This window comes from Gambusia affinis, linkage group LG05, assembly GCF_019740435.1.
Source record: "Gambusia affinis linkage group LG05, SWU_Gaff_1.0, whole genome shotgun sequence".
NCBI lineage: Eukaryota > Metazoa > Chordata > Actinopteri > Cyprinodontiformes > Poeciliidae > Gambusia > Gambusia affinis.
The window spans coordinates 17501577-17617506 of NC_057872.1; the positions used below are offsets into that span (position 1 = coordinate 17501577).

Sequence of the window (115930 nt, forward strand, 5' to 3'; positions counted from 1 at the left end):
CGTGGATCACTTACAAAAGAAGTACATTTGGTTCAGTTTTGTGGTGAGTCACATTTTCCCAGAGGGATTCCCCCCTTTATGAGGAGGACTGAAGATGAATAAAACTAACCTACTGTGTTTGGAGGGGAATCGGGATTTTTTATTTATTTTTTTTCACCCCCGTCTTTGCATTAATAAGACAACTGTGCGTGCAGGTGTGCTTCACTGTGGCGAAAAGGCTGAACGTTGATGGAATACACTGGTTGCAGATGATCGCTGGGTCGCATCAAGAGCGGGATGTACTTTTGCAGCATCACTGTGAAGCGCAGGTACTGAAGGAAAAACCTTGAAGTCGCTCCGATGTCCGGTGATGTGCTGCACCTCGGCCACAAATCTTGGAGGAATGCGCCTTTTTTTTCTGTCTGTCGCTCGCAAGGGGGGTGGAGTTAGGAAGTGAACGAGTGCTGCCTACCAAACAGAGAGGAGGAGGAGAAAGCTGGAGGAGAGCGACGTGCGGGCAGCCTGCTCACCGTGCACGATGGTTGTAGAAGGGAAGAAAGCTTGATTTTGTTTTTTGTTGCTTTGCTGCAGCTTTGAGTTCGTCTGCGCATTTATTGGGAAATAAGCTGCAACAGTTAAAAAACCCCAAAAAACTTAAAAAGAGGAGGACTTTTTCTTTTCTTCTTCTTCTTATTATTTTTTACTGTTGATCCTTTATTTTTATTTTATTTTATTTAAAACAACCTGCACCCAACTCCTTCTCGGACTGCTTTAAGGACCCGGAGGAACACCGACCTCCCGCTTGGACCCAACGCCGACCTGCGACACTTCTCTGGCGGCCTCAGCAGCAGCAGTTCCCCGGTGAGAGGAGGAGAGGGGGGCGCCTCGGTTATAAACACGGACCATAAACCCCGTTCTTCGAAGCTCTGGGATCCGCTGGTGGAAGAAGAGGAGGAGGTTCGCACAGTCTGGTGTTACAACAGACTTTTACAACACTTCTTACCCAAACAGCATCTCTGAAAGTAGCCCGTTTGTGTGCATGCATGCGTGAAGCTTTTTAAAATGTTTTTCATTGTTTTTATTGCCTCCTTCTCGCTTGCTAGGCATTGCTGGGATGTTTGAGCCGCGCTGTTTGGTGGGGTGACCGAGAGAGAGAGGGAGAGAGAGAAAGAGAGAGAGAGAGAGTGGCCGCAGAGACCGAGAGAGGAGCCGGGAGCATGGCTCTGGCAGCGCTGTCTCTTTGGGTGCTTACGAGTCTCACCTGGGGCAGCGTGCTCCAGGTGCCAGCCAACAGGCACTCCGTTTACTGGAACAGCTCCAACATACAGTAAGACCCACGTCTTTATCCCTCTTTATCTTCGTTATTAATACTGGACAGCTCGTTTTACACTTTTAATGCATTCCCTGCTCTCTTTGTATGTGTTCTTTCTTTCTTTCTATTTTTTTATTTTTTTATTTTTTGCATGCCCGTCTATTTTTTCCTCTTGATGGAAAAGGTTGCACAAGCCTGAGAAAGAAATTCAGTGGAGCTATTTTTGAATCCTGCTCTGCCAGACCCCCGCTGTGTGGTCAAGGTGGCTCCAAAACATCTTTTCAACACCCTCTGCTCCACAGCTGCTCAGACATATTTATATTCCCGCTCCTTGTAGTCTGCTTGTTACAGTTTATTCCCTCTACGTTCATGCATAGAGAGAGGGAGAGAATGTGACTCCTCCATCTCTCATCTCCGCTGTCTTACTGTCTTCTCTTCTGTGTGATTCAATTAGGAGCACTTCTTCATGCTGACCCCATTGTGTTGCAGCAGTGTCACCGTTCAATCTCTCACTCTCCAAGTTGCCATCTCTTTCTGTTCCTCCCTAACTCCCCTTTTTCTGGTTTACACGCAGAGCCTGAGTCATTATTTTTATCCTCCTAATCCTTTGCTTCTCTGATCTGTCTTTTTTTTATTCCTCCTCTGTTTTTTATTTAAACATTCTCCTCATGAGTTCATGTATGGCTCTGTGCCACCGGATTTATAAGGAATGCAGCACCAGTCTGCAGCAGGATAGTAAAAATCGTTCATGCAAATGTACATTTATATGAAAACGAGCCCATTTGGATGCAGCTTGTCTCGGAACCATTGAAATATTTTCTCTGAATCTTGTTTGCAGATTGATTTATTGAGTTCACAAAACAATTCAATTACAAAAATGGTCTTATTTTCTCTTACTGCACTCTTTTTCTTTTTCTCACCATGGAGTGAGTCCTGTCTTTGTGAATGGTTTCTGGTACTAGACATCACTCATAATATCTGGTGTTTTGTTCTGCAGCATCTGCTATTTCCAAGGCTGAACATTGAGAAAAAAACAATAATTCCGTACTATTAAGGGTACAAACATCATGTAAGGCTTGAGGAAATATGCTGTTGTTTTCGAGCAGGGGGTGGGGGTGACATAAATGATTTTAACCGCTGGCGCCAACTCCAATTGTAGGCCAGCAGTTTCTAGCTTACGGCGTGAAATAAAACTATTAGAGGCGAGGGAGATTATTTTATAGCTCATAACTGGAGAGCTGTAAGTAGTGGATAAAGTAACAGAAGCGGAAACCACTAAGGTCTTAGTTTGTGACGTGTTACTGGAAGCATAATGGCAGGAAAATGCTGCACACTTAAAGCTCAAGTGCTTTAGCTTAAATTTTCTTGCTTTTCTCCTCATAATTTAAAATCTCCCCCAACTCCCTTACTTTGAACTATAATTTAGGTAATAAATGCAAATGAAATTCCACCTTCAGTTTTTACATCTGAGACAGAAGTTGGTTTTTGCAAGGGATGCTTAAAGGCATAAAGAAAAGCAAAGGAGTGGACGATCACACTATCAGCAAGGCGTAACTCGAGCAGCGTTAACCTTGTCGAAGCTTTTAGTTCTGTCGTTCGTCCGTTGATCTCTGCTGCACATCCGCAGCCAGAAGAGGTATTTTCTTTCCAAGAAAACGAAATATAAATAATATGGAATAAATAAATAAATAATATGCCTAACCTTTAACCTAGCACTCTTGGACCCGAGTTCTGCAAAGCCCAGCATTTTCTCCCCCCTCCCTTCCTACTGCTACTGTTTTCATCCCAGAGGCAGAATATTCTTAGCTGGTGCAGTGTGAGTGTCTTTTACAAAGAAAAAAAGAAAAGAAGAGGTGGTTAATTAAAGAACATTCTGATCTCTGTGGACCTGTCTCATCCCTGATCCTCACATCGCAGCCTTTTTTCTGTTCTCTCTGTGCTCAGACACCATGACAGCGGCCTGATCAGTAAGGAGCAATAACCTTTTTTTTTTTCCAGAGATGCAACCATCAGTCGGTTGGAGATTGAAGCCTGCCAATTTATTCCTGATCAGCTCTGATTAGTGATTGGCAAATCGAATGCTGAGAATTTTTTTTTTCTTTTTCAAATAATGCACTTATGCTAAGAATTAACATCATTTTTGGTTTTAGAATGATTCAACAAATAATATGGATTTTATTACACATTTTAGGCTGTAATGAAGTGCAGGTTAGGAAGGTGTGCTTTGATGCATAAATTGAGATAATATGTAAATCCTTCATTCAAAATTTCATGTCTGAAAAGCACAAAGCAAAATTGTCCTTCGTGTGTCGTTCGAGAGAAAAAAAAATTGAATCAACCTATTTGCCCTTGATTGACTGTGATTGGTGATCATCAGGACAAAACATTTTTTCTGATTGGTTAAATGCAATAAAAATGAAAACTTCCACTATAGATTTATCAATAAGATTGTTTTTTAGTTTAATATAAAAAAAAAATCAAAGGCTTGTATATATCAGGAAACCTACAGCACACTATTCTCTCCTCTATGAGTTAAGTGGTTTAGTCATGGACACTCAAAACCAAGGTTGATTGTAAACTTCCTGCTATTATTTGCGCTATAATTTATTTATTTTTTCTATTTTATTACTTTAAAATGTTCTATCTATCTATCTATCTATCTATCTATCTATCTATCTATCTATCTATCTATCTATCTATCTATCTATCTATCTATCTATCTATCTATCTATCTATCTATCTATCTATCTATCTATCTATCTATCTATCTATCTATCTATCTATCTATCTATCTATCTATCTATCTATCTATCTATCTATCTATCTATCTATCTATCTTGAAATTCCTTCATTTTCTGTTGAACTTAAACAGCAATAAGAAAGAAAACAGACTTAAGAAGGGCAGAAATATTCAGTTCTCTTTATTCAGACCACAACATGCGTTAGTTTCTTTTGGGTAAAAGTAAAACAGTATCAGTAGGGACTCTCGTCCTTCTCATCAACCACCAGTACAATTGCTTCCCTCAAGGGGACGCACCACACTTTGGGAATCTTTGCTTGACAAAAAAATAAAAATAAAAATAAAAATTTGAATCAGAAGGTCAGAGCCAAAGAAAACCAATCGTATTGGCCTGATGAATGCATCTCTAACACCCAAGCATACCATTCTCAGTTAATTTGCAGGCAGAGAGCCATTGATGCCTGCATACCAAGGCTAAAGAAAAAAACTGTCCAATTGCCTCTTGTGTACACCAGAAATATGTATTTTTTTTCTGTTTCTCGGGTTCAGTTTCCACCATTTATTTTAATCTCTGCCAATAGTTACAAGCTTGGCTGGCATGCCTTCTAGCCACTGGCGGTCAGCCTCCCTGGAGTTCCTCTAACTCGCAGCGTAGTGCGGAGGCTTGCAAGGCCAATAATAAGCTGTACTATTGCTGTCAGTTTGAGTGGTAAACACATTGTAAAGCCTCGGGATGCTGCAGCTTCCCGAGCAGCTCCTAACCCCGGGCCACTCATCAACCACAAGAAACGGGCTAGCAAGGATTAACAGCCTCATGCACTGTAACGCATGCAAACAGATGCACGAAGCTTGGGAAATTCCAAAAAGTTTGCACACACACTTCTGGAGGTTTCTCCCTTATTAGGGCATAGAAGTGTCTTTAGATGTGTGTTTTTATGTGTGGGAGTAAGTGTTTGCTACAGATGTCTCTGTTCACCGATGGGTGACGGAAACAGAGACAAATCCATCAGTCCGTTAAATCACACATTATCTTCCACCACCTGGCAATTAACCACCGCTGTGAGCAACCGTATACATGTGTACGAGTGTAATTCAATAACACGGCCGTTAACTTGATTAGCGATATCTCTCAATTTATCAGTTGCATATTTTGCAAGCGATTACGTCCCGTGTTTTTTTGTTGTTTCTGCTCATATTGCGTTCAGGCGTTTGTGCATGACGGTGTCACCTCCAAGGCAGGTCATTGAAACGTGGCCAGCTGTTGCTCGTGGCGTTTTCTCGTCACAATGTTGAGCTTCCATATGTTTAGTAATTGATATTGAGCTGAAAACTGTTTTCTATTCATGCCACTCATTGAAGAAAGCAAGGAGAGTCACATCGGCTGCGAGAGAAACAATACAAGAGTGAGTGATGCTGCGAGAAGACAGAGGACGAAAGTCCGGAAGGGTGAATTTTGAGCTGAATTACAAAAGAAAAAGGGGGGAAAGGGTCAACACAATAATAGCAATAATGCTCAGCTCTGGTCCGATGGATTTTTTTTCTGTGTGTGTTTTGCAAGACAAAGAGGCCTGGCATTCTGCCCCTAGCATATCATCAAACCCAGTTGTATCCCAGATCCACTTAAGACCAAAGTATGTCTGCTCAAAGAAAGTTTTAATCCTAGAGCTCCACCTGTGTGTGAGCCTGACACCTGCATGCCTCGCGCAAGGAAGCCGCACCATTCGTCCTAATCACATGACATAAGGATCAGATAATTCATTAGTGAAGAATAATAAGGCCGTGCCGCGTACATGGGTGAACGGATCCGGGTTGCCGGGTGTGAAGATGTGTGTGCAGATGCTCTGCACTGAGGCCTCATTAATTAAAAGCAATAGGGAACTCCTGCGTGATGGATCACTGGTGTTTGCATAATATGATTCAATGTTGTTGGCTCTCCCATGCTGCTGCAGGTCTCTTTGTGGAAGTAAATAATCATTTTTTTCTGATTGGGAAGGTTTTTTTTGTCTTGTAAATGAGCGAAGGAATACGGGGACATGCATGCAAAAAGGGAGCAGGAGGGAAATTTCTGTCGTGCCTCATTAATAAGTTGGACTTTTTAGGACTGTGCTCAGTTCCTCACATGAAGCCCTCCATGGGAGGTGTTGCTTTGTGGGGTACCTTAATGGGAAACTGTCAAATTAGGTTGGTCTGACTTTTCCCACTACTTTAAGGTGTGTTTCCTTGCTTTGAAATCTTATTTTTCTTTTCTACGGCTACGCTTTATGAATGCTCACATTCTCTCAGGTATTGACCAAATCTCTGTTATGCATGGACCTCACAAACATGCCTTTTTGCTGAATTGAAAAAATGCATTGACCTTGATTTGTTTTAGGAAAACAAACCCAGAAATATTCAGGTGATAAATCTGACTTGAATGCTTTATTTTTTTCAATAGATTTTACTGTAGTGACTGGCTAGTCAGATGCATTGCTGTGAAAGTGGAAGAGAGATTGAAGCGCTGGCACTGATCTAATTTTGAGACAGGATAGTGCCATGGTTTAGATTCCAACTAAAGCAGTAAAGATGCACGTATCGAACGGTCAAAGAGCCACATGGATCAATATTTCTCAATCGGCTCTAATCTGACATTGACAATTAAGTTTAATTTATTTATTCCTTTCCTGTAAATGGAGCAAAAATAATATAAAAAAAAAATGCATAAATTTCAGTCCACAAATGCATGATCAGACAGTGTGTTCCCTGTGAGACTTTGTTTCTTGAAAATTAGATAAAGGTTAGAGACAAAGGTTTATTTATTTATTTAATTTTTTTTTTAATAATGTATTTTCTTTTTGATGGATTTAATGTTACAATCTCTGTCAAGAAAATTGCTTTGGAGTCTTTAGACAATCAGTTTGGGTCAAAATTAGAATGAGCAATGAAACTGGCCAAGAAAAACCTGATTTGTGTTAAAGACGGGGAGGCTGTCAAATTTAGCAGAAATGTTATCGATCAGGATGAATGTAGATTTTAACAAAACAAAACAAAACAACAACCTGAAAAAATAGGCTTGAACCAAAATTTGTTATTATTTCAAATTTAGGCAGTTTAATGTGGAGCCAGTTTGACTAAAGCTGTGGATGGATGATAGTATCTTAGGAACAAAGCTGATGCTGCCAATGAACTTATTTTTAGTTTTCAATATTTCTAAAGAGCTCACCGTGTAGCGTGGTGAATTTGAAAATTAAGAACTGCACAAAAGCAGGGGATTTATGCAGGCTTCATTTATTTTCAGTGGACTGTTGAGTGATCTGCTGAACTAAAAGTAGTGCATGAGGCCTCCTCTCAGCTGTAGCCCTGAACATTATTAATGGGCCTTGAGTTGCAATACGGGAAATTAGCTCAAAACAGGAGGAATTGTTATTTGTTATTATAAGTTGAATAATTAGTTATTGTGATTTTTTATTTTTTATTTTTTGGGATATCTCTGATCTGGTTTCCATTTAGCATTCTAAACATGTGCTTCTAATCTAGAATCTCATCAAGCCACGTGAATGATTTTACAGGACGTGTAAATTACTTAAAGATGTCACTGTGAGGATGAGTTATTGCTTCGCACACTGTGGTGCTTTCTGAACAGTGGGAGGATGATTAAAAGCTTCTCTCTGCTGCTGTCCATGACGCCCAATTACAGTAACGTTCCAAAACCAACAGTCTGACCGATGCACCTGGGGTCTGGCCAGGTGTGCACAGATGCGAAAACGCAGGGAGTTCAAAATGTGGAGTCTTTCCTTCTGTGTTGCTGGTTCAATTGCTGACCACAATCTGCTGCTCTACTGCACTGATAGCCCTTAATCTGATCGCCAGGGAAATATAGTTGTAAAAAACACAGAAGGCTAGAGCCAAAGCTGGCATCTAAACTCACCAAGGGACTTCTGTGTTAATCTACTGTCATGTGTTATATGATGGGAGGTTTAGAATGGAGGTAATTAGGGAAGGCAGCAATTTTACTTGATTAGAGATATACTTTAAAAAAAGTTTCTTAGGAAACTCTTGAATTAAAACAAGCAAAACTGGACAAGAATCAGAATGAGACTTTTTCAATAAATGCTGCATGCTTTTAATATTTAGGAATATATGGAGGCAAAGAAAGTCCAATTAGATACAATACAACCTGGAGAAGCAAAGAAAATGTACTCAGATATAAAAAACAAGAACCTAAAGAAGCAAAATCTATTTGCTTCTTCACAGATTTCCTCTGTTATTTCTTTGTTTGCACTCATCATCAAACAACTTTTAATACCAGGCATGGATAACGTGGGTAAATACAAAATACTGTTTTGAAATAATGGTTTTTATTACAAAGGGAAGAAATGTATCTAAACCTGTTAAAATATGAATTATCTGTGATTATTCACATTTTCTTGGTCCAATTCTTTTAGGCTAGGCCTTAGTACTGGCTAACCAGTGCAATCAAGAACCTGCTTATTGGGAACCCGTCTGACAACCTGACGTGGGCTAAAATATATAAAAAATAAGCAACATCACACCTCGATCTGAGACATTTTAAGAACAGGTGACAAATTGGTCAGTTGGGAAAAGGGCTATCCTCTAATGCAGAGAATGTTGAAATAGCAGTGTACTCGTCTTGGAGGTACGTAAAGAACCAAGAACATAATTCAAAGCACTGCAGCCCCCACTTACCTAAATGAAGATCAGACAAAATGGCATCCAGAGGAGAGCTAAACAATGAAAACCACTGGTGACCAAAAAAAAAAAAAAACATTTAACAAAAACATCTTGTGGATCCTCAAAGATCTTGCAAAAATATCCATTGGACTCAAGAGACAAAAGTGGAACATTTTGAAAGTTTTGCCTGCTGTTACACGTGGCATAAAACTAACATTGAAATTTCAGAAAAAGCACATCATACTGACATTTAAAGTAAAAAGGTAGGTAAAGGTAAAGGTAATTTTATTTATATAGCATGTTTTCATCAACAAAGCAACACAAAGTGCTTCACAGGAATTAAAAGGAAATACAAACAAAATTAAAGCTGTGAAACATTCAACGTTTGGCTGTTGTGGAGAATGTTGGGTAAGAATATGTTGGGCATATTTTCAGTAGTTAAGCAAATAATCCGAACTGTCTAAGGAATACACAAAGGCTACTGCTCAATTAGTGATGTTGGCTGTAATAAGAGATGATGGAGCTAGCTGAACATATCAACTCTGTAGCCACTGTTTTAAAAAAGTTAAATCCTGTTTTGCAGTTATTGTTCTATCACACACAGTGTATCGCCACCTCTGCTACTAATATAAAGAATCATTGATGGTTCACGGCAGTGCATGTTGAATAAAAATGATTATGGGATATTTCCTAAAGAGAGATTGAATTGGCCATGTGTTTTCATCAGTGCCTCTGCTTCAATGCTTTTTGTACTCTAGAATTTGCAGGTTCTATGAGCATCATCCATTTTTTATAACTTTAAATTTCGTCTCATGAACTGTAAGTGTCCATTTTTTACAGAGTGAAATGACTGTGTCAAAATTGTTCTCTATTTTCCCCCACTTTTAGTAACATTTAGTAACAATATGGAAGTTTTCAAAAAGCAACGTCTCCCACAGCGACCGTGTTCTTAGCAGTGCGTAAAAACACGTGTACCGTTTCACACATGAGATGTTGTTGATCTTAGTGTTGCCCTGTAAGCCGATGCCTAAGCTCCAGGAGCGTAATCAGGTGCTAATAACAAGGCTGTGATGTTTACAAGCTGTTTCAAAGTGGGTTAGGCATTAGCGTGCATGAAGTGTGTGAGCGTTTTCATTGATACCTACTCTATTTCCCACAGGCACTGGGGATTTTGAGGAGGAGGAGGGCGTAACTAATATAGGCTCGCACACACACACATGCAGATAACAGATGCTCATATGGTGTGTTGATATCATGGCTAATGATAGCAGCGAAACAGCAGTTACGAGGCCATATGCTGAACCCGATCAGAGCAGAGCAGAGCGGCCTAACACTTATAAACTCTACAGATGAGACAATTAGTGCTCTGCTACATAAAGGCTGAGCAGTTTCATGTTAGATGGCTGCTGTTTTCATCAATAGCACATGTTGAAATTGACTGCAGGCAGACAGAGGACCTACACAGCGTTGCTGTAGTCTTGACAAAAATGAGAAGTCTAGAATGTAACGGAGTAATGATTGTTTTCCTTTGCTGGAAGTGTACAAAAACGAAAGTAGTTTGGAAAACTGTTTCCATCCATCCGTTTGTCCATCCGTCCGTCCATCCATCCATCCATCCATTGTAGTAATGTAACTCCTCAGTGAGCAGAAATTATTGTTAGTTGTTCAGCCTTGATTATGAATAATGTCCACGGTTTCTCTCAAACAGGTTTCGTAAAAATTAATTATGCACGGAGATGAGAAAGTCTCTTGGAGTTTGAAGGTTCGATTTAGCAGCTTCAAAAAAAAAAAAAAAAAGACAAGCCAAAGAAGATTCCTCGCTTCACCAAACTGCACAGAATTATGCTTCTTCCATCCACTGAGAGAGCGTGGTAGAGAGCGAGCGAGTCTTTAATTGAGGTTTTATCCATTTAAGCTGTCACTAAGAGGCCAACTCTGAAACCTTTTAACCACTCTCCGCTCAGTAATGACACGAATCAGAGAGGAGATGTGTTTGTGTCGGCGATGTGGCGCGAGCGGGTGCGCGCGCGTGTGTGTGTGTTAGCGTTTGCAAAGCGGGAGGGTAATTATGCGGAAATTGGGAAATGGCTAAGTGAATTATGACCTTGTTTCAGCAGAAGGTTTTAATCAGGCCCAGCCAGGCCAGAGAGGGAGGCGGAAGATGTTTGGCGCAGAGAGCACTCTGCCGCTGATGGCAACAGCGAGCAGCCGGTGAGGCTGACACTCAGCCTGCCTGATGTGTCAGAGGGAAACTAGTCAATCACCTCACCACTCACAGAGATACTGTCAAATCGGAAATCCGTTGGAGGAAAGTTTATCCTTGGTGAAGAGGCTGAGTGTATTTTTTAGTGTATTGGTTGTTGTATCATTTTTCAGTTACTTTGTAAATCTGCTCAATATTTGGAGTGGGGACAGATTACTTCAGTGCTTTCCATATTTTATTTTGGCATCCCTGGTGAGTATGTGTGTGAAAGCCTCTAAATAAGTAGATGTTATGGAGACTTGGAGAACCCAAGATGCCACTCTTGCTGCATTTCTCTTTTGAGATTTTTTCTGCCTCCTTTACATTCCTCCTTATTGTGGGTGGCAGTAAGATTAACTTGTCTATCACATGTCCAGTACTTTTAACGTTTTAGTGGTGGCTCCGACTGTAGACATGGCCAAGTTTAAGTCAGTAGTTATTTTTCTTTTAACCTGACCTAACTTTTCCACAGTTTATTATGAGATTGGCCTCTGGTTACATCATATGTTTATTGCTGGTAAAGAGGACATTAAGTTTTCTGATTAAGACAAAAGATTAAACAAACATTTGGTTGTTCTTCTCCGCCACATCGATGGACATAAATTATTGACTGGATCGTTTAACAAAATTCAGTTTGAGATTATGCTGCTGTAATTAAAGACATTGGTTGAAGAGTTCTTAAATCTTTACATGGGGTGTAATCCTGAAGGATGTAGTTTTTATTTGTTTAATTTCTGTATCAAGCTCATTGAAAAATATATTGCTGAGCAATGATTTATCAATCATTGCTCAGCAATATATTTTTTTTCAAACTGGGCAAAAGATTTAATTTTAGCCCTGATTTTGCCCTGAAAATACCTACCTAAATTTATGCTGCTCAGTTTATACTGTATCTCAGTCTGTTTAGTCTTTGTAAGTTCATTTTTACATTCCAGTAATGAATGAAAAAAAAACAAAAAAACAAGTTAGACACACTATCCATATTGTTATACTAAACTTTAACTTTTAGACCAAGTTCATCCTATATTCTGCTGTCAGGATATCTGATTTACAAAATTAAACATATTTTCAATCACAAACTGACCTTTGTTGTGGTGATTTTGGCTTCACCAAATATTTTCATTGTGTGTTTCAGCTTCGGTGGAAATCAGAAGTGCCAGATTTGATTTGTCAGCATTTTAAGAGTACCACAACAGAGTGACCGCCAAAGTTAGCATGTGGTTCCCAGCTCACTGTTGATGCTAAACCAAAGTATTGCTTCAGTTCAGACTACATTTGATCATCTTTTATCTGAAACACTTGAACTAATTAAACCTGAGTTCGGAAAGTTGCAAAAATGACTCAGATCTTTAAATCAGTTTTTGGACTTAAGAAGCCTGTATTCTGTGAAAGCATTAAAAGGGAGAAATAATTGGAGCACCACCTTACAATCTGACAAACAATAACACAACAATAAGTGGACTGGTCAAACCTGTACTTAATAAATAAAGTGGAGTATGCACATTTCAGCTGAATGCAACTGATTCACATACAATTATATTCAGGTTGAAATATTTTGACATGCAGTCTCATTCCATCAAGTTACAATAGAGCAGAGTCAGACTCAGCACGTCATAAAAGGCCAGTTGTTTTGATGTTTGTGTCTGAGTAGACAAATTGCTTCACTACTTTAAGTTCAGACTAATTGATTAATCCTGCTCTTCAGATGTGTGTGGGGTCAGCAGCTCTGCTGGGTCTCAGCCTGCGATGCGTCTGGTCTGGCTGTCTGTTTCTGCTGGCGTTCGATCGATGGCGTCCTGCAGACAATCCACTCTTCTCCTGAATGTTTCAGCCTGTTTTCTCTCTCCCTCATCCAGCCCTCCCGTCCTTCTCTCTGCCTCTCAGTCTTTGCTGTCGGCTCGGCCTCGAGGCATCATTTCCTCTCCTCATCTGCATCAGTGTAAACTCTCCAGGCGCTCTTCCCTTCAGACAATGAGCTCTCACCATGCGTGCATATGTTTGGATATTTTCTGGACAGATTGCTTTATTACAATGAATTCCATCTGTCTTCCCATCTTGGACAGAATGTGGTCAAATGCTAAATCTCATCAGAAAGAGAAGCCCTTCGCTCGTTTTTAAAGGGTTTTTGTGTGTGTTTCTGAATATATTTGTATCAATGATTATTTTCTAATGTGGAAAAAAATAAGTTCAAAAATATTTCACGGTTTTTTAAAATATTTTTTAAATCTGGATCTACTAGAAACTAAATGAAGAATTTTATTTAGTTGATAAGACAGACGTATTTGAGGCCGGATTTTGTCTTAATGATCAATCTTAATGATCATCGGCACAATATCACAGAATTTATAATATGTGTCATTAATTTAAAGCAGGGGTCCCCAATCTCGGTCCTCGAGGGCCGGCCTCCTGCATGTTTTAGTTCTCTCCTTGGTTTAACGCACCTGAATCAGATGATGGCTCGTTAGAAGGCCTAAGAATAACATTGACATGCTGAAAAGGTTGTTGGTGCCACCAGGGAGAGAACTAAAATGTGCTGGATGCCGGCCCTCGAGGACCGAGATTGGTGACCCCTGATTTAAAGTGCACAGTAGCTACACATTTCCACAGTTTGTAGTGACAGTACTTGGCTATTAACCTTCAGCTACAATGAAACATTATAGTATGAATGTTGTTTTGGTCTGATTGTACTTCACAAGAATGCTTTTGATGGCATTCTGGACTTTTCCTTTGTGGGGGTCAGAAATTTTTGTTCCCAGATTTCTGCATAAATTCATCCATGAGGAGGAACCTTCTTTAGCGGCTTTATGTTAAGGCTGTTAATAATGTACAAAACCTAGACTCAGAGAACTACACAAATTATGAAACAATTGAGCACAATCTCAATGGCAGGGAAAGGTTTTCTGTCAAAGCATTATAAAATATGCCTATGGAGACGTGGAAGTAATATTCATAAATAGCTTGGTTTTAGAGTTTAGAACAGTTGATATTTTTTGATGTTTTACACAACTTTTACATGCTCAATATACATATTTTTTTTTTTATTGGACCAACCCTTACTTCCTTTTTATTCTGATTTTATATTTTCATAATGTTTTTCTACCTATATTGGTAAAGAGAAATCATGATGTCTTATAATAAATGAGATATTTTTAAATACACTCAAGCTGTACGAAATGTAGTTCTTTCAGTGCTACTTTGTAACTAAAGACAGAAATTGCCCCAAAAAATAAAATGACATTGAAATATTTTCAAGAAAAAATGAAACCATTGTTACACAATTAGTCATAATAGCTAATAACAAGCACATGAAACCGTTTTCATTCAATTCAGAAGAAACCAGCCTAATTATTCAGATTACATATAACTGTCTCAATGAACAGTGTTTAAAACTTATATTATATTGCTGTCATTACTGTCTTTTGAGGACTGTTCATTAATCAGAAGCACCTCCAAAATAAACAAATTAGTTAGGGGCCCTCACCCTTTCTCAGATCCATGCAGGATGAAACTATGAAGTGTGGTTGCTAAAATTCACTGGGGAACCTACAAGAGTAACAGACTAATGTGGAAAAGCTTTTAGAATAAGTCAGCAGGCAGAAGCTTCCATTTTCCTTTGAATTCACAAAATAAATGAAAAACCTATATTTTCTGAAAGCATCCTTTAATGAGTCCCAGTGGAAACATGCAGCATCAGTTGCCCAATCTTTCAATGCTTTATCTATTTTATGTTAAGGGTGTTTAAAATGTAAAATACCTAGTCTCAGGGAACAGCACAGACTGTGAAACAATTGGGCTTTATCTAAATGCCAGGAAAAACTATTTTCTGACAAAGCATCATTTATGCTTGTGGAAATCGCTGAACATCTCAGGAATCTGAATTAAATCAGGAAAATACTTCTCCCAATCTCAAACTTTATGTGGAACTTCCCTATGGACCTTTTCCATAGTCAGTCAGACAATGGTAAACCTTTCAGCAACAAACACTCTAGGTGAGTTTGGCCATAAAACAAAGGATGAGTGGAAAAACACTCCATGCCCACTATTGGGTACAGTGGAGGAAATCTTATTGAGAGCATGGTTTCAATGAGACCTTGAAATAGCGGTCTTTTTACAGTAAAAAGTTTTCTCACAACTGAAAATATTTGGCAGACATGTTGCCAAATCAACTATTCTTCCATAACTATCTCAGCCTGTAGATGTAAATCTTATATAGAACATGTGGAGTGAGCTGAAAAGAGAAAAAAAAAGTCTATAAAACTGCTGTTCTTACCTTGTTATGTATGTTGGAACTTTGTGTGTTACACTGGTCCAAGCATGAGAATGTAAAGGAGATTTTTATGAAGTATCAAGTTCTATCAGGTAACGAAAGCCTGCATGACACCTTTTCACCTGGATTGAGATCAATGGTGTCTAGTTAGAGTTCAACTGAATCCAACAAGAGTTTGATGCTTTTTTTCTTGATGACAGTCATCTTTTATGGCTTTCCCATATTTAAGGGTCAATTGACCATATATCGGAATCAAAATTCCACCCTCTGAGTGATCAGATTGTTATGAAAACTGACTTCACGACCTACTTTCTGAATAAGAAAGTAGTGTCAGTCAGTGCAAATGACTGACAATCAGTTTCATCGGCAGTTTTAAGAATCCATCATGCACAGGTTGGCATTGCTGCATCATCTGCATTGTGGTTGTGTAAATGGTGTGGCGGTGACACACATGGTTAGCATAACGAGTGTGTGAGAACTATGGCGTCCACGCCCTTATGTTTTTCAACATTTTCAAAAAATGTCTTGCACCCTGGCTTAGCTGATGATTAAATAATGTAAGATATAAATCAAATACTGAAGTTTGTAAAAGAGGCACAATTACCTAAGGCAGTTATTGAAAGGAAAGATGTATATGCAGTAGTATGAATAGGATACAGAAGAAGTGGAATAGTCAAAAATTCAAGTAGAGAGATTTTGTAAAATGGACTCAACTTAAATGTTGAATTTTTCAAAAAAAAATTCTACAGTAGAAGTTTATTTTAGGGCTTTTTAATCATTTTTGTCTGGGTTTTATGAGTAACATCCTCATGTTTCCAACCTTTCACAACATGACTATTTTTATTTTCACGTGTGTTTGTGGGAAATGCAGATTCATTGCTCGCTCGAAGTAGGAACGTTCATTAAGGGAAGACTGAGAGCTAGCAGTTCTGGCTGGCCCCGCTTCCAACACCCACGCTGTCTGCAGGCTCTGCTCTGTGCTCCTACGCTTTGAGGTGCAGAAATATGCTAGTGCTGCACATGAATGAGCGCGTACGATCTTTTGCAGCCCAATCGTCTCTCCTGTTCAACTAGCTTGCTGTTAATTAGAGTGTAAAGTCCAAGACAGCTGCTTGAGGTGGATAGGTACGCTGTCTTATTCTGCTGATGGGATAGAAGGGGAGGGAACTGGAGGAGTGGGGGTGTCCGTGGAGAATGTGGGGGTAGAAGGGTTCTTGTAATGAATGTACTGCAGTTAAAAAGGATTCTGTGTCACTTCCCGGGAGAGTGGGAAATAAAGGTGGTGGAGGAGGGAGAGAGGGAAATGTGGGAGGAGATGTAGTAGAACAGGATGCGTTGATAGAGTAGAGTTCTTCACAACCAGGAAAACACTCCTCCCATTCTACTATGTGCAGATACCAGTGTGTTTGAGTATGAGAACTGGTGCCCACAGCCCACGAGTGTCCCACCCATCCCCATTTATCCACCCATACATATGCATATTTCTTTTTTCTCCACCTTTACATCTGTTTTTATTTCTCCGTCTGTATTTTTCACTTTCATAAACACACACACACACGCAACCTTTTCACTAACATTCTGGCACATACATATATGTAGGGAAAACTCATTTCACAGGGACAATCTCTGTCATTACCTCCCACAGATTCCTCAAGGGAGTTCATTGTTATTTTCTGCTAGCCGCAATCAAATGAAATGGAGCCAAGAGAGAGAACACACTCCTCCGCACATAAACAGATAGAAAAACTCACTCTATCCAGTGCTGTTTGCTAAAGTGTGATTGAATAAAGCATTGGGATGCCAACTGTACACCCACTTCCTCTCTGGGTTATGAATAGCTGCTCATATTACTACTACAATTCCTTTATAAAGTATTCATTAAATTTTTAGACATTTTGTCATGTTACAACAATGCACATCATTTTAATTTAATAGAATTTTATTCATTAAAGTTGTGCATAGTTGTCAAGTGGAAGAAAATAGACATGATTTTCTATAGATATTTTATTTATTTATTTTATTTTACAACAAAACATCTAGAAAGCGTGGCTTGCATTTGTATGTAACCCACACCTCTTCCTCCTGACTAATACCGTCTTGTCAGTTCAGCTGGAAGGTCTGGATAGGTTTTAGCTGCACCACACTAAGAGTAAAGAATATTGTTTCATAACCTTACTCTCTTTTAAACACCTCCATGCCTTGATCCTTGGCATGTCTGCTGCTCCTTGGACTTCATGATGTTGTTTGTTCAGCAATGTTCTCCAACAAACCTCAGAGGCCTTCACAGAACAGCTGGATTTATACTATGATTAAATTATACACAGGTGAGCTTTATTTACAGATTGGGTGACTTCTGAAGGCAGGTGTTTGGTCCATATTTTATTTTAGGGGATTAGAAAGCAAATGAACACTAAAGGTTTTATATTTTTATTTGAATATATATATATACCACCTATATGTTACTTTACAGCATAAAATCCCAATAAAATACTTGAAGTTTTTCGCTGTAAAATGACAAAATGTGGAAAGTTTTATGGTATAATAATTCCCTAAACTTGTTTAAAGTAAACACTGCAACATCTGTGATGCACCAGGTGTTGCTGTTTTCTGTAAAATCCTTTGACACAATCACAAAGCATTGCCACCATCGTCCTAGACCAGTTTTGCTCAGCGGTGTCTGTTGGTCTTTTTTAAAATAGGACAGAATAAGACCTGGCAGAGAAAAGAAACCTAATGGAGGGTGAAGGGGAAGGACTGAGGGCACCAAAGAATAGAAAAAGAGAGGGCATTGCAGAACAGCGGTGCCAAAACCAGGGACAATTGTAATGAAAATGGCTGTTCACATGACCACAATAGCGCCTGACTGACAGCACTAAAGCAGCGCGGATGAGCTTATCCCGATCACTCAGGGCCTTGACTGGGGAAATCACAATGCCCTGGAGATCTGTCCTTTTTGGGCTCCAAGGATCACAGAGCGTCCACGGTCCCCCAGTCTTGGCCCTGAAACGTCCCCAACATTACCATATCAATGGCGTACAGGCTGTTCCGCCAAGGAGCAGTGCGGCTAGCGATAGTGCTCCTGGTTAGCATCAGGAGCTATTCACTGGGATGTCAATGCTAACTCAATACTCTGTGTGTGAATGGAAAGACATGTAAGCTCACTCCTGTAGCGTGAACCTGTGTCTGCAGAGCATTCAGGCCTCTGTCTGTGCCTGTATACGAGTCTGTGGGTGTCTCGCTTTCTTGCTTTATCTCTCTGGCTCACTCTGTTCTCACCTTCTTACAAATACTTTCAAGGCTTGTATATTTTTTCAATAGTTTTGTTATGCCAACTGAAATGAGTCCAAAGCCTAACAATTTATAATTCTCCAAAGCTGACAGCCAATAATTTGTTCAGTTTATTTTAAAACAGATTTTTTCTCATGCAAGTTCTGATCAGACACTTAAACTGTTCATTGCTGAAAGTGGTTCAAGGTCCCACTTACATCGTTCTCACAAGTACTGCTGTTCAATAATAATAATAAAAAAAAGCAAAATACAAAACCTTTTCTACCATGAAGTTAGGACAATTATTCTGCTGAGAAAAATATAATTAACCACCTCAGATTAGGTCACACCACTAATCCCATCTGTTGAAAAAGGCTCTGTCGATAATACTTTCAAACGCTTCAGTTAGTCAGAATTATTTATGTTGTGAGTCACTCACTTTTATAAAGTTTAAACAGCCCTTTCTATTTTGATGACGCCTAAAGATCATCACTGATGGAGTCCTCTTTAAAAACTTTCTGGGTACAGCCCTGCTCAGCAGTCTTAAGGAGACACTCAATATGTGCAATAATATTAATGCATTGGTACGTTTGAAATACTTTGAGTACAACGTAGTAAATTAAAACTCACTTAAGCGTTGTACACAGTGGATTTGACGTATGTCAATAGCAATCATTATTAATTGAAACTCCACCTCTGTGGCAGAGTCCACTCAGATGGGATGTCACACTCAAAGTCTGGCTTGATATGAAGTCATGAACCCAGTAGAAATACAGAAATCTGTTGAGGAAAGTTCTGCCATGAAAACAGATTTAAATCCTAAATGTTTCAGCTCTCACCTCTAACTTAAAGTCTGAAGACCAACTCAGCCACTGCACACCTTAGTCACGTTATCAGACATGTGCAACATCTGCACAATACGCCACAAGTGCACTCACAAGTTTTAAGTTTTTCGTTGAACAATATTTACTAATGTTGGTAATGTCTGGCAGTCTGACTTCCTTATGCAAACACTGCTGCTCTTTTCTAAGGCAGCAGATACCAGAGGGATGGGAAACATTAAATTTCACTTCATGGCATTATCTCTTTAAACCCTTTTCCAGTATCATAAAAGGTCATTCTTTCAGCATTATCAGTTGGTTCAGTCACTACAAGTTTGAACTCTTTCTTGTCCTTACAAGGACGCGGACTCTGCCTTAATCTTTTAAATATATTGTTGGTCTGTACTTCGGACTCTTTGCAGTAACTTTAAAGATTTTCCTTGGACTTTATTGGGTTCCCTCATTGTTATTTCTGGCCACTCATTCTGCTTCACAATGAGAACATTCTGAGTTGTGTGTGCTTAAAAGAGAAAGGAGATGTTATATATTTTTTGTGTGTGTGTTCAGCTAATAGTGCTTTATTTATCACCATTTGTGGTAACTTACTGTTTCCTGTCAGTTAAATTGGATTACCTTTGGTATTTTTAATAGACTCAACAAATTACATCCAAGGACCAAAAGTTGATCTTTTGACACAAAGAGTTACATTTTCTTTGTTGGATTGAGAGTACACCAGATACCTTAAGTAGTGTAGTTTTAATAAGTATTACATCTTTATTACTAGACAGCACACATTAGGCAGCATTTAATTACATTCCTAAAGATATTGATATTTATTGCTGCTTTAATGTTGCTGTCTGGTCATAAAATCGTTAAAGCAAAAATGCCAACAATATTTTCAGTTTTTACGATAACGATGATATGATAAATGCCCATTCCTTCTGGCATCTTGCCAATGCTGTTCCCCACCTCTCACCAAATGACCACTGGAGGTAGTAAAAGACAGCAGGAGTTTGTGTAAATATAATATATAGCATAAGGCTATATTGCTTGTTGTATAAAAGGACAAGATTTTATAGGAATCTTAACTTTCCAAATGTCTTCTGCTGTTTTCTGGTAGTATAATAACACTAACTAAGCAAAGTGTTTATATTAGAACCACAATCATTGCATTGTTAAATGCTGTAACTTACTTTGCTTACTCCTAAGGTCTTTGGAAATGGGTATCTTGTCACTTTATACGACGAAAGCAACTTAAAGCATAACTTAACTTAAGATTCTTAAGAAACTCTGCATTGTTTAAAAGTCAGCATTCAGGTATAAAATCTGCTCATTCCTCCTCAGTGAGGGTTTGCTTCCAGCAAAATGACTGAAAAGGAGCAGTTAAACTGGGTGGGAGATTATGTTGTGAGAGCAGGTTATTCCCTCCTTGTGCTGGGAGGATATTGTATCACGGGACTCCAGCAGTATATGGCCTTTTATGTTGTTAAAATGGCATTAGAGATAATAGTCAGTAAGGGTACAAGCCACAAAGTAGTCTTAACCTGATTATTACGCAACAGGGAGGAAATGGATGAGCTGAAGAAGATGGGCTGCTTTTTAAATGTTGCAGAAGGGATGGAAAATGAGAGTCGAGAGAGAGAAAGATTTGAAGATGGTCTATTGGGAAGAAAATCAATTCAAGTAAAAGAGGATAAACTAAATGAGTGAGGAAGACAGGTAAGATATTGGCAGTATAGATGTCCTGTTTTGTCATTGGAACTTAGAGCCACAGGGCAGGACGTTGATTTCCAACTCCCGTTTTAATCTGTCTGTTTCCACTTGAGATCTGTCACTGAGTATCGGCAGAGAGCTGAAAGGTTATCATGTGGCGTCAGGTAGCAGGCCGACTCTTGGTAGCGGGTTTGTCATTTGTAATTAGAGAGAAAGGTAGAGCGGCTTGTTTTTTTCCGCCCTCAGCTCTCCTCTGTTCTCCTGCTGAGGGCTGTCTCTGAGTATCGACAGACAAGCGATGAGGCGGACACTCTCGCACAAATACATGCACTGACACACAGTTGATGGGCCAAGTTTGATTCCATTAAGTGGAGTTTGTCAGTTAGTCGGTGCATCGCCAGACTGAATGCTGATGGCCGTGGTGCAGAGTCCCTCAGAGCTGAACAGGATCTGAAGCATCTTGTTCCAGACACTTGCAACATTGAGGGTGATTGAGGATTAAGTAGGCATTAAGGATACAGCTACAGCACACACTGGAAAAGCATTTAAGAGAAGGAAGTATGGAAATGAGCATGGAAAACTTCCATCCATGCTCCATTGATTGTCTGTGTATCCATCAATTTCCTCAGCCATGAATTTGTCGACCCGTCTCTCCATCCCCTGATGGTTCTGCAGGTGCCAATCTTAGAGTGTGACCTCCATAGAAATATTTCTTTTTTGGTGTTTGTATTAGCTAATTTGGGAACAAAAACAACCTGAGTATAGTAAACCCACAGTATTTGCAGGGATTGGGGACCTGTGAATAGCCAAAATCTGTGAATACCTGAGAGCCCCTCTAAATACACTTATAATTGCTTATTTCAATAGTTCAAATACAAAATATACCCTGATATGCATTATTACAAACAGTGGAAGCCACCTTGATGGACTTTCGTTTCTCTTCTCTTTGGAGTTGTCATGAAGTGGGGTGGTGGTGGTGGTGAGGCAGACGCAGCAGACCCAGATGAGGTGAGATGAGGAGTTTAATTATGAATAATAAACAGAAACAGTCCACAAAAACTCTGGCAGCACGGCTGAGCGGAAGCCAGGGCTCACACCGGTAGCAACAGGCAATACGAGGACTCGACGTACATAGACGTAGCAAGACGTACACAGACTGACACTGACGTTACAAGACGTAGGACCCGACGACGACAGACACACACAGGTGACACTAAATACACAAGAGGGTAATCAGGGAACGAGACACACCTGGGAACTAATCAAGGGAAGACAGGACAACACGGAGACTCAGACACACAGGAAACTTCAAAATAAACACAGGAAAACACAGAACACGACAGTACCCCCCCTTAACGGGCGGCTCCCAGACGCCCAAAAACGGGAAACCCAAAGAGGGTGGGCGGAGGGGAGCTGGATGGGGGGTCCAGAGTCCATAAACAACGAAAAACAAACCCAACCGGGTGGGCGGAGGCACAGGAAGGCCAAGAGTCCAAAACAAAACCAACCAAACCCAACTGGGTGGGCGGAAACACGGGAAGGCGGGAACCACGGAGGAGGTCAGGGGGCCGACCTCGGCGCAGGAGGCGGGAACCACGGAGGCTGTCCGGCGGCCGTCCGCGGCGCAGGAGGCGGGAACCACGGAGGCTGTCCGGCGGCCGTCCGCGGCGCAGGAGGCGGGAACCACGGAGGCTGTCCGGCGGCCGTCCGCGGCGCAGGAGGCGGGAACCACGGAGGCTGTCCGGCGGCCGTCCGCGGCGCAGGAGGCGGGAACCACGGAGGCTGTCCGGCGGCCGTCCGCGGCGCAGGAGGCGGGAACCACGGAGGCGGTCCGGCGGCCGTCCGCGGCGCAGGAGGCGGGAACCACGGAGGCGGTCCGGCGGCCGTCCGCGGCGCAGGAGGCGGGAACCACGGAGGCGGTCCGGCGGCGCAGGAGGCGGGAACCACCGAGGCTGTCGGCGGCCGTCGCGGCGGCAAAGGAGCACAAAAAGTCTCTAGGGCCGCAGGCGGCGGCGAGCACAAAAAGTCTCTAGGGCCGCACGGCGGCGGCGAGGGCAAAAGTCTCTAGGGCCGCCTGCAGGCGGCGACGAGAGCACAAGGAGTCTCTAGGGCCGCAGGCGGCGACGAGAGCACAAGGAGTCTCTAGGGCCGCACGGGGCGCGTGAGGAGCACAAGGAGTCTCTAGGGCCGCACGGGGGCAGCGACGAGGAGCACAAGGAGTCTCGGGGGAAGCACTAGGAGTCTCGGGGGAAGCACTAGGAGTCTCGGGGGAAGCACTAGGAGTCTCGGGGGAAGCACTAGGAGTCTCTGGAGCGGCGGCAGGAACGGGCTCGGGTGCGCCGGCTGGAGCGGCGGCAGGAACGGGTCGGCCCGCTGCTGGAGCGGCGGCAGGAGCGGAGCTCAGGTCGCCCGGCTGGAGCGGCGGCAGGAACGGGCAGGCTGGGTCGCCCGGCTGGGGCGGCAGCAAGGAGCAGGCTCGGTGCGCCCGGCTGGGCGGCCAGGAGCGCAGGCTCGGGTGGCGGAAGTGTTGCTGGCGGCTCCGGCTGCGGAGGGTCTGCTGCTGGCTCTTCAGACGACGGAACGGGGGTGGTGGATCGGGAGGACAGAGTCTTGGGTCTGGGAGGCAGCGGTTCTCCAGCCATGACAGCTAGCGCTGCCTCACGCTCCCACTCTGCCTCCCTCTGTAATGCCACCAGCCCAGGATGTGGAAAACGGGGAACCCAGAAGTCCAGCAACAGACCCAAACGGATGGCGAATCCAAGCCGTCTTGTTGCCGCGTACGGCTTGGCCATGGCAGCCTCATACTCCCGTATGGTCTCTAATAACTCCTGCCACTCCTCTGGGTCCATGATAGATTCTGCTGCTCACCTTTCAGCTTGGTCGGGTCCTTCTGTCATGAAGTGGGGTGGTGGTGGTGGTGAGGCAGACGCAGCAGACCCAGATGAGGTGAGATGAGGAGTTTAATTATGAATAATAAACAGAAACAGTCCACAAAAACTCTGGCAGCACTGGAAGCCAGGGCTCACACCGGTAGCAACAGGCAATACGGGACTCGCATAGGCGTAGCAAAGGCGTACACAGACTGACACTGACGTTACAAGGCGTAGGACCCGACGACGACAGACACACACAGGTGACACTAAATACACAAGAGGGTAATCAGGGAACGAGACACACCTGGGAACTAATCAAGGGAAGACAGGACAACACGGAGACTCAGACACACAGGAAACTTCAAAATAAACACAGGAAAACACAGAACACGACAGGAGTACAGCCGGTCAGTACCAAAGAAAATAAATGGTGCTTCCAGATTGGTTGCTTTGCAAAAGGCAGCCAATAACATGTCAAGTAGCATTGCACCTAAACATTCCTGCTTCCTAAAATGCATTTTAATTTAAATATTTTAGATTACCTCTAAATATTTTATTTGTTGACAAACTCTCTGCAAATAATTTGCGGTTATGTTCCACAGAAAAATCAGACAAATGGTAAATCTGTCAATACTAAACCACAAATATGCAGGGGGTCCACAATATTCTAAAATAAATTGGTCTCAAAATGTTTGGAATTTTAACATAAAAAGCCTTAAGGAACACTGCAACACATGTGTCACACATATACAAATTGCTTATCTTGAGTTGTATGCCCATGTATTCAAGGTAAATGCACTTCTGAGTTGTGGTCATGGTTAATAAAGATTCCTTCTTGAGAGAAGGGTGAAGGGGTGGGGGTGACTTTGGAAGTGTAGGAGAGAGATAATCGGAACAGGCAAAGAGTAAGGTTGGAGGGCTGGACTGACCAAAAAGAGGAAGATAAATGCTGAAGGTGGGTTCTCTGAGTATGAAAGCCTACGTGCCTCTTTCCCTGTGCCATTGATGTATTCTAATGCTAAGTGTGTAATGCTGGGCCTCGACTGGTCTCCGGGAGAGACGAGGCTTTGATAGACACAGGCGAGCCCTGGGACAGATCCCTTTTGCATGCTATTCATATGCATATCTGTGTTTGGGTGTATGTGCGTGTACAAACTGTTATTTAAGCAACTGTTTTTAGTTGTTTGTGCCAGTGGTAAATTGCTCTCATTTCCATATCAATGTAAGCATGTTTTAGGCTGTTTTCAGCATCACACACACCCTAATCCCATATTAGCCCCGAGAAGCATGGTGGATTTCTGGTGTATGTTTTTAAGGTTTAGTAGCCGACAACTCTGTTTGTGTGCATGGGTGTGTGTGTGTGTGTGTTTGAATTTTCCATGGAGGAAACATTAAAAATATAGCTAGGTTCATGTGTGTCCACGCTGTAATAGGACAAACCTGTTGGAGTAATTTAACATCTGCAAAAGAGGGCAAAACATCTCACCAGCATGTCCAGGACCACCTCTTCAGTGATTCTCAATTACAATCTAATTGGCAGCTCTCCATGACATTTGAATGTCAATTTTGGATGGGAAAGTTGCATCAACTCGCACTACAAATGAGGTTTACTGGCAAAATGTACAAACTGTCAACTGTTTGCAATAAACAAATAAAACAAGGCCAATTTAAATAGCTCATGTCTAATATTACGAGGTTACTTGAAAGTGTACCCATAAGGACTCCTTTGTAGTCTTTAAATTATTTAAAGACCACAGTAGTCTCATGACAAGTATCTTTTGCTGTACAACCTGCTGCAAACATAATGTATCATCATATATCCTCTTCTGGTAGCGTTCATGAGGTATCTGAGCCCACACCTAATGGGCAAAATTCATCCAGTTTATTTATATTCCTGGCTTGTGTACTATAACTTCTTTTTTTGAATGTTTGAAATATACCCCAACTTTTAAATTGACTTAATAGAATTTGATAATAGATTTAACAGACTGTTAATAATGCAGTTCGTATTAGCCTACTTTTTTTTTTCCTAGAGCAAATTTTGCTAAGTTCAGACTACTGTTGACCACAAATGGTGGACAATTGTGAGGTTGCAGAGAAATGGCTACAACATCCAGCGAAGCCAGAGAGCTTTGTTGGTGAGTTCATGACAAAAATAACAAATAATTCAAGGACTCGTAATTGGTATGAACTCAGTGTAAATGTACTTGTACATTGAGAATTATTGTTGTGATGGCCCGTCAAATGTAAAAGTGTCTGCTCCAACATAACTTGTTGGTCCATCTTAAGTTTCAAGTGGTTGGTAAAACTAGATGATCCCCAGAAGTGCCATCTATTTCCATTTACAAAGTCAAACCATTTGAACAAGAGGTCAGGTATGAACGGAGTGACTATTATTTATCAATTCATGGAGATGAATTATGGTACACTGGTGTTGAAGTTAATAACTGTATCAGCTGCTGTAGGTGTTTTCTTAAATAGAAATGTGCACAATAGGATCTGCACCAGATGTAGTTAAAATAAAGTCTATGTTTTAATCTTTTGGTTAAAAAGAAGTAAATATACCGTAAATGGAATTTTCGAAGTATAAAGCAACCCCAAGTAACATAATAGACTGAGACTGTGTCATAAATGTGATGCATGGTTTTGTTTGGCTTCCTGTTGTTTTTGGGTGGAGTGCTTTGTTTGCCATGTGTTGCGCTTCCTAAACAATTACAGCTTGAAACATCTCACTGGGGAGTCTCACATGTGGACAGATTGCAGCACTTATTAAGACAGCAAACCGAGAAGTCAGGGTGGGTGTTTAGTGACTGTGGAAGACGGAACGGTTTGGCTGACTCTAAAATGAATTGTCTTATACTCTCAAGTTTACTTTTATGAAAATGAAACATCAGGTTCTGCAAGACTGCCATCTCATCGTTTTCCCATCTCCTTTATATCTCACACATAAGGCAATAACAAATCCCATTTCACACTGATCTACACACTGGCCTTTAATGCCCATTTTATGCCATGTAAAACTCAAGCATATATAGACATCCAATTGCAACATATTTTTTATGATTTGTTCATAAACTGATATATTTAGGTATGTTATAAGATACTCAAAGATATGTAATGGTTGTTGTGTGACTAAAATAAAATTGTGAGTCTGTTTGCTGCTACTCCTTGTAGCAGCAAAGGTGGTCACTTTTATACACACATATGAAATTTAATAGGGAGTTGGGCCACTATTTGAGGCCATTACAACTTCAGCTCTCCTGGGAAGACTTTTCACAAGGTTTGAAATGTGCTTAAGGGAATATAAGATGTTTTTCAAGGACAGCATTTGTGCGGTCTGGCATTAAAGTTGGACAGGAAGATCTGGGTTCGTCGTCAGCATGAGGTTGAGTTCATGGCTTTGTACAAACCAGTCAGATTCATGCTTATCAAATTAGCTCAACTTCATATTTATGGAGCTGGAAGGGGCTATTCCCAAACTGTTGCCACATAGTCGAGAGCAGGTAAACCTGCAGCATAAAGAATTTATTTAACTGGCACTAAGGGATCAAACCTGACCAATTTAAAGCAAATCCACACCATTTATCCTCTCTACCAACTCTCCATTTGGTACAATGCAGTCAGGCGAGTACTATCCTCCCTGCAACTGCCAAACAAAGGACATCTCCACTGCCCTAGTTCTTAGTGGCTTTCGTGGCTTAGTCCCTTTACACTACTGCTTCTTGTGCTTTGTTGTATACCTCGTGATCTAGAGTTTGGATGTGGCTACTTGGTCATAAAAACCCTTCTTTGGAACGCTCTACACACCGTTTTTGAGTGCAATTGATTTACTCAGATTGTCTACACAAAACCATTTCTCAGGTTTGCAGAGAGATGTCCAAAAGAGAGGAAATATCCATTGAGCAACAGTTGTGTGGATGAAAATGCATTATTGGTGTCAGAGATCAGAGGAGAATGAGCAGACTGTTTCAAGAAGATGAGACAGCAGTAGTCAAAATATCAGCTTGGTACAGCCAGTGTATGCAGGATATTGTCTCTGAATACATAATCTGTGGCCTATCTGCATCAAATTTTGATGCAAATGAGCAATTGCAGCAAAAGCCCACATGAGGTGTGACTCCTGTCAGCGAACAACAGAAAACTGAGACTACAATTTAGCTAGCCTCCTCAAAATAGGACATTGAGAGATTGGGAAAAAGTTGCCTTTGTCCAGTGAGTCCCAATTTCATTTGCAACATTCAGATGATGGGGTCAGAGTATAGTAGAAACATAATGAAAGCTTATATCAGCAGGGCTGATGGTAGTCACAGTGACGGGAGTATTTTCCTTGGATAGTTTCAAAGCCTTGACATCGACTGAGCACCATTTAAACACCACAGCCTACCTGATGGTATTAGTAGAGTGAAGATGTATTGTGAAATAGATCTTCACTATAATAAAACCTTAATCTATTTCTGTGTTCTGAACATCAATCACACCAGTGATGCTCCATCCACCTCAGGTCTTCAGTTTGATCTCCCTGACCTGGATTTTGATCTTCTCCTTTACCACTTCATCTGGTTTCAGTTCCCCTACAGCCGCAGACACTCTGAGCTGCTGTACATGGATCTTGGAACATACTTCATGTGTTCCATATCTGTTTTTGCAGGAGATAGTGGAGTGCAATGGGGAGCTTGTGAAAGAGTCGCTGCCTTTACATTTCTGCTCCTTCTGCAAGAAAGTTTGATGGATCTTTCAAAACAGAGCAAAACCCGAACGTCGGTGCAAACCACTGATGTTGCTTCTTCTGCTTTCGAATGGGTGTGTGTGTGCCTGTGTTACAGGCACTGGGGGTTATTTGATCTCATTGTGTTGTTGGAGAGGCAACTGTACTCTTGCTTTATGACCCACCCTGTTGGGAGATATTCAGCTTCACCTGCCTCTCCTCAACTATCCATCATCCCTCTCTCGGCAAACGCATTCCACTCATCTTATTACTTTTCTACTCCCTCCCAGAAACATTTAAGACTTTCTCTCACTGGCTTGCACTTATATGTGCTGCACGATACAACCAATGTATTACTGTCAGTCTGGCTCAGATCTCACACGTACACGATTTGATAAAATATGCATTTTCACGGGCTGAATTTCTGCAAAAAAATGAGAAGTAATATTGAAAGCATTTCTTTGCATGCTTCTAACAAGTTAGCATAACACAAAATACTAAATCAAATTGTCTAAATGACTTGCCAGCTACAAACTCCGATTTTTATTTCTTTTTTTTTTCACATGTTCAGCGTTATTCCCAGAGCTTTTCCCTTTATGAAAGTCCATAAAACAGCTGTTTCATATTTCTCACCAGGGGTTCATAGTTGGGAAACATATTCAAAGTGCTGAGACACATTCACAGTAGAGTAATATCAATTATTAACTATATGGAAGTGAATACACTGATATTATCATATGATTTGCATATGTAATAAATGCTTTTGTGGCAATTTGATTAGAATGATTTAGGATAATCCACAACAGAAAAAAAAAAGTGCAATGGTGTTACAGACCATGATTGCGTGTGCGTGTGTGTGTGTGCGTGTGTGTGTGCGTGTGTGGGTGTGTGTGTGTGTGTGTGCGCCTTACAGTCTCATATCATTTCCGTGTGTGACTACAAGCCATTGCTGTGTGAAAGCAACGCCGCTTCTTCGTTAAGATGTTAAGTGTGTGGTAAACTGAACGGTGATGACAACTCCTCTAATGACTGTTTTGCACACTTCATCAGCCTGCAATATTGCCTTGTATTGCTCTCTGGTACCATCGGCAGCGTGTATGTGTGTGTGTGTGTGTGCACACTGGAGAGTGTTTGTGCATCGCTTCATGACGTGTATTGCTTTGTAGAGCCATTACGATTTAATAGGCATAGTAGAATAAGGGGTTCGTTAATGCTCCAGCAACATGAAGTAATGACACAATAAAACAATTAAATATGGTGGAGGAGAATTACTTTTTGAACAAGAAGCACCTTGAGGCAATTTGGACTGTGAACGAATAAACAGAAATGAATGATCAAGCTTATTAAAAGCTCTTTCTTTCTCTCCTTCCTTTCTCTCGTTTTTTCCTGCAACTTTTTTTGTTATGCATTTGCACTGCTTTAATTAGCTAAGCATTGTATTCTCTGCATCTGTCTGTGCAGAAACCGAGTTTAATGCATCTCTTATAAGGTGGCAAATAATTAAAATTTAAGGCATGTGTGAACGCTACATTCAGCCAATCTCAAAATTTTTTAACTCATACATTTATGGAATTTATAATAAAATTAGACACATCTTTTTCATGCTTAATCAAAAATCCTAAAATGTCCAGTTTTCAGATGTTTCCCATAGACACTGCAGAAAACCCTTTAACAGAAAACGGCCAGTGAGGTTCATGCCTCCACAAAGATTCAGTTTATCTGTAGCATATGTACTGCAGCACCCTCCACGTTCATTGGCACATTTGATGAAGAATATTTGAAAAAAAAAAAATAGCTTTACATTGATCACAGTTTTGTCAAAAAACTATTTTTGTAACACGTGGATTTGCCAAAACAGATAGTAGCCAGTTTTGATTATTCTTTGAGAATGAAGGTATAAGAGCCTAGTACCTGAATTCATTTAAAATTAATTGAATTAACAGACTTTTTCAAATCGACACCTTTGGAAATTGATATCAAGTTTTCCTCACCTTTTAAAATTGATGAAGGAAGGAGGAAGTTGTATTTAATATTTTGTAGCCATTCTTTAGCAACAAAAAAAGTTGATTACAAACTGAAACTGTGATAAACAAGGGTGGACGTGGATCCAAGTTTATTTAAAAAATTTAAAGCTCAATTGCGGCAAATATTTTTCGGGAGTTTATGCTTCTGTAAAAAAAATAAGCAAAAGGAAAAATACATCGTAGGCTCATTTTCAAATGTTTTTTTTGTGTTTAAGAGAAGAAGTTAATGTGAAGAATGGAGAATTTTTCAGGAAAATGTAAAAATATTGGTTTCATTTTTCATAAGTTTGTTTTAAAACTTTTTCTGCTTCTTTATTTTATCTCAAGCTGGTCTTTATGCAGACATTTAAGCTGTGAATTTAAGCTTGAAAACCAATTTACAGAGGTTACTGCTGTGTAGTCGCTATATTTATCTTTTGAGAAATGGAAACTTTACCCTTTACAACCTCCCTCACTTTGCCTGTTTTTATTCTCCGATCTTTGTAAAATACCTCCATCAAGCTCCTTTACCTGGAGGGTCACATCTCTTCAATGGAGGAGTGATGAGAGAAGAGATAAAATGATGGGAAAGAAATGAGGGAATTTATTATAGAATGAATGGAAGGTGTATCGGTTTTATGAAGGAATAAAAAGTGTTAAAGTGAAGTCACATGCAATAAAGGAAGAGGGAAGAGCCATGTATGTATAAAAATGATTTTATTCTGTCTGTAAAGTGATACATTGCTCCAACCATCAAAGACTGAAGACTATTCAGCTTGGCTCTTTATAATAGCACAAGAAGAACACAGAACGGAGAGCTGCATCGCTCAAGTTGTTAAATACTCCGGTTTCATAAAGATAATGACCCATCATATCTTATGACCAGTTACCAGTTTCATTCTCAAGTAACATAAAAGCCTATAGTTTCTCCTTATTCTCCTCTTGTTCACATTCACAGAGCAAATGTTAAGCTCCTTTTGCACAATTTTCCATCTTGCCATTCTGTGGTATGAAAAGACTTATGCAGTTTTAAATTTGTGAAAAATTAGACATTTTGTGGACCATAATGTACTGTCAGATCCTTGAAGTTTGTCTGTTGCTTTTGATGAGACACACAAATGCTACTCTTTTATGAACAGTCATACTGTTGTTTCATGACCAGGTATGTTACTTTCCTGTGATATAGCCTTTTGATTTATTATTAGTTTGGGGGTTTTTTTATATCAAAAGGGTCATTTTTTTGAGAATGAAATTACACTACTCTAGAGTTCTCAAAGTGATTAGATGAAGTATGAAATGCAGTCCTGCCAACGGTTTCATTATCCATTTCAAGCATTAAACATGCTGAGGCAAGTAAAGCATCTCTCTAACCTGGCATGAAATTAATGGGTTTTTGCTGCAAAATGTATGTAGCAGTTGAGCTTATGTGTGCTTTAAGAGAAGCATGCTGCTCATTTTGCCATTTCTAAATGGTTTGTAAAGTTACGTTGGTGCATTATTTTCTGTCTTCCCACTCCATTAAAACCTAGGGTAAATATGGAGTACTGTAGTGTAACAGATGTATTACATTTTAAACATGGTACCTTGACTGACAGGAAACAAATTGTGTGACTTGACCTTGAATAAGGTGCCTTGTACATAAAAAACGATGTTTCATATATATGGCCAGTTGTTTATTCTTAATACGTTTATAAAAAAAAAAAAAGTAGATTTATTTTGATTCTGATTGCGTTAGACTTCATAAAGGCTTCATGACCAGTCATTTGCTTGTGCATACACTTCCTTTCACACACGCTCTCTGAGGTGATGAGATTTTTCATCACTTGATTTAATGTTTTTATGATCTATTATAATTAATTCTGCACTTGTTAGCACAATCATACCTTAATTGAGTTGGGACTCTATCTCTGAATATTAAAAGCAGTGAAAGACTGATGGCAAAAGCAATTTTGGATAAACATTAGATGAAGATGAAGTCAGTATTCCCTCATGTGTTGCAATGGTAAAGTAACTGATGATTGTGAAAACTTTAATAAATACCACAGCAGGAGAGAGCAAGCATAATGCCTGCTTATTGTTACTCTCCGGATCATTTATACTCCTAATAATAAACAGATGCTCTATTTGACATATCTTCATATTCCCTTTGTGGATCATCTCCCGTTTCAGCTCATTCCTGGCATACTGCTCTGACACACAAACACTATTGTACCTGGTGCATTATCATTGTGTACTCTGACAAGATAATGGGAGGAATAGGTTAGCATAAACATTACTTTACATTCTCTCCCTGAATGTTTGAAATATAACGTTTTTCTTCTAGGGGTCTATAAAATACATTTTCTTGAACTCCATTTGCACAACACAGCTTCTCTATGTTTTTGGTTCTGCTCTAGGGCTCAGATATAACCGTCTGCTCTTCACTGTGCAGAATCATCCTGTAGTGGTGTGCAGTCGAACCTGAATTTTAAGTGTTTCTTTATGGGTCATGTATCTCAGGCTCTCGGTGGGGGTTTGTGAGCTCACAAATGACGGGTCCCTGGTTTTCACCTCGTATTTTTTTTCCCCAGAATGCCAGATGAGCAGAGTTAGACAACAAACAAGATTTTTTGTTTGATGTAATGAATCTATTGAAACAAGTTTGGATGGCCTTTTCAGGCCGGGGTTTCCTAAACTTTCTGTCCAAAGATACAAATATAATTTTTATGTAAGGTCTTATGGCCGGTGATGCTGGTGATGAGAAATTCCACCTTCTTAAATACACTTGCAATTTATAAGCAATAGATGGCAATAAGTCTCTGCATTTGTATATCGCTCAAGTTTTTTTACAGCAAAGTGTCATCAACTCATTATTAAAAAAAATTACATAGCTACTTTTCATGCATATATAGTGCTTTAAGAAACTAAATAAACTATGTCCATTTAGCCGGTTATTTAGTTGAACATGAACTATAACCTCAAAACGACTTGGTAAAACACAAAGACAGATAATGTCTAATAATATTTTAAAAAGAAATAAAAAGGTGTGGTGGCGTAGAGGTTAAGCACAACCCACGTATAGAGGCCTTAGTCTTCGACGTGGCTGTCGCAGGTTTGATTCCCGGCCTGACGACCTTTGACGCATGTCTTTTTCAGTATTCAAATTCTAATTTTCTAATTCTTAGAAAGAGCTTTACAAAGAAATACGCTTTATATTCTGAGTGTCACGAGTTCCTAACGTGTATACTTATGTAATGATCAGCTTGTTGAGAGGAGTCAATCCGTCCGTCCATCTGTCCATCTCTGGAAATCTTAATTTTTTTGTAAGACGTGTCTGTTTTGTAAAGGATCTTGTATTCTTCTGTTTGGTGAAAGCCATGTAATAGATTATATCTTTGGTGCCACTTTTACTGTGAATCTTATCTTGTCACTTGACAAACAGTCTCTATCAAACATCATAGTCTCGTCCCATATGAAGGAGTTCAGGTAAAGGTTGTTTGACATCTGATTCAGCTAACATGTGTTTCCTTATGCGTGGCTCCATAAATTCACAGCCGAAATACAGATGTGGAACATTTGTAGGCGGTCAGAGGGAACAGAAAAAAAAACCTTTACCCTGAACAGCACATAGAACATAAACAACTTTCTTAATCAGTTCTGCATTCCTTACTACAAAACAACAATCTGTTATTTATTTGCAGAAATCACTCCTAATCTGGATTTGGGAAGATAAAAAAACAAAAAAACAAATAAAAGCTGTTATTGGAAATATATTTGTATCAAAGGAGAATGAATTTAGGGGAGAAAAATTGTAAAAGATGGTTTGTGATTTGGATTTGGTGTGAGTGTGTTATTAAATGATGTGTGGTGACCGATGGGGAGGATGGCTTGAGGATTTATCGTGAGAAAAAAAGAGCAGGGAATGATGGAAAACAGGATTAGATAGACAACGCCGCAGGGAAGTGGTTTGGCCCTGTAGTGAGGACAACTGTGTGTGAGCAAGGAGATGGAAAGTGTGTATTTCTGTGAAATACAGAAAATCTGGAAAGTGGAGGTATAAATGAGTCGTAGTAGGCATGAGCTTGATCCTGTCAAAACTAGAACAAGGATTTTTGTTGGAAAAGCACCAAAAATCCTGAATGAAGAAGGCGGCAGAGGAAGGCAGACAGTCAGTGTATCTGACACAAAGCTCCGACGCCAGCTAATATCTTGACTATTAATATCTCCTGCTAATGAGTGCCACCCCATCATAGAGCGGCGGAACACGTAATCCTTTTTCGTCACTTTTTAGCACAAACTCTGAGTAATGCTCCTACCAAATTCCTGAAATAAAGAGTGGAAAGGACTGATCTGTTCTCAGTAAATTAAAAAAATACTGCTTAACCCCAACATCCTTGAAGTTGATTGCCTGGAAGGCTGCCAGAAATTAAGCTTAAAGGGAGATTATTAAGTAAAATTGACTATTTTGTGCTTTACATATTATTCCCTCATCAAAAACATACATACCTGGAGTGCAGCCTTGATTCTTTCATGCAATTGTGGGCAGCATAGTTGCTTGATTGTATCATGAAATGGTACTATGTGGCTGGATAAGACAGTCCGCTTAAAAGGACTGATTGGAAGAAAATGGTAAATATAAATATTTTTGGGGATTGTAAGCAGAGGTTATGGACAGTAAGTACCTTAATTGCAAATAATTCCTTCATTTTTCATAATAAATTGTCTCTTTTGTCAAAAGTAGCCAGAGATGAGCCAGTTAAAAAGCACATTCCACCCAGTCATTGACTTGCAGCATTCAATCCTCCTGAGTGAGCATGTAGCGACAGGAGGCAATCGTTTGCTTTGTGTTCTTTACTTTATAGCAACCCCTCATACTGAGCATGCATGTGGAAAACTCCCTTTTTACAGCAGAACCTGGCTCAGTACATTCTGCCTTCAGCCATGTCTGATGGTGGGTTTGAGAAGACATAGTATATACACAAAAGAATAAACAAAAGAAGTGATGTTGGAGTACTTTCTAAGTTAATGAAAAGGAAAAAAATAATAGCAGTACTACATGGATATTGACTACATGCTGTGGAGATAATTCAGTCATTCCATTCCGGTGGGCTGGACCAGAATGTTACAATATTTCTGCATATTCAGTTTGCTTTTCTGTCACCACATATTTGCCTTCATAGGAAAGTATTTCAATAACTTTTGAATGAGAAGTTGACGTTGCTCCGCCATGCTGCTCAGCTGAATGAGCGCTATTAAGGTGCAACTGAAGGAGCTGCACCTTAGCTGCACCAAGCCTGAAGCTTGTTGAGTTTTTATCTTTCATATGCAATAGATCCTCATAATCTTTTACATAAATACCAAAAAACAAAGCAGGTTGAAGGTTATAGGATTTATCAGTCATTTCAGCAGTATTCCTTTGCCTAAGATAACTCTGCTAACTTTCTAATAGATCTTCTGTCTTCACTAATTGCTTTCTTAATTTGTTATGTGATTTCACCTTGAGGATTATTATAAGTCGCATTAAAGTTAATTTAATTAAGAAGAAATAAAAAAAAAACATATTATTTTTATTTATAGATTAAATAAGTGTATATTCTAGTTACTGCTTGGATAGTTGATTATATATATATATATAGTATAACATATATGTACTGAACATCTACATCTTCAGGAAGAGCTATTCATGCGATCTACAAAGGAAGAACTGTGCTGTACAGATGTACACTTTCTAGTGAAGACAGTCATCTTACACAGAACCCAGTGAACTCTTCTGGATGATCAATCAGCATAATGATCTTTTCACTCTCCAAACAATGTTTTGATGTAAGACACTTGACGGTTGCCTGAAGGTTTCTGCTCACGCTTTACATTTTTGATCCCCTTATTGTTAATTTCGTCTTAACATGCATGGTTAAAGACAATTTCAAGTATGTCTCGCCTTACCTCTAAGGCTCATTAGTTCCATTTAATTACAAATGGCACAGAAAACCTCAGAGACCTCTAATTCAGTCATAGAAGCTAATCAGTCAGTCTGAATAAGAAGCTAATTATTGTTTCTTTTAAGAGGAGCATCAGAAGACTGGTAGCAAAATGTAGAGCTCTGCACATTGCAAGGTTATCTAGCCTTTTCTTTGTAATTGAAACATTCAAAAGGCATTTAAAAACAATCTTGATGTAAAGCTGGAATCTCTTTTCCAAGTGTTTCCTTTTGAGATAAAATCTGAGTCAGGGTTTGAGAAGGGAGCACGGTGAATGTGAGGTTGCAGAAAAACATTACAGTCGATTATACATGTATTATTCGCCTCAAAGAGGCATTTGTTTGGAAATGGTGCTTGTATCTGAAAAGGGAATTTTAGAAATGCTAAAAGGGAGCATATCATTTTAAATGCGTTCACTTGGTTAGTGTTTTTATCTAAAGTAAATTTTATTTGCTTCACATCAAACGCTAATGCAGTGTACAACCTCTGTGAACGTATTCATGGTACAGCTGCATAAAAAGCAATCAAGTGTGTTAAACCTTGACAGAGCGGGAGCGGTAAGAGACGAAGAGAGGATTTTTAGGTTTAGCTTCAGGTTTTCATTTTCTCTTCTTGGAGTGTTTCTGGACAGTTTAATGCCACAATGAGGCTTAATTCCACTCAAAACCTGTATGTCTCTAAAACTAACATTGAAAAATCATTTTGAAAAACTCTTTAAAGTACAAAAAAAGCCTGAATAATTTTTAAAAAATGTTTATCACCACTATGTATCCCTCAAATGTTAGCATTACACACATTAATAATCCCCAAAGTAAAGGAGCAGTTCCTTTAAGTTGACTTGAGCTTGTTGTATCAAGTTTCAAGATTTTAAAAAGTTATAGTTCCAAACCTGCTAAAATTTCTTGTTATAACTTACCTGTAGTTTAATGGCACATGAAAGAGATCTCTGATGGTTCATCCATTGCCAGTCATTGTAGGAAGTCTTTGCACAATCATGATTGAGAGGTTTTGAACATGAACAGGCAAAAGTGTGCACCCTCGGTCTCCTAACTCAGTCCAGCTCTGCCCTCCTGTCTGTCACCCTTTTCCCATTTAGTCCAGATTCTCTCTGTCTGCTTGTGTTTTTGACGTTTTACTTGCTCATGCATGCAAAAAACAAAGCGAAGCTGAAACACATTCTGAAATGTTCAGCTGTCTCTCTCAGATTTACACCATTTGTTATGTGAAATTAGCACTTGTTCACTGTAATCAGTTAACATGAAAAATATTGTGGATTAAAATTTTTTTGAATGTTTGATGTAGAGAAGTGAGATATATTTAGATCCTAAAGGCACGGATGCCTTCGCAGAAGACTGACATCATATCACTGCTCCTTCTCAACTGCATATAGAGGGAGCCGTGGGGTGACTGGGGAGGATGGGAGGAGTGAGGAAGGCAGGAAAGTAAATAAGATGAAAAGAAGATTCAAGAGACATGGAGGTAATAAAGGGAATCTGAGGCATGAAGGCTGACTCAGCACAGTTCTGTTCAGTAGGTGGTCGAGAGATATGCGTTGTTTAAACCAAGCAGAAGTTTTTTGCTTGTTTTTTCAGCCTTTAAATCCAAGTAATGATGAATATGTACATATAGATGAACACATTTATAGTACAATAAGCACATTTTCTACTGACGTGAAACATCACACTTAAAGCCACGTCTGTACTGGACCAAGATTGCACCAGAACGCTAAAAATAAGTTTGAACATCTACTAGATGCGTCAAAAAAAATCATCCTCATTGAGTGTGACAGATTCTCAGTAGTTGCTGAATTTTTTCAGAACGGACAGCGCCACTGGGGTGAGATTGTGGTAGCTTATTATCCAGTGGCAACATATGTTTGGCCTGGGTGCCACAGAGAGCAACCTGGAGTCATCCATGACTTCTGACCCGCATGCACTGATGTGGAATGATTTGGAGAGTATTTGTAGGAAGCAATTTGAGTTTAAAAAACTGCTTCATGTCATTTCATGTTCTGTCACTGTTCTGACAGCAACCAACACAACAAATACACCTTCCCACTCCTACACCTCCATTGGGGATTCTTGCACATAGAGCTTTATATGAGTGATTTTCTGGTGGAAAAGGACTCTTATGTGAGAGAAGCACACACACCTCCAAAATGCGCGTACAAGCAGGTTGGTGGTGGGAGGACACAATCTTGTCTTCACAATAGTACCAGTAGGTGCGTGCGTTGTGAGCTGGCGCAAGACTCAACCCTCGGCATCCGGTGTACGATTTTCAAAATAAAAGCTCCTCCAGACTCAATACATAGAACGGACATATTTAATTATTTCTTGTGCGGCCCAGTACCAATTGGTCCACGAACCGGTACCGGTCCGCGGCCCGGTGGTTGGGCTGCTCTAGATGTCAGTGAGCAGCTTGGAGTCCTGAGATCAACCCTCAAATTTGAAGGTTGGTGACAAACAGGACAAAAATTTAATAAGAGATCCGATCTCAAGTAATTTTCTTCTTCTGTTGTATAAATATATGAATTGCCACAATATTGTCGGAAAAAAATTCTTAAATCAGTGTTGGATGCTTTTGTCTAGGTTCACAGTTCTGGTATTAGTGGGTTTAAGCCAAAACACCTGAGCCATTTCAATTTTAAAACAGTCACCTCTAGTGTTTTCTGATGTGATCCAGATGCTTTATGCTCACTTTTCGACAGTATCCTTCATTTGGTTGCCGCAATTCATCAAAACAACCCACTCCAGGTCCTCCAATTAGCCGAACAAATGTTGCCTTGTTCTATTTCACTCCTAATGTTGAGTGAGGCAGTTGGAAAATAAGCATAAGTAGAATTAACGTCTACAGGTCATAAAACATTTCTGTGGCATATTTGACTTGAAAATGCACGTCTTTGACTGACATTATTTTATTCTACTGTTCTCTGTTATATATTGCTTGCAGGCTCGCCTCACACAGGGTGTGATACCAACACAAATGCATGCTCATATGTCACCTGAGATACATGTTATGCCTCCATAAGCACTGTCTTCACTTTGCTCTTCATTTTCTCTTTGACTTATCTGATATCATATTTTGTTTTTCTTTACTCTGACCAATCTAACCTTTCCCACTCTTTTATTTATATGCCACTGTCTTTTTTTCATTTGACAACATGTGTGTTTCGGTCCAGTGTGCACAACGCAGGCTTAAGGTTGGCACCAGCCTCAATGCACCAACATAGATCAGTGCACACGTTGGCACACAAAATAAACAGACCTTCAATTTGTGTGTTTATGCAAAGCCAGCATTTGCTGCTCGAATCAGCAGACCACGACCAATTACAGCCAATCCAATTACCTTCTAACATGCAACACTTGATATGGAGAAAAGTGTGCCCAGACCTTAAAGAACAAAGCTGTGATTAAAACAAGCAGCCGTTGTTGACTGTGTGCGTGGGCGTGTGTAAGTGTGTGTTTACTGACCTGCAGGTTATTCCCCGGTTGGCTTGTCGTCATGTCTGATTGGCCACCTGCCGGTTTCATCACATTGCACCAGAGACAGAAACAGACCTCTGTGGCCTCTCACCCATGGGTCTCCATCCTTCTCTTTCTTTCTCTCTCTCCCTCTTTCTCTTACTGTTTGTCTCGTTGTCCGATTGAGCCAGGCTTTGAGCCCAGTGTTGGCTGACGCTGGTTTTGTCTGGCAGACTGAGCTGTGGGGAATCACTTTGATTTAAGTGAAAGACAAAGCTCACGCTGCCATCTTTGAAGCAGCTGTCCTGCACAAGAAAGCCTAATGGTTGACACACACAAAGTACACAAATACATGAAAATAACTGATTCTCTCTCTCTCTCTCTCTCACACACACACACACACACGCCTACACACGCAAAAGCTTATAAAAGACAGCTGTGACACAAATTAACGTGTGTGGAACCTGTCTTCTGCTTGCACATGTTAAAAAGAAAATATTTTCTTCTTTGAACTCCTGGACAAACGCCTAAAAATCAGCCAAGCTGCGTTTTGCTTGTTTTGTAGACTTTAAAGCCTCAGTTTAAAGTCTTTTTACACTGAGAATCATGTGAGTAATCTTTAACATGCAACAAGATATTCTAATGCATAGCTACTTTAAATATTTTGCTTTGGATATTGTTTGGTACCCATCTCCACCATTCATTGGGTGGGAGGCAGAGTGCAGGGTGCAACTCACACCTGACCTAGAGACTAATTTACCTAAAAGTTATGTTGTTTGACTGAAGGAGGAAGTCAGACCTCCTAGGGATAATCTATACATGCAGGGAGAACATGCAAACTCTATGCAGAAAGACCCCAGGCCAGGATTTGAACCCAGAACCTTTTTGATGTAAGGCAACAGTGCTTACATTGCCTTACGTAAGTACGTGAGGCTTACGTGCACATGGACTATTCCGCTATGCAGCCAACTGTACACAATATGAAATTTAATTTCCTGTCATCCAAGAATAGGTCAACACAAAAATCCACAAATATAAATGCTATACTCACCATCAATCAGTTTCTCAGTTTTACAAAACAGCCAATGGCTTTAAATGTGTAGTGTTTAATTATAATGAGGCTAATAAGGGAGTCAGTGCATACATAACCTGGAAAAGTAATTTGTATGTTGCTCTAACTGAACTGCTGGCAGATCAAAAATTGTGGCTCAAAAAAACTTATTTCTTCAGGCCAAATGAGGACGTAAAACACAGAGGAAATGATCAAGATATTTGAGACAGACCTTTAAACAGAGGATGCATTCATTTTGTATAGAACTCTTGTTTGGGACTTTGCCCTTCCTTTGCATGCATCAAAGAGTAACATAACTCTTTGGTGAGTCAATTAAATGTAAAGTGGGGGTGAAATTGAAAGTATTGATTTTTTTGCCCATCTCTTACCTTCACTGCCCAATGTTTCCAGTTGCTTTCAGTTTTTAACTTAACTTATTCTTATCACTACATTACTAATGTTCTCTTGTTCTGGTTCTTCAATAGATGACAAAAGAAACAAATAGTAGACCGATAAGGAGAATGTGGTGCTTAATTTCGGAGAGAAACAAACTTAGTTGGGAGTTCAGACAGAAATGTGAGTTCCGACTAACTGCTGGTGGTGTTAGCTCAGGGATAATGATAAACATTATAGCAAAATAATGGGTGGGGGACTCTGTTACCGTGGCTTCTGATGTGGCTTTATCTACTCTCTTAACACCCAACACCAGATTGCTTCCAACCTCTGCAGACTTGGATGGGGACGTGCAGTAAGCAAATCGCTGACCGCACGAGCTGCCGGCAAAGCTCGGGTTTGAATTTCAATCAGCGCACAACCAGGAGGAGGGATGGAAAGATGGTTGGAAGGAGGGGAAAGATGAAGGGGTCAGCTCAATGAGATAAGGAAGGGTGTGGAATGAGAAATGGATTATGAAAGTGGTAGCAGATGGAGATATTTTACATAGAGGCAGATAGACGGATGACAGGGTTAGGGTGAGGCTGCGACAAGGGGACAGAGCAGAGAGATAATTACTAAGATAGAGAAGGAAGTAAACCGCCAAAGAGAAAGAGGGGATTACAACTTTCCACCACGGTGGATAGATTGGCAGTAGCAGACAGGAAGACAGGCAGGACAGAGGTGCAGGAGATGAGAGGAACAGGTGATGCCAAGCAGAGGCAGAAAAGACTTGGATAGAGAGTATTTGATGGTGAGGGATGACAGTGGGTGAGAGAGAAGTCCTTGCCAGAGGGAACAAATATGTCTAAAAGCAAACACCAACGATTCATTTCTCAGTTGATTTTCCCTTGCACGTACTATGTTTTTTTTGTGTGATATCAGGCTTGCTTGTTTGTATTCTTAAGCAAGTTTATCCTCTCATGTGCAGTGCTTAACTAGATGCACACGCACAAACATCCGCGTACAAATGCTCAATGGTCTCCCAAGACGTATCGACATCTTTTCATATTCCTGAAATTGGCTGAATCAAAGTGCTGCTCACAAGACAGGGAGTCGGTTTATCAAAAGAGCTCCTCAGCAGCCGAGGTGAGCGGCTAAAACGTGGTTTCAAAAGAGATATTTTTAAATGTCCAACCAGGAGGCAGCTGCACACCAGTGACGGTTCCAAACTCTTGCAGCATTTACATTTTGACAATGTTCATACGCTTGAGGAGCAGAGTATCCCCAGGTGGGAAGAAGAGAAATCGAGTTTAAAAGTGGGAGGAAGTGTTTTGGGCCTCTAGGCTTCTTGGAGTAAAAGTTTGATTTAGTTTATAAACTAGAATGGTTGGGGATTTACTATGTTGATAATGTGGATACTGTTACAAATTTTCTGTTCTAGTCTTTGCATTCCTAACAACTTCTGAATAGGACTCTCTCTTTTGCATATAATGCAAAAACCCTTACCAGAGATTTGCATTTGTGAAGAATATGTTACAATTTTAATTATAGAATTTTATACAGGATCTCCTAAGTTGCTGTCACACTGTTCCCCATCTCCCCACATGTTGGCATATTGCAAAAAATGTGTTACGAAAGCTTTTATTTGTGGGCATCTGGCAGATTATGTAGAACATCCTATCATATCTTTGAAGTATGTGGATGGGATACATAACTTTTCACTACGACGTCAAGTTCTTGTTTTGTTTATTTTAAATGGAAGTAACATCTAACTACCTGGGAATTAAATTTCAAATAGTTGTGAGTGCCTGCAAGTGATCAGATAATTCTTAACCAAATTAATAAGAATATCTCTTTCATGTATCCAGCATTTAGTGTTTTCAACTACACATATTAATTCACTGAATGAGGTCATGGGATGCTAGATGCAGTCCATCTTCAACCAGAAGGAAAAGGTTATTACATGTTGTCTAATGAGAGTTTAAATTGCACATAATACGTCCTCTAATGGTTTTACTTCTGCAGAAGCATCAGCATCCAAACAATCTTATTTAATTTTACTTTCAGGTGAGATTTGACAGCAGAAACAGTATTGGCATAGGAACGCAGACACACACACGCCTCCTTCTCTTTGTCTGGCATAATTTTTTAAGACTTTTCTGGTGTTAGTGGTTTGTATTTGCAGCAGATAAGACAGGAAACAAGCATAAAAAATAGAGGGGAGGAGATGCAGCAAAAGGTCCAGATTTGGGAATCAAACTCTGATCAGTTATATGGAGGTCTAGTGGGGCAGCCGCTCTATCTCTACACCATCACCGTCCGCACCTAGCATCATTCTTACACATAAAAAGAAACAGCCTTTTAAAGTTGGCACGTAAAGTAACGAGAGTGCAGCACCCATTAGCAGACTGATGTTATAGGAGCACCTTAGCTGACAACTTTTAGGCAAAGTAAGATGGAGAGAAGAAATGAAGACCAGCAGAAAGAACGGAGAGATGAGATAAAAAGGAAAGTGATTTTGTAGCTGTCCTGTTTGTTCACACCTCCGTTTCTGTCTGCATGGATGATAGAATATGACGCCGACTTAGTGTCAGGCTCTTCGCTGACACCTGCTGTAGGAAAAGATTACAGAGATTGGGTGGTAAAAGAGAGGCGATGAAAGATAACAGATGGGCAGATTTGGATGCAAAGATACTCACTCAGTGGCCATTTCCTGCAAAATCTGAATGAGACATTACTCTCTCCTCCTGGATTTATTAATTTTTTTTAGTTCATCTCCATCTCCCTTATCAATAATCACCTTTTGTTTTCTTTTGTTCTCCTAATTTGTTGAGAGTTCTTTAACATTTTTTTTTTATTTTTGTCCAAGCACTTTGTTTATCTGCCTTTGTCTCTCCTCTCAATGTTAAATGTGAATTCCTGGCAGTGGATGTCCAGAAGACCTGATTTTGACAGAGCCTAACAGAGGTGTGGTGAAAACAATATCAAAAGTGACAGCTTAGAGGGTGTTTGTATGTAAGGCAGACAGAAACAGGGACTATTTTTCTTTACAAAGACAATTCTGACGCGGCAGCTGTTAACGTGTCAAAATGGATTGGAAAAATTCTGAGGTGTTCCAGTTTACTTAAACTAATGTCAGATCCCCTCCTACCTCCTAAATGAGCGTGTGCATGCCTTTGCTTTTTACTGCGCGCACGCCGTCAGCAAAAAGTTGGTGCTGAAAACTGATAAACCATTATGCACGACGTGGGAGTGCATGTTTATGTCCCATTTGGTGTGTACTTGTGTGTGTGCGAGCAGGCGAGTGTGTGTTCGGTTTAATGATCTTTTTGATGGTTCGCTGTAGCGGATATTGAGATGGATGGTCCATATGCTCTTTATGGGCCATGCATATTTCATATTCCAGCAGCAAAGCCGAGCGGAGCAGGCATTGCTTATATGGCCAGGATGTTGCACTGGGACGTGGGAAGACTTTATGAGGCCTCAAATGCACATCCCACAGCTTTCCTCCTTTCTCCCCCTCTTTTTATTTCCCCCACTAAATGTCAGAATACAAATAAATACGGCACATTTCTAAAAGACACCTTAACACCAATAAACCATAATTCTGTTTAAAGCTATTTGCTTTATAATGGACCCAGGTGCCCACCTGCTCACTGCTGTCATGAGTGTATGTGTGTTGAAATATTATTTACACCAAAGAGCTGCACTTTAGCTCAGAGTTAAGCCAATCACAGCTTTCCTACTTGTTGTGATAAAATAAATAAATAAATACAAATTAGAATTGTCAAACAAACACCAGGTTACAGAGCTGCCTTGTTTAGTTTCATTGGAAACTAAAGATGAATTTATTAAATATGCATATGCAGTACACATATAATGTGTTAAATTGTAATGTTTTCGTTTTTTATCACGTTGAATATCGGCAAATGACAAAACAAAATGTTCATATTAAATATGATGCATTTTTTTTTAAATCACCCCGTCTTCCACAATTCAATTCCTACAAATATTGATTCCAATTTGAAATATTTTACATAAGATACGACAACAACTTACACCTTACATCAAAAGGTGTAAGTTATATTTGCAGCACGTGTTACACTGTGCTCTAAAATATGATCTCCTCGGCAAATGAACGCACCTTTTCTGGAGTTATATGATAATTGACAAGTTGCTGGCGTATAAAGAAACAGGCGAGTGAGGAGTGACAGATTGACAGCTGGCAGAGGAACATGTCTCTTAGGAGAGAAGCGTCAAAGATTGGACCAGAAATGAGAAAGGAAAAGTTGGACAGATGGAAGGATGCTGATAAGCATGAGGAGACATAAGAGAATGGCTGATAGTGGGGGCAGGGTGGATGGGTGGGACATGAGAGGAGGGATGTTTTACTGATACTCTGATACTTTGACAGAGACTTCTCATGTTCAGTGGAGAGAGTCGACCACATCATCAAGCACTGACACAAACACCCCCCGACATGCCAACAAATCAAGATCCTTCTCCGTTTGTAATCCCTTCAAACTCTGTCTGTGTTTTTTACATTAATATTTCTGCTGCTCTGCCATCACAGGTTTATATTTTCATCAGACCTTGCATTTGTACTCAAAGTTTTTGCACGGGAGAGCTACAGCACCCTCAAAAATATATTTCTCCTTACAGATTTCTTCTGTTTTGATGTTTTTTCTTTGTGACAGTTAAGTGTTTTAGGTCAAGAAATGAATTTTAATATCAGACAAAGACAGCCTGATTAAACAAAAGAAGCAGTTTGCAAAATTTGCTTTTATTTTTTGAAAAGAAAAAAGATACTGAGTTTCATATTGAGAGTATCTCAAACTTTAGCATGTATTCAGGATTTGCTTTTCTTTTTGTTTATCCTGCTGCTTGTTTTTTCAGTATCTTTATGTTTTATAATTTCTCTTTTTTGTAGTTGCTGTTTGGTTTGTCTGTATTTAGTACATTGTTGCTGGTACTGCATTTTATGTTTTCTGTCATACCTGCTTTCCAAAAAAAGCTTGATAAATATATGAGGGCAAAAAGTGGAAAAGAAACGAAAGAATAAAAACTATTCAAAGCAATCAGGAGAAAAACACATGTTGCTGCATTTTGACTAACTTGTGAATAATCACAATTTTTGTTTAATATTAGCTCACCTTCTCTAGCCACACCTTGGCCTGACTCATAGGTAGGTCTATAGAATCAAGATACTGCTTAGATAGAACCTGTCTCGCAACATGAAGAAGGCCAAAGATCCCAAAACACTTAATGCCTGGCTGTTCCAAAACAGAAGAGCACACTTTGGTCACACAAAATTAAGGGTCTTGCATGACTATGTTAAAGTCTGTACTTGAAATGTTGTGCCATGATCCTAAATAGGCTGTTTGTGTTTGAAACACTGCCACAATATTGGATTTAAAACAAATTTGCAAAGAAGAGTGGCCAAAACTCCATAACAGCATTTTAAAAGACTCATTGCCAATTAAGGCAAATGATTGATGGTCGCCGTGGCTGCCAAATGTGGCACAGCCAGTTTTTAGGTTATGGGTGTAATCACTTTTTAACACATTGGCTAAGTTGTTTTGTATTTTCTCAGGTTATCTGTGACAGTAAGATCTTATTTTACACAGAGAAAAAATATAAGGGGGAACAAATCCTTTTTTCACAGCACAGTGAGGACCTGGCTCTAGAACTGACTGGGTGTAATAAAACAAAGCATGTGTATTTGTAAGTACAGACTCCACATGCTATAGATATATTCAGGCAGTTGTTCTGTTCTTTCATAAGCTACACAAGTTCCAACTTTGTGTTTTATTTGTAGGCCTTTGCTGACTTTTATTTAGGGGTTGAAAAACTTGTTTGCTCATTCATTAGCCAACAAAGCCTTGTGCTTGTGTTGTCACTTTGGCCTGCATGCTTTCTAGATTCTCTGTGCAAACACATCAGCGTGCTCTCTTTGTCTTTTATGTTCCTCTTTGACAAAAAAATAAAAATAGAAACCTCACAATCGGGTAAGCTTGATCATTATTGTTTCCTGGTGAGCAAGCTTTCGTTTTCCTCCGCTCGCTGTTTCACTCCATTGATTCAATTTTTCCTAAACGGGTAATTGAGCTCTCATTGTTTAGATTAGCAATGGGCCTCCATCAGCATGCTTTAATTTCAGGCCTTTGTGACCAAGTATGTTTGAATGCCTTTAATTAATTCTCGATGTCAATGTTCATTAACGGAAACGTCGGAGCTCAATGTCATCTCCTGCCTGACAAGACTACCCAGACATATTTAAACACTTAAAAGACCTGTGTGTGTGTGTGTGTGTGTGTGTGGGTGTGCGTGTGCGTGTGCGTGTGTGTGTGTGTGTGTGTGTGTGTGTGTGTGCCATCACTGTCCATCTTTTTTCTTATACTAAAGCTAAGAGAAGCTGCTTCTGCTGCTCACCGGTGATAACATTTATTGTTCTCTTCACATTACCTTCCAATAGCAATAGATATCTCTAACTTTGCTTAGGGCTGTCCTACTTGTTTAATTAAATCATTTGGTCACTTTGTTTTCAGTATTGTTGTAAATTGTAGGATTCACTGAAATATGTTCTGTCTAAGATGTTCTGTCTGGCTTTCAAAATATGCACAATCTTTATACAAGGGTGAAAGCCCTGATTTTTACCTTCTGAATACAATCACGAATAAACCGAGCTAAGATTTGCATCAAATGACATAAATATACAACATATCACTGGTGAAAATGAGCTGCAGATCCGGACCGGAACCAGCGGCAGAGAGCATGAGTAAATGCCTTCTGCTCTTGCTGCACACCTTGTTTGATTGTAGCTTGATCGATGACAGCAGATTCAAGCTTCTCTTTTCTTCTTTCAGAAGCAAATAAATACAAATAAAGTATAATATTCAGAGAGAACAAAACTAATAATATCACAAGAGAAGTCAGACTAATTCTACGTGGCCGTTTCTTTGTTAATATAAAGCTTTTTTCTTCAAAACTATTAGTTGCCTTGTTCTTTTGTACTTGCGTGTGAGTTACGCAGCAGCTTTTGCAGACTCGTGTGTGACAACAAGCTTAACATGTCTTTCTTGACTTTATTCTTCTGGTAATAATTTTTTTCCCCCTGAATCAGCCTGAAAAGCGAGACTTAACGTCTCCCCAAGTCATGTTGCAAATCTGTGCAGCTTAGTAACATTTTCCTCCACTTTGTCCACATCGCATGAAGCAGGATGCTGCATCTGGCTCACAGTCTCACTGTGATGAAATTGAGTATGTTGTGAGAATATATAAGTACGTTGAGTATATGTAGAGTTAATGCCAGTTTTAGTTTCAAGAAAATAGCATATTTCACATTTAAGAGAATATATTTATCACTTTCCTCTAATCTCATGGCTCTATTTGCTTGGTATTTTAGTGTTGAGCCTAACCAATTGCAGTGTTTGCTTAAATTTTCTTTTTCTTTGTCTCGTTTTGAAAATACAGATATTAAGGAATATTTTTAGAGATCTTTTTTTTTTGAAAGAAAAAAGAACATAGTCTTTTCTTCTGACCATATTTCATTTTGTGGACATCTCCCCTGGAGGACAAGTGAAACGTATAAAACTGGCTGTATGGTAAAACAGATTTAGCAACACTTCTTCTCCACCTCACTGCTTTCAGCCTACTCTTCATGGACCCAGAAGGAATGGAAAAAAAAAACATACTAAAAATTCCCCACCTTACTTTGCTTTAAAACATGTTTTGGCACAGTAGTAGCAGATGATTTGTGATAATACAGAATGATAATAAGTAATGTTTAATTGGCCATTAGAGAGAAAGAGGATGTTAAAGTAAAGGGGGGTGTATTTTAGCACAAACCCCTGATGTCCTCCCCTCCCTCGTTCTTTCCCCTCTATTTCTGCTAAAATCGAGGACTTGTTTGGTCGTCATAGAGACTAATGTTGAAAGCCAGCTGAGGTTTTGTCTTGAAAGCCCATTAGGCCAGAGCTTAGTTGGCACTCGCCTCGGTTTTGCTTTTCTTTGCTTCCTTTAGAGCAACATAGGAAAAAAATCATGCCGTGTGTTTAACTGCACTCTAATTTAGTGTGAGGGTTAAATAAAAGTTGCAGTTTCCTCTGAGCTGTTGTCTTGCATAAAGTGTTCCCCAGGTTTTTCCTAATATATTGGAAAACTTGACCACATACGGCTACACAGTTGGGCACGGCAATAACAAGCAGATCATGGTGTTGAATATATTCACTGGCCACAATATTAGGAACACTTTACCAGTACAATTTTTTTTTTCTTGCTTTAAATCTTTTTTATGTCCTTTAGATTTTATGTATTTATATTTAGATGTATGAGATGGAAGGCAGATTCATTGCTTGAAACTTGAGCAATAAAGAAAATGCTAATGCCAAGAGGTGCAAATAATTTTGACCTCAACTATAATTGGTTATTTTTACCACGATTCTCTCATTTCTTGCAATCCAATAAACAAAAATGGTTTTACACATATTGGGTTGCAACTGAAAAAAATAACAAATATAATATTTAGGGATAATTTTGTGAACCCTGCATTTCTTTTTTAATTGTAAGGATAAGGTTACACCAGATTTGAGTTAATGTAAAAGCACAGGTCTGGCTCACAGGTATGACTCAACGCATCCTAGATTCACGTCTAAATGAGGTTTCCGTGTTGCCTCAGACCTGAAATGAAATCCATCTCAGTGGGAGTAATGGCAACCTGTGTGGTCTTCTCCTGCTGTAGCCCATCTGCTTCGAGGCTTGAAGCAGAGAATATCATCTGCTATCAGAGATGATATTCTTCCCATCTTTGTTGTAATTGTTACTTGAATTATTTTCTGTTTCGGGTGAAAAGAACAGATAGATAGATAGATAGATAGATAGATAGATAGATAGATAGATAGATAGATAGATAGATAGATAGATAGATAGATAGATAGATAGATAGATAGATAGATAGATAGATAGATAGATAGATAGATAGATAGATAGATAGATAGATAGACAGACAGACAGACAGACAGACAGACAGACAGACAGACAGACAGACAGACAGACAGACAGACAGACAGACAGACAGACAGACAGACAGACAGACAGACAGACAGACAGACAGATAGATAGATAGATAGATAGATAGATAGATAGATTTGATTTGTTATTTGGGTTAGTAAGGAATTAAACAGGTGCTCCTAATGCAGTGGCATGTGAGTGGGGTTTAGAAGCGCTTATGTTTTATGAGGCAGAATCATCCCACCCACCCTGTAGTTCAAGTGGGTTAAAACAAGTGCATGTAGAAAAAGAGGTATTTGCAAATTCTCCATGACCCAGGTCTGCTTGATTGATGGCGCCTTGTCCCTCCACCTGGCGAGCCCCGTTTCTTAGCCCAGATCCCTCAGTAAAACGGCTCTGCAGAGGGATCTGAGTAATAAGCTGCTCTTGTACGGACTACAGGCTTATCCCTGCACCAGAGTGGTCTTGATATTCAAGCCTCCAGAAGCCGGCCCAAACGCATCAGTCAGCTGGACGCATACTGCCACGTAATTTTGCCAGGAAGTGAGCCCAAACCGGCTGGGGGAATGATTGTAATGCAGCCGATTGATCAGGTTTCACAGTACGCTGCCAAGCGATCAATGTGTAGGGCAGTGTACTGATGTTAGTATGTTTTTTTTTTGTTTGTTTGTTTTTTTTTTATTTGTGGGCACAAGGGGGTCAGGGCTAGTGTTGTATGTTTGGGACTGTGCATGTAGGAATCAATAGCTGGGTCAGAGGGTAATGTCTCACTGAGTGCTGAGTCTATACAAAGCCATCAGAGAGGATCACCATCAATCATGTAGAAGCTTAGTGAACGTATGCTTTCTTTCTCTTCAGTGCCTTTCTTTACCTCTGATGTCCCGAGCGTCTGAGGGGATCACTGCTGCTCGTGTAAGGGCTTTGGGAACAGAGACCGAGGGAGATGCAGGGAAGCAGAGGGATATAGAAGCCCACAGATGGGTGAAGGGAACAAAGTGGCAGAAGAGGAATGAAAGACGGGTTTGTTTTGCAAATATTAAGTGATCGACACAGTGGCTTGCAAAGGTTTTCATGCCTTTTTGAAGTTTTACGCATTTTCACACATCACAACTTCAAACCTCTATGTACTCTATTGGGATTTTATGTCTTAAACAAACACAAAGTAGTGAATGACTGAAGTGAATGGAGAATAGTCCTTAGTTTCCAGTTTTTAAAAATACTACGAAGTAAAGTTTGATCCCAAATTAAAATACAGTGCAGCCAATTTTCTAATTGGTAAATTTAGTCCACCTTTGTGGTATGTTGTACAAACATATTTATATATATTTATATATAATGTATATTATATATTTATATATAAATATGTGCCATTGTAAATGAGCAAAATATCAGGAAATAGAAACACAAGAAAGTTGAGCTTCACAAGTAAAAGCAACCGCAGTGCCCGTGGTCATTGGAGTAGTCGGGGCATTGACCCCCACATTAAAGAAATGGCTCCAGCAGATATTTGGAGAAACCCAAGAGATCTTTGTCCAGGAGATAACAAATTGCAGGCCATCACAAAATTCAGGTGTTCTTTATTTTCTTTGACCTGATGTATTCTGACGTCTCTATTCTCCTTCCTTCATCTTCTGGCCGTGCATGTGTTTTGGCCTCGCCTTTCTCCATCTGTTTTTCCCTTCATGCTCATTTCCTCCCTTCCAACTATCTGCATGTGCGAGAATGGAACCCACAATAAAAGCACATGTGATGGATGCCTGTGCGAGGAGAACATGCCTATTACCGAGCATAATCGTGCTGGACGGTATGCTTGTTGAATGTGGCTCCACTTTGGAGCCGGACAGCTCGATCAAAGGAGCCAATAAAGCGGGCCATGAGGTTTTGAGGGGACATCTGAAGGAATAAGAGAGGAAGGAAAGAGAGAGGAAGTAGAAAGAGCGATGCAATAGTGTGCAAACGGTAAGGCAAGAGCAGAAAAGTGAAGCAAATGTGGGAAAAGGTCGGAGAAGAGAAACGATGCCCATTTAATAGGATCATATGTGAGAGCTCTTATCAAGAATCCCTGTTAGCTCTAATACTTTGATCAATTACCGATGATGAACCAACGCTGCGCAGGGCTAGACTGCTGTATATGCTTGTTAAAGTGTGGGTTTGTGTGTAGAGAAGGGAGCATATACTGCTGTCTTAAGACACACTCTAGAAACATATTGATTTTAATGGGGAGGCTTTAGAATCAAGTCAACCATTACACGGCGTCAGACAAATGTATATACGCAAGTTTTTCATCAGCTCCACATGCTTGCTGTCAGGCAATACCAAACAGAAACAGAGGGAACGAATGGAGTTTAGGAGAGAAAAGAAAAGAAGAGCAGGATGCAGTGAGGAAGACTCCTGTCTGTGTTTGATGAGAGCCTCATTGATGCAACAAATCTCTGGGAGTCTCCGTTCAGCAGTTGAGCCATTCAATTATACCTACCGCTCCGCTGACTGATTGGAGTCCTCCCGCAACAGCGTTCGCATCTCTGTACCAAACTGAGATGCGATTAAGATTTTAGGCCCCAGGAGGCAGAGAGGCTTTTAAAAATCCTGATTGGCAATTTTTTGTTACACTACTGGACAACTTTTAATCTGTCCCAGCCTTATGTCCATCTGCGGTGCCTCCTTTGATTTCTATAACCTTGTTTTATCTTGGCATTTATATTTTTATCTTTCTTTTTTGGTAGTTTGCTGGCTGTCAAACAGCTTCAAACACCCACTGCAGCCTAATCAACCCCATGTTGTGTTGTACTTTGATGGCCAAGTGCTCAGCAGATAGAAATAGTAAATAGAAAAACTTAGACACGTAAATCCTCAGTGTCTGAATATCACCTACTGAGATAAACCCACTTATCGGGCACTGTTGTTGAGCAGCGTTCGCCTCACCTTCAACATGGTGTTGGAACGTTTCTGCAGAAAGATGACAACTTCTTGAAAAGTGGAATTATGAAATAATATATAGAGTTTTATAACTCTTTACAAATCTTGGAATTTTTCATATTGCTACTAAATCAATTGGAAAAGAAAACACATACAGTTGTGCAATACTGCACGTATCTGACGAACCAAGTAAATATTTAGCAGTACACTCCATCGCCAGCTCTACAAATGGGAAAGAACCTGAAAGATCTAACTTTCTGGGTAAAGCCTTAGATCATGATTGACTATTAAGAGTATTTGGTTTCTTTTTTATATTTAAAATGCAGCCAAAATTAGATCATTTACGGCTAAACGAGAAGCAGAAAATCTGATTCATACGTTTGTTTCCTGCTGACCAGATTACTGTAATGAACCTTGGACGGGCCTCTCACATAAACTCAGAGTGGTAGTTGAGCTTATTTAGGATTTTGCAGCTGTGACCATAACTGAAACGAGAGGTGAAACTTGTTAATCCATTTTTGACTTCACTGCTCAGGATTTGTGTGACTTTTAGAATTGACTTTAAGGTATTTTTTCTTATATTTACAACTCACAATGGCCAAATTAGCTTGTGAACTCTGTATGTCATCAAAGCCACCTAGAACATTGTGATTACCAATGACAAAAATGCAATTTGCTAATTGTGACCCAAAGCTGTGGACCTTACTTGTTGGTATTAAGGAGAACTGTCTTTGAATGAAGTGTTACCGTTTTCTGCCTACTTTGTTGAAACATTTTCTTTCAATCTGATTGCATTAGTCATGGTCTTCCTTAACATAAGCTTTAAACAGATCTGATTAAAATTGTTTTCTGTAACAAGTTGTGTTTGTATAAGGTGCTATATAAATCTAGCATATACTTACCAAGATATAATGATATAATTTGCAAAAGTCATAATAAATTGCTCATGACTAATTTCTATCAACATAGATCATGTTCATACCATTTTTTGTGCAGCCCTAGTTTCACATATGACATTTTTACAAGTCATCTAAGGAAAAAACTCAGTTAGGACCAGGATCACAACGCTAATGCTCAACACAAGTGCCTGCCAGGCGGCTGTACTATTATTTGTGGCAATAATTGCAGATAGCTGTGATGTGCACTGTTATTTTTCTGTCCTGTTTCTGTTTTCATTCTAGTACCGAAAGCTGCTTTAAAAGGTGTACCTTCTATATATTTTCAGATTTTCTCTAGGCTTAGGCGTTGGCTCTCATTATAACACAACTCACCTTAATTGAAAAATAAATAAGTAAACAAAAGTAAAATCCTTTTATTATTCTGTTGGATCTATTTTTTAATGCTGTAGGGAACATGCAGCTTCCTCCAATACTATCTTAACCCCAATAGCTCCTTTTAATGAACAGCAGGAGAAGTTAGACAGTCCTTGAAGCTTGTGCTACAAAACGGGCTGTTTGCGCTCTCTGTCAAAGTATTTTATTGATGCACGATACTCCGAGAGGCGAGGCAGATAATAGGCAGGCAGGGGGCAACTCTGTGGCATTATATTGCCTCTGACTGATTTATATCGGCAACATGCCCTCTGTAAGTCTCCCCCTCACACCCTCACTGATGTGATTTTTACAGTAGTGACATTGATCCGGGCCTTCTTTGATCTTGCTCTTAGCTGTTGCTATCTCTCTCTGCTCCCCTGTGGCCACACTCTGCTGCTTTTTAACCCCAACTACCCCTTGTCTCATCTTATAAGTCCTCCATCTCTCCTGCCGATCCTTCCATCTCTCCATCTCGCTGGAGGATCTGTTTGTATATAAGTGCTTGTTGGCTCTTGGAAACTGCTGTTCAGCTCCTCTGAGGTGTGCTGCTGAAGAGGCGACTCATTGAACTGGACTCTTATCAGCTTTAACTAGGCAGGGAGCACTTCAAAGAGAGAAAATTAGTGGGGATTTTAAAAAAGTGAAAAAAAATTCACAATTTAATAGCACAATCAAATTACCTAGTCGCAGTCAAAGAGCAAGAGGTAGGATAATATCAACTCTCTGACACTAACTTCCATGTTTATTTAGGTCTGACCTGATGTTTTCCACTTCCTTTAAAGTACTGTAAAACATACAACGAGATTTACATGAGCTAATTTTTTATTTCAACACCTAAAAGTAACAAGTAGTAAGTATCTCCACGGTGCTTGACAGTGGTAATAGTTTTAAATTCAACAGAAAGTAAAGAATATCCCCATATCTTTGGCAAAAATATGTATCTGCATATTTATTTCTATTGAGCTTAGAACATTTACAGGCTAAAAAGTGTATTTTTTTAAATGTTAGCTCTGATGCATTTTTGAACATGAAAAAAACCCCTGAGTTTTCACTGTTTGAAGTGCCAATCACTCATCGGTCATTCACAACAAAACTGGCCAATTGATGAGTCCATCACGCTTCATAAAAAATATGGGAGCAAAAACTAAAGATGTGACTGCAGAGATTGGAACAATGTGACAGTAAGAAATAATTTAGAAATGAATTTTAGTCATAAATAATTATATTTATACTTTTCCCCTGTAGCTTGGAGAAAATTGCAAGAACATTATGACAGTTTTACCAGACTATTACAACTACACTGTAAAGAAAAAAAAAACAAAAACAAAACGCCTCTAATTTACAGTAAATTTACTGTAATTTACAAAATTTTACCGTATGGTTGCAGTAAAATTTATATGTTAAATTGTACAGTATACAATGTACCGTATAAGAAGATGTACCAACTGTTGCTCGTCTCCACAGACTCATTTGTTTCTCAGGTTACAGTTTGTATCTTGTTCATTTTCTTATAGAAAAGAAAACAAGTCATTTGGTTTAAGTTGTACAGATTAAATAAGGCTCTATTCTCAGTCATTGCAAAGTCCCTTTTTACATGCAGGAGAAGCATTTTGTTTAAACATTTTTGTGCTCATAATGGCAGCAGATGTATAAGATAAGACCACGCAGATAAGATTACAGGTTTAATATCTGAAATGATTGTCTGAATACATTTTTCATGCGGCTCCTCCGTCCTGCATACTCCTTGTTATCTAATCTTACTATTAAATTGACCACATCTTATTTTCTGACTACCCTTGACATAAAACTACTTTGCTTTATGCTGTTCAAGCACTCTGATGAGAGTTTTACATGAAATTACATTGGGCACTTATTTCTTTCCACGTGTGTGTGTGTACTGAATATTCCCCTTAGATCTCACTGCATAAAATACAGTGTTTGTTTTGTGCATGTACATTGGGAATCCTACAGCCAGCTTTTATCTTTTGAAAGTCGTTTACTTTCAGATTGCTCCAGGATGATGCCCCCAGATGCCCTCCTCCCCCACATTATCCCTTCATCTCAGCAAACTTGCTTTTGTTTGGGAGCATAAAACACTCCAACCGCATCTTTTTAAGTCTGTTACATTCCTGCTCTCTGAGTTCTTTCTCTTAATTTGCATTCACGCCTCCCTCGTGGACCGAAACTCACTCTTGTTCTTAATGGGTTTTTTTGGGTTTTTTTGCCCTGGTTTATGTCTCCAGGAAACATGAAAGAAACTTTGTTGTTCTTCTAATGTTATATTTAAAAAGTAAAAAGTGTTAGTAAATGACATAATGAGGGAACGTGAAGGAAGGTGAGTGGAGAGCAGAAGGTGAGTTTCTAACTGTCTTTGTTATTAAAAGAAAGACATTAGAAAAACAAAGAGCTTTGAGAAAAAGACAAATCCAGGAAGGGTTTTAAGTGAGCCGAGAAACACAGCAGCAAGAGAGAGCAAGAGAGAGACAGAGAGGCTGGGAACAGAGGTTCGATCTTCATTTAATAATTGAATAATAATCTCCCTGGAGACGTGACCTAGAACTGGCAAACAGGGAGAGAGGCTAAAGATTACACTCTGCTGCCCCCTTGTGACTTTATCCTGTCACATATCTAACTTTTGAGTGCGTGAGTGTGTACAGACGATCATCGATGTGTGTATGATTTACAACTGCAAACGGTCTGTGTCACACAGATATGGGCCTGTGTATGTGTGATGGGGAGGGAAAGGAAGAGGCCTTTGGGTGACAGGAAGGAATCTATTTTACTTTGTCTCACACACGCACGCATATCCCCACCCACACCCACACGCACACAGCTTCACAATCAGACCTTATCTTTCTGTCAGGCGGAGCCTTTTTTAGGGTTGACGCTGATATATGAGCTGGGAGGATGGAGAGGAACGATGCCAGGACTTTGACGGCTGATGCGAGCACAGCATTTGCGCTCCGGTTGATGTACGAGCGCAGGGGTTAGGGGACAATGCAGCGCTGACACCAGGAGAAGATGCTTGTGGCCCTGGGCCCTTGAGTCCAACCTGAAGAGGAAGCTCTGTGTTCTTTAAATACAATAGCCCGGCAGGAATAAACACAAGCACACACGTGCTTTGTGTTATTAATATCTGGATAAGGTGAAGGCATTCCTGCAGAAAGAATGCAGACACTACATTCTGATGTATTTACATCATGTCTGGGTGGAATTTTAACAGCTGACTACATGGCTAACGAGTGTGTAGCTGAATTTGCTCAAATCTGCTGAGAATTAAAACTTTTGTTACTGGTTTGAAGCTTGAAAGATACTTTTGCTTTGATTCTAAATGTTCATAGTTTCATCAAAACTGCTGCATAATGTTTTATAATGTCTAATGTTGTGTAACGTTTTATGAATATGTGCAGTGCATCAATACTGACAGGTGATACTGGAACCTCCATGTTTTACGATGGGGACGGGGTGTTCAGGGTGATTTACAGTGTTCATCTTCCTGCACAAAAGTGAGAAGTGAGAAAGTTTCATTTTGGTGTCATCTGACTAGAGAGTCTTCTTTTATATGTTTGCTGTGTCTCCTTCATGACGCTAAACTATAGTAACGGTAGTAAACTTGATTTCTTGTCATTTTCTTTGGAGAGTTGTTTACCTTTTAATAGTTGACCTGTCAGTAGATTCTTCCACCTCAGCTCTGGGTCTTTGCAGCAGCTCCATAGTTACCACATATCCCTCCTGCCTCTATACTATGTTCAAAGTTTAATATTGTTGTATAGCCCATCGCTTATTTGAGCGTTAACTTTCTCCTTGAGCTGTCTGGTGTGTGTTTTTTATGATGCTTCTTGGTCACCAGTGTTCTCTATCAAACCTCTGAAGCCTTCAAAGAACAGGTTTATAAGCTGATTTCAATACTGGTTTATTACATAAAACCTGACAATATATAAAACATTTTAGGGTTGTGAATAGATGTAATTTATCGTGTGCATTGATTGCATTAGTACCTATTAGTTTGTAAATTGAAAGAATGGACCGAACTCGTTCGAACATCCTGACTGATTAGTTTATTCAATATAATTTGAAAAAAAAAAAAGGTTACACCTACTTAAGTTGTTGAATAATTTATGTAAATTGACATAGTAATTTTATGTAAATTGTAATTAGTATTTAGTAATTTTTACATAATTTAGTAATTTTATTTAAATTGACACAGCTTAATGCCAATTTAGAAACTTAATGTAGAATTTCACACTCAGTGTTGTTTTTCCTGTTTGCACAGTCTCCGCAGGGAGGGTTACACGATGCAGGTGAACGTCAACGACTACCTGGACATCTACTGCCCTCATTACAATGACAGCCAGCGCATGGTGGGCACCGGAGAGCAGTACATCCTCTACATGGTCAGCTACCGTGGTTACAGGAACTGCGACCCTCAGCTTGGCTTCAAGAGGTGGGAGTGCAACCGGCCCCACGCCCCCCACGCACCCATCAAGTTCTCGGAGAAGTTCCAGCGCTACAGCGCCTTCTCGCTGGGCTACGAGTTCCACGTCGGCCAGGAATACTACTACATCTGTGAGTGGAGTTGAACTTGCAGCCTGCACCGAGAATATGTCAGTATAACTGATGTCGTTAGAGTGTTAAAGGAGAGAAATAATAATGAATTGCCGAAGGCTTGAAGAGAAAACTGTAAATTGAGAGGAAGCAGTTGACAAACACTTAGTTTTAAGATTAAATAAACTAATCCTACATGCAGGCTTCATTTTATAGACACTCATATTAGTACCTAATTTTATGTAAACTGACATAAAATTAACATAATTAGTTAGTCTATCTTATGGTAATGCTGCACTACTTTCACACTTGGAATTCCTTGAAGGAAATGCACCTTCAGACTAATGTGTTCTGCATTTCCTGATTGGTAAAACTCAATATATATATATATGAATTTTAATACATGACCAGGCGATTACTGTTTACTAGAATTGACTGACTAGAATTATCTGAATTCTATTCTTGCATTACTAACTCACTTGAATGCTCTCAAAATCATAATCTGGCTTAGAAACGTGAAGTTTCTCACCAAAATCAGCTACAAAATCCAACATGGCTTGAATAAAGCAGCGTAAGAAAAATATTCTGTTAGATTCTGTTATTTCAGGATAACGAATTACTGCTTCACATCTAATCACGTCACCTTGTAGTCAAGCAGCCTCATTCATTTTGTTGACTGCTCATCAAATTAACTCGCTGCACTTTGTGTCGGAGTGACACCGTATGAGTAATGGACTTTGGGTCTCGTCAGCAAACAGTTCTACAACAAATGTCATAAACAAACTTCTATAATCAGCGCCGTGCCCATTCAGCCCACAATGCTTAATGGGAGATGTCTCCAGAACGTTCTGCTCTGCTGCGCAGCAGTAAGAAAGCTGCACAGCTCTGTCACAAACAGAAGGATGCCTTGGTCTTTGTTTAGTTTTCCACTGGGTGTTGTTTCCAAAACCTCATTACTGACTTAAAATGATCCGATGGAAGTACTAATCTTTGCATTTTTTGAGTGAGTTGTTGGTTAAATTATTCAAATAAAACATTTTTTAGCTTTAAGAGAGTATGTGACCTATTCTTAAATTGTAAAAGAGAGTTTTAGAAGATAATTACTACACCAGGCAGTGCTAGAAAAGTGCAGGTGCCTGGATGTTATTAAGAATGGGTCTTTAAGAGTCCCTGGAAGCACTGATCATTTTCAGCCTGACATTAAACAGAAACCAAATGAGCTGAAAAGATTTCTTTTACAATTATTGTCATTTATGCTTGAATTTTCACATGAAGAAATTGTAAAATAATGTACTTTTCCTATTCTCTTTTTAGTTATGTATCTATATTTTATCCCTTATTGTAGACCAGCAAAGTTATTTTGATGGTTTGATACTTATTGTTTGATAGTGTGACTACATACAGATTTCTTAGACGGAGGTGGTTCTTGCAATAATCGTTTTTCCTGGGCAACCGCTCCTTCATCCCAACCAATCAAAATCTAGGAAATCCTTTAAATTCTCTGTCAGAACAAAATGTGCTGGGGTCCCATAATCTTCCTTTTCTCTGCAGCAAGAACCATCACCCTAGTAATTGCAAATGCATGAAAACTACTTAAAACTTTTTAAAGATGGAACTAAAATTTTTTTTTTTATCCGCTTCTGAAGGTCTCAGTAGAACCTGATGACCAACTAAGGAGGTAATTTAGCTTTAATTCACTGGAGTTCACTACACTTATTTTAGCATGCACTACACTGAAACCTGAAGTGCTGTGCAAATTTAGCCTTTCACCCTTTCACTGACTGAGTCACTAGTGGAAGGCGGTGGTTCTTTCTGCACATTGGGTAAAAAAGATTTTAAAGCCTCAGTTTTTCATTATCTCCTTTTAAGCAATGTGTCTTGTTTTAATTTAAAATATTTAATCTATATTCTCTTCACTTTTTTATTGATTGTAGCACATTTAGATTTCTATAAATTTAAAGTGCATTATAAATAAAATTCATTAGTGCTATTATTATCAAATAGAGTAGCAGTGAAATATGTGGTTTGTTCCCTTGGTATTAAATTAAAGTAAAATCTAAACAAAAGAATACCACATCGCATTAAAACCCTAAAAAGGGTACTTTTTACTGTACATAACATCTGGAGCTAACAAGAGGAAACAAACTTGTCTCTTGTGTGTTCACGATTTTGATCCGCTGTTTGGTTTATGTTGCACAGCCACACCCACTCACCACCACGGACGCAGCTGTCTTAGACTACGCGTGTACGTCTGCTGCTCCACAGGTATGCCCCGTGCTGTGTCTTTGTTTGTATGTGGTTTGACCTCTGTTGAAGCGCTCAGACTTTGCTGGAGATTTTTTACCTGTGGACCTCCATCTGTCAGTCCACAGACCTTGTTCAATCTAAAAAAAAAAACCCACTGCAGGTTCACACAAGTCTCCTCTCTTTGCTCCTCGTTGTCCCCTGTTTCCCTTTATCCCCCTCTTCCTCCTCCACAGAGAGTAGCTTCTCCTTTAAAGACCCCATCACCTCCGCCTCCTTCCTGCCCTCTTCCCCTCTCTTTCCTGCTCTTTCACCCTTTCTCCACCGTTCCTTGTCAGAATCCATTAATTGCTCTGTTCGGTCAGTGGGTGGCTATGTATACGTACCGTTATGCTCCCCCTCTCTCTTGCTCTCTCTCTCTTTCTCTGCTGCCACCTTTCAGTTTCTCCGCCCGCTCACACATGCGGTCACACACACTCATGCTCGTGTACACACAGTCTTTGATCCCTAGCCTGTCCGGTCCTTTTAACTTCCACAGCCCTGTAGTATTAACCTCTCCTCCCTCCTTCAACTCTGCAACTCCATCCCTTTCTTCTCGCACACTGGCCCTGTTCAGTTTTGATCTGCCGTCCCTCACAGCCCTCTTTCTCTCTTTCCCATCTCTTTGTTGAGAGCTCTGCTGATGTTACAGCTTGTCAGTCTGGTCTGCTCTGGGCTTTTTTAACCTCTGCACCCTTGTCTTGCCACTCTCTTGCATGTTCCCCCTCAAGATGTCAGAATGGATATAATTAAAATCCTTTAGGCTGGAACAGTAGTTTAAACCCCAGCTCTCTGGTCAGCTGTGATTTAGTTTCACACAATTTCTTCTGTTTTCTCTCTCTCTCTCTCCCTGCAAGCCTCTGATGTGGATGATGAGCCAGAGCCCACAGAACCAGACTACACGCTGAGACCAGGCCTAAAAATCGATGATATTGGTAAGTGTTTAAAAGCATACTAATGAAATTAGGTTAGAGTGTAACATGCAGATCTATACTCATGACATCTAGGCAATTTGATGAAAAGTGTGAATGTAAATTAAATTTCAGTAACGTTTGTAGTCTGTAGCATTATGTATAGAAAGATGGAAAGCATGGGTGTTACAAAGCATGATAAATGAATAAGTACAAGTGAACAAGAGACAACTTTATGTGTACTATTAATACATTTAAAAATATTGAGAATATAAGTACTATTAATGAAAATTAATAATGCTTGTACACACGCGTCTCCAGGGTTGCCTGGATTATTATTAAATAGGTCACTGATAGGAAACATCTGAGTGGCCGCACACATTTAACGAGGGTGAAATGTACCATTTTCCAAAATGACATTCATCCCATTTAACTTCACAGCACCAGCTGGCTTGTCAGAGAACTGATCTTGCTAAGCAACTGCATGAATATTCATTTTACACCTCTTCTGCATATTTCCAGACTATTTGCAAAGTACATACAGTTTTGTGATTATCACACAGAGAATAACGTTGGAAGAAATCATTAAGGAAAAAAAAAAAGGCCGATTCAGATCTTATATAGTCATCTGTGGCATCCTAAAACACTTTCCCCGTTTCACATAGCTTAGTTTTAGTCAGTTTTAATTGACAGCTATTAAAGCAAACCTATAATTTACATTAATCGTGTTTCCACATGGACTGTTTCTTGGCAGTTGTTCTGAATCCCCACTAGAGCGCATATTTGGACTGATAATATTTGGGTCAGGCAACACCTAGGAGTTTCATTTCTTTATTGCAGCCCAGCAAGCAAGGAACTTTGTATGCGTGACTGAAAACGTGAGTTTTATATTGTTTCATATGATGTTGTTATGGAGTTTATAGTCGTGTTAGGATGTAATTCCTGCAGCAGTGTTTGTTATGACTTTGTTTACTGTAAGGTTGCAGTGTAATTCATCAGTGTTACTGATAATAAGCTAATTAGTGAGCTGAATGTCACATATATGACATAGACATTATATGTATAATTACTTTATGTTTTTGCTGTTGTTGTGTTGCAGATACCATACAGCTGGTTCTGTAATTTGGATGGAAAGTGTGAACCTTCATTAAACTCTGCTAAATTAAGAGCTCTGCTTCCATGTCACCTCTTTAATCAGAGTCCCACACTAGATGAGGAGCTAGCGAAACGGTCTCAATTTATTATAGCAGTAAATCAAAGATTCAAGGACTTAATTGTCGTTGTATTCCTACAATGTCAATTTGTTGACACTCAAAGAAAACAACTATGAATAAGAACTGTGAATAAGTTAGCTAAACATAATGAATAATAAATTAATCATTAATTAATAAAGTTAAGTGTGTAAGAAACTCTGGCACCATGGATAAGAAGGTTTACTGTTTTTCTTATGACAACAGCACCTCAACTGAAACCAACATGTAGACCAAGCCCAAATATTACACAACCAGAGAGCACAGCAGTAATGCAGCTTGTAAAACATTGTTGCTCTGTTGTTGTGTGTCTGTGTGCACATTTCAATTTGTGTAATAAATCAGTTTGTTTTAATAGCCGTCAGGAGAAAACTCCCGACTAGCTGCGACAAAGAGCTCCAGGCCATGAGAGTTTGTTCAGATTCCTCCCCGTCTCCGTTTGTCCTCCCATTACTCTTCAATCATATTTTCCCTCCATCTTTTTTTCTCCTTCTTTTTTGCCCTCTAATTCCCATCTTACATTTTTCCCCTCTGGAGTACATGTAGTGGTGCAGTGAGGAGGAAAGTCACCTTAAATCGGTTTATTCACCTTCTGATGTGTGAAATTGAGTTTTTCCCTTTTAATACACACACACACACACCCATATATATATATATATATATATATATATATATATATATATATATATATATATATATATATATATATATATATATATATATATATATAGATGCTGTTACATCTATAAAAGTTTTTTATTTCTTTTTTATTTTAATTGCAAGTAATATGTTGTAGGAAAATGTTTTCTCTCAGCACAGTAAATATTTTTCTTAATTCTTTTGGCAGCACTTTTAAATGATTGGTATATTTGTAACACAAACTTTTTTAATAATTGCGACAGGTCAACAATTTGACATTCAAGCATTAATTTATTGTGATTTTTTTCTTGAATCCAAATGGAGTCAGATATATAAATATAGGATAAAATATATACTTACGACCCACTTATTTTAAGAAACGGCTTTCAACTAGTTAAAGAGAAACTAGAAAGACAAGTGTGTCAACTCTGATCATCCAGCTGTTGATGGGGGAGGTTGAATTTATAGGTAGTCTTTCTTCTTTATTATTTAATGTGTTTTAGGCAATGCATCAGTACATATGGCAGTGAAAAAAGTCCCAAATCATAATAATATCACCACCATCCTTAACAGTGTTCTTTGGCTTGAAAACATCAAAATTAGACCTTAAAACATAATAATGCAATTGTGTCCAACACTTCCAAATATTCACTCATCGGAGTGTGACAAGTAATTGTAATAGTAAATACAATAATAGCGATATCAGTTACAATTAAGCTACATTTTCTTAACTTTTTCACTTTTCTTTTTTTCTTTCTGCTTTGCAGAAATGGCATCCATTTCAGCAATGAGTATATGTAAAACGTAGAATGTGCACTTTAAATTCCTTCTAAGGTGTTTTTCCCTGAATTGCTGGAAACTGTTGTAAACTTGAACTGCTGACACAGTAGCAGAGTACAGTTCAACGAGGGCTTTATATGGGCTAGCCTCACCTGAAGTTTTATGTCCCTCATTAAATAAATAGCTTCAGAGGCATAAGACCAAGTTATAAAATCAGAAGGACATCTTTAAGTGAACTGTGAACAGAAATGTAGTTGTTTTCCCGTTCTCCATTCCTGACTGATGTTTAGATTCATCACATCACAACTGGTACTCAGGCAGCCCTAAGTGAACTTCCCTGAATGTTGCAAGCCCCCCCCCCGTCTCTTTCCCTCATTCACTGCTCGTAGTTTATTTCCAGGGCGCTCAATCAATGTCCACAGCTCAACTGAGTGTCCCCCATGAATATGCCCTGTAGTATTAGATTTCATTTAGATCTCATTTACAACGCAGATTGCAGCTCCCTGTGCAGCCATGTGATTACTGATGGCTTTCCGTGGGAGGAGGCTCATTTACACATTGTGTTGGCGGAGGTTACTGCAACTGACGATCGGGTCCGACCATCAAAGGCGAAATCTGAGCTCTTTTCTTTAATTCCCATTTACTCTGGCAATTACAGTTTCTCTGTGCAATTTGCGTGTTTTGGGGTCGTTAAACATTTGCCAATATTAATGCTTCTTTTTACAGCTGCACTTCTCAAAAGTTTTAACTCTAGAGATGCACCCATCAGAGGTCTGTGGACAATTTCTGATTTCTGTATCATTTCTAGCTGCTCAATTATGAACTACTGCAGTTCATACCTTAGCAGGGAACTGTAACATGTTATTTGTACTGTAGTCAAAATATTTTTGGTGACCTTCCTGCAATGAGTGATCAGAAATGATTACATTAGAAGCAGAGGAGACGTCCACTGTGTGTGATAGAGAGCAGCTGCTGTAATACTAGAGCTTATAGAAGCAACATTAAATTGTGTCTTTATCATCTTATTTTAGAATTTAACACTAAATGTGCTGCTAGAATCATTAATACAAACATCATTCTTCCTTTGTTTCCTCAAGACAATGCAGACTTTAGCTTTCAAGGGCAACACATATCAAGTGCAAAATGCAATCCCATTATGTTCTATTAAACCGCTCAAACAGCAACATCTGAGCCACAGCTAAATGGTGATCATAAAGCCGTGCTTTTCACCAGCCTCATCATTTTACCTTCACTGTGAAATGTCCTAGAGGTTGACAACATTTCTAAATCCATCATGTTCCGTTACAGATGCGAAAAGCTCAAGAGAATAGAAACCTTCTGTGATCTGTTAAAACTGGCTACACATCTGTTTGCCTCTAACGATTCAACAAAACATCCAACAGCTGGCTCTGAATTGGTGGCATAGGTGGGTAGAGTACCCAAATATTGTACTCAGGTATAAAATAATACAAAACAATAAACTAAGTAAACCCCCGCCCTCTTTTCTAAGTAAATTTTTCAATATATGTCTTAATAAAGTAACACAGTAGGCAATATGTGTTTTTCAGAAGAGGGTAAAGCGCTTCCACTGACAGTAGTGGTGTTTTCTTAACACTTTTGGTGAGTTAAATTTTGACACAGCCTAAAAAAACTGAAGTTTACAACATTTTTCAAAGCTAAATAGTTTCCATTTTACCCCATACTCCAAACTGAAGTACTGAAGTCATGACTTTCACGACTGAAGTCATGAAAAACTCAAGTCAGTTTATAATGCTGTCACATTATGTTCCAATTTCTTTGGTTATATCTCTGAGAAATGCCAAGGATAAGACTACTTTGGTATTTTTCTTAAATATTATTTCAGCATTAATAAGGTGATTCGTAAAGTTTTCTGTTGAAAACGTACCGTATCTCACACAGTATAATCAAGCGGAAGATAATGTTTTCCCTCATTCTGTTTAAGACTGTTGCATATTTTTCCAGATCCGACCTTCAGATAGTAAAATATGCTTTATCTTTTTAGTTCTGACGATGCTAATTCCTTTCAGAAGCAAGTACTGGAGAGATAATTTGTGAAGAAAACAAATCTGCAAAAAAATCTATAAAAGCTCAAACAAAGACTCCAGAAATACTTCAGAACTATTGAAAAAAAACATTTTAAAGGGTAGCATAAAACATGATTTTATGGAAGGAAGAACAGGATTTTTCATTGGTTTATAGAGTTATTGTACTGCACATAACCAGGTACCTGAGGAAAATACAGTTAAAAAGATGAGCTGGTAATTCATCTAATGGTTGGACAGTACGTTGCTTGAAAATGCTGTTTTACTAACACCTATGCTCTGCTTAAATTTTGACATGGCTTAAAATTTAGAATGTATTTTTCAAAGCTAAATTAGAGAACAGCTGCCCAATGGAAATTGTTGGGAAAATATATCCCTGGACATCCAATGTCTGTAAGAGACCACCTGTTGAAATGATCGTCAGAAGACGTTTTATCAGGTTTAAATTGTTTCTTGGAATAAATATAAACACATCTGAGGGCTCTGTTCTGTTTAGCCTGTAATTCAAGTTTCACAAAGCTGCTCAGAATGTTTACCACTTTCCCATTGTGTTACAATTCATTGAAGATCTGTTCTATTTTGACATTAATTTTTTATTCAGAACTCGATTTGCTGTTTTTTTGGCATTGAGCTTAAAATCACATGGAAATCTAATTTTAAAAGGTTGTAAACTTTAAAGGTTTCAACAGAATGAGCTTAATTTAGCCTATTGTACCTTTCTTTGAGACTCTGTAAACTCAACTCCGTCTTTAGCGTCCTAAATAATACTCATGAACATTGCACTGGACTGTTCACTCTTGCGTGTCTCTTTTTTTTTTTTTTTTTTTAGAAGTGTACAAAGTTTGAATCTATGTTCATGACCAGGTGCTGAGGTAATTGTAAAGCAAAGAGAATATTGTTCCCACCAAGGAGTAAATTTCCAAATTAATTTGACATATTTACAAGAATTTTTTTTTTATCTGTTTGCAATTTTAAAGTCACGAAGTCTCAGATTTTTACTGAAATCTATAAAAAGTATCATAAATTAAACTACCCTAAGCCAACTATGCAATAAGTTATCTAAGATGGATACAGTAAAGTTATGAGATGAACGTGTGATTTAAAATTAATATAGACATTTTTGAGTTTTTTTGGTGATCATTCACTTGGCCATGTTATTTGCTTTTTAATCTACAGTAGTGTTAAAACTCTCATATATTTGTCCAAATTGATTTTCTTTAAGATATAATGCGTTGTCTTTGTATTGATCTACAGGGTGTTGCTTTAAAAGTGTGGATATTATATTATCGAGTTGGATAGCATCACATTAAAGATGCTCTGAAGTGCCTTTCGGCTGTGTTTGTATTTATATCTGTAACTCAATAACTGCGAACGATGCCGGTTTATAGAATGCTCTTTATAAGGTCATTTTTAGCTCCTACTTGAGGGGAAGCATCTGTCTCGTGGCAGCATGGTAATTGATCAACATGACACACTGTACATCTTTGGTGAATAATTAAACATACAACCGCAACACCAGACCATGCCCTTAAAATAAACGTGCACACGGCAGTGAATTTCTTTTTTAAGAAGCACAGGGTTGATATTATCGGCATTTCACAGAGGAATTAAAATGTAATTTTGAATTTAACACCTGTGTTAACCTGACTTCACTCTTCTAGTCTCAACTGTGAATGTAAACAATAATAAAATATATATTTATATATATATATATTTTTTTTTTTTCCAGAAACAAGAATGGGTTTCCTGGGCTACTTTTCTCCTCTTGTTGTTTTCACTGAAGTAACAGTAGAATTTTGTGATGGAGGCTGCATTTCATACTGGTTTAGTTTCACCACATTATTTTTTTTACCATCACTGCAGCCAGATTTCAGGGCTGATCAGAAGCTTCCAGCTGTAAAAGTGAAGCTGTGCACTGAATGTTTATTGTTCCTCTTTAGGTCCAAAGATTTAGCTTTGTTTCTATTCTGCTGAAGAAAGTTATGGCACAGCCATGCACTGATTTGTTCTATATGCATCTGCTCAGTCCTTGAATGGGTTCGTTTTCACTTAGTGACATTGTAACGTAAAGCTATGTATCATTTGCAAAGCTATGGGAACTAATCTTGTTTCTAGTTATAATCTGAGATAGTAGCACCGTGTAGGTAATGTGAAGATCTGATTTTTGCCAGCTCCGATGAAAAGTATTCACACAAAGAAGACCCAAGCATTACACATTCAGGCTCAATGCTGTTTACATCAACAATGGATCTTTTTACCGCGCCACAAGGTCATACAATGATGCATAGACAGCTCACAACACCGTCTGCCAGTACTAATTTGTTGCCTGTGACAGACAGGGCCGTGTGTGTCAGTGTAATGAGGCATACAGCCAGATTTTAGACTAGTTTTGCAAGATTCTCTCTAGTCTACTTGTTGTGTATTTAAAGTCACATTCCTCTGTCAGTCAGCTGCAGAGAAACACAGCGAGGTAACAGAGTTTCTTGACTCCCTCAGCTGCATGCTTGGACAAAGCATTTAACCTGAGGGCCACTGCTGCATAGACCTCATTAGACTGCCCCGCCGAGCACACCAGAATAGGCCGACTCCAAAACCAGGTGTCGTCCAGTCATTACTGTGCTGTTTGACCCACAGGGTGGCTGGAAATATTCTGGAGCTAAATACAGTGCTGGGTGGAGAACACTGAGAGCATCACCACTTTTTTCTTATCTTTGGACCGCAAACAGAACCACTAATCAGCCTCAGCTGACTTTCGTACAGACGAAATATTGTGCTTCTGTCTCGCCTCCGTGCCCATTAATCAAGAGACTAGGGTGTGTTTAGCTGCACATGTCTCAAAGGTGCTGGCATGCAGCGAGATGTCTGCTTCTGTTTTTTTTTTTCCCTCTTTGTTCATTGATTACACATCAACAGCTGATGTCTAGTTGTGAACAAAAGAATGCAAACTATTTTTAGATTATCACCAGGTGTAAATGCCTGGAGCTGGAAGAGGTTTACAGCACGTATTGTGTCTCTGTCCAAGATTATTATAGAAATGTGTCTCTGTATTAAGACAATAAAGCTCTGATAACAGCTGCTATTACATATATGATCTATTTATTAACGTGTTTCTATTTGGCAGAGAAAGTTTTTTTGCCAAACGAATATATTTTTGTTTTCAGATCTGCAATTCTTGCTGCCATTTTGTACCCACATGTAACCATTTTACTTCCATTTGATAACAATAAAATCATTTTGTACCTACTTACTTATCATTTGTAAGTAAGTAGTACAAGCTGAGTAATTAAAAAGGTCATGTAATTGTCTGTTTTTTTTTCTTAAGCTCTTATTTTAAACCCTCCTGACACAAGATCAACTGACTCCAATCAAACACAATAGAACCACATTTCCTTGCAGCAGACTATATGTGGATAATAGAAAAGCATTATAAACCAGCTAGCAAAGCTTGTATGAAATCTCATCAAAGAAGGTGAGTGGCGGTGGGATAAGGTGTTTTAAGATATTGTTTCTTCTTTTTCTATTTCACAGATGAATACAACCCATTTGTTCCCAAACTGGAGAAGAGTGTCAGCGGAAGCAGTCCATCCAGGGATCGACTTCTCCTAACCGTGACGATGCTCTTCCTTGCTGCCCTCTTCATCTCCTAGCAGCAGGTGTGCCGTCAGCGTCACCATGCCTTTCGGGGAAGATGTTCGCTGTCAGCGTGTGGGACCGCTTTGGTCAGAGGGAAAAGCGAGGGCTTACAGAAGCAGGAGGGAAGAGCAGCAGGGTTTTTTTTTTTAAGCTATACGTTTTTCAATCGTCAACATGCAAATGAGTAAGTTTGGACAGCTGTTTTTTTTTTTTTTTCTTTTTTTTTTTTTTAAGGGAGCACCGGAAGACCTCGAGGGACTCGGTGACACAGACCCAACTGTTAAGTTGTGCTAAACACAGCCTGCTCTTGCAGGTGCAGGTGCCGTTGACTGTGTTTTGTTTCTGTGTGCATCTGCTTGCCTGTGCGTCTGAGCAGGCCGCAGGGTGAGCTTGTTGAATCAGGCTCACCCCTCAAAGCATTTATACAACCAGAGAGGAGGAGCTAAAACCTCCACTTAAAAGAAAGGACTCCAGCCACCCAATTATAAATGATTTGAAGATTTTTTTTTTTCGGACCTGATTGGCTATAACACTTTCTTAGGGCTAGTTGCCATAGTTTCTTGCACCAAGCTGAAAGGAGCAGATTTCAGCAGAACTGAACTGATATCGCCTTTTCTTTTCACGTTCCTAATGCTGGGAGCTTGTCCTAATCTGCAAAGAAAAATATATAGAACCCAACAAATGATCTGCGCTGGGTCTGGTTAGGAAACTAGACAGAGTAGCTAATAGTTTATACACACACCCAGAAAAGAACACCCCTGGGCTCAGATGCAAGTGTTTCATCAGCCATCTAAACTGTGTCATCCTACATTTATGTCTGATCACTCTATAGAAGGGAAAAGGAGAAAATAAGAGCATTTAAAAGATGAATCTTTTACTATATTGTAATTTTTTGTGAGAGAAAAAAAAAAGAATTTAAATGTGCCATTTACAGAAACTGCAAGGGTTTGTTAATGTTTTAATTTTCCGAGTTAGATATTATTTCCGTCTAGTTTGTTAAACTACTCCGTTTTTCTTCTGACATCTCTGGGGTTAACAAAGCACATGATGGCGACGGAGCAGCCACTCAGCAATACTGCGCCTCCTCAACACAAACGAGAAGAGGAGGAGCGTGCAGGAAGGAGATTCCTTCACAGAGCCACAAGCATCAACAAACAAGTTCCCCGCTGGTCCAAGATTCCACCATGTTCTCTGTAAACCTTTCCGTCAGATGTTCTGGTTCTGTTTGAGAGAGAAAATATGCTTGGCAGTTAAAAGAAGAGTTTTAAATGGTACTAACAAATGATAGTTTATCCACATATGGTTGTGTTAAAAGTACGGCAAAAAACAAAACATGTTATAGAGGCAAACTAAGTGCCACGGTGGGGAGATGCAGCAATTCATTTCCATCATTCAGTCGCATCAGAATAGCATTTCAATAGTTACTAGCACCTTATTCACCGTGGTCCCCCATCCCTGATGATGCCCCATAGAGAGTGGTTCACTGTAGTTTCTGGTGACACAGATGGAGGTGATGATCATACTGTCAGTTAAAAGAATGATGATGATCGACTGCGAGCTGATGAATGGCTCATAAGGTCATTCATCAGCTCACCCACCGGCACATGAGGCATTCAGGTACTCGTGTAAATGTCACAACAGACATAGAATGAAATTTACAAAGTCTTGAAATATACAGAAGTGAAATGTGCTGTAAGAATCATTATAAACTTGAAGTTCTGTTTTGGTTTTTTGTTTGTTTTTTTTCCGTTTGTTTTTTTGTGATTTGTGTTTTCTTTTCCATTCTTCTGTAGCTGATTAATGAGGTACGGTTGTAACCAGATATTAACACTATGTAAAAAGACATGTCCATTTTTTTCCTCCCTGTCTCACATTGAATCAGACAGAAATGTTCCTATTTTGGGTCACTTAGGATGAGCAAAGTTCCTTCTATCTGCTAAGAACACGTACATTTCCTCAATATTTGGATGAATTATCTTGACTTGGATCAAATATTTTTGGCCATGCTTAAATTTCTCAGAATAATTTTCTGGAAAACAGAACCTGACAGAATTGGTTAGAAGTTAGAACTGAGTTTGGCTGCTACTTATAAGTAATTGTTTTAACAGGTGACACCTTTAGTTATCTGGGAATTTTACCGTAGGTTTAACCAAACTCGTGGAAGTTCACAGCCACCTTCCTGTTATCTTGACCCTTCAGATTAATTTCATGATATTACACAAGGAAGTTTGTAATTTCGAGTGTTGTCTAAATTTCAACAACAGTTGACTTTGGCTGTTCTAAATGGCCTAAAAGAAATCAACTGAGACTGAGAGGAAAAATGATGGTCTTTTTTTTTTACAGTGTATGTAAATATCTATCTTCAAATGTTTATTTTGGTTATGTTGAGCGGATGATCTAGGGTAAAAATTTGCAAACTAAAATGGAGAGAACCATATGTAAATGTGGGCTGTGGAATATCTCTTTAACTCATTTAATTTATTTTTTCCGTCTTTGTTTTATTTTTTCTTTATCTAACAAAGATAAAGTTGTTGTTTTGATAAGGAGTCATATTCTATCTATTGTTCACAAGTCAACCATAATCAATGAAAGTAAGGTATTTTATACAACGTACATGTGAATGCAAGATTTGACTCTTTATTTATATAATTGCTTTAAACACTTAAGCACCTGGAAAATAAAATAGTTTGAAGAAAAGGTCAGCAGTTAATCATAGCCTACATCCCACAAAGCTTTTTGATGGTTTTATGTCTGGTCAAATGAGTTATTATATACTTCTAAATTTCTTTTAAAGATGTGTAAAAAATCCAATATACATATTTAATTGCAGTAGCATAATATCAGCTTGAAAAAATATAAAAAATCCAACCTTTAACTTTTTTCTTTGCTTTACAAAGTTACAGTAAAGCGTCTAGAAGTAGACGCTTTTTTGAAACTTGAGTCGTTTCTACAAAATAAATCTGGGGCTTGAGAATTTGAATTTATATATCTTTTAAAAGTTGACAGTGTCTCTCAGAATTTTGAATGAGTAATCTGTGACTTTCTGTGTCCCTTGTTCATAAATACAGAGGTCCATTTCTCTTATCCACTCATTGTAAAGACAAGAAAACATGTTGTAAGTATGGAAGATGTGTGTTGATTCTCGTAAATCAGGATATGGCCAACAGAAATTACTCAGCCAAAATTGACTATATCGACAGTCATAGCAATGACTAAAAAAACAGAAAATTGGAACTCTTACTGTTTACTCTTCTTGCTTGTAGTCGAAGAGTCTATTATTGTTATGAAAGTTTTAAAATCTTTGAAGTGTTGAATTTTTTACTGACGAATGCAAACACCACTTCTATAAAATCTAAGCTAAACAGACAAGAGATTGTGCCTACAAATGAATAACAAACGTTATCAGACTTATCCGATACAGCCCATGTGTACATATGGCTCTCAGTGGAAGAGTGAGGTATTAAAATGTTGGGTTTGGAGGGTTGAGCATCACCCTGAAAGAGCAGATCACTCTTCTAGAAGTTGCACTTAAGAACTCAAAACACGAGAGTGAATGAGTGAGAGGCAGAACTGATTTCTGCTCATCACTGTAAATGTGCGTGCGTGCGTATAAGTGAACAGGTAAGAGACTGTGTGAGTCATCGTCTGTGTTTTTGTTCCTTCGCTGTCAGTGAGAATGTGCGACCAACCGTCTGGCAAAACAAAAGCATTTAATAGCGTTGGAAACAACATTTACAATCATGTTTACCTTTGACTGGAATGACTTTAAGTGAACTTGAAAAATAAAATGTAAACCGAACAAACCATAACAGAGGTTATAACAGTGATCAAGATAACAAAAATAATAAGCTTACAAATGTTACTTTTAATCAAACTGTGTTTGTGTCTTTATTTATCTCACTTTTTAATTCCTCGTCTCCTTCCACACAGTGTCAGTATTTTCCCAGAATATTATACCAGGTATAAGGTTGAAGGTTTTCCGAGAAATTCAATTCAGTTTTCTGTTGATAATACTGTTTCCATGAACGAATATGTGATTTTACATATCAAAGTTGATGCGTCAAGGCTTTCCCACAGCAGTAATGCCTTTACCCGCTCTAAATAGGGAAGAGAATCATTTTAATCATCAGATGAACATGTGAATAGCAGAGGGGAAACACCATCAGTTAGCATCTGGAGTGTCTGAACTGCATAATGAAGAGATAAAGCTGCTCCTGATACAATATTACGGTAGGAAGGATTGTCTGTAATCTTATGCAACAGGTTTTGTCAAACAGGTGTGAAGTATCTAAGCCCACAGCAATACGTGAGTACAGCACATACAGGACACCAATAGAACAAAATGTTCTGTGTGGAGAAAGTGCAGATTAAAAAACTACATTTGGAGATAAAATGATGCTCCAGTCAGAAGATTAGAAACACACTCCATTGACCCAAATGTCATAATTATTTGTGACTTGTAAGGATTTATTTGATTTATTATTTTGGTTTACAGAAATAGATAAATGGCTAAATATATGCATGTAGTTCCACCAATATTTAGTTAAATCTCAATTTGCACATGACTGTATATTTTATTACTTTGCAGAGCAAGTGTTTAATCTAGATGGTATTCTATCATGGACCCAGGTTTTAAAGTTCACAGTTTTTTAATATGTTTGACTTCAGGGCTTCGGGAAGTGCGACCAACTGTCATCCCATGTCATCCCATTCCAGAAGCTTAATGTTAGCATCCTTAATTAAATCTAAAACCAGTTGAGATGTGTTTGAGATATTTGTCTTGCTGGAACATCCATAGCTGTAGGTTTGGTTGTTAAGTTTATGATTCTGAAGGTCTTTCTCGGTCATCATCATTCACTATTGTTCGTTATTTATCATTGCAATACAGTAATGTTGCTGTCAGTGAAACAGTCAACGATGATGCCAGTCAACTTGACCACTCCAAAACATACTTTTTGTCATTGTGTCTAAATAGTTCAATCTTCTCATATCAACTTAAAAGTATTGGGAGCTGCACATTTCAGCTGAGGTAAAGGTGTCAGGCACATCTTTATCACTCAGTACTCTCTCAGCACTTGATGTCCCAGCAGTTTGTTCCTGTGGTCCCTTGATGTTCTTAGGATTTATTCAAACTGGTGACATATCTGCATAACTTGGATCCTAGATCTTCTCTAAGCTCCACTGATGTTGCTTTTTCAACGAATGTTTGACAATGGCTGCTGTCAAAACAAGTAGTTTATATGATTCTACCAGGGGCTCTCAGTCATGATTCTGAAGTCAGAAATGATTTAAGGATGAACTTCTGAATGTGAGGCTCTGAGTTTATTGGAGAAAGCTCCACTGAAGCAAGCAGGGTATTATGAAGAAGGTGGGGTGGACTATCCATGATGGAGAGTCGTTTGAGTCAAAGTTCAGGTTTGTTTTCAATTTTCATTTTTAATGAGGTGGAACGGTCTGCTTTCATGTCTGACACTGATGCTGCTTTCCCTGCACACTACACTTGCATTTCCTCAGATGCTCATTCGCTTCTCGTCCAAGTTGCTGTTTACTTGCTGCTTGAAATTTTTCAAAACCATTACATCAGATTGCAATGTATTTTAGTTAAACAACAACCACAGGTGTACCTTGCTTCTTATTTTTAAGTGAAAATTATAAACAAACAACTCAAAACTTGAATCCATCACCAATGTAGCCAGCCTTCCATTCAGTTTTCACCCTTCCATTCATAAAGTCTGACCGTTTCTTGATCTGTCAATAATCAACTTTTTGTGCACTTTTTGATTGTGTTGATCTTCTTGGACCACACTCTCCCTAATTACACAGATGTACTTAACCTGCTAAAAATTAAAAATTCATCCAGCTGGGAGTTAACAAATATACCTAAAAATGTTATGGTTAAAATATTCCCTTGCTTAATAATTATGCACCCAGTGTCTGAGATTGAGCCATACATTGTTTTTTAGTCAGGCATCCTTTTAATCACCACTGTAATACTGAATAATGACCACATGGTGCCACTATTCAGTCATTGCTTCAGCTATTAGAGCTGTTACTTTCTGAGTGCTTACCCTCTTTTAGAAAACAAAAAGGCATTAGACTAACAATGTCAGTTGTGTAACTGGAGCTGTTAGATTAAACAGAGATTTATTAAGCTCCGATGATATAACAGTTTAGTTTTGCACATGATGATAAGAGCAAAGCTTTTGGTTTTGTTTTAGCTCCTTCAGAAGTGAAAGTGTTTGTGTGCAGACTGTTAACTTCCACCCTCACAGAGTGAGTGGAAAAAAACAGTGCAATGAATACACATCCAAGGTCTGCAAATGACTGTGTAAACTCAAGGTCTTTCAGTCACGGACTTGAAAGCAGCTTTTCTTGCTGCATTCATTTATCACAATGAGTCAGGCGGAGAAGAAACAGCATTTACGTCTTCTGAGCGTCTTTGTACAGAGGGACCAATGTTATGGATGGACAAACTTGTGAATGTGAAGCTGTCGACTGTAGGATTGTTCTGTAAGGGTTGAAAATACATTCACAGGATGTTTTGGGACCTCAAGCATAACCGTTACTGTCAAAAACTGGAAGTTTTGTACATTTTTGCATCACAAAAACAACCAAGTCACTTTAGTTTTGCTAAAAAATATGTTGTGTTAGTAAGAACGTATGAAATATAACAAACATTTGCTAAATGAGAGAATAGGCACTAAAAGGAGTCTGAAAGTGAACCTTAATGATGTTTAAAAAGGCAAGGTAAGGGACATCACAAAATATAAACTTAGGTACTAATGTGACAGCAGAAAAAGGAAAATATGGAAATATTTGAAAGTTGGTCCATGGGAAACTGAAAACAAAACCAATCAGGAAATGATTGATATTCATAGAAATGAAACCAAAATGAGAAAATGAGTATAAGTACAATTGCTGATAAAGTTTTGTCACAATCATTCAACACTTTGTATTGGACTACTACACAGGACGTAAATTAAACTGGAGTTGAGAAGTATTTAAAGGTTACACATATAAATAGTTCTGGAAGATATTGTATGATGATATTATGTCAAAATTAAGCTTATTGTTCCTGTTCAGAAAACTGTATGCAATAAATATATTAGTGATTTCAAGGTGAAGCCACATGTTAATGCACTTTATAGAGGCTGTGTTCAATATGTCTTGAAGGTTGAAACTCAGCTCATCACACCTGCGTGATTCCCTGGTAGCATGTAGGGAATATAATTGGGTTTGGTAATTGTTGTGGGGAGGTACTACAACGGTAACAGCAACAGCTAATTGCAATGCAAGCCAATAACAATATACTTCTCTCCTTTTATTGCATCTAAATACTAAAAGATGTTCAGTTTTAGTTTTAAAGCACAGAAAGTACCTTGTGTGCTGCCTGTGTAATGCTATACAGATGGCCTAAATTAAAAATAAACTTTATTCCAGGAACTTGGATTACATTTTATATGCTTGGCAGAAATTATGAATTTTCAACTGTGGGGGACTTCTTCCCTTTCCAGTTATAGCTCTGTTCTCTTAATATTTCTAATCAGTTTTCAACACCATGGAAACAGAAAGTATATCAGTCTTCTCCAACTGATTAACATTTAGGTGTCAAAAGCCACGTGAAGTCATGGTCTGAAACAGGTCAGCAGACAAGCTGTAAGATCCAGTTTGTAATCATATAATTTTCTCTTCTGCATCTTGAGACCTCATACATACTGACACACCCCACTTCCCATGTTCCCACAAACCCGTCTGTTAGGTGTTGAGCCATGTGATTTGTGCTACCATGAGGCCAGGAGAGTGCACTTATGCTCCCTCTGCCTGACTCAACTGAGAACGTGCCATGCTGTATGGCTACCATGTGTATCTGTTCAACATAAGGGCCACCCCACCAATACGTATCACTGGCTATGTAAGACCCAAACATAAACCCACGTTTATGTGTGGATCTCTGAGATTATGTTTGTGCGTGTGCAGGGTGACGCAATATCTCTGAAAAACCTTTCCAGAAGGTGAGATCTACTGAGTTACTGATGTCATGTTGCAACCCCTTATAACCAAAAACCGTCAGCCTACTTTATCGCCAGCGTGATGCAATTATCAGTCATGTGTTGCAGATGAAGCACGAAGGGGAAATTTGTTCTGCCTTCTCAAGAAATTAGTACAGTAAACCAGACACTCCTGTTCAGCCTCCACCAGTATTCCTCACCTATAAATGCATTTTGTTTACCTGTTTATTCCTGGCAGAGTTTCGGATATTGAAAACCATCTCTAGTGGTCAATGGGCAAGAAGTGTAGTACGCATTAGGCAGGATCTCCAGGCCTTCAAAGTGCAGCGTAGACACACAAGTCATACATCAATGCAGACATTTATGTCCATTGGCAATGAAATGAAACCAGTGTACCCAACGTAAAGAGACACATGCAAGTGGTTTGTACGCAGCATGATAAAATTGCAGAATAAACACTGATAACCATTGATTTGGTTACAAATTATGTAAGGAAACTAAAATCAATAACCTGATCTGCCATTTAGAACATGCCTAATTCAAAGTGTTAATTTTGCCATTTATGGCCAAGTTAACTTTTATTATCCAGATGTGTATAGCTTAATAAAAGCAGTTTTTGATTAAAACCAATGTTAGGGTCAAGGTAAACCTTCATTTTAAAAACGACTATTCCTTAGCGCCTCTGAGCATTTAACAAGTTGGTTGTACATGTCTGGAAGTTCAGACTAGCAGAAATATCCAGAGGTGTACTTTGATCGGCCATCATTTCAGTGACACTTCTCAAACACTTGTATTTGCTGCCTGTGGGTGCAAATAAAAGTTTATTCAAAGTTCAAATCAATCTCTCCAACCAGTTTCAGGAGACGTTACAGTGAAAAGAGAAGCCTCCTTGTGACACTTGAGATTGACAGCATATAGGCGAAATTCTCAAGGAAAGGGCACAAACTCAGAAAGCTGGAAAATTTTAGGCTAGTAAATTTTACAACATTAACTCAATGATCAGTTTTATAAGGTACATCTTGTCTTTAAAACCACCCTAATGCTTCAGGGCAAGAATTCAATAAGGTGTTGGAAACATTCCTCTGCTGTTTTATGAGAATCTGAAATGTGATTGTGGAAGCCATTGGTGTACAGTGAACTCACTGTCATGATCAAAAAATGAGTTTGAGATGATTTTTGCTTGAAGACATTGAGTTTGATCCTGCTTGACGTAGAAATTGGGAGACAGGTATACGCTGGGGTTATTATGGGATGTATTTGCTCAGTAACAACACTCAGGTAGGCTGTGGGATTGATTTAGTGTTGATATTGAAAGGTCCAAAGTGTCCTAATAAAATATTCCCATCATCATTACACCACAAACCTAAACTTTTATACAGGATTTTTTTCATGTTTTCATGTTGTGCATTCTTGTTTCTGACATGTTAAAGGTGAAATTCAAACTCATTAAACCAGGTGATGTCTTCATAAACAGTTACTGTCTAATTGTGGTGACCCTGTGGAAGCTGTATCTTGTGTATTCAGAGATGACATTATGCATATACCTTAGTCGTGAGTAGTTATTTACTGCTGCTTTTCTTTTTTCCAAAACCAATCTGTCCGTTCTCCTCTGAAATCTAAAATCAACAAGACTCATTATATGTTTTCTTTTCTTAGACTATTGTCTGTGAACATGGGAAATAACTGTAGTGCCATCTGCCACTGAAAACCATTGTATGCTGAAAGTTTGTGAAATCATTTTTTTTTTTTAATTTCATTTCATTACTTTCATATCTTTTTTAACCCTTGCAAACAGATGATTTTCTTGCTGTTCGAGTGTCCCTTAGTACCTGATAATGTGCTCCATCCAGCTGTTCATGTTTTTCATTTCAGGGTTTTGTGGTAGTTTTTTTAGCTCGGCTATACCAAGTGAAATTATACCCAAATACTGTGAAGTAAAGTAAAGTAAATGTCAGTTTTGGTAGAATAACAGGTTTTAACCCCTTAAAGCACTTCAGTTGTTTTGTATGGACTGGACATATTTATTTAATTGTGCACAAAGCATTATAGCTACAGAAATGATTTGATCTCTTCTCTTTATTTTGCGATTTTCTTTATTTGGACATTTTCCTAACCCTATTTCTGCATCCCTAACTCCCTACTTTCACATCCTCCATCTTTTCTCTCATCCTCCCTCTAAACAGCTGCCAGGCTTTAGTCAGTCGCCCCCTTTTGTTAGTCACTGCCTGGCCTTTCCCTCATCCACTCATCACATACCCCCTGCTCTCTCTCTAACTTTAGCCTTAATCTACTGTTTTTCAGACGGCATATGTACAGACCCAACTAAGGACAATAACATTTACACTGTCTGGCATGCACATTCGAAAACAGAAACAACAAGGTGAAAGACATATGTTCACTTTTCTGTGTAGATGTTTTCCATTTGTTCCTGCGTACCTGAAATGCTCCTGCCATTACTTACGGCCTGACTTGAACCTGCCTGTGTGGAAATTTCTTTAAATGGATAGGACTTTGGGACCAAGTTTCAGATTGACTTAATTAATTTAGACCTAATGAGTTAATCTGATCTTCAGTGTCGTAATTGGACCACTAACAAGCCATGTTCTCCCCTTGTATCCTCTTATCGCCAGATTATCTGCGTTTGATAAGATTTCCGGTGTGACAATCTAGTCTCTTTTCTTTTGTTGATCCCAACAAGAACAACGTATCCCACTGGTTCAGATATTGAATAGGTGCCAAAAACAAAATACTAAACCAAAACCCCACTTTGTTTATAGATTTTAAATTCAAAAAGCTGATCACTAGTGCAATTGGTAAATGGCATAGAAAAAATGCCTAGTGTGAAGGAAAATATTCAACTTACTACTAAAATTTAGCCATCAGAGACTTTAGAGAGTATTTGACTCTTTGTGTTTTAATATCTTACATTAAATCATTATGCTAAAAATAGTTTTAAAATCAAACTTATTTCAATTTGAACAAAGCTAAACTTATTTCTCTTTTAAAAGATCTGAAATGCTTATTTGAATTATGAGGTCCAGGCCTCTACTGTTGCCTTCCACCCAGCTCACATGGTGCCCAACTTCAGCTTCTGTCTTTGCTCTTGGGCTCATGTTGAGGGAGCCTGCAGGAGTGGCCAAGGCGATCTGGCCTCTGCAAGCCATCAGGACCCACAGTCTGACTCTGAAGGACAACTGGGAGAGAAACACTGTTGTCATAAGGGTACTCTAACCCCTCCACCGTGTTAAAGTGGGGATACTGTGGAGGGGAATTCAAGTGGCTGAAATTAATCCAAGTACTGCTACCCCTGGGCCAGCTGAATTCAGCTGTATAAATTGAGATGAAGCGCTGCGTAATTATGAAAGGGTGTAAAGAATAGCCTCTGCTCTCCTGCATTAAATTAACTTGCTGGAGTACCTATCCCTTCTGGCCTGGGAATGCCGTGGGATTCCCCTGAATGAGCTACACACCACTACTGGGGAGAGGCATGTTTGGTTTCCCATCTGGATCTGATGGATGGATGGATGGATGGATGGATGGATGCCAACATATACATAAAATATAACTAAGAGATTATCTGATCATATGTAATTTTGGCACAACTGGCTTTAATATTGGCTTTGGCAATTTGTTAGTGAAATCTTTTACAGATTCTTCTCCACAGGGTTCTCATGCATAAAAGAGTGCGCAGTTTTCACACTAAAACTTGGCGTACGGAAAAATCTAGAGAAATGCGGCGCACAAAAATAAATAAATAAATAAATAAAAATATCGGATGTATGAAGCCGTGTGCACGTACTTGCCCGCGCACCTTTCCTTTATAAATCCTATTTTGCGGGAAATAGAGCGCAGCTGCTGGTCCGCCTTGTAGCCACCCATAAATACATGTAAATTAGTATAAATTCCCGGAAGTCTGCCACCATGCGAAGCAATAAGTAACTATGGCAACGTCCTTGTGTGAAGCAGTATAAGTATTTATAATAATTATTATATATTTTATTTAAAAGGTGCTTTGAGGGCACATAATGTCACCTCATAAAAATAAAAATACATAAAGAAAATATAAAATAAATCCAAATTAACATCGTGCAAATGAACAGCAGCGCATTCAGCCGGGATTTAAAGACAGGCAGAGTGTCAGAGAGTCTTTTGAGTGGGAATGTGGACGTTTATTCTAAATACTAGAATCATGTGCATGAGTTGTACATTTACAGAATAAAGATGCTTCATGTCCATAAGGCGCATTCACAAAGCGGGCGACTCGACTGAAGGATGACTGCAGCTGGACCGGTACCGGTGCCGCACGGCTTCTTCTTTAAGTTTTGCTCAACCTAAACGCTCATAAACCATCATCAACATTTCCCAGCAGATCAATATGATCCCCGAACAAACGCTCCCTCTGAATCCTTCCATTGGCGATGTTCTCCATCACAGCCAATAAAGCGCTCCACAATTACGCAATTCACCTTTGCGTGTTATATACGTGTGATTGCAGACACACCTTGATCCCCTTAAAAATAATCAAACCTGTTGATTAGTTTTAATCAGCAGGTCTGAGTTAATCTGCTGATCCAACCCTGTTTTCTTCTTTTAGTGAGAATTACCCCATAGATGCATTTCATGCGCTTCGGCGCACGGACCAATGCCTTACATTTTTATGAGACAAAAACTGAGGAAAAGTACTATTTACATTGGATCGAGGTTTTCACACACTTTTATTTTTATTTTCCTTATTTTCTGTGCGTGTTAGCTTATTAAATGCGGTTCAGTTGAATCGTTTACGTTTAAACAATAAAATATTAAAATCATGAAAAACATTGGGTATGATGCTTCTTGGTCTAAATAACATCGAATGTAGTCAGACTTCAGTGTATTTAGGTGAGTTTTGACGCTTTGTAGTTTGATAGTCCACAGAAAAAAGTTTACGTGGCTGCCGCACATTTTCACGCCAGCGAAAAAGTGTGCGTATATTTATGCAAACTTTGACTCAAAGTTCATTTTTAAACATGCCTACTTGTGCGTAAAGCATGGCGCCGCACATTTTTTGTGCGCACGCACGCTTTATGCTTGAGGCCCCTGGACAAGAGTGCACGTAGTCTGCGAGCAAATTTGACTATGTACACAATATATATCCAGTACTAAAGCTGCTAATTTCGTTGACAATAAAACAATGAAAATACAGTTTATTTCTTTTTCAAAAGGCAAATCAATGCATGCACTTAGGGAGATACTAGTCAAATTACAGGTGAAAATGGGTTAGAATTCTCAAAGAACAAATAAAAATACCCTCTGCTGAAAGCTGGTGCAACAAGTGAAGACGAATGTAGAAAAAAGTAAACCAACTGTGCTTGTGGGATTATACATATGGATGAATTTACATGTGTAGATGATGCCTAGGCTCAAAGTAAGTAATATGACAATAAAACTGTTTTCCATTAAGAAGTTAGAGCATTTAATCAGCTTTTAACATTAGTCACTGCTTTTTTATGTCTGAGTCACTTGCCCCTTTTTGATCAAAAAAGCCTACTTCAGCAAGATGTAAGAAATTACTAGACAGTAGAAAATTGTAACTGTGTGTCCTGATGAAGACAGTGAGTACTGGTGAGGGCAACAAATCTATCATTCCAGTTCAGAAATACCTCACTTCAAATGTAGTGACATTGTTTTTTTTTTCCTTGTAAACTTTTCAACTGTAACATTGTATTTTGCATGTTGAACATGTTGAACTCAATAATTTTGAGAGTCAATCCTTAAACTGAAGCCGGGGTCAGACTCTTAAATAGCTTTCCCAGAATATTTGCTAAACCTATTTCACAGCTGAATATTAAACTTTGTTGTTTTTCCAAAAAATGTTGAACTCCTTTAAATAATGAAAGGATGTTTTAATCCTCAGGATTATTGGTCGACAAGCAAAGATACATTTGGGTAAGTATTTATCTCTGAATGATTTTCTGTGAATTTTACTATTAAAAAGGAAAATCCCCTGTTTTTCCTCAATCCCCTTTCTAGTAACTTGTATGATAAACAGCCCCAAAAATGGTTAAATGCTCTACTTGTTTGTTGCAATTCTTTGAAGAGCCTTTAAAATCCATGACATTTATAAAAGCGAGTTACAGTGAAGCGTTGACTAATGGAACATGGAGCATATGGCGCCCTCTTTTCTCGCTAGATTTCCTCTAAATCTCTCCTGAGTCTCATTTTGTCCAACAACTGTTTTTTTATTTTTATTCCTTGTTCTGCAAATGAAAAAACAACAACAAAAAAAAACCAGACAGACTTTTTTTACTACTAGAGCTCTAACCCCAAAGAAGTCACTCAAATACCCAACAACTTTGAAGCAAACAGCTGAACCATCTGGCCTACGCACACACTTATAGAAGCTGCTGGGCCTGACTGAAGCTGTGAGCACGTTGGAATGTGATAAGTGCTGCTCCGGCCAAATTGAGGATTTAATGAGAAAAATAAATAACAGGATGGCCTGGTGGGACAATGTGTCTGTGAGAGTGCATAGCAGATCTCCAATGGCTGTGATATGCTGAGCAGTGTGTACTGTGGCAAGGCATGCACAAGATATTTTATAAATCTTTTTATTATTATTATTATTTGTCAAGTTCTGCTAGATTCGATTTACTGTGCGATCCCCACTTGAAAGGGATAGGTCTATATTGTGAAACATGACTGGATTTCACTCAAGGAGTCTTCATTTTAGTTTGTTCATCTTTATTTTCAATAATTTTTTGTAGTCCAACCACTTCCAACCACTTAGGTGAAAAACCTCAAAACAAACAGAAACACATCAATTACAATCTGAAATTAACAAGATAAATACATTATGAAATTAACAAGATAAATTTAATAAATTTCCACCCCTTTAAACCATTTAAAGCTAAAGTTTGATAAATAGCAAATGTTTTATAATACAATTCAATATCAATAAATAAATTAGCATATTTAACAACATTTAATTTCATAGTCAAACATCCTAACCAACATTTTTTTCTTTAAATCTTTTCTCACTTTCTACTTCAACCAATAAACACCAAGTGTATTGTCTTTTTTTTTTCTTTTCTTTTCAATTACAGCAAAACTCTTAAACAATCAATCCACGTCCATGTGAATGAGCAACAGTATGGTGAGCTTACCGGCTGTCATTCACAGTTTTTTAGAAACTTTTGCACAGTTTCACTTTACGTGTTAACAGGATTGTTTGCCTTCTTGCTGCGGCACTTCAAACAGGAGTGACAGGTCAGTCACACCTTAAGTACCCACACTCTGATTGGTAGGCGATTGAATCCACCTGGTTCTCATCACTCCAGCAGAGAAGAAAGATGCAGCAGAGGGGCTTGGCAGAGGGGAGTGACTAACTGGCAGTTTGTCAGAACATTATTTCTTACAGATCGCTGTGTTGGTTTTGGTTTCTGACAGTTGGTGATGTTGATCCTTTTCTGAAACTGGGCCATAAAGCAATTTCAAGAAAATAGCCCTGGTTTCCCAAATCTCTCTTAGGAACTTTAGAAACAAACGTGAAACCCTGAAATGACTCATTGCAGGTGCAATAGACACTTTCCGTTGTTTTACACAAGGGGGGATGAAGCCACATCAAGTTAACAGAGACATGATACATGGTGCTGAGTTCACAAGAACAAAGTAAGATTTGGTTTTAGTCAAAATTTTGGAAAAACTCAAAACTGTCCCCTTTTTTTTAAAAAAAAAGATCACTAATGTTAATGTCACACAAAATCATGTTGTTTTAAAGCCTCTGTAATAAGTACAGATTTCAGGTCTCAGTTTGAGCAGCTCCCCACAGTTTTTATGACTGGTTAGTTTTAATGTCAAAGAAGCAACAAGTATTATTAAATTAGAAGATGTGTTCCAATGGTGAGCCTCATGGATCTCTACATACAGTACTTTACATTAACTGCTGAATAAAGGTCACTACTGCCACAAAAACCTTAACTAAAAGATGTGTTTAGAACATTTGTTGTGTAAAATTTCTCCATTCAGATATTTTTTTATGCATTTGTAAGGGCTAGGGACTACAGCAACTCCCTCGAAAACACTTAGCCGCTATCAGAGAAGCTAATTTCCACAGTCTTGTCTTTGCTCTACAGCTAGTCAGGAAAATGAATGATGCACTTAGATTGGAAGCTTTGCAAATGCCAGTCAGTAGTGTGTCAAAATCCTTCTCCCTAGATATTTAAGCTTTCTAAATTGCTTTTTCTGATATATATTTGATATATTCTCTTGAAAAGTTTTCACAAAATAATTGAAGTTGTGTTCCACAGAAACAAATTACAGATTGGTGATTCCTCAAATATTGAAACACGATTAAGCGTGCACCTCAGCTTGTAAAACAATTTTTCCCTCTTATTTCATCAATCCCAGCAGATATTTTGCACCCATGTTGGTGTCAGGTTTTCTGTAAATTAATCTCTGGTTGTGAAAAATTTCATAGAACCTCCCACAAAATGTGTTTTTGCCAATAAGAGACTTAATAAAAAGTCAAGCAGTTTATTAGATTCGAAATTTTCACACAAAAAAAAATTATTTATTGCAAAAAAATAATAAATGTAGCCTATGACATCTCTGACCTATTTATGTGAAAGTAACAGTGCAGCAGATCAATTCTACCCCTTTTGTCCCAATAAGCAAAATTAAGAACAGTTAAGCAATTTGTTCTAGCTGCAATTAGCATGGACATTAATAAATATTAGCAGATTTTTCCCATAACTGTACAAAATACCCACTTCAATTGAGGGCAAACTGTATCACAAGAGTTTCTGAATTAGAAGTAGACATAAATGAAGTTTTGCTCACATTTAGTAACTGCAAAAGTCTTCATGAATATGTATTTCAGATTTCGAACTGGAGAATGTCAACTGGAGTCCTGATGTTTACCAAGAAAAGACGTTTCATCGTAAGTGGGCAACTCGGGAAATGAGAAAATAATTATTTCAAATTTAGGTCATCGAGCAGAAAGCAGACACCTTCTGACACCCATTCTAAGTCACACGTTGACAGCGGTACACAAGACATCACTGTTGTGTTAATATTGTGATATCTTGTGCCATCTGATCTAGTTACATTCTTATTTTACACAGTTAGTCAGACACTGATCACCAGGCTGTCAGCCGCATAGCTCAGTGAAGGTGAGGACACGTTCGCATGACACAGGAAATGGAAAACAGGAAAAATATTTTATAAAATTAGCACCCCGTGTGAGCACGAGCGCATGGTTGAGTTTCATCCTGTGTCTAATTATTACACGTGTGTTTGCACATGGAAGAAAGAAGACAACATCAATCTGTGGAGCCACTCCCTGAGTGAGCAGTGCACCGGCTTAAATCATCCTACTGCCTGGTGGACCTCAAATAACCTCTCTCATTTTGTCAAGACATGTGCTAAACCTCAGCTCATCTTCTTAGTTCGTGTAATTACACTCCAGCAATGGCTTAATGCTGCAAGAGGTTCATGTTTAGCTTTATTCCAGGGTTGTTGTCATGTCCTAAACTTCTATTTTTTAATGTGTTTTTTTTTTTTACCTCAAGTAACCTGTTTGAGTTTAAAATTGAAATTCCAAGTAGGATTTTAGGTTTATCTTTATCTATATCCACAATCTGAACAGTTTCTACAGTATATCCAGAAAAAAAGTTTGAGAATAAATACCAGATGGTATTAGATAAATATATATATAACTCTAATACAAACAAGTTTAAGCCTTCATGCATTTTGTTTCTCTTTGCTGATGTCAACATTATTCTATTAATCTGAACAAATAAGCTGATGCAAGTTCTTTCTTCAAAATGAGATTTCATTTCAAACATTCTGCTCATTATTTGCTCTGGTTTCATAACCTAATCTATTGACTTTTTCTTTGCTCTGCCATGACATGCCCTCATCCGGCCTGACCCCGGATCCTGGCATCCACCAGATGCCAGACACACACCAACTGTTTTCATAATGACAAGGAAAACTTGGGTATTATGATGACAATTGTATAACACAATTATGGCTATTACTGTGACAAATCTATGTATAAGCTGATGCTTTCAAATAGGGAATTTCATAATATGGATTGAGTCATTTCATTTAATATCGATGATGTCCCATTAAAACAGTCGACTGCAATCTAAGTCCAGTGACCCTGAAGCGAAGTGTATTAGAGGCATCATTTTGTAGGAAAAAATATGTTTTTAATGACCTGCATGACACAGTTGAGTGTTATCTAATTCAAAGTTACATTATCTAATATTTCAATCTGTCCAATGTAATCACTGCACTGATCCACTGCAGTCAGGAAAGGTCTTGTACTGTGTCAGTGCTCATTTTGCTGTACGTCTCACGCAATGTTTGCTCATTAAAAGGTCTCTTGTTTCTCAACAGTCACTCTTGTGTGCTTTTTGTCTATCATCTGTAACCATGAGCTGTATTGTTGAGAGGATGCTGGAAAATGCTGTCGTGTTGTGTTCTAGAATCACCAGTGTGTAATCAGAAACCATCAACAGTTCCCTTTTATGAAACAGTTTGAGCCAAAAACCGGAGTATTTGTGCCTGAACACATTACAGAGACACTGTACCGGTGCTGCTCACACCCTCAGTGTAACTGACATCCTAAAAAAAGCTTGTTTTTTCTCCTCAGATGGTGAAACCTGGGGCTTTGGGCCAGAAGAAAAGCAAAGCACATCGTGTCTTGTGAGCTCTTCGAGTTATGGCATCGGTTTTCACAGCTTTATTTTTTTGGGCTATCCAAACTTGTCGACCCTTTAAAGGTGAGCAGATAACTCTTATATGCATGATTGGCCCATAATGACCTGTGTTACAATCAATATGTTTGTCATTTCAATTGTTATGTTTATTGTGTTATATTTGTGTCCATATACGAATGAATTCAAGGTTCAAATTATTTTATCTTTAACATTTTGAACATTTTCAAAACACCTAATTAGCACCTAATTAAAAGGATTAAAGAATAAAATAATGTGATCTTTTTCTGCAGTGGCATAGTTTTATGCTGACAAGTTTAGAAAAATCCGTCTCTTCATTTGAATACATTTAGTCAGTGAAGGAAAAACATCTCATATTAAGAAATAATTAAAGTCACTGATGCCACATTTCTTGAAAAATAAAACTGAAACATTTTATTAGTCAATACTTCACTCTTTTTTTTTGAGCTAATCAGAGTGGAATATCTAATTAATGACCTATGACATCCCAAAGAGGGCAATTCATTCAGGTATCGGCCACCAGGTTTGATGAGGACCCAAGTTTTTATGACCAGAAAAAACATGAATATAAAAGTTGTGTAAATGAATTGATGTTGTTTAGAGAAAGCCAAACTTTTAGTTCTACAGTAGACTATGGTTGCCAAAAAAGGAAATACATGTGGGAAGCAAGCTCACTGCATTCATCAGCCCAGTTTAACCCAAAGATTCTCTGGATTTATATAAAATTAAAGACTACTCAATCAGTTGGAAACTATATTGTCCTGTTTTCTTATAAGATACCTGTTATTTAGTGAACAACAGTATCACTATAGCAATACATTTTTTCACTAAGATTCTATAAGAGTGTAAACATGTCACAAAGAGAACAAATAAGTAAAATAGACTACATTTAGACAGAAAAAACTGCTGACTGAAATATTTGTGTTTGGAATTGTCCCAATTTCAGTCTCCTCCTTTCAAAGACTTCCAACATTTAACCCAGCTGCATATCACTTATTCTTTATTTAAAAAATTTATTCATATTTCATTCTAGGTCATTATGTAAAGCATAATTAAACAGCTTTATAAATACATGTTTTATTGTCACCATTATGATTATAATCATTATATAAGCCCTCTGGGGCTTGTTCAGATCTACACACCTGTGTGGGGTATGCATTCTCAACAATATGTCCAAATCAACCCACTCCTTGATTCTTTACCATTTTGGTCACTGAACATATATTGCAAAGGGTTTAATCCTGGTTTTATTTAAAACTCAGAATTATCATTTTAAACCCCATATTTAGGGTTGTTTGTGATAAAAATGACTACGTGTGCAGGAGTGATGTAATGCATTAGAGACGATTTGATCCGATGTTCTCTGGGTCTTTGCTCAGGATGATCATATTTGGAAGAGCACTCAAGTAAAAGAGGAACACACTCAGTATGCGCAAACAGCAGTGGACACATAATACAGAACATAACCTACTTAATCCACAATAATGGGAAAAGCACAAAATATTGAAAATTCTGTTATTTGTCAAGAAAGGGTCATATGTCGGTGTGTATTTTATTTTATTCTCTGTGGTAGGTGACTTCATTACAGCTGAAAAACGTTTACAAGTCATGAATCAAAAATGTCACCAAACATGATCTTAGGTTTTATATTTATTATTTTACAGGGTTCAGTTCTTTTCCTGCAATGCTGCATCAGGTTCATGCCAACAATATCCTCTGTTCAGGTGTCCTAAAATTACAATTTAAAAAAGTTCACACTCTGCCATCTCTTTCTGTCTGTACAGTCACGCAGTGTCGTATTAATAGTAGAAGTAATCTACAATGTGTCTTATGAGGTCATTTTAAGGCTTTTTGGAGACTTCTAGCATCTGGTAGTCCGCTACAATGGAGGAACTTTCTTAGATGACCAGACCAGAGCCTGTTGGAGTTCTTTGAAAGTTTCTCAACTTGTTGAGTCTCGTTCAAGATAACATCACCGGAAATATAGACGGAGCAAACCTCCTGTTAGCTCGATGTGACACACCAGAGTGTGATTCAAGCCAAAGTGGGAATAAGTGTCCTAATTTATTGTTTTAAAATGTACATAATTTTTAGTGTTTGTTTATTATATTACTTAATTCCTTTTTAGTTTTTTTGTTAAATTGATGTCAAATACAAATGCTTTTTAAATAACTTTCAGTATTTGCTACATATGATTTCACATTAACAGCACACACACACACACACGCACACACACACACACGTTTGTCGAAGCCTTACTGTACTCAACCTCTCCGGTTTATAGGCTCATCTCAAAATGGGTTATACAAGACGTCCAAAAATAAAACTTGATTCAGAGAAAAGATTAAAGGAAATGACTGATGGACAGACAAATACATGACGACGTGGCTATGGGTGGAAGCGAAAAAGGAGATAAAAGAGGGGATTACACATATCAGCAGCACTAAGTCAGTGGGACGTCACAGAAGGGGGAGGGAGGGATGATGGATGATGGAGAAATAATCTGGGAACATCTGGACACGCTGTCTCCGAGGTGGCGTCTTACACTGGAAAATGTCTGTTCGTGTGCTCTTCCCTTTTCTCATAGGCTGACAGAACAAAAATGTGACCAAAATAGTTTGTTGTTAATCTCCTGCTTAAAACACAACATTGTGTCCCATTTCCTTCGCTGCTTCTTTATTCATCGCCTCTCAGTTAAAATGCTGCGTGGCAACCTCTTTTCCAACACTCTATGTCTATTCATGATGATGATGTCCTGTAACATCTTTCACAGTCCTTCTGGAAACAGAGCCATTCACATCCAGGTGCAGATCCCAGCAGTAACAGTAAAGCAAATAATGATAACAGACAGCAAGAGTCCCGAGGTGGAAGGATGTGGGAGTTGTTGTGTCCTTTGTAGAAAACACAAAATGTTTCTGACCGCTTTATATTTGGATCCACTGACTTTCCCACCTGGAATGAAATTGCTAGTTTTTGTCCCTCCTATCAAGTGAGCTGTAAAACATGCACAAAACTAAATTTATTACTGGCAACTAACAGGTAAAAATGTTACCCATAGTGTTGTTCTTTTCATGAAGTTATCACAGGAATCATTATGACACTTAGCATACTATAGTAGCCGGAGGAATGCACAAACAAGGAAAATCAAATTGTAGAGTCATGTATTTAGGTGCCAGAATCACTTTATAATTATAATCATAAATTTTGGCTGCTTTTTTATTTCATAATTGGAATGTTTACAATTGAGCACCCACAGTAATTAGATATTTGTACCGACAAATACATTTTTAAGATAACTGTTTTAAACAAAAGCTGTGGTTATATTTTACATATGTTTTTTTTTTTTGTTTTTTTTTTGCCTGGACATTGCATGTCTTAATTTTGACTCCAACCTCTTCCACCTTGTTATATTGACATAGACGAGTCATGTTGTCATGTTGTATTTTTGGACTATGCTGTTGTTTGTGCAATGTTTTGTTTAGTAGTTCCAGGGAACTACTAAACAAACAAAACTCCTGGATAAAACAGACACACAGTATCAAGGAGGGCTTGTATTACCTCAAACAAGATGGACAATCTGGTACCAATTGGGATCCTTGCTGGTCTTTTTGTGTCGAGGCTTGATTAGTTGATGACATGCAGGTGGGAGAGCTGCACAACCTGTAAGTGATCAGCTCCACTTGAAAATAGGAAGAAATAATAAAAAAAGCAGCCATGGAAAACACAAAGCACACACAATAACTCAAGGACACAAAAGTACACAGGTGAAATGAGAGCATGTTAAGAAATTATTTTATCTTGAGATTTGTTGAGATTTGTCTCTTCATGATCAAGCAGGTTTTAAAAATATATTTTTGAACAAACTAATTTTGACAAATGCATTCTTAAAATTTGATCTTAAATCTCGCAAAAACAAAATTGCCTTCCATCAGATATCAGGACTTTTATGTTGGCAAGTAATTCAAAATAAAATAGTTTGATAAAGGAACACGACTATTTTTGATCAACATCAATGGCATAAGTGTCATATCAGAGAAATTGAATGTTTTAACTGGGTGACTCAAAACATTTTAGCAGCTTATTTAGCTTGTGATCTGAAAAATAAATGTTCCACAGATGCATCAATTAATTGGCCAGGAATTTATTGATCGGCTCTTAGGGGATCTGCATGTCTAATTGTGAAAAATCGGATTTTTGGTCTATTAACTAAGTTTCTTCTTTTTTTTAAATTGATAAAAAAAACAGATAATAACTAAGTACATCCGAGTTAATGTAGAAATGTGTTGTCATCTTGTCAGTCCTTCATTATCTAGTGTATTTGTAACCAGTACCTCTATGAAGGAACATGCAGTTCATTATCTTCTCTTTCACATAATAATGTCCTTCAAATAAAAATGGACAGGTCAACATTAAAGAGAATCATAATGCAATATCATCTATGAAAGCATTAATTTTTATTATTTTTTACATTGTATTGGACAATTTACATTGAGGTGATTGCACAGAGTATTTGTGATTCTGAGCTGATCACATTAAAATAATAATAGTAAGAGGAGTACATTACTGAATATAGTAATATGGTAATAAAGCAACAACATTTGTTGCATAAGAGAAACAAATATTTTCCGTTGATAAATGTGCATCGAGTGTTTTACCTCAAGATTAGACCTAAGTACTATTGTTAAAATAACGTGTCTCTATTTATTCTATGTAGTCATTTTGAAATTGCAGCCATGAACCAGCAGACCCAGTAGTGAAAACCTTTTAAACTAAACAAGTTCTTGTTATTCGAATGTATCATCTTGTCCTTCACTGCTAAGAAACAGGTGCATAACAAGGCCGTTTTCAATCACATGAGTCAAATGTGTGTTGTTGCAGGAATAACAAGTACAAATGTCTGCAATTAAAAAGATCAGCAGACACACACACACGCCCACACACACCCACACACATATATATGAGAAAGAATTTTTGAACAAGGATGCTTTGAAGGAATGTGATTGAATTTAATAAACATAAAAAAGTGAACTCCATAGGGGATTAGTGTTTGTAATTGGCTTCTGTATCCACAAGTGATTCTTTATGGCACACAATGCAGTAATGCTCAAGTGCACCAATTGATTTACTATTATGAAGCCCACATCACAAGTTTTGGTTTGCTTCATTCTTTAACTGTTTCATGTTTCCATTAGATTATAGCTGCATTACATGGAACGCTTTGCTTCGCATGCATTCCCATGTTTGTTTGTCTTCACACTTAGGTTTGCCTAGAAAGTTGCTTTTAATCAACAAATGAACAAAAATGGGTCCATGGGAATGTGCACGTTTTTATTACTCATTTGTGATTTACCAGAATATATCAATGCATAAAGAACTTATCAGAAGTGTTCATTTTTCCTTCCCAGAAAAAAAAGTAATGATGGTTTCTCATGAAAAACCTGTCCTTGTTCTCTTTGAGTCTTTCATATTAGTCAGAAGAGAGTCTCAAAACTATAGAAAAAAGTCATTAACTTTCAAGGTTTTTACTGCTATATCACGTTTTGCCTCTTGTAGAATGGTTTTGAGAACTGATGAAGTCAAAGTAAAATGAAACAAGTGAATAAATTCTATGTATGTTGTAAGTTAGTATGTATAGTAAGTATGTTAGAAAAGACGATTGGACATTATTGTTGGAAGGAAATGTTCAAAAAATCTAAAACAAAAAGTTCTTTCAAAGTTTTCTGGCCTGGCAAACTTCTGGTTTCAACTGTAATTAGTATCTAAAGGAATATTAGCATATCAGCACTTGAAGACCATACTTTGGATTTTGGTAGTAAATTACCTTCACAGCAACTGGTCAACCACATGAATTGCTAAAACCTAACTGGAGAGCTGCCAATGAGACGTGTGTGATGCACATTTGGCCACGTTTGGTTGTGTATGTGGGGGCCACACCTGACCTGACATATTCCACCAAAGACTCCAATATCCTGATACCACAACTGTCAACAATCACAAAATTGGTACAAGTTCTGTGTGTGCTCATAACTTTCTGTGACCTATTACACATAATGGTTACCATGCTGTGCTCTTCATTGGTTGCTGAAAATTTGCAAAGAAGACTAAGCATGTTGTGGCAATTTTATTTATGCCATAGCGGGGTCTTAATGTTACTCAGGCATGCTTCAACATTTCATGGAAAAGAATAAACAGACCAAATCAAACAGAACTTCTGCCTGTTAAGTGCCCAAAGCTCATTAGTGATCCTAAACCCAGTTTAAATCTAACAGTCCCATTATGGTGCAGAAGTATGAAACCCCACTAAAGATTTTTGCAAGATGACTCCAAGGTAGGAGGATTTCCAACACGAGAAAGTAACTAAAACTGACTATGTTTGAACTTTGGCTTGTCCTTTTTATTTGTATGACTTTTAATGTTGAAAACAAACGTTGTGTTTATTGCGAACCCAGAATCCGATTCATGAGTGTTTCAACACTGACTGCCATGGCTGACTCAAAAGAGAGGGATTTTCAGATTGACCGAGACGATTAGCAAATGTTACATAATCATTAAGCCTGAACAAACGTTCTCTCTCCCTCTGCCACAAATTCAATTCTCTCTCTTCTCCTTCATTAATCCCCAAATTCCTTCTATTTTCCTCTTTTCTTTGGGTTTTGTTTGGACCTGTCTCAGGGCTAACAAATGGTCAGTTAACAAGTTTGTTCAGAGACGGCCTTGAAAGCCCGCTCTTCCCACGATGGTACATACACCCACCAAGCCAGGCTCACACTGCTCTAATTGTTTCCCTTTGGACAAAAACAGAATTCTTTTTAGATCCATCACCAGACAGAAACAAACAGGTTTTTGACACTCTCACAGGGAGCTCTGTGCAACAAGGAAACCTAACTGAAATTGTCTAATTGATGGCCACATGAAATGATTCCAATCTCAAGGAGGAGCAGAGAAGAATCTTTGATCTTTTCTGAGCTAAAACTGAGAGCTAGATCACACTAGTTGTCGACTAAATACAGACACAAAAACTAGTAGAAGAACAGAAAAATAATAGCCTTTAGGTATTTGACAAATAATCAGAAAAGCTGTGTTAACTCTGCAAGTGTAGTAAGAAACTTGCAACCAGCAATACTGCAGTTAAAAAAATTAGACAGCCTGGGTAAAAGCTTTGCATGCTTATTTCTAAAAACAACAGCTTGCAAAACATTATAAACTTGAGGCACTGTGCCTAGTCATCTCTGAGTTTTGTATGCAGTTATATTCAGTAAAGTAACACATGAGTCTGATGAGGCTTGTTTTTTAGATTGTAACATCTAAGTTGGAAATACATTTTGTTTAGCCTACATTTCTGTATTGTAAATGTATTCTTATTGGTCTGATGCAATATTCAAATCCACTTCCTATCCCATGAAATCCCCCCAGAATACATGAAAATCTATGTGTAGCAATGGACAAAAACAGTGCAAAAAAATCAAGGGGTATGAATATTTTTTGCAAGGCACTGTACATTGGATCTATGAATCATTCACAGGTCCTGAAACTCAAGGAATGCACCAATGTTTTATCAAAGAACTCAGCAAATAACCAAAGATTCATAAATTGAATCTTTGGTTCTTCTGTCAGTTTTTATTAACAAATAATTAATAAAAGCTTGTACTTGTTTGCTCATATTCAGTAATGACACATCTGTCAGATACTGTTTATCTGCTGGACATTGTTTAGTTTTGCTTTGGCTTCTCTTATCAATGTCCAGTTATTCAGTTTCCTCATATTGATGTACACAATAAGGCATGATGCTCAGACAAAATGACTTGGCGAAGCTTCAAAGGAAAAAGTTTGAAATATCATTATCTATTTTGTGACTCATGGGCAGATAGTGAACAGGTAACGTGAGGAAGACACAGGAATCAAAGTTCTCCAGCACCCAAATGGATGGTGTCTGACATCATGTGTGGGATCATGTGTAAGATATAGACAGGAGGAGGTCAAGGGAGGAAAACTGGGCGTAACAGATGATTCATGTTAGCCATGTTAGTTTTTCTGTATGAGGATGACACCAATGCATTGGAGACAGATAAAACTCCTACAGATCTATTTAGATGGGCTCATTTCTGGAGACCATAGCTGCAACCCTTCCTTAAATCAAACGTGACAGTCAGGGTTTGTTGTTGCATGGAGCATCACAAAGGAGTTGAAACTCGCATAGTGTGGCAAACAGAAAGGAGTTACCCAGTTAAAATAAATTAAATACAATAGAAAGCTACCAGAGCTTATTCATTTTGCAATAAAAATAAATCAAGTACAAAACAAAGGATGATGAGCTTGTGAGCTATGGTGCCTCGCAGCTAGGTCATCACTTTTGTCACAGCCCTTTCTGTGTGTAGATGATTTTTCTCTGTGTGGGTTTTCTCCAGGTACTTCGTATTCCTCCCACAGTGAAAAAAACTTGCATGTAAGATTAAGAAGGGGCTCTGAATTACCTTCAGCTATGAGCATGGATGTTTCTCTGGTCTTCTTCCACCTTGGCCCTTTCAAGCCCTAACATGCAGTCCAGAGTATCATTGGCTGCAGTTCCCTCCCGTGGGCCATTTGTAAGAAGTTAACAAACACCAACTTTTCATCAATTGTACTTGTGAAATATCACTTGATTTTAAACTATTTTGTCAGTTGTTTTGATTTGTTGTCACTGCAGAGGCAGTTCTTGCATGATAAGTCACAAATGTCCTAATTTCTTATGGGCTTTGAAAGCCAGAGGTGACAAATTTTTGACTATCTCTGGGTAGCTGCCTTAAGAAATGCTTTCAGAAAGTCCTCTACCAATATACTAGTCAACAGACAATGGAAAATCAAACTTGTTTATTTGTTGTAGCATTCTTTTTAGTGGCAATAATTGGCATTTGGGTAAAAAATAAGCATTATTTCTACCCAAATGCCAATTATTGCCAAAACAAGCAAAACAATCAACCAAAGACCTTACCAAATGCTTTCTGTCAATGCAAAACAGCTTTTTATGCCATTGACTCATGTTTGGTGTGATTTATTAACTTGGACCGTTGAAATTTAAAGAAATAACACTCCATTTTATCCTTTTAACAAATGTGGGTCTAAATTAATCTCAATGGGAGCACCCTGAGACAAGCATGACACAATAAATAAGTAATAAAAACTTGTTGCATGTGCAGTAGATACATGACACTCTGTTCCCTGAGTGCTTGAGCTCCCGTGCACTCTGGCACCCTGGTGGTGAAGCATATTATTTGTATCAATAGCCCCTGCAGATAATCAACAGCATTTCTCAGCTTAAAAGCAGAGGCCTCATTGTGTTCTTGTGTGGCAGATGGAAAAATTAGGATTCTGAGTTGATGGTGCTTCACCTTTCCTCTAAATTGTCCTGTTTACTCTTCTAAATCTATTTGTCTCCTGAAAACAAATCAAACTTACCGTAACCCTGTTTAAACAAACAAGGAGCGGCAAGCTGCAATTACGCATAGCAGAGTGCAATCACTAAGCTGGCATTAAAGACTATATCTCTAACGCAGGGGGTTTCAGATTGCACTGCCAGGAATATTGCTGAGCGCATCCCAACATCAAGCAGCAGAGGACAACGTAGCACCTTTGTGGTTGAGTCATGTTGGGGAACACGTAGTGAATGGTGAGGTAAACACGAGTAGTGTTTCTGGTGATGCAAATAGTGTAGTATCAGTGGTCCACCTTACCGGCACTCATGATGTCACCTTGTTTAAAATGTGATAAGACAAAGTTCCACAGGGAGGTTCTTGTGTTTTTGTCCAAAGTTCACTGACTCTTTGTGAACTTTGAGAATTTATAAGTACCATAATCCATGTGTGCATTAATTTACAGCCCTATGTACACTAACAGATACCTTCCACGCCATGATGCACAATGCAAAATGCACATCCATGCACAAACAGAGACAATGGTGGTTTGATGCTGGCACAATACGTCCTGTGAGAGCCCAGAGAGCATCGCTGTGCCTGTCTCTGTGGGAGTTTAATTTATTCTACAGTTCCACAGAAAGGAAGGTTTCAGAGCTGACTTTCACGTTTCTTATTGTTGGTCCAAAATTACCCAGCTTTCACAGTCTCTCCTTCAGAAACACAGTTGGACTTTGCACAAACCCTTATGTAATAAAAGTTTTATCAGTGCATGATAACAGTTACAAGAAGTTGCCAGGTTATTATTTTACAACTCTTTCTCTTCAGAATGTTCTTATCTGCTCTAGTGAAAAGTGCACACTCGCACACCTTTGCAGTTGAATACAGTTTGACATGATCAAATGCACGTACACCAGTTCTAGTGACTAATCACGGCCATGCTGAAAATATCACGTAACATTAGCATTGTGTGAGCGATTTGTCGTGTTCAGGGCTGGCTTTCTTTCAACATCAAAATAGCACTTATGACCTCTTTTAGAAGAGTAGTTGTGTAGCAACAGTCAGTACTATGAGAAAATATCACCAGTTTTAAATGGGATTTTACCCGAGAAAAGAAACAGAAGTATCACAAAATGTTGTTTGTGAGCGATTGTGTGTTAAAATGGGAGATGGAGACACAGATTAGGGCCTCAACTGCAGTAAAATGAATGCTGGTCTGTCTAGTTACTGAAAGACAAAATGAGTCCATGATTTCCACGTTTAATATGGCATTTACAGAACTGTGCACCATCCTGGACTAAGCACGTTTTGAATTACTTTCAACGATCAGTCTTTAGTATACTGAAAAAGTTAGCATGTTCTTGTTTGACCTTCTAGATTTTCACCCATTTGTTTTCTTGAGCTGCAGCCATAGTTTGCAGAAAGCATATCATGGGTCTCATTATACAAAAACCTCAGTCATTATAAGGCAATATAAGTGTTCAGCAGCACTCCATTTATCCTGTAAGACCCACAAAAGTATGCAACATCACAAAACGATTTATTTCTCCAAAATGATTGAAAGGACAATAGAGAAACTTCAGCAACAGCGGAGATTGCTGTAAGAATTTCCAACTACCATTCGTGTTGTGACAGCAATCTCCTGCATAACTCATTTGTTTATGATTAGGGTTGTGGTTGCTAAGCAAAAGCCTTTTTTTTTTTCAAAGGAAACCAACTAGACCTCACAAAAATTTCCCCAAACTTTGTGGGAGAATGTACCTGAAACTAAGCTGGCAGTTTTAGGCCAACGCTCCAAAAGGTGTGTTGGGCATTTAAAAAAAAAGCAGCATCACCAACAAATGACCACACCTACAGTGAAACATGTTGGTGTCAGAATCTTGTTTTGCAATTAATTTTCTTCAGATGGAGCTGGGGTTTTTGTGGAACAGAATGCAAGTGTTGATATTTGCAAATACAAGTCAGTTTTGAATCCAAAACTTTCAGGAGTCGGTTAGAAAGAAGAAGATGAGGAGGCATTTTGTGGGGGTTGCATCACATTTAATCTAAGCATATATCTAAATTCATGACTAACTTCTTAAAAAAGTTAGGCTAAAGTAACTGAGTGTATAAATAAATCTCTCCCAATCTATTTATCCATCCTGGGGAGGACCTGTCCATCCTTCCCAGGATAGGCGGATATTTCACCAAGATTTCACTTATTCGGTCATGGCTGATTGATATTCTCAGGCTTACTACCCATTAATGAAGGCCGTAATTACAGTCTGTCCCCCCACCCCCCACTGCTTGCGCCCCATGTTTCTGTTCCTAAACCCATCTTTCTCCTTCTGAAGAACTCTTCCTCTCCTTTCATCTGCTGGATTCTCAGCTTGACAGAAACTACAAAGAACAACTATTTTATTGGTATCTGACTCAGTATGTACCGTCTGCAGCTGTGAATTAAATTCAGTCAGTCTGAATCTGTCTGATCCTCCTGACCGCAGGGACTGTAAGAGGCCAATCCAGGTTTGACTCTAATAACTCGTCCTTTTTGTTGAGACTCCCATGGACTGGACCCTTCATTAAGGGCATTGGGATCAAAGCGAAAAGTGACCCAAATACAATTTGTTCTATGGCTATCATTCAACCTAGCCCACAAACAAATGTACAGCTTTTATTTTCTGTGTGAACAGTGTTCTTATGGTAGTAGAACAAGATCCAGTAAGCATCCTGCGGTGCAATGATATGGTTAAGTAGGGCTTAGCCTACTGTTTACTGTCTGATACAATACGGACGGTTGGATATAGGTCAAGGCAATCCGTTTGGACAAAGTCTGACAAGTTGAACGAGCAACATGTGTGTATGTGTTTTAATCTGGTCTATCCTTTACTGGGTCAGACAGACAATCTGAGAGATGCTGGTCTCATTTAGTCCACATTTCGTCATATAACCCAGAAAAGTCAACAGCGGCAGTCATAAAACATCTTCAGAGCCAACAGGAACATGAAAGCATCTAATCTAAACTCTCTTAGAGCCCACCTAAAACTCTGAAACAAGCCACCCTAGCCCCTGAGACCCAGGGAGTAATGACCTCACCAACATGGTGTTTTCCACTGACATCACCAAGTTAAACTCCTTTTATTTACATCAGTAGGCTTTCTAAACAGTTTTTCACTGGATCTAATATCAATATTTACCTCTGACCTGTCCTAGTTTTCCCTTACTTTGCCAATGCAATGTAATGTGTTTTTAAGATAGGAAGTTGGCCTACTGTAAAAAAATGTTCATGCCTAATTTTGTCTAATTTGTATTACTTAAATATACTGTCAAATGACTTGGGCTGGCTCTTGATATGAAAGTTCTAGTTTCAAAACCACTACTTTTTGTCTGTTTGTATGAAACCAAGCTAAGACAGAAATACCTTTCCCCATGTTGCTATGCACTTTCACGTAACTGGCTAATAGAAGACTGCTTTGCTTTTTCTTTGATTACAACAAAAATATCATTGGGTTGAATTATTTTTAGTTTCAAATAACACAGATGTCAATTTAACCCCGTAAGTGTCATGCAGACATTGGTTTCCTCATGGACCCATTGATTTGCATGAAAGTGTTTTTGGGGTGACAGTGAATGTCAGCATGGTAGACATGTTTTGTTTTTTGATATTCTGTAGTGAAAACATTTAAATAGATAATTTTATACATTATAACAAATTTTATAACCATAAAAATTTGCAATAATTGTTTTAGTTAAGGTTATTATACGGTACAAATTTCATACCACACCTTGCCTAATGACTGCAGCCTTATTCAACAGTGTACTTGTTTTTTTTTTGTTTTTTGTTTTTTTTCTCTGTTAATCTGCATAGTAACCCTGAGCTGTTTCTGCCCCCTCAAAATAAATTTGGCTTTCTCGGGGTAAGGATCGAGTTACACACCTCACCCTTTCCCACTATCCAGCTCTCTTATTCCCTCTCTTTGCTCTCTCAGTGGCCCCCTCAGCCCCTCTATAACTTCTTCAATCTCTCCAGCTTCTTCAAACTCGAGCAAACATTTTCTACATTTCAATGATTTTATTAGTTTTTTCTTTAAAAATTTTATTTATTTTTTTTAAATGCTAGCCTCATGCTCATTTCCTGCAGTGTGTGGTTTCTATGCAGTAAAACAGATGAAATAATTAGAATCATGAACTTGTAATTAGCTTTTTTTCCAGGCAAACTCATAATAGTGGCATTTGAAAGCACACCCATAATATCAGGGCACAGGCGCGCGCATGTTACCGAGGGCAGAAGTGTGAAATTAAGCTTGCCAGAGTGTAATAAAAGCACAGTGAACTCCTGACATGACTTGAATGTGTTTCATTGTATCGCTGTTGCATGTGTGTGTGGTGCACTCATTAGCCCATGTCTTCTAATGAACACCACGGGTGGTTTAACACCTCGGCCCTATAGACAGTTAAAGTGGGGCTGTGCCAGGCTGAGTCCAGGCAACTCATAATTACAGCGGCTGGACTGAGCAAACCACAGTGCATTAAAAGCCTCGCTCTCTCTTTTCCGGTCTACCATGCCCTGTTCTTTAATTAGAAATATCAGAGCGAACCTTTTGTGTATCGTTGCTTGTTTTACTGACCTGCTTCTGCTTAGACAAACAAGATAAACAGATGGTGGGAGTTAAACCGGCAACCCCGCTGGCAGCGATTCGCAGTGAGGGAATCCAGTGTGGTTGTGATGGATGGAGAGAAGCCAAGTAGAGAAATGATGCAAAACTACAGGGACTAAACCCATGACCTTGATTTTAAGCATGTGTGTGTGTGTCTGATAGAGCACTTGAATGGAGCTCTGCAAACCACCGTGAAAGGATGCAATTAAGATGGAGGTTTATTGAGAATACTGAGGAAAAGAATGTCAAAATATAAGTTATACAAAATGTATTGTTACAGTATGTGATGGACTCAAAGTCTTGTGTCGAACTTGCAAAAAAATAAGATGAAATCAATATGTGTGTTTTATTATCAGCAAAGTAGGGAGTTTAACAACCTCAGGAGAGCTTAGTTTGAGAACTTTTTCCTCAGTCACAAGGTCTTTTTTTTTATCACTTTTTATTCACATCATGCACTGACTTTTCTTTAATCATATTTCAAATTTCCAACACTTTTACCTCTACTAAAATTTCCAGTTCACTGAATATGCAGTGCTGAGCCGTGTGATTTAGAGACTAATGATTTTCAACAGGAGACATTTAATTGAATTACATCAAGGTTGTTTGGTGGATCACATAAATGCCCATAAATGGCATATATGGGCATGTACAGGCATATTGTGCTGTTATGTGTGGTCCTCAACAGGCAATATATATCTCAACGCTGGTTGGTGCTTTATCTGCGACGTGGTGACAAAAGTCACCTCATGATGCGCTGAGGGGAGTTTACTGTGGCGGCTGATGCTGTTTGCATGGTGATCCAGATGGGTTTTGTCTGCGATTTCATATTAAAAAGCGCTAGAAACACATAAAATAACTCTTCATAAGAGAAAACTGAACACAAACATTTAGAGAATCTATTAAGATTTTAATTATATAGGCTATAATTAAATAAAGTGTCCTTTCCTTTATTGGAAAGGACACTCAGACACAGGAGAAGCAGTTTGACTTTTGTTCTTGCAAAAGCAAATGATGCATAGGTGATCCAGTCAGGTTGTGGCCTCCATTGAAAACCATGCACTGCATTGAATATGATGGATGTTACTGGGCTTTTGGAAGTCCCTCTACACAGAGCGGATGGAAAGATAAATGCATATACAGCATATATTGTTGTATTTTGCATTAAACACAATTCTTCTCATTCCAACCCAAAGCGTTTTAGCAGCTCTTCTAGACTATCTCAAAGGCTCTTCCTCTCTGCAGCCTTCCTAAGCTTGGGAAAAGATAGTCTCTGTGTTTTCTGAGACACTCAGCACCCAACAGACAATAAGATCAAATAAAATGATGAAAGAACAAACAAGCCTCTCTGCACAATCAAGCTTAGCAGAGAAAGCAAGATGAAACACTTTTGAGGTTTGTTGCTTTCTGTAGTAAAGTGCTAATTGTTACATTGCTTGCCTCTTCTGAAAGAACATGATTGTAAAGCCATCAATCTCATTTATCTCTCAAGGCTGCTGGAATGACCTGCAGAACATTTCACACTGACTGGACCAAGAGCTTGTCTGCTCCATTTGAAAAGTGCCCTGAGATTGCTGCTGTCGTAAACTGGCTCCATGTAATTTAAAAAACTGAAGTCAGTTGACTCGAACTTGGCCTGCCTCGCACGGTAACTGTATATATTAAACTCTCTACAGTTCCGTGCACACATCCTTCTGGATTACCTCTTACACTTCCCTTACTCTGGCTTTATTATAACCAATTCTCACGGTTCTCTGAAGGGCAGCATGTGGACAGTCAGTGACAAGCCATACATAGAGAGTCTGGGCCACAACACAGAGCAATTCCTCTCTGTTACTACACGATGTAAAAAGTTTTGAAATTATTTGCATTGATGGGAAAAACAAGAATTTCCTCAAGAAAATCTTGTGTAGGAATCTCAGTCATTTTTAAAGGACTATAAGAAGTATGTGGAAATGCACAGTTTCTAAGTTTATTAAAAAAACTACCTGTCTGAAAGATTTTGTAGAAATAAAATATTCGTAAAAAGTTTAATTCAAGTATTAAATCTTAGCAGTAAACACTAACACGCTAAGGTTTGTAAGAATTTTTCAAGAAATATTCAGAAAACTGCTGTTTTAAAAAACAGAAAAGAATTATTTTTATGGCTATCTAGATGGGATTACAGGTATTAACCCACAAACATAAAGAATAGGACTCATCATAAATGTTAAACTATTAACATTAAGTCTTGAATAAGATGTTCCTTCATTACCACAAAAACCTATGGAAGTATACTTCTTACTTCCTACAAGAAGTAATACATATATGTATGTATATATCAATTTTTATCCATGTTTGTGTTATTTATTTATAATTATTATTTTAGTTTTTGAATAACCATCCTCAGCTTAGTAGCATCCTTCTTACATATCCTTTTATTTTCACTTTCATCCTACAAGTAAGTTTTATTTGAGTTTTCCTTCTACATTGCTACAGGTATGAAATGGAGCCGAGGCACAAATTCAAACTGTAAGACTCTACAGCATCACCAGCACCATCCAAACGGTGCATCTTGCATTTCTACCGCAGCCTATCAGTGTTGGACTGTGCCTCATGATAGTCAAACAAGCCTTAATTTACATGGACTTCTATCCATGGCTCCATTTGCTCATCAGCAAAGCTCAACCCTCCTCTGCCTCTACTCCACCTTTGGAAGCTCCTTCAGGCTTTCATCCACTCTTTGACCTCCATGACCTGTGTCCGCCCACGTCCTCTGCCAGGGTCTGAGCGCCCAAACTTTAATTTATTCATGTCAATAAAACATTATAATTGCAGCTTTTCTCCGTGTGAGTCTCTCCAAGTTGAAATAGGGATAGTGATAAGCATTTCTAGTCCAGTTAACCCACTTCTATAAAATATCCCTCAATGGGATCAAGTTTTTATTCTTTGGATGTAAAGCAAAAGGAATGAAGTATCATGTGAACCGAAGGAATTATAAAAATTGATTCTCAGGGACACAGTAGAATTTAATATAATACCACAGTTTCCCATCTCAAAGATGTTTACAGCCATAACCACTGAAGGTCTGAGATTTTACAGGTGAGGCGCCATTTGGATTAGTGGACAAATACTGAGAGCTAACAACAATAATCCGAGGTGATTTGACGCTCATAGCATTTAGCTGTAAGCCTGTAAAGACCAGACTTAGAGCTCTTTCTTTTCACACTTTATCAGCTTTCTATAGATGGGGCCCCTATAATGCGATTGGTTTTAATGGCCTAATAATACAGACTTCCAAGAACGTTGTAATCCAACCGTAGGCTATTCTTTCACTGCTAGTTGTTCACAATGTTCTACGCTAATGGGTTTGTGAGTTACAATGGGTTTCTTACCTCCACTGCAGACACAATGAAGCGTGAAGATGAGAAGAAAAAGAGAAACTTTAAAATTGGCACTTATAGCTGAACATGGGAGGTTTTGGGATATGATCATTCCATGAATTAATCATTCGTAATGCATACAAGAATTTGGTTTTCAATTATCTCGAATGTAGGACAAGTCAACACCCAGATCTGAGTGATCCACATGTGGAAACTGTTCCAAAATCTCAATAGGTTTGGCCAACGAGTCTGCACAGACGGTGGCGATCAAAGCCAAATATGATCAAAAAAATCTCTTTTATCCCTGAACATGCCCATCTAATTTGGATTTCTTTCCAAGTTGACTTTAATCTTAAATGTCTTTGTCATGATTGAATCTAATTACAAGATCCATTTTCTGAACAGCTTCATTTTAATTTCTGAGAATGTGCTGAAGATTTTGCTTATAAAACACCATTCTTTCAATAAACCTCCCTTTCTTTTAAAACTGAATGATCTCAGAGTCTTTTCTCCTCAGTTTCCCATGAGACTCTTCCCTGGCAGGATAAATGTGTTTCTGCCTTTTTCTTAGTGAATCACTGTAGTTTTGTTCCTTTGCTTCATTCTAGTAAGGGACACCATCTGTTAGCCATTAAGAATCAGGGTGAAGAGCACCACCCTCTTCTGTCACTGCCTATTTTAACTCCCTATAATATCCAAAAACTGACCTGAACTTCCTCAACCCATTTTGGTCATCAGTCTGCTGCTCGGATTTCTATAAATCACTCAAGCTAAGCATGCCTGTCTTTGTGCATGAATGACCTTTTGCTGATCAGCTTTAGTGATGGTTCAAAACATCCACGCATGAACATGTTGTCCATGTGTCCATCTGCCACGGACAAGCATGGGTGTGTATGTTTGCTTGTGTGTGGTCTGCTTAAGCTGCTGTATATTAGTGAGGACAGACCTTAACTCTGAGATCAGATGAGGACATTTCTGAGTCCACCTACTGACTGTGGAAGGCAATGTGACAGTTCAGATTGCGCTATTTTGATTTATGAAAAAGGAAATCTAGTTTTCATCTTCTATAAAGTAGACGTATCATTATGTGGTAACATAATGTACATGCTAGCCTACAGCAAAAGTAACGTACTTCTATCAATAGAAGTCGAAAGCACATGATCATCTATGTAGTCTTGAAATAAAGCTTAGTCAATGAAAACATTTCTAAAGTTTATTAGTCTCAAAGTGGCTCAAAACTATATATATATGTATATATAATGAGTGTTTTGGAGGGAACCCTTTCTAGCTTTTTTTCCCTGCAAAACACAATTCTAAATGCAGAATGCAATAGATAGCTGTGAGATATGGATCACAAGCAGGTTAGCCCAACCTCTCTAGAAGTGAGATGTGAACCATCACATGAGCCAAGGATAGTTTATTGTCTATAGATGGAGGTGAAAAGGGGAGAGGACAAGTCACTTATTCAGTTGTTTTACTCCACAGCTTTTCAATGGTTCATGGAAAGTCAGGCTGTGGATTGCGGGTCTCTAGAAATTATTAACAATATTTAAGAATATTTAGACCTTACTCTGTTGCATTATTGCTCCATTAATTCATTTGTGCATTTGTAGGTATTAAATTTGTCAAGAAAACCCTTCTGCAGCTAAACACTGTCAAAGCAGAGTACAGAATGTAACAGAAAAGCCAATGTGTGTTTGTGCTAAAGTCTGATAGGCAGACTTTACCACCCACTTGTGTCACTTAAAAGACCCTGGTTTAAAAGATCACCATGGCGACTGTTCTTTGCCCAGAGCTGCACACAAAAAACACACAAATACACATCTGCTTAACCAGAAAATACATCAGTAATTAGTAAGCTTCACTTTCTAAATTGATTTCCAGATCCTTAAAAGACTGTCTCCACAAAAACCACATCTGGGTTCTGGTGTAGAGGGATTTCTCCTTGCAGCCTTTATCACATTCACCATTTTGATCAATTAATTGTTGGGATTGTTGCAAAATGGCAAATACAAAAAGCTGCTCATCCCCCAGAGGTGCATGTTGATTGTCAGTGTGACTGCGTCGCTAAACGGTAGTAAATCTGGTTTTGTTATGCGATGCTGCGCTTGCTATAATTGCATTGACAGGTGTTTTTTTGCAGCGGTGCGACAAATTTACGCCCCACTTCTTCTCAAGAAGGGATAACAACAGAGGCATGAATGATTGATCAGATAAGAACAGTGATCAGTTTTGTGTGCATGATTGCTTGGGTTGAAGCCTCTGGTGTTGAATGGGATATAGGACAGACTCCTGGCATGGTAAGTGCTAGACTGAGTGTTCTTGACAATTAGGCCACTGTGCAATTATGCAACGATCGTGACCAAGCGGAATGATGGACAAAGAAAGAACAGAGAGACAGAACAGGAGGCTGAGAGAGAGAGCACAGCATGACAAGACTGGAAAACTTCCTGGAAAAAAAAGCAGAAAATTGAGTAAGATAAAACAAAGATTTTGCAGCAGAGACAGATTTGAATGTTAAGTTATATCACAAGTTAGGGGTTTGCAGAGAAGCTGGGGTGAATCTTTGCTTTATAGTTTCTACACAAGTGATCTTTTGTAACAAGTGGAAAAACTAGCAAACTATTTTTGGATGGGGGGGTGTCAGCCAGTGAGTGTATGCATTTGAAGAATCCCTGTGTATCCATGGCATGCATGCACTTTGACCTTGCACCTGTAACATTGTAACCTTAGCACCCAGTGTGTCCATATGTTTGTTTGTGCATGTGAACCACTTGCACCTAAACTTGTTTAGCAGCAGGATTTTAACCTCTTGGCTTCTGTCACTTGTTGATGCTTTTGGCCTGTTGAGGCATTTGCATAGCCTAGATTCATGTGAGTTTAAGACTGCAACAATAAAATCAGTAAGTGAAGATCTGGGTATTTTTTGTTTTTGAGATAACATATAATAGCTATAAAACATGACCAACGCCACATGGATATGTAAAACATGAACGACTTCCAAAAAATGCCGGAACATTATTTAGAGGGATCTCCTCCAGTCCAGACATAAGAACATTATAGTGGAATGGATCTCTGGTGTCAGGTGATAAACCTTGGCTCACTGTCATCACTCCAGTCCGTCTTGTTGGAAGTGAACAAGGCAGAGATCAAGGCTCTGTGCTGGCAGGTCAAGCTCTTACACAACAAACTTGTTAAAACATTACACATTACGCCGCTAGACTCTGTCCTTTCACTTCTCGCTTAGCACAAATAGGCACAATCCTTTTGAGGGTTTTAACTAAAATGTCCAGAAATTTACCATCTGACCACCTGCCTTTAAATATTGACCAGACGTTAACTGATGCAGAAGTAGGTAAACATTATGAGCTGTTTCCTCATTAACTTGTTTGTTTCCAATCCTGTGAAAGTGTGGTTGTCCCCTTACAGATTTCTACTCTTTTATGCCACAATAACATCAGACAAACAAAGATATGTATGTCAGACAAAGATAAAATTAATAAATGCAATGAGAAAGCCAAAATATTTTTGCAAAATATGATTATATAAGGCATATCTTGATATCTGAGATGTTGAACTTGGATCTCTCCCATGAATGTCACTTTTTGCCTCTTTCTTATTCCTTTGACACCCTTTCCAGACTAATGGCTGTCAGTGAATATGGTTCTACTTTCTTCATAAATTTCTTAGGTCTGGGACATAACTTGTTGCTTTTCAAGATTTACTAGTCTACTTCTTGTCAGATCTGGCTGCAATCAGTCCTGCGTGTATCTAGATAACCTGAAGTAGAAGATTGTTGTTAATTAATTATATGGCAAGAGAGTAGTACTCTTTGTATACAGTATCCTCATGATTCCATTGTGTCTTTTAACTTTATGAATTAAGAACTTTGCATTCACTCAGATTAACTCGGTTTGATATTAAAATTTGTTTGGTGAGATGAAACAATCAAAAGCCTGAATAATTCTGTAAGAGAGAAAATACTTTATTGAAACACTGTATGTAATTATATTTAGCATGGAAACCTACCAAACTTATTTTTATAGCAGCAGAATATTAAGAATGGTCTTAAAGTGTTGGTGGTGCTGGGTGGCTCATTTCATAGATCATTGTGTAGAGGCTATAGTTCTTGATCTGGTTGTCCTGTGTTGCATACCAGGTCTGGTGGTATGTTTTCCCATCTCTCTCCTCTCTATTTCCTCTCTTAGTACTGTTCATTAAAGGCCATTTGTGCAAAGAAAAAAAAGCAGAATGGTCTTAAAACTTCTTTATGTTTTTAAGACTTCCATGAAAAAACAGGTGCATTACCTTTTAAATTCAAGTGCTATCAAAATTTGTCATGAACCCAACCAGGCACAGTCATCAGAACATAGAGATATTTTGCCAGGAGGAAAACAAGCAGTCACCCTTCAGAAGCTTACTTGTAAACCAGACAACATGCACACATGCATACATAATCATCCTCACATGTAGACAGGGTTATGCACACATGTACCCACCAGCCATGCATGCCCACACTCAAGCACATGCATACTCCCACGCTCATCCTTTGGAACCCTTGGAAGAAGGCTCTCACACTTCGCCCCCGTTGACTACATGTCAGTCCATCTGGGATCATTAACGCTATGTTAATGAATATAGGGCCGGGGCCCAGAGCATGTGAGGAAATGACAGAGAAAGAAAAGGCTGGAAGGAGTTGGATAAAGAGGATTGAAGGTGAGAGGATGGGGGAGGATAATGGATTCTCTCCTAACAAAATGCACTGTTTGACAGACTTCTAGGGCCAAAAAAAATAAAAACGGGCATGAGAAAGAGGAGATGGTGCAAGCAACAGGACTCCAAAACGTGAGGAAGGAAACAGTCAGCACTTACAAAGCAGGGAGATGCAAAAATAAAACAACAGAAAGCAGAGTCACGACGAGCTGTACTTGGTATGTTCTCACCAGGGGCAGATGAGAGCTTTATGGAAATAGCTGAACAGATGAACAGAAGAAAGGGAAGGAAGGAAAGACAGCAGAGACAGCAGATGAGCCGAGAGAACAAACAGGGGTACAGACAAGGAGATACAGTATAAAAAACGATGGCAGCTGAATGGGTTCTGTGGTTAGATATTTCACCAGGGTCTGTTTGTGCCTTTGTGGGTGTGTGGGCATGTGTGGGCATGTGTAGGCGTGTGCGTGTGTGTGCGTGTGTGTGGGCGTGTGCGTGTGTGTGTGTGTGTGTGTGTGTTTGAAAGAGGACAGAGAGAGCTAACAAGTGGAGTGTGCCTGTTGACCGGGAGAGTTAATGATTCCTGTGGTCTGAATAGTGAGACAGTATTAATCCTGGAAAGAGGAAGGTTGCCCATTTACCTCCTGCTGACACACACATGCAGCAGCATCTATGGTTTGTGTGCCGATGGAGTTTGTTTTGATTGCTTTATGTGCTGCATGGCTGAAAACGGAAAAGCTTCCTTGGCAACTCTCCAGAAGATGCTCAAAGCAGAACCGCAACGTTATAACGAGTTTATCACAGCAAGAATGAATATTTTCCCCACCACTAGCAGCTGAACTCAGTGAAGCAAAAAGTGTGCCAACAAGGGGGGCAGTGAAGGACCACCTGTATGCAGATGAATGGGCTTGAACAGAGGAGCCAGAAGACACAGGAAAAGTGGGTCAATATGTGCCAGAGGGACAAGGTTGGGGGGTAAAGGGGACAGGAGGCAGGAGGCAGCGGGGTGACAAGCAGTCCAAATGGAGGTGAAACAATACCAAGTGTTGACAAGCTTAAACTAACAGTAATGACAGAGTTCAGACTTAGAAAAGGCAGCTTTTTGAAATGCAATCTGTTATCAGTTAGAGTCAATAGGAAGACTATTACAGTGATTTCACACACCTTATCCCCCTTAATACATAGAATAAGATCTTCTAATGTCAAATGTCTCTGGAGTTGTTGGCAGAGTCATTTTAGATTGTAAAATGTAGAATCAATGATCCTGAAGCATCAGCAAAAACAATTACATTTCAGAATATGAGAAAAATAAATAAATGCAATCATTTGTAAAACTATGCTCTGCATGTCCTGAATGCATGTCATGCATGTTTATGTTTTACTTCCATAAATATAGTTATCCATCAGCAGATCCTTTTGTTTTTTGGTTTTGTTTGGGGACAAAAACCTCATATACCTAATAAAACGTGTCTCGTCCAGATTTTGCTCAACACATCAGTCAAAAGAAAAATGGTAAACTTCAGTAAATAATTTACAATTAGATTATATTCAAGGATTCAATGAATTATACAAGAGGCTGCAGCAGTTTCATATTTAATAACTGCTACTTTGATGAGGATATTTCTTTTTCTGTCCACATAATTCTTCAAATCAAATTAATATGGAAAATATTAATTCAAATTAAGTAGAAAATAGAAATATGCTGCCATAAAAAAATAAATAAATAAAAAACAAGCAGCAGCATTAGAAATCAGAATACTCCAGTAAAAGCCAAAATGTTTACACAGATTGTTTCACAAACTTGTTTAAACAGCTTACAAGTCCTTTCTCTCCCATCCCTGTTTAATAATTTTTATGGTTTGCTGTGGCTTAACGCCTTCTTTTTTCCACCTCTTTTCTTATACTGATCTCTCAGTGGCTTCTTTTTAAAAGTTTCACTCTACCTTGTTTGGATTGATTTGTTCCCCTCTTTTAATAAGCCCTTCTACGTCATATTTCACAGTCTGTGTGTGTTTGAAGAAAACCCTCTAAGTCTTTTGACAGAGGTCCCTGGCCAGCTCTGATCCCTGCCTGAGGCCAACAAGATGCCAGCAAAGAAGGAGTATAACAGAGAGCCAGGACTGAAAATTTAATAGGCTAAGAGGCTGAGGGGGAATCTGTCTTTATGTATGTTATAGTGTTCCATGCATGCTTTTTTTTCTTAATTTATGCAATTTTCTTGTCTTCTTTGTCTAGCACGTGTGTAACCCAGAAAATAAAACGACCCCTTCCCTCTTGTTTTATTTACTTTAATACAGTTGTGTACTTTTAAACTGAAAAGGTATTATCAAAAAGTAACTGCACTTTCCAGAAGCTAATTCTAAATATTTATTATGTTAATTTAATGAGAGCACGACCTAGAGAAGAATTAATGATGTTCTCTTCAGTGTGAACATCATAGTGGTAACAAACCAAACTAAAGGAGGAGCTGAACCCAAAAACACAATTTGACTTGACGAACAACTAAAGGAACATAGAGCTCAATAGGACTGGGCTTTAATTTTTGATATACCGGCTTGTTATTATTATTATTATTATTATTATTATTATTATTATTATTATTATTATTATTATTATTATTATTATTATTATTATTATTATTATTATTATTATTATTATTATTATTATTATTATTATTATTATTATTGTGCCTGCTAAATATGATTGTTGAACTATTTTATTTTGTCTTTTTTCTAACTAATGATAGAAAAAGCAAGAAATGAGCAACTATTTTTTGCTCATTTCCTGCCCCCAGCTAATTCATTTCACACTCACCTTAATTCCTTTTGTAATCTAGCCAATCCAAGCAACTGGTCCATAGCATCTAAATTGTTTCTAATTATTTCCTGAGACCGGGAATACATGAGTCGTATGAACAGTCAAAACTCTGTGGTTTGCTTCCTTCTACTAAAACAATTACCATACACCTTGTCTGAACAAAACTAAGTATCATCAGGAACCAGTAACACCGCAAGTTCTTGTTAATTATACACGTTATGCAACTGTGGTATTTCAACATTGATCTAAACAACTCGTGGTAGATACCGTGAAGCCTGGAGACAAGTTCTTTGGAAACAAACAAGCCTGATTTCCACTCGTTGAATGGTTTGTTTAGCTGTTAGTTCTTCCCCCGGCTTCCTTTTAATCCAGTTTCAGACCTGTCAAGTTTTCCATCTCCTCAAACGCTTTTTTTTAATAACTTTTATTTATTTATTTATTTATTTTTCTTTTGCACAATCCCCGATCTTCCCAGCCTGAGTGTGCCTGTATGGGCTGCGGTAGGACCGAGTATCATCTGCGGTCTCTACTCACAACACTGTCAAAGATGAAGACTTTTCCTGTTTGTGTACATCCACAGAATTTATGTGCAGAGAAATGTGTAGAGCTGGCAGAGGAGACCGCATTTAGCTCGCTGTTGGCTGCTGCAGCAATAAAATGGAGGTGTATTTGCAGACTGTGAATTTCTGAATCATTCTGGTACATGTGATGCACTAGATAAATGGATAGTGAGGAGAGCCCATGTATGAGCAGCGGAAGTCTGCTGGCAATGAGGGGACACTCAGCCGTCTCTCTGAGTGTTGTGTTCAAAGTGAGAACTGGGATCCTGTTGCTGGTGCTCTGAGGTCAGTGAATCACAGGCCAGTTTTGGAGCTGCTGAGACAGTATTTTCATTTCTGACGTTCCACTTTGGAAATCAATCCATAGGTTGGACGTGTAATGTCTCCAGAGGGCAAGATGTTGAATATCTTACTTTGCACAACTACCAGTAAGCAAGAAACTGATAGTACTGTATACACTCCAATGACTCAGAAAATGATAGAATATTTGGCTGCCGAGCTATTTATTGTTGAGTCTCCTATACAAAGAGCGAATAAGTTAAATCGCTGTATTTGATTCATTTATTTATAGTGTATTTTACCAATTTCTTGTCCCCCAACAACTTTTTTTTTTATCTCAATCAAGGCATCCATTCAAATTACAGCCACATACAGAGTTTGCCTCATGTTACATGAAATTCAATAATATCATTATTTGGTCATTGCTTTGATATCTGAGTAGTTGCTGTGTAAATTGTGTAGGATTAGCACTTCACCTCCTCTGTAATACTTTTGTTGCAAGTTGTTGAATACAGACAAGTTCTTCTTAGCCTAAGCTTAATTGGAAAATGTTGATGCTGATTAGAATTTCTATTAAACAAAGTTTGAGTTTTAAAAAACTTTTATTCTTTGTTGGGATCTATTTCTAATGAAATGAAGCACAAAATATGGATTAGTCAAACCTGTGGCTATG

General features: G+C 38.6%; 1 protein-coding gene across 3 annotated transcripts; it reads left to right on the forward strand.

The window, feature by feature from the left end:
* The first annotated feature begins 457 nt into the window (after positions 1–457).
* efna3b (ephrin-A3b) lies at positions 458–74613 on the forward strand. Of its 3 annotated transcripts, none has more exons than XM_044116762.1 (6): positions 458–936; positions 1083–1306; positions 58946–59238; positions 61417–61482; positions 62358–62435; positions 70672–74613. In XM_044116762.1, exons 2-6 carry the CDS (start codon positions 1197–1199, stop codon positions 70788–70790), a joined length of 666 nt encoding a protein of 221 aa, XP_043972697.1. In that variant the 5' UTR covers positions 458–936; positions 1083–1196; the 3' UTR covers positions 70791–74613. The 3 variants fall into 3 exon arrangements, with proteins under 3 accessions (XP_043972697.1, XP_043972698.1, XP_043972699.1); XM_044116763.1 differs by having other exon boundaries at positions 482–840; XM_044116764.1 differs by lacking the exons at positions 458–936; positions 1083–1306 and adding an exon at positions 51385–51463.
* Positions 74614–115930: the final 41317 nt, after the last annotated feature.

What these genes read in the sequence shown, in the direction of transcription:
- efna3b (XM_044116762.1), top strand. Translation starts at nt 1,197, where the DNA reads ATGGCTCTGGCAGCGCTGTCTCTTTGGGTGCTTACGAGTCTCACCTGG. An exon ending in GTACGTCTGCTGCTCCACAG is followed by an intron (nt 61,483 to 62,357) that starts GTATGCCCCGTG and finishes TCTCCCTGCAAG; the next exon opens with CCTCTGATGTGGATGATGAG. An exon ending in CCTAAAAATCGATGATATTG is followed by an intron (nt 62,436 to 70,671) that starts GTAAGTGTTTAA and finishes TCTATTTCACAG; the next exon opens with ATGAATACAACCCATTTGTT.